The 107,659-nt window shown below is 44.3% G+C and overlaps 13 protein-coding genes and 1 pseudogene across 15 annotated transcripts; 9 read left to right on the top strand and 5 right to left on the bottom strand.

Moving 5' to 3' along the window:
* Positions 1–10,590: 10,590 nt before the first annotated feature.
* On the bottom strand, positions 10,591–13,785 carry LOC4347142 (ethylene-responsive transcription factor 1-like). Its single transcript, XM_015756387.3, has 3 exons — positions 13,363–13,785; positions 10,941–11,849; positions 10,591–10,841 (listed from the first exon to the last, which is right to left on the bottom strand). Exons 1-2 carry the CDS (start codon positions 13,688–13,690, stop codon positions 10,987–10,989), a joined length of 1,191 nt encoding a protein of 396 aa, XP_015611873.1. The 5' UTR covers positions 13,691–13,785; the 3' UTR covers positions 10,591–10,841; positions 10,941–10,986.
* An 11,600-nt stretch (positions 13,786–25,385) lies between these two features.
* LOC4347141 (E3 ubiquitin-protein ligase AIP2) lies at positions 25,386–28,657 on the top strand. The gene is made up of 5 exons (XM_015757197.3): positions 25,386–25,691; positions 26,750–26,963; positions 27,225–27,469; positions 28,030–28,236; positions 28,347–28,657. Exons 1-5 carry the CDS (start codon positions 25,545–25,547, stop codon positions 28,494–28,496), a joined length of 963 nt encoding a protein of 320 aa, XP_015612683.1. The 5' UTR covers positions 25,386–25,544; the 3' UTR covers positions 28,497–28,657.
* Positions 28,658–29,640: 983 nt separating this feature from the next.
* On the top strand, positions 29,641–36,233 carry LOC4347140 (AT-rich interactive domain-containing protein 4). Its single transcript, XM_015756543.3, has 16 exons — positions 29,641–30,472; positions 30,565–30,804; positions 30,892–31,083; positions 31,347–31,400; positions 31,731–31,819; positions 31,895–32,147; positions 32,245–32,301; positions 32,989–33,020; positions 33,378–33,513; positions 33,592–33,762; positions 34,073–34,663; positions 34,751–34,888; positions 34,989–35,087; positions 35,494–35,594; positions 35,692–35,782; positions 35,861–36,233. The coding sequence occupies exons 2-16, from the start codon at positions 30,643–30,645 to the stop codon at positions 35,990–35,992; spliced, it is 2,298 nt and encodes a 765-aa protein (XP_015612029.1). The 5' UTR covers positions 29,641–30,472; positions 30,565–30,642; the 3' UTR covers positions 35,993–36,233.
* Positions 36,234–36,685: 452 nt separating this feature from the next.
* Positions 36,686–42,786, bottom strand: LOC4347138 (alanine aminotransferase 2). Of its 2 annotated transcripts, none has more exons than XM_015755435.3 (15): positions 42,577–42,786; positions 42,391–42,441; positions 40,775–40,825; positions 40,605–40,670; positions 40,447–40,508; positions 39,864–39,942; positions 39,638–39,742; positions 39,439–39,549; positions 38,952–39,089; positions 38,686–38,760; positions 38,450–38,570; positions 38,231–38,385; positions 37,902–37,976; positions 37,254–37,457; positions 36,686–37,161 (listed from the first exon to the last, which is right to left on the bottom strand). In XM_015755435.3, the coding sequence occupies exons 1-15, from the start codon at positions 42,625–42,627 to the stop codon at positions 37,045–37,047; spliced, it is 1,461 nt and encodes a 486-aa protein (XP_015610921.1). In that variant the 5' UTR covers positions 42,628–42,786; the 3' UTR covers positions 36,686–37,044. The 2 variants fall into 2 exon arrangements, with proteins under 2 accessions (XP_015610921.1, XP_066160003.1); XM_066303906.1 differs by having other exon boundaries at positions 37,254–37,448; positions 42,577–42,757.
* A 2,300-nt stretch (positions 42,787–45,086) lies between these two features.
* LOC4347137 (FCS-Like Zinc finger 15) lies at positions 45,087–46,206 on the bottom strand. The gene is made up of 2 exons (XM_015755172.3): positions 45,731–46,206; positions 45,087–45,619 (listed from the first exon to the last, which is right to left on the bottom strand). Exons 1-2 carry the CDS (start codon positions 46,075–46,077, stop codon positions 45,442–45,444), a joined length of 525 nt encoding a protein of 174 aa, XP_015610658.1. The 5' UTR covers positions 46,078–46,206; the 3' UTR covers positions 45,087–45,441.
* Positions 46,207–49,144: 2,938 nt separating this feature from the next.
* Positions 49,145–51,555, top strand: LOC4347136 (pectinesterase/pectinesterase inhibitor). The gene is made up of 2 exons (XM_015755170.3): positions 49,145–50,485; positions 50,549–51,555. Exons 1-2 carry the CDS (start codon positions 49,333–49,335, stop codon positions 51,247–51,249), a joined length of 1,854 nt encoding a protein of 617 aa, XP_015610656.1. The 5' UTR covers positions 49,145–49,332; the 3' UTR covers positions 51,250–51,555.
* A 3,989-nt stretch (positions 51,556–55,544) lies between these two features.
* Positions 55,545–57,150, top strand: LOC9271636 (uncharacterized). Its single transcript, XM_015755185.3, has one exon. It carries the CDS (start codon positions 55,652–55,654, stop codon positions 56,603–56,605), a length of 954 nt encoding a protein of 317 aa, XP_015610671.1. The 5' UTR covers positions 55,545–55,651; the 3' UTR covers positions 56,606–57,150.
* On the bottom strand, positions 56,752–57,220 carry LOC4347135 (histone H4). The gene has a single exon (XM_015755186.3). The coding sequence runs from the start codon at positions 57,170–57,172 to the stop codon at positions 56,861–56,863; it is 312 nt and encodes a 103-aa protein (XP_015610672.1). The 5' UTR covers positions 57,173–57,220; the 3' UTR covers positions 56,752–56,860.
* A 771-nt stretch (positions 57,221–57,991) lies between these two features.
* On the top strand, positions 57,992–59,307 carry LOC107275827 (uncharacterized). The gene has a single exon (XM_015755715.3). The coding sequence runs from the start codon at positions 58,034–58,036 to the stop codon at positions 59,141–59,143; it is 1,110 nt and encodes a 369-aa protein (XP_015611201.2). The 5' UTR covers positions 57,992–58,033; the 3' UTR covers positions 59,144–59,307.
* Positions 59,308–60,119: 812 nt separating this feature from the next.
* LOC107277092 (uncharacterized) lies at positions 60,120–63,182 on the top strand (annotated as a pseudogene). Its single transcript, XR_010735114.1, has one exon. The product of XR_010735114.1 is annotated as an uncharacterized protein (transcript).
* A 12,096-nt stretch (positions 63,183–75,278) lies between these two features.
* Positions 75,279–76,858, top strand: LOC4347132 (beta-1,3-galactosyltransferase pvg3). The gene has a single exon (XM_015755260.3). It carries the CDS (start codon positions 75,323–75,325, stop codon positions 76,262–76,264), a length of 942 nt encoding a protein of 313 aa, XP_015610746.1. The 5' UTR covers positions 75,279–75,322; the 3' UTR covers positions 76,265–76,858.
* Positions 76,859–80,245: 3,387 nt separating this feature from the next.
* On the top strand, positions 80,246–81,444 carry LOC4347131 (uncharacterized). The gene has a single exon (XM_015755227.3). The coding sequence runs from the start codon at positions 80,303–80,305 to the stop codon at positions 81,305–81,307; it is 1,005 nt and encodes a 334-aa protein (XP_015610713.1). The 5' UTR covers positions 80,246–80,302; the 3' UTR covers positions 81,308–81,444.
* A 1,400-nt stretch (positions 81,445–82,844) lies between these two features.
* On the bottom strand, positions 82,845–84,497 carry LOC107278857 (amino acid transporter AVT6A). Its single transcript, XM_026020488.2, has 2 exons — positions 83,874–84,497; positions 82,845–83,726 (listed from the first exon to the last, which is right to left on the bottom strand). The coding sequence occupies exons 1-2, from the start codon at positions 83,924–83,926 to the stop codon at positions 83,159–83,161; spliced, it is 621 nt and encodes a 206-aa protein (XP_025876273.1). The 5' UTR covers positions 83,927–84,497; the 3' UTR covers positions 82,845–83,158.
* An 18,417-nt stretch (positions 84,498–102,914) lies between these two features.
* Positions 102,915–105,222, top strand: LOC4347129 (AAA-ATPase At5g57480). Its single transcript, XM_015755235.3, has one exon. It carries the CDS (start codon positions 103,282–103,284, stop codon positions 104,851–104,853), a length of 1,572 nt encoding a protein of 523 aa, XP_015610721.1. The 5' UTR covers positions 102,915–103,281; the 3' UTR covers positions 104,854–105,222.
* The last annotated feature ends 2,437 nt before the right edge of the window (positions 105,223–107,659 follow it).

Raw genomic sequence — 107,659 nt, 5'->3', positions numbered from 1 at the left:
ATTGATCAAAGTTAAACTACTTTAAATTTAACTAAGTTTATAGATAAATATAGTAATATTTACAATATCTTGGGATGAAAATGTTACTATTTTTTTACAAATTTGATCAAACTTCAAGCAGTTTAACTTTGATCAAAGTCAAAACTTCTTATAACCTGAAACGGGGGAGTATATTAAGAGGGTTAAAAAAAAACTTGTCTGGAAAATGGGCATCTGCAGCTGTGAAAACATTACAAGAGAATGTTAGATAGAGATCGAAGTTAGCAGGCAGTGATTGAGATCGACCAAAACTCCGGCAGAACAGTTGTGTAGCCATGTCCACCATGTTAATGCTGTCTTCCTGAGTTTGGGCTTAGAGTCTAGACTTGTATATGGGCTTGCATGGCATTGGACCGATTCATATACAGAGAGTCGTCTCACGCCGTCACGTTGTTCGTTGTTGCCGTTTCAGCGTTCGTTGTTGCCGTTTCAGTCGTATGGTAGTCGGATGATTTGCGTCGGACGTATAGCAGGGTTGATAGGAGTATATGTTTTTTCGGGAATATGCAAAAGGCTTTATAGTTCCTCGGTTTTCTGTTCTTTGTTTTTCCTATATGTAGTTCTACAATCTTCTTAGTATGTTTATACATCCGGCTAACACTTTGTTAATTTATAAAAACTCCTGGCTAACACTCAATACTTGTATTTTTCTACTACAAGAGAAAAATTAAACGGCATATATATGTATTTTAAGATAATGCTACTAAACAGCATATACGAAGTTGAAATGCTAATCTTTCTACCATACCTATCAAATTAGTTTTGGTGCCAAATAATGTCTCATATTGTAGTTCCCTGAATACTTCGATGATAGAAGAGGCCTTCTACTCCCTCTGTCACATTGTAAGCGTAACCATGAGTTTATGTGTCTAACTTTAATCGTTCATCTTATTTAAAAAAGAATCATCATCATCATCATTATTATTAGACGATAAAACGTGAATATTATTTTATCTGTAATTTATGTTTTTAATTTTTTTAAAAAAAATAGATAAGATGGACGATCAAAGTTGGACACAGAAACTTATGGCTGCGTTTAAAATGAGACCAAAGGAGTATTTGATTGGTGTTGTATTAAAATGCACTAGAGTACTATGAAGTCAAATGACGGCTCCAAGACTCCCAAGTCCAGGGCTGATTTGGTTTGATGCCCTACCAAACCATTGGTAGAACCAAATCTTGGGCATGTTTTGGCACTACCAATGTTTTGGTAGAGTTGGACTATATGAGTTATATTAGCTATGGCAAATATTGGCATCAATCCAAACATCTACAAAGTACTATTTAAATTGCCAGCTATTCGGTAGGGCAAGTTTTTGGCATAAAACCAAAACAGCCCCCAATCTCCGCTGTACTACCTCTGTTCCAAAATAAACGCAGTTATGAGTTTCCATATCCAACTTTAATTGTTCGTCTTATTTAAAATTCTTTTATGATTAATATTTTTATTTTTATTAGATTATAAAATATGAATAATACTTTATACATTACTTAAGTTTTTAAGGTTCTTTTTAAAAAAAATAAATAAAACAGACGATTAAAGTTGGACACGGAAACTCATGTCTGTGCTTATTTCAGGACGGAGGGAGTCGTACGTGCAGGTATGCTTGAGCTATCAGATGGCTCGCTCCATGGATTTTGCTTGCGTCTCTCGTCTCCGTGCAAATTGTAAGCGAGCGACATTAATGGGCCTGTTTAGTTCGAGAAAAGAAAATTTTTGGGTGCCACATCGGATTTTTGATAGAATGTCGGAAGGGTTTTTCGGACACGAATAAAAAAACTAATTTTATAACTTGTTTGGAAACCGCGAGACGAATCTTTTGAGCCTAATTATCCTGTCATTAGCACATGTGAGTTACTGTAGCACTTATGGCTAATCATGAACTAATTAGACTCAAAAGATTCGTCTCGCGATTTCCTCCCTAACTGTGTAATTAGTTTTTTCATTTATCTATATTTAATGCTTCATGCATGTGTCCAAAATTCGATGTGATGTTTTTAAAAAAAAAATTAGGAAAACATTTTGTCGATCGACTGCGCATGTCGGGCCACTCGGCCCCTCACTCTCCGAGCAGTACATCAAACGATCAGATCAGAACCGGAATATTCATATGGAATCGTTAGCTACAGCTTACAGAGTTACAGCTACTGCTGCTCTCACTGTTGATCCGCGTACTGGAGTGGCCCCGCGTTATGCCGTTTCGTACGAGCAGTTGGAACTTTTACTATCCGATTGCTTCGAGCTAGCTGAGCGGCCAGGCACGGAAGCAAAACAGAGGCAAAAACAAAACAAAGGCCGTTTCGTACTGTTGAAGCTTAATTTATCCATCCATGTCAGCAAATGTCACAGCTCAAAAGTTCACGTACGGATCTCGGACTCTCGGAAGCACACGCTTTTTAATTAATTTATTTATTTTACTTCATATAAGGATATTTTCTATCCGGCCTCTATATTTAACCGGATATGTGCAGCCTTTTTAAATTAGGCTATAAAACAATCTAATCTGAAATCTGCATAGAGATTTGGCTTTTTAATTTATTTATTTATTTTATTTTAGAGAAGAATATTTTTCATCCAGCCTCTATATCCAACCGGATATATATGCAGACTTTTTAAATTAGCCCATGAAATAACTTAATCTGAAATCCACTCCTATATAGATTTAAACTCGGTACCTTAGAGTGCTACTCAAGTCACTGCAACCACTAGACTACGTGACATTTTGCTTAGATGTGATGACGTTGTTAAGGGCCTTCATAGTGCAACGTGGCTTTCAGCCCGAGCACTCCACCTTGGAGACTCAGCATCACGTCCGCGTCTGAACCTATCAAAACCTGAAGATCACGCGTTCAAAGAGGATCATGTGTTCTTTGAAGTTATCGAGAGCGTGTAGCGTGGAGAGGGAGAGATCTTGGCCGCACTACGGAGGTGAGGCTTGTGGCTTCCAATACGTGACTTTGGGTATACTCCCTCCTACCCTAAATGTTTGACGCCGTTGAATTTTTTAAATATGTTTGACCATTCGTCTTATTCAAATCTTTTGTAAAATGTGTAAAACTATATGTATACATAAAAGTATATTTAACAATAAATCAAATGATAGGAAAAGAATTAACAATTACTTAGATTTTTTGAATAAGACGAACGGTCAAACATTTTTTAAAAAGTCAACGGCGTCAAACATTTTGGAATGGAGGTAATATTTATTTAAGCTTCTACTTGATGACACATGCACCATAGACCTTGTATCTTTCATGGGTCTTATGCCTAGGTGGCACCTTGGACCAAACAGGTATGTGTCTTGTTACTGGTCAAACAAGAAGAAACCAGTGCTCCTATCTGATAAAGACATCGAAAAGTTGGCATAGCCCTAGAAAAGTCTTCCCTAGAAGGGGTCTCAGGGTCATAGGTAGGATAAGTACACTGTTAGGATACTAACTCTTCTAGTGGAGCGGCCACGGCAACCACAACTTTAGGTTTCAAAGCAGCTATAATGGCGGTGGATCTACTTGAGCGGCCCCTGGTGCTAGCGGATTGGGGACGGCTGACCGATGAGCTTCCTACAGTCTGGCAGTAAGCTGCCCTTCCCCGTGCCGCACTCATTCTCTCGTCCCAAACACTATTTGGTCGCTTCCTTGGGAGTTGTTCCTCCACGTGTTCCTGCCCTTGGCCTGGTGAGGGCAAGTGCTATGGTAGATGTGACTATCACCTCCAAATTTATCTATTTTATTCAATAATGAATTAAGAGGCAACTCATACAATGTATCACCTCTAGTATACAAATATTAATATATCTAATACTCTCACATCCTTTTTGAAATTTGTGTGGAGGTTGCCTCTTGATTTAGGGGTGGCTCATCATCTCTCTCCTCACTTCTCTCATCCACATCATCACTCAATTCAATGTGGTATTCTTAGGGACAACATATGGGTCATTATAGTACTCGCCCTGAGGCCATTGTGCCTCTGCGGGGATAGAACAGAGGCTAGGGTGGACATGTAGATCCAACATGGCAAGCTAGGGATACTCACTATATCCCCGCTCTGTGCATGGCCTATGGAGGATTCCAAGAGAGATTTTGATTACATGCTTTAGAATATCTTTGCGTGAGCATGTGGGGCGCCACTGAGAGATCCCTACTCAGTACGTGATCAATATTAGAACAATAACGTGATCTATGCATTCCATGTTGGGGGTTTACCTCATCTTTTGTCAGTGAAATTCGAGCACTAACGAGACGTCGATTTTTTTCTTTTAAAAAAAATTCAAACAAACAAAATGCACTCAAGAATTAAGGGGAAGACCGGTGGAGATATGTTGGCAGTGTTTACCCCATGAAACTAGATATTTTTTTGCGAACGCAGACCGCTGGATTTCCCAATCAAGTTTTTAAAAATCAAACTAAATTTCAATATTTTTGATAAAACTAAACCAGATTTCCGATTTCACAAAAACCAAAAAAAAAAACTGTTAACCCTGTGTTTTTTTCTCAAGAATGGTTTGGTGAACCTCGCATGTTCGAGGTCGCTTTTGAAGTTTTGATAATAGGGTTGCACTCGGTGCAGTGTGCCCTTCGCAGTTCACTGTTGCGTTGTGGCCGATGGTGATCGATTATGGTATCTATAACGTTGAATATTTCTTCTGTCAAATCCCCTGGTAGAGAAGTGTATTTTAGTCCCAGTTTGTAACCCCATATAGTTCCAGTTTACTATCAATCCGGAACTAAAGATCGCTATCTTTAGTCCCGGGTGAAATAACCAAAGATGGCCCCCTTTTCTTTTTTTTCCTTTTTATTTTCTCCCGAATCAAGTGGCATGCAAATCACCAAATCAAACCCCAAATTCCCAAATCAAAGTAACATCCGAAATTCACATCACAAATCTTAAAGTTACTTATACACACAAATCAAATACATCACAAATCCTAAAAAATAACACACAAATCAAATACATCACAGATCCTAAAAAATTACACACAAATCAAATACATCACAGATTCATACAATAAATCACAAATTTATACATATCAGTGAATCACATATTATTAAAAAAACGAAAAACGAAGCCGCTGCCGCCGCTCGCCACGGCCGCCGGCTGCCGGGCGCAGCCTCACCGGCCTCCGGCCGCCTGTCCGCCGCCCACCGGCCCGACGGATAGGAAGGGGAGGAGGGGGAGGAGAGGAGGAGGTGGAGGAGAGGAAGAGAGGGTAGATTTGTAGGAGTGGAGGAGGAGAAGAAGAGAGGCCTGTAGGAGTGGAGGAGGAGAAGAGGGAGAGATTCGATCTATGTGTTGCGATTGTGGAGGAGAGGATAAGTAATAGGGATTATATATTACGCGTTCACTTGATCTTTATATTAGTCCCGGTTGGTATTACTAACCGGGACTAAAGTGGTAATCTTTAGTCCCGGTTGATGCCACCAACTGAGACTAAAGATCCTCGGCCTCCTAACATACATCTGACTGGGGATAAACCGATCTTTAGTCCCGGTTGGGAATCCCAACCGGAACTAAAAATCATAAAATGGCAGTAGGGTTTTCAACCGGGATTAAAAATCATTTTTAGTCCCGGTTCTTTTTGGAACCGGACTATTGTGGTTTTAGATTGATCCAGCAAATATCATTTCTCCACTAATGCTAGTTCGATAACGTATGCCTCTTCTTACCTGATTCTAAGAGGCAGTGTATTTAGATGACCATTGTCAGTGTTAAGTTACTCGAACTACCCCGGGACAGAGATGACAGAATTAGAATAATATATATTTGCACCCAGATTAGCAATGATCTATCTCTGGGCAGCCGTTATCACAAGCCCAGCTGAAGCCAAAATGACAACTTGAATTGCTGCCCAAAGTCCCTGTCCGCCGTACATTTTGGCTCGTCCCAACGAAGGCGACGGCTTAGATGCGTCCCCCGTCAATTACATGTACTATCTCCTTGCAATTGCCAATTGCAAGCAAAACGACAGGGAATTGGTACCCGTTTGTTTACCCCTCCGTCTAAAAAAAGCTCAATCCTAACTACGAATCTGGACACGTATATGTCTAGATTTATAGCTAGAGTTTATCTTTTTTTTTTTAAGGACAGACTGGTATGTCGGACGACCTTTTCTATCGCCGAGCAGTAAGATATATCCAATCACACTGATCGAGAAGTTTACTGTTATCTCGTAGAAGTGGCTGCCATTCACTGGATCCGTCTTCAGCTAATCGCTAGTGATGCCTCAAGTTGGTAAGCCGAACACGTACGAGAGCAAAGTTGCCAGACAAATTTAAGGCTTGGCGTTTCGTCAAAGCTGCTGGATTAATTAGCTTAGCTCTGCTACTTGCGTCGAGTTGTCCCATCCATCCAAGCTTGGTCACCACTACCATAATGTACGTACTGTTTGATGTGCTCGACACGGCGGGAGGATCAATTCGTTTTGTATTGTTGATTGGGTGATCGATCGTTTTTCGTTAGGTGCAGTTTGGCGAGAGAAATGTTACTACGTGCTGCAGGTAGCACGCACTCGAAAATATCTGAAGATACATATCACTTGTCCTCGTGATCACCTCATCTATGCGATGATGATGATGATTCATAAAAGGTTTTGCTACATGTTTGTTCACAAATTTTCTTTAAGACTTTATTAAATATAAATACTACATCTATATTTTAATGTATGACGCCGTTGATTTTTTTTTCAATGTTTGACCATTCGTTTTATTCAAAAAAATTATGTAATTATCACTTATTTTATTGTGACTTGATTCATCATCAAATGTTCTTTAAGCATGACATAAATATTTTCATATTTGCATAAAAAAATTGAATAAAATGAATGGTCAAACGTTGGTTGAAAAGTCAACGGCGTCATACATTAAAATACGAAGGGAGTACAACGTAACTTGATATAATTACAAAGTAACTCTGATGTAATTTTAAACCGTTAGATTTACTTTAATATTTGTATAAGAATGGATGGAAAAAATCACAGTGCAGGCACAGGTAAGGGGATTTGATCCCGTGACCTTCGCTTGGTACAAATAGCGTGTTACGATGTGATTTTTGAAAGTTACGTGTGAGTTATACTATAGTTAAATACAAGTTACAATATATAATTAAAGAATTATGTTATACTTACGTCTGATTTTTTTAGAGAAAATTCAACGTTAAATGTGTAGACAGCCCCATCATAAAGGGCACCAAAAAGCGCAGCGTTGGGAGCCGTCCGATCGCGGAAATCACCGGTCGACAGAGATTTTTTTTTTTGGCTCGATGGCGTGTGACGATCCGATCCAACCGCGCCTCCCTCACCCGCGTTACGCCGCTGCATATACACGTTGTCCGTATCCCCGCGCTGGCGGATAAGGAAAAAAAATTGGAGGGACTCAATTACACTGTTTCTTTAACCTTCAGCTATTTAGAAAACTTTAGTTTATCATTTATATGATGAAAAAATTAAAGGGGGTATTCCAGAGGTATCTATAGGTCTGGTGGGTGTAGGGGGGACTCGAGTCCCCCTGCACCTACGTTGGATCCGCCCTGCTCGTGTCTCATCAAACAACCTTAGCCACTGCGCGCGTCCGCCGGCGTACGTACGCACGTACGTTAGCCGCCTCGCGCGCCACCGCCACGCGACGATTTCCACCTCCACGCGGCCGCGTACTGCCGCGCCCGGTACGCGGTCGAGAAAAAATAAAACCACAGCCGAGAGGAGGAGACGGCGCAAACGCGCGTGGCGCGCGCACGCCGCACGTACGTCATCGCGCGCGCGTCGCTAGCTAGCGAAACGGCGCCCCCCACCCCTCGCGCCTCGGCTCCTCCCGCGGCTGCGCGGCCGCGGACGCGCGCGTGCAGCGAAAAACGGCGCGGCGCACGCAGCAAACACGCATTCTGCACGCACGCACGGGCACGGCAACGGCGAGGCCCCCACGGCGGTCAGGTACGAGGAAACAGGGGCAAAGCGAGCAAATCCACCCCCCAAGCTAGTGACGACATCATATCAGTGGAGGAGGGGGTAATAACCGAGCGAACGAATGATCGGTGCGTGCAAGTAGGGCACAAACGGCCGGGAGCCCAATTGCAGGTAAAGAACGAAAGAAACCGGCAAGCCTTTTTCCACTCTCTGCGTGTGGACAGGGAATGAATCATCATGACTGTACTACGGTGTACGTGTCTATACTCCACGCACCCAAACAAACAAAAAGGTGACGTGTCGTGTGTGCGCCTTGGCAGTGGCGAATCTAGCGCCAACTTGGTACTACCACCTCTCCCTACGCCCTCCTAGTGCATACTACTACAGACGATCGACCGGTAGCCAACCAGGCCAGGCACCACCGCGACACAGTTCTTTTCGTCATCCTCTTTTCCCTTTCCTGTTCCTTTTAAGAAAGAGCTGAGCAACAGTACTGCGGTAGCACATGAGGAAGCCCAGCTCTCGCTGATTAACACAATCGCTGACAGATTAGCAGTAAGTGTATATAAGCCATTCAATCTCCTCAATTATTTTCATCAGGTCCTAATCCAGCTGAATTAATTGCATCACCACACCAGCAGTATGCATGCAGTGTGAGTAGGGGTCCAGTATTCCAATACTACTCACTCCATCCCACAAATAACATATTTTTATGATTATGTTGTTTGACTATCCGTCTTATTTAAAAAAATTTTAAAAAATAGTTACGCATAAAGTATTATTTATGTTTTATCATCTAATATAAATAAAAATATTAATCTAAAAAAATAAATAAGATGAAGAGTTATAAAAGTTGTATCTTAAAAACTGATAAATGTATTTTTTATGAGACAAAGGAAGTAGTAGTCCATAAGGAATCGTCTAATTGTTGCTTTGTATGATAGTGTCTATGGAAAGGAGAAAAGAAAAGGAGGGAGAGATCTACCCAACAAATTGCTGGTCACTAGGGAGAGGTGAGGGCGATGTGGCAGGGGGGAGGAGGGAGGGGGGGTTGAGTTCAGTGAACCTGGGGAGGGAGTGGGATCCATGGCACGGCAAACGGACGCCGGAGGTAGGCATCAACGCTGGCAAGTAGCAGCCAACCGAAGCACTCATCGATGATTATATTTGCACCTGTCAATGCGGTCCCTTTCTGACCCCCAGCACAAGTGCTTTGTGTCCTCATCGTCGATGTTCACCTCTCTCCTGCATAGGAGCAACATCTTGCTTGCTTAGGGAGCTTAAAATTCTGATAAGTATATCGTGAGATCGAAGCCAGCTAGTGAGAATATGAAAAAAAAACTGGGTTTTCCAACTTTTGAGTTCTGGTTATTTTTTTTGGATTTCGTAACTATAAATTCTTAGAATCATTGAAAAAAATCTAATATGTTTGAGAAATCTACAGGTTTGAAAAGAAACTACATATGTTAAAAGTTCATCCAAAACAGGCCTTTCTTTGATTACGTCTTCAGAAATCAGAAATATCTCCATGACAAGAGGGTGTGGGGGCTGTGGGCGTTCGCCGAGACAGGCTAGAACGCATGAACTTTACCTGATTCTCGTACGTGGTTCATTTCCTTCGTTCCAAAGGAGACTTCAAACACTGAATTCCTGTACTCTCAATTGTCACCGTATTGTTCTATTATGATTTTCCGTTGTTGCAAACGGCTCCTAAATACGAGACATGAACATTCGTCATGCACTAGAAGTCCAAGTGCTTACGAATGATTTTTTTTTTCTTAGCTGATTCAGATTCTGAATTTTTGTTCAAAGATCCGTGTAAACTCTGCCGTGCCGATCACTGCCCTGGTAAAATAATTTAAGGCCGGAGCTAGAGACTTTCTGAGAGAACCACTTGGCGGAAAATGGTGATCAGTGAAAAGGTTAGAATCCTTAAACCACGATGCAACTGAACCCAGGCCGTCTCTGTCACTGACTATCTCTCATGGCAATAATTCGGAGAGGACCACACCCAATGGCAAGAGCCAGAGGAGAAATTCCCAACTTGGCCAATTTGCTCCCTAGTTTTCGATTTGTTGTCAGAAGCAAAATCTCGAGATATAATCCGCCATGAAGCAGACTCGCCCTGGAGCCTGAAATTTCTGCCTTAAGCCATAAACATTGGCTACTTGCTGAAAAGTACATCACTAAGCATCGCAAAGACGAAAAAGATAAGCTAACAGCTACGAGTAAATGAAAGACTTTGTGGTTGCAGATCCGAATGCCAATATGATAAAGCAAAACCAGGAACCAAATCCAGTGTGCAAATGATCTTATTTAAGCTTTTTTTTTCAGGTCACAGTCCTGTAGCCAATCAACTGCCCCAGTATTAAATCTTCAGCATCAAAGTATAAATATAGCACGAAAGAAAAGCCAAAAATCAGCTTATGCCTTAACCACCGACTGCTCAGAATATACATTGCTGGAATGAGACACAAATCATTCCCAACAAGTAAGCTGGGCAAGACAAATAAGCTCATACATCGTTAACATGTAAGCTTGATTCTGTCTTGATTTCTCTAGATTTCTGATGTCACACACTAGCTGTTGACATTCCAGAAAAGCAGAACTGCACAGGAAAGCGAAAGCGAGCACTTTCAAAGTTGCAGATTGTAGATACGCAATATGAGCACAACTATATAACTTAATAAGCACATTACAGCACACACATGGCCAAGGCAGTTATTTGAATCAGTCTCCAACATACTTCAAATCATAGACCACACCATACAGCAAACATAGTATAAACATTGTCATAGAGAGTACAGCTGATAGCAGCTTGTAATATTCTAGCATTACTTTGGTAGCATCCCTCTACAAAACATAGCAGACATCACCAGCTCTTCATCTTGGCCATACACATTCAACCTGACAAGAAAACCATATCCCATTTTACAACATATGTAATCTGTACATGAAAATGTATCTACAAGAAATCAAAATAGTAGGTAGTGTGGAGTGCCTTACATGGTTTGCTAGTGACAGACCACACTGACCAGAACATTTCGTCTCCTCAGTAGGCACCAGCTGCCATGAGCAGCTCATCAAGGCTCCAGATGCCCTCGTTGCTTGCCCCGTCTTGTGTAGCATCATTTTGCAGAAGGTTGTCCATTGATTCATCTGAGCTGCTCTCAACATAAGGTAATGGCAAATACTTCATCTCGGGATCGAAGGTGGGCATGTTTTGTGCGAGATTAGGCATGCCATTTCCCTGGGGCACGGCGATACCATAGTTGTTCCTCATTCTCTTTGGCGCTCCACCTGTCAGGTAAGCAGGTTCACCATATGCTGGCATGGCAGCATTAGGAACGAAGACTGAAGTGTAGTCTGGGGTCAGGGTGTCATCCTCCCAACCAAAGTCTGAAGAGCCAAATGAGTTGCTGCTCGTATCAGAGAGCATGTTCATCTCGAATGTCTCAGTGGAAGCAAGAGGTTTGACTGGAGGCATGAGATCAACAGGCTCTGCCGGCTTTGCAGGCACCTTTGCAAGCATTGCAAACAAATCATTGTCTGAACTGTTTAGCTGAAAGAAAGCATCATCGCCACAGGTCTTCAGAGGTGGAGCTAGTTTCTCTTGCTTGGCAGCGTTTTGCTTCAGGGAGAGCTTCTGAGCAACAGCTGGTTCATCAGGAAAGTTGACCTTGGCTTTCTTGCCACGGATCTTGCGGGCTTCAGCGTCATATGCCCTAGCTGCCTCCTCAGCAGTGTTATATGTTCCAAGCCAAACACGGACACCCTTGCTGGGGTCTCGGATTTCAGCTGCCCATTTGCCCCAGGGACGCTGGCGGATCCCCCTGTACTGATTCTTCCTCTTGTGCTTTGCTGATCTAGCAGTAGGTCCATCATGTTGGACAAGCTTTGTAGTCAACATCCCATCTACACGAAAGCTTATTTGTTAGTATACATCTCAACAAACAGATTTGGAAGAAGGATATAAAGGAAATATCATAGCTATAAACTGTAAGTTACACAATACACTCTCAAGCAACATGAAGATGAAGTTATACTGGATGTTCACAGAGAGGTTGAGACATGAATCAGTTCAATTGATCACTTCTCAAATAAATCATGACATATATAAGAAATCTTAAAGTCCATGAATATAGCAAGCATATGGTGTAAGCACTGTCAAAGTGTAGAACTACTCACTTGCCCTATGATTAACAATAGATAATAATCTACATATACTGTCTACAGTAGTCATCTACTCACCTGCAACGTTCTATCCAGGAATGAGATCTCAGATGCATAAAACTAACGAGGTCCCTCTGAGGGTATATTTTGATGTAGCTCAAAATCAACTGTACAAACTACTAAATTAGAGTTCCTTATATTCGTTAGTTTTTTTAAAAAAATAAAATAATTCTTTAAATTCGTATCCCTTGAATGAGAGTACGAGATCACCAACAAAGTTCAAATTAACAACCTAAAGTTTCTTCTGTTTAGAATTAACAAGAAAAAAAAAAGAAGGGAGCTTTGACAGCATCACCTAAAGTTTCTTCTGTTTAGAATTAACAAGAAAAAAAAGAAGGGAGCTTTGACATGCATCTAACAATCTATATAAAGAGTGGAACAACTAAAGAACCCATCATTTTTTTTATTTTTAGATAATACTACAGAACCCATCATACTCTGAAAACTAACAGCTAAATATGATAAATCAAGAGTACAAGAAAAAAATATGCCTCAAAGAGTACTCCAAATCTCAAGATGAGATGGTGGCACAGATGAAACTTTGCCAAGGAAAAAAAAAAGGCCATTAAGTTTTGCGTAATTACACTACTAGATCACTTATTAGAAACAAAGCAAGTAAATCCAGCGACAGAAGAGCATCCATAAACATAGGTTAATCCAAGAACATACTACAACTCTACAAAGCCAAATTTTCTCTAATCCAACACAAATATTAGTGATTAAAACACATAATGACACTGCGAAATCACAAGAATAAATATCTAAAACTCATCACTCTCTCTTTGCTACTCCAATTCAGGAAAAAGAAAGAAGAGTAGAATCTAGGACAAAGTTGAATTCCTATTTCGTAGTGTAAATTCGTAAACCACCAAACCTACAGATGCTATCCATCTAAAAGAACCAGATTCGCTAGCAAGTTTACGTACACAGGTATTAATGAAGTTAAGAACTAATAACACGCTAGATTGAAGAAAAAAAAACTATACTACACAGTGCCGTCCCATGGTTCGCATCAAGATCAAATCCATGGCGCAACCTGATGAAGCCCCATTTGGCAGCTACCCCATGAGACCCCAATTCTCTCCCCAAATCACACGAAGAACGCAAGAAACGGACCCAGAAAAAAGGCCGCATCTTGCGCTCGTCTAACGAGAAAAGGGGGAAAAAGAGCTAGCTTTATGCGTTATTTTTTCACCTGCAGTTGGGGGCGCCGCCTTGGCCGCGGCACGGACGACGAACCTCGCCGCCGCCGGCGGGGGGACCACCACGACCACGTCGTCGTCGTCCTCCTCCTCCTCGCCGCCGCCCCCCTCCGCCTCGTCGTCGCTCATGCCACGCTCGAACTCGCGGAAGTCGGCCTCAAAGTCCTCCTCCGCCGCCGCCGCCTTCCCCTTCCGCAGCATCCCCGGCCACAGCACGTCGGCCGTGACCCTCCTGCCCTGCTGCTTCTTGGCCACCGCAGCCGCCGCCGCCGCAGCGGCCGACGGCGGGATGAACCCGGAGATGATTGCTCCGCCGCACATGGCCGCTAATAAGCTACAGATCAAGAAACCAAGAAAGATAAATCGAGAAGAAGAACGCAGTGAACACTTGCTGCCGCTCACGCGGAGGGCGCAGTGGGAGAGGAAGCCGGGGGTGGTGGGTGGTGGCCGCTACTTATAACCGCGGATGCAGCTGACGCGCTACTCGACAGCGACGGCGTAATCAAATAAAAAGAAAAGAAAAAAAAATGGAGGAAGAGGAGGAGGAGGACGAGGACGAGGAGTGGAGGAGACGAGCTCTCGCGTCGCCTCGGTCCTTTTTTACCCCGCCTAATTACCAACCTCCTCTTCTGTCCATGATGTCACTACAACCACTAATCAAAAGATTCCTCGGTAAAAACAAAAGATTCGGCCACGAACAGGGATGAACAGGAGAGGGACGGTGTGGTAAGAATTTTTCTCCGAGGAGATATTTTGGGATGATTTTTACTATCAGCTTTTTGGAGCGAACCAGATCATGTGACGAACTGCCTTGCATGGTGTCATCACGGTATCATCCTCCTCTTTTGGTTTTTCTTTTCTTTCTTTTTTTTTTTGAGATTTGGGAAATGTTTGCTGCGAGAAGGAACGCAAGATGTGTGGGGCGAGAGCCATAACCGATGGGCGGCACCGAATTCGCTGGTGCTGTTTTTTGTTTTTGTGTTCTTGCTTCGATTGGTGGTTTGGACTTTGGAGGATTGCTTCGCTCAAGATCGACAAAAAGAAAAAAAAGAAAAGAGAAAAAAAAAGTTGGTTTGGAGTTTGGGGTTGATTGAATTGGTTTGACGTTTTTAATCATTTGACGATGCTTTCATTTGCACGGTTGCATAGTGTTTTGTTTTTTTCCCTCTTTTGTTTTTTAAAGACGATTATGGAACGGAATATCACACCAAAATCAATGTGGGAACTGATCAGCAGTGTATCAGACCCCATTTTGATCATACACATCGGGGTATCTCTAAGTTTGTCTTAAATGACTTTTTCTTCGTTTCAGGGTATTTTTCATTTGGCTTTCAAATAAAAGTAAAAGTTTTTATATTTGTATCATTATCAATTTGAAATCGAAGACCGGAAAGTAAACTTAGATGAAAAATAAATCCTATAATCAAAGCTTCAAATTTCAAAATTTGGAAGCTGGTGGTCAGCTAAAAATTAGATGATGAGAGTATAAGATTAATCGGATTAGCTAGATATGTCAAATGCGATTTATTTTACCAATTAGTTGTGTTTTCGTTCCTGCGAGCCTACCAAGCTTACCAATTAGTGAAGTTTGTGTGATTTGGTTTGTCCTATGTAACCATTTGCTTTGTTTCAGGTTACGGTTTCTACAGAAACTATGAGAACAATAACGTAAAGCTAAAACAGTCTCATAAAACTTCCATATACACCTAATAGATAAGATGATTTGGATTTATCCTATGTGACTATTGTTTCGTTTCGGGCTCTATAACATGGTTCAACAAAAACCATGAGAACAATAACGTAGCGCTAAAACAATCTCATAAAACTTCCATATACACCTAATAGATAAGGTGATTTTGTTTATCCTATGTGACTATTGTTTCGTTCTAGGTTCTATAACACGGTTCAGCAAAAACCATGAGAACAATAATGTAACGCTAAAACAATCTCATAAAACTTCCATATACTCCTAATAGATAAGGTGATTTGGTTTATCCTACGTGACTATTGCTTCGTTCCGGGTTCTTCTATAACACGGTTCAGCAAAAACCATGAGAACAATAACGTAACGCTAAAACAATCTCATAAAACTTCCATATACACCTAATAGATAAGGTGATTTGGTTTATCCTACGTGACTATTGCTTCGTTCTGGTTCTATAGCACGGTTCAACAAAACCCATGAGAACAATAATGTAACGCTAAAACAATCTCATAAAACTTCCATGTACGCCCTAACACCTAAGACGATTTGGTTTATCCTACGTTACTAGTGCTTTGTTCCAGTTTTTTATAAGACGGTTCTATGACAACCATGAGAACAATAATATAAAGCTAAAACAATCTCATAAAACATTCATATACACCTAATGTGATTAGGTTTATCTTACGTGGTTATTGCTTTGTTTCAGGTTTTATGACATGGTTCTACGAAAATCCAAGAGAACAATAACGTGAAGTAAAAAAAAATCTATGAAGCTTCCATATACACCTAAGATATGAGATACTCTGTATTGGACAACCATACAAAATTTTGCGATGAAACTTAAATTCATAGCATGATATTAAAATGACAAACAACAAACAAAAATACAGAAGCCAGGATTAATAATGTACTCCCTCTTCAAAAATATAAGAGATTTTGGGTGGATGGGACACATCCTAGTTCCTTGTCCAGATTCATTATATTAGGATATGTCACATCATCCAAAATCTCTTATATTTTGGAACGGATGGAGTACTAATTTATTTGTCGTTTGTCCATGTTAAGAACAGGTACAATAATGGGCGGTAGTAGTTCTACGTAGGATTTTGTGATGATTTGGAGGAGAGCTGGGAAGAGAGAGAGAGAGAGAGTGAGTCGGCGACTAATTTGTCATCGGGTTGCACGCGCCGCTCGAGGAGACTGTGGGGCCCGCCTTGCGCTGCCTCTTCTCGTCGCCAACTCCTGCATCGGGCATGCCTTTCGCTGCTTGCCTCCGTCGCCAACTGCCGCAGCCACTGGACCGCCGCCCCTCAGCCTCGCCGGCACCGACGCACGCCCGCCGCTATCTCCCACATCCGGCGCACGGCCCCTGTCACCCCCGCCTGCACAATCGCCGCCGTCTTCTGCCTCCGCCGTGCGGGCCAGCCGCCGCTGCCCCCGCCGCCTGCCGCACGGCAGCCACCGTCTTCCGATGTCCGCCGCATGGTCGCCGCCGTCTTCCGCCTCAGCCGCGCGACCCGGTCGCCGCTGCCCCCGTCACCCGCCGCACAGCCATTGTCGTCTTCTGCCTCCGCCGCGCGGCCTGGCCGCCGCTGTCTTCCACCTCAGTTACGCGGCCCAGCTGCCGCCATCTTCCGCCTCCGCCACCATTTCCTACGTCCGCCGCCGCCGTCTTTCATCATCGATGACAGGAATCGAGGGAATAGGAGAAGAAGACATGAACTATGAGGGGATAGAAGAGAGAGAGAATGTGAGGTAGGAGAAGATGGTGGGTCCCACGAATCAATAAAATATTTGTGTTATAGTATTTCTATTGTATTGACATTAGCTATACTGCTTAAGCTGTTTTTTTTTGGAGCCAACAGCGGGTTATATTATTGACCTTCCTCTAACATGAATGAAAGTTGTTTGCTATTTTGTGTGTGGTTGTCTAAATCATTTCTCTATATGTGGGATCGTTTTTAGAATTTTTCTAATTTTTAACATGGAAGTTTCCAAGTTTCTAATACTAGTCATTAATTATCTCATTTACATATTTTTAACTTATAAACTGCTCATGGGTAACTTCTAAAATATCCTGGTTGCTTTCTTAAAAAAAAATCCTGGTTGCACAATTGCACGTCGCCCTCACATATCCTTTTTTATTTCTTTTTTGTACATGCTCACATCTTCTCGATGCATCATGTATGTAACACAATAAAAAGAATTCGGCATGGTGCATGCATTTCCCTCTCCATTTACCCAATGGATTAGCATTATCACGAGTAAGTTTCTCTATGTTCATCCACCATGCATGAGAACAACTACTCGTCCGCTGTAAATCACATGTCGATCGAAGGTTTCTTTCCCGGGTCAAAAAACGTTCTCGTTCATCTCATGGCCTTGGTAATCTCAACAAGCTGTACAAAACTGCCACTGGCACACAGACTGGAGTACTGGACGTATCACACCGACCAAGGAGGATCATATGGCTACGATCCTAGAAGTGTCTGCACGTAACAAATTTTGGCTGTTTTTGTGACAAACTATCGGCTTTTGATCTTTCCCTTCGTAGTATTTTGTTGGATTATACTCCTTATTTTCCAAAATTCTTTTTTATTTTTTTGTGTGTGTGGGTGTGATGAGTCGTATCGTGACTGAATGGTACATTCACGCATGGATGCTCATCTACATTGCACGCCACATTTATGAAATCGACAAAAGCAGCTACTCCTCCTGCCTAAATTGCAGGCCGTGTCGTATTCAGAAACTGTATAAAAACATGTGGACAGATCTTTTTTTGAGAACATGTGGACAGATCTGACATGCTCCTGATTAGCTGTACTGTGCATTGTATAATATACTCCCTCCGTCCTATAATATAAGGGATTTTGTGTTTTTCTTTCAACGTTTGATCATTCGTCTTATTTAATTTTTTTTTTGTAAATATAAAAAACAAAAAATTGTGCTTAAAATACTGTAGATAATAAAGTAAGTCACAAATAAAATAAATAATAATTTCAAAAATTTTTGAATAAGATGAGTGATCAAACGTTGCAAACAAAAACTCAAAATCCCTTATATTATGGAACGGATGGAGTAGTACTAGGGGTGTGTAGTTCCACGCTAAAATTGAAAGTACGAAGAAATTTGGAACGATGTGACGGAAAAATTGGAAGTTTGTGTGTAGAAAAGTTCGATGTGACGTTTTTTTTTCAAACTTTGGTTCTAAACACGGCTTATGGTTGTGTTTTTCGTGTGCCAATTTTTTTCTTAAGTATACGATCACACATTTGTAGTATTAAACGTAAACTAATAACAAAACAAATTAAAGATTCTGCCTGTAAACTGCGAAACGAATTTATTAAGTCTAATTAATCTATCATTAGCAAATGTTTATTGTAGTATCACATTGTCAAATCATGGCGTAATTAGGCTCAAAAGATTCGTCTCGTGATTTACATGCAAACTGTGCAATTGGTTTTTTCGTCCACATTTAATACTCAATGCATGTGTCCAAACATTTGATCTGATGGAAAAGTTGGATGTTTGAAGAAAACATGGCCTAGTACATATGTACACCCTTCGTCCCAGAATATAGTAACCTAGAACCGGATGGGACATATCCTAGTACTACGACCCCCTGTCTAGATTTATAGTACTAGGATACGTCACGTCCGGTCGTAGATTGCTAGCTATATTATGGGACGGAGGGAGTACATACAGAGAGGAATTTTTGACTCAATTGTTTAGTTTTTTCTTATATTTTTGCCTCTGTAAGCAAACTGAGCAAGCGATAGATTGACTTCGATTACAAAACAATACTGGAGTACATACTCTGAACATCTTGGATTCAGTTGCAGATAGTGTTTATCTGTTTATCTCTCCAATATACAATAGTTCTAACAAGATCATGGCAGATACTGCACATTATTGCATGAAAGTTCAGCCCATCCCTCTGGTTTGTTGGACAAGACCATTTCCTCATATTTTGCAGCTCAAGGGCCAAATTAGCAGAGGTCGTCATTGTATTTCTTATTCTTCTTTCCAACCAACTTGATTTTTATATCTATACTGTATTTGTGTGAAGGAAATGTCACCCAACTGAACCATACTTCGCTGCACTTCTGTGTCCGTATCCGGACGTCACCTTTATTTTTGGCTTTGTCTTGGTTTGGCATTTCGCATGGCACTTGGGAGCACCACAGAAATCTGTACTTCTTTAGTTAATTATATGTCATCAAACTTCATGATACATTGAATGGAACAAGATGCTGAATTTGGACTATGCATTAGTGTGTACAATATAATTTGTTTAAAGAAGTGATGAATTCCATTGGAGCAATTATAAATCACACCCTTTGCCTGACGAAGAGTCCGAGAATGTGTGGTGCTGTGGACACCAGCACAGTGTACATTTAGATGTCTTGGATGGCACCAGGGCCGTCCATTCACGAGGGTTCCCCCGTACAAAGTTCTAACGGAGACATAAACTCAATTGACGAAATAAAATGATAATAATTTATACGCGAGTCCATGTAGTATTTTGTAGCAACTAGGAAGATAGCTCGCGCATTTGCGCGGGCATGTGTGTTAAGTTGTTTCAAAAACAATTATAACAAATTAAATTTAAATAAAAAGTAAGATGCTTTTTTTTTTAATTGAATGTTCATTCTCTCTCTTTTTTTTCTGTAGAAATCTTGAAAAGGTTATATTGCTAAATGCTGATTAATCTATCCGTCATGCTGGTCCTCCCTTTTCAATGGGGCTATCTTTATGATAGAATTTTACTTGTATATGCTATAGGTGCATAGTTTCAGCGAAAAACAATTAGAGGTAATGTCCTTACCTAATGAAATATAAACCTAACCTAGCTACTACTACATTTGTTTACTCATGCCCAATCTGAATAAATTTGTAATTGCATACATTCAGTATATATGAAATTCTTACGCTCTCTGGATTTTTAAATGTCCCCAAAAGCATCAATGAATTAACTTTATTGCACAATTTTCAATAGGGTATTTAGTAGTTTAAAATTAAATAATGATCCAATTTTCAAGGTTTCAAACAACCAAATTTTGCAAGCAAGGACAACACAAAAATATATGTGAACAACCCTTATGCATCTAGTTGTTGTATTATTCAAACCTTAATTTAAGGATTAATAAAATTAAATTCATTTCTAATTCAGATCAAGAAAAAAATAATTTTGCTAACCCTAAGGCATATAAATATTAAAACTATTATTATACGTTGCCAAAATTAAATAAATCTTAGAGGATTAAATAAACTCATATAATACAATTTATTATAGCTAAATCGATTGCAATGTTTTGATTTGAATTTGCATGGATTGAGATATATCGATATGTAATGTTAGCATTAGCTTATTTATATTGTAAATAGAGGACATGCAAATTTGTATAAGAGAATGCAGACTAACCTCATCATTTAATATTTGGTTGGATCAGATAAAGTCAACTCATATATATACTCTCTCTATCTGGGCTCATAGCTAAGATTCAGCAATGCAATAAGTGTCAATAAAGTTTACTATAAACACTAAAATATTAATCGGATTCAGTAAGACAATCAATTAATGCGCGCGTTAATGAGGCTTATGACAAAATTAAATTTGAATATTATGCCTAAAATTAAGTGGTAGACGGCATGCTAGTTGATAGCGAGTTGTGTGTGGTTACTTCATCGTTCATAGGATTTGTCAGCCTAATCTCTTAACGGTGCTCAAAGATCTATAGTGTGTGTATATTTATCGAAATAAGTGTGTATGTGTGTGTATATGAGGCACATTTGTGCCTCGGAAAAAAAGTAATAGGAGTTAAAATAAATGCATGCATGTGGGATCAGATCAATGGCTTTAATTGATTGAAAGTATTTTGCTAAACCAAATAGTATACTTACTCATCACCAAGATAAAGCAGCTACCAGAGAAACTTTACATTGATCGATCATGCATCTTGTCGCATTATCTGCTGCTATACTTTGGCCACATGCGTTGCTATGGATGCCCATGCAAGTAGCCAAGCTGCCAACGTGTTGCACGAATGCATGACTAATTTTCGTCTTCTCCTGTATGCATCAAATCCCATAGATAGTTATTTTTTTAGATAATCAGAGATAATTATAGATGAAATCAAATCTTGATTGAGGAAACAACACCAGAGTTGTAAAGGATTTGTATGTAGTGGTCATCGGTCCTCTTGCACTCGCCGCGTCAATATGAATAGATCGATGAAGCTAGGGCGCGCTGGCATACACCGAGAGATCGTCATGGCCAGCCGGCCGCCGTCGCTAGGTTTGGAACAGGCTCCATCGCTGTTTAAAAATCCCACCTGCGCCGTGTTCCTATCTACTAATGGCTGAACGATTGATACAAGGATAATGATCGGTTGTTGATTGGATGCATCCACATATACGTACTACGTATGTATGTACATAACAAATAATTATAGGATAGATCTAATGGTTAAAAAAAATGGGTCCACCAAATTAAATCAAAATAGATGGTTGGATGTTTTGCTTTCTTTTTTAGAATTTATAGGACTTTCTTTAATTTATTAGAGCGCCACGTGTCGGCTTAAGAACGTTTGTAAAATGCCACGTGGCGGCTTGAGAGCGTTTGTAGGAAGTTTAATGGACTTTTAGTATATAATAGATAGATAATAGATAATAGATAGATGATAGATAGATAGAAGATAGATAGATAATAGATAGAAGATAGATAGATAATAGAAGATAGATAGATAGATAGATAGATAGATAATAGATAGATAGATAGATAGATAGATAGATAGATAGATAGATAGATAGATAGATAGATGTAAAATATAACACAATTTAGTTATGAACTATTATCCAATATTCGATAATTTAGTTCGAATCAAAGCATTAATCAAAATTAGAGAACTAGACTACACAAGAAAAAGGATTTGGTGGATCTGATGCCTGATAGGTGACTACGTTTGCTGTTGGAGTTTTGGGGTGTTACGGTGCGCCGTGCTCTCTGCAGGCGTGTTGCACAACTAGCCAGATAGAGATTAAGGCACGGCAGCACGTCGGCAAGTAGCCGAGCACAGAGCGCGTCAACCGCCAAGGATGATCCAGCTACAATGTACTCCCTTCGTCCCTAAATATAAGAAATTTTGGTTTGACGTGACATATTCTAGTACAATAAATCTGATTAGGCTTCATGGGCATGTTCGGCTGCCGGCAGCCCCGGCACGAACAGTGCCGCACTCACTATGCGCAGCCGCAGCCACAGCCGTAGCCGTCGCAGTCGGCCTGCCAAACAAGCCCCATATTCAGATTCATTATATTAGGATATGTCACATCCAACCAAAGCCCCTTATATTTAGAGACGGAGGGAGTAGTCAATAATCAATCGAGAAAACAAATCAATGCTCTTGATCCTAGGAAATCAATCGGAGTAACAAAGTTCACAAATGGTTTACAAAACCAATGGTAATCGTGCTTACCATCGAGTATAAGTAAAGATAAAACCACAATAGCCACACCAAATTCAGATAAATTTCAAATATAATTTAAATTTTTAATTTGATATGATTTCTTACAGTTTGCTGCGGTTACCGACGATAACATACTTATTGTCGGGACGAGGTAACTCCATCCCGACGGCAAGGAAAAACATACCCTTATTCCATTCGCTACTTGGTCTTGTTGGCATACGTCTATTCATATACGCAGTTGATAATTTAAATGGGGGACTCTGAAATTCGGGAGCCTGTACTGTCCCATACTTCACTCGTCCTTGTAGATGGGCCTAAATGACGCTTGAAATTATGGAAAAATAATACTCACCATAATGTAAGGTAGGAGTGGTTCATAGTACAGTAGTACTATTTTCACAAGACTGGTAGTTCAAAGAATGGTAGGGACTAGGGAGACGATGAATCGCTGAACCGAACAAACCTCTTCCTACTTTTGCCGCTAACATAAGACCCGGTCATCCGAGAAAATCGTCCCACCTCATTCATTTTAACCACAAATTTTGACAATTTGACACTTTGCAAAAACTATTTTTACAAATGAACTGCTGCCAAAACTTATTTCAAATATGACCCTTTTGCTCAACGCCAAATCATGTGGCGCTGAATTTAGACACCTCAGAGCCACGTCAGCTAGTGCTGAATGCCGTGCCACGACGGATGGGAGACTAAATCAGCGTGTAAACGTACATTCAGCGTCATGCTATTTGGTGCTGAGGTGTTTAAGTTCAGCGTCACACGATTTGGCGTTGAGCAAAAGGGTCAGATTTAAAATAAGTTTTGGCAGCGGTTCATTTGTAAAAATAGTTTTTGCAAAGGGTCAAATTGTCAAAAATTATGCATTTTAACGGTCTTCAGATTTTACATGGACATGGTCATACGAGAAGTAGGTGTCAAAGTACATAGGCCCATCTTTTTCTCGCCCCAATCGTAACTTCAATTTTACGAAGATGAACAGATAAAGAGAAAGCGACGAGATCGGTGAGACGGGACCTCATCACAAATCATACAGCCCGTGAGGACGGACGGACGCGCGGTTGAGCGAATCAAAGCTCATCCGCAGCAGAGCGAGTGGCACTGTGGCATGTACAGGCCTACAGTGTACAGGAGAGAGAGAGGAGGTTGAGGCGATCTCTGCGGCTCCCGTTATTACACGCGTGTGTCCTGTCCCCTAGCAGCGGTGCGGGCGACTTCCTTTCGTTGCGGCGACGCGACGCGCGGTGGGATGATACTGGGACGGTGGTTTTGTGTTGTGCCGCGGACAGAAGAACCGCGGCGATATTGCGGCGGCCGAGCCTGGGCAGGGGCTAGGGTGGTAGTAGTACGAGTAGTTCGTGGGCTGTTTTGCCGACTTCGGTTTTGCCGTGCCGCCGCAGCGCGCGCGCGGGGAGGCGGCAACGGCGATAGCCCCTGGTCTCGGTCGCCCGCCGCCACACCCGCGGTCACGCACCAAATTGCGGCGCCACGCGCCCAGCACACGCGGCTACGGGGAGGGGACGGGAAAAGGTTGTGCCGAGTGCCGACGCCTGTGGGGGAATATCTCGATTTGACTCTCCTAAACATATAATCTAATTTATATCCTTGAAGCACAATACCGAACATCTTAATCTTTTAACTATTAAAACATGTATAATTTAACTTACTTATCGATTTTGGAGAGCGGCTTATGTCATTCTCACTCTTCCCTTTTATCTCTCTCCTCCTTATCTCCCTTCGGCCCCTCCTATCTAACTCTCCTGCACTACCAGCGCCACTACCTCCACTGCACCGCCAGCGCCACTACCGCCACTCCCCCATCTGCCACTTGCGAAGGATGGCCTAGATCCAGGTGCCTGTGGAGGAGTCGACGACAGACATTGCCAAATCGGGGTCATCAAGCCCGCCGAGCTCTTCCTTGGCTGTTGATCTACATTGACTTTTGCGCCGACCTGCTCCATCACGTCGCCTCTCATAAGTCATAACTGGACTAGCGCACTGCCGTCGGCTGTATCTTCATCTCCTGAGCTCCGCGCTATTCTCCGTCCTGACGACTAGCCACCGTCTTCGCCATGGGGACCCCGCCACTGCCCAGGGAGCGTTGTCTCATCCTCGGATCCACGCCATCTCTCTTGACCAGCCGAGCGCACCGTCATCAGGCTACATCTCCATCCCTCAAGCTCCGCGCCGTTCTCCATCCCAACGACCGCTCGCCGTTTTCGTCGTGGGGTCCCCTCCCCTCCCACCGTCTAGGGAGAACCATCTCCTCGGATCCATGCCCGGGCCTCCACCCTCGTCAGCTCTGTTGACACAGTGATAAAAGTGGAGAAAGTGTGTGGAATAGAGAAGGAGAGGAAGAGAGAGGGGGAGTATGACAAGTGGGTCCCCACTTTATTTTTTAATTTTTTTTTCTGATGACTAGTATGAGACGTGAATGCCAACGCTCTCAATACTGTCCTAGGAGTAAAATTGCACCGTTTTAAAATAGTTGGAGGGGTTTTCAAAATATCCGGTATCGCGGTTGAGTGACATACGAATTGAATTTTACCCATAATTGAGGGGCCCGACTTATTCCCGCACGTGGCCGTAATGTTGGTCCGTCAGTTACACTGGGCCTCTCTGCTGTGTTTCGGGGTCGCGAGGGCCGTCGATGGACGGCCCAGTAGGCCAGTGCTGAAGGCCCACACAGTTTCCCCGATTCCCCACCCGTCACGGCGCCGTCTGCAGTAAACGGCAAAGTCCTCCCCTCCGTCTCCGTGTCCGTCGACACGCCGCCACCGCCACGGGGGTTGGGGATTTCTTTCCCCTCCTCCAAGCCAAGCCGGACGCGGACGCCACCGCCCTCGCCTTCACCTCCATTTATACCTCCGGCGAGCGCCGCGGCGGCGGCGACGCACGCATCCTTCCTTCCTCCTCCCGCACCACCGGCGACCGGTAAAACGGAGAGACCCGTGGGCGAGCTTGTTCGAGGCGGGGCACCACCACCATGTCGGCCCCCGCGGCGGTGGAGCAGCGGCTGCAGGCGCTGCGGCAGAAGCTGGGGAGGAAGCAGCACTTCGAGGAGGCCGTCGCCGACCTCGCCGCCGCGGTCCGGGACCACCACGCCGCCGCCTCCCCCGCCCTCCGCGATCTGGTAAATGAGGCCGACCTCCCCTAGCCAGCGCCCCCCCCCCCCCTCTCTCACCTCACGTTACTTCCCGATTTCCTTTCGTTGCGGCCTGGGTTAGGTCCAACGTCGCCGCCGCTGTGGTAATGATGAATCTAGGTTCGATTGGTCCGGTAATGGAGTAGAATTCTTACTCTAAAGTCATCATCAATGGGCAGAAGAAATTAAAATGATCTTCTCTGGGATTGTTAATCCTATTAAAATGATCTTCTCTGGGATTGTTAATCCTATGAAAATGATCTTCTCTGGGATTGTTAGTCCTGTCGTGTCAGTAAGGAACACGTCCTTAGAATAACTCATCTCATCCCAACGAAATTGTTCCTTTTCTTTTCTCCAAGTAGCTTGATATCTAAATTTATAACAAGAGGCTAAACGTTACAAGTAAATACCAATCAAAATGCAGTGAAATCAGTACGTACCCATCAAAATTTACATATTCTTCAAGCTAGCATGGAGCATGGTTAAATTCAAAGCAAGCAATAAAAAGAATCTGCCGGAGTAGTAGTTTATTATAATCCAATGAATCGGCTTGGTAAGATGTGACGTTAACGTTAACATCGCCCAATTCACGGGAATCAAGAAACCGAAATAACGATCACCATGAACGATTGGAATTATTTGTAGACAGAAGTAGCGATGAGTGACAGAGTAATCTGGCTCAGGTGTTTCCTGTGGCTTTATGCACACTCAATCGAGCAAATGAGGAATGACATACATGGACAGAACTATGCTAACAAAAGTGATTTCCTTGGATAATACTAATCCTTTTGTTTCATTATCTTCTGATGAAGTAATCCTGTTAATGTAAAAACTTCTGATTTTTTTAAGTTAAGGTTAACTTCTGATGCTGATGCTTTTTTAGTTAAGGTCGTCCTCAGGGATTCCATTTTTGTGTACCAGTATACCACACCCCTACAATCAGTTGTTTGGATTAGCATTCTTTTCCATACTCTACCTTCATTAATATCATCCATCATATCGACATATATAATGCTCATTTAGCACAATCTTTTGTTCTTTGGCAGATGTATTCTACAGTTTGCCGTGTGGCAACTGTCCTTCAGACTAGATATACAGCACCTGGATTCTGGCGTGCTGGTCTGAACCTCTTCTTAGGTACAGAGAAGCTGGTAACTAATCCTTCAGAAAAGGAGCAACTGAAGACTTTCATTCTGAGGGCCCGGGAGCATCTTGATGAGAAAGAGAACGAGGAATCCATGCCAAACAACAGGGAAACAGGTATGTCATTAATAATTGAATAGGATGATGTGACATTCATAGACACATCTGCATACTTAGATTGGCTATACTCTAATGATTATTCTGGAGGCAACCTGTGATGCATATGCAATTAAATTTATTTCTTGGTGAAATTGATAAACATAGGAGTTCTTCAAGTACATATTTGTCTGCAGTGTATTTTGGTGAAATAAACTTTCCTTAAAATATTCACCCTTATAAATATCTATTTGCTAAGAAGATGTAAACTTTTTTTTCCAGATACAAGATTTCTTTTTGAAGGGCATCTTACAGTGGGACCTGAACCTCCACCTCCTGCCTGGCTTGTTGCCCAGAATTTAGCACGAGAACTTAGCATTTTAGCTGAACCTTCTGGAGATCAAGGTGCGAACAACAACGGAGAGTCCAGGGCTGAGGAGATGGCACCTGCTGCTGCTATAATGAATTTCTTAAACACCATGACAGTGGATGGAGACCTAGAAGCCGCTTTGGAAGAATCTCTGCAGGTAAGAAAGAACAATTCTTGAGAGAATCAATTTATTTGGTATACTTATTTCATTATTTTTTCAGCCCTGAACTTCTATGTTAGTTTCTTGTTGCACTTTTGCACACTGCAAACTGGAGTAGTATCCAAACTGTGCACAACCATAGGCTTTTGGCCCATGTTAGGTGCTATAGAGAAACAAGCAAATTTGATAAATTTGTTGAATGTCTTGATCAGTGGTTTGTAAAATGATTTTTCAATTACTAGTCTGCTGCGCATTCAAGTGCTGATCAAGTTGCTAAAAGTGGAGCTCATCATGCTTTGATGCATGCCAAATTTCTTCATGTTATTATGTTATTGCAATTATCAACTTGGTTTAGACCCACATTCTCAAATTTATATAAGCTTGTCACTTGCTACAACGAGAAGGATATACTTGTATCTCTTATGATTGTCTAGTAACCACCACTGAAATTCTTCGAAAATGGAAAGCCCGCATTTCATCATTTTGTCATTCAGTTCAATAGGGTAACAAGATTTGCATATTGTTATGGATCTTGAATTTGGAACTACTATTTTCAGAATGTGATGGCGAATCCTAAGGTGCCTCCAGCTTCAAAGGAAGTCGTTGCGAATCTACCAGTTGTAACCGTGACAGAAGAAATCATAGCTAGATTGGGCAAAGAGACTCAGTGTGCTGTTTGCCGGGAGAGCTTGCTGGTGGACGACAAGATGCAGGAGCTACCGTGCAAGCATCTTTTCCACCCTCCATGCCTCAAGCCATGGCTGGTAATGTCCACATAACCCCTTTGAATCATCTGAAAGTAGCCTCGACGCATCGTTACAACTCGGTGTAGCTGAACATTATACCCATCATGGTTGTGTTGTGTTGCACGCAGGACGAGAACAACTCCTGCCCGATCTGCCGGCACGAGCTGAGGACGGACGACCATGTGTACGAGAGCCGGAAGGAGCGGGAGCGAGAAGAGGAGGAAGACAGGAAGGGCGCCGCGAATGCTGTCAGGGGTGGGGAGTTCATGTATGTCTGAACATCTGAATTTCAACCGAACGTGATTATCTCTCTGTAACGATTTCCTGAAATTCAGAGTGCACTGGAGTTGAAAATTCATGTACAAACAACGTTTGCTTCGGTTCACCACCGTATCTTCGTTGAATGATACTACCACTATACAGCCAGCTTATTACAGCATCATTGTTCGTTGATGTGCATGTGATGAAGTACTTGAGTTGAGACATTGTTATTCTTTTATTCCCTTTTTACACACAGTATTCAGTCGCGTTAGTCTCCTTCGAATATGGGGGTGGTGAGATAACGGATGACGCTGATGATAACTATTCGATGATACAAATGAATAAACTAAGCATTGTAAAGTTAAATTTTATTTTAACAAGGTTTCCTAAAGAAATAGAGGACTAAGATTTTTTTTAAGAGAGATTGTACCGTCGAGATTGAACAAACGCGAACTATATTACTACTGTAGCCGTTCTACGAGCTTAGTAGCACTCAGAGTTTCCTAAACCGTCGGGACCGGGGTTACCACGCGGTAACCGTGAACCGTTCAAAATTTATCAAAAATTTAAATTATTTTTTAAATTTATTTAAATTTAAAGAGGTTACTGCGGTATTTCTATTACCGTACCTCGGCGATAAGACCGGTAACCATGGTAACCGCATCGTTTATCAGTAATGTAAAACCTGGTAGTAGTAGCCTAGCAGAGTAGGTTGTGTTGGTGGTCACTTGAAAAATTGCGATTCCATGGGCTGATGCCCTTACGTGGGCCCACCACCCACCCCTGACGAGTGGGGCCCACCAGGCAGCGACCCCATCACACGTGAGAAGTCCAGTCCACAGCTCGCTCCATCGCTGCGATTTGCAACACGGCGAGACGGATCAAACGGGCGCCTGCCCCCACGAACTAGACAAGCAGCAGGTCAAGCACCCAACCCAAAATCCCAGAGAAAAACACACAAACAAAAACAACATACAACTGCACACACCCTGCCGATGCAGCGAACGTGTCCAAATAAATTAAAAATCCCCCAATCGATCAATATACGCTGCACCACACCACATACTCAAAAGAAAGAAAAGAAATCCCCCCAATCCCCATTTCCAGCGAAATCTAATCTAATCATCTAAAAATTCCCTTCCCTTCCCTTCCGTCCGAGCCAGAGCAGTAGTAGTAGTAGAAGTAATGAGGAAAAGAAAACGAAAAGCGCCAAGAAAACAACGCACCAACACATCCACAGCAGCAGCAGCAGCAGCAAGCATCATCGGCTCAGGCTTCATCAGGAGAATAGGTTAGATGTGAGAGGAAGGAAAAAAATCCGAGGAAAAGTCTCGAGCCCACCCCCCACATCTCCACTGCTGCAGCTTTGCTTGCTCGAGAGAAAGAAAGAGAGAAAGAAAATAAAATAAAAATCTCTCACAAATCTCTCTCTCGCAGCCGTCAAAATCCAATCTTGGCGCATCCCCGGCCGCCTACTGTTCTCGCCCCCCCTCTCTGGTAATAATTGTCAGGCTGGTGGTTGGTTTGCTGCTGCTAATAATCGAGTCTTTTCCTCCCAAGGAGAGGCGTTCAATTTCTTGGTCAGGATTTGTGGAGGTTTTTCTTGGATTCATTTCGTCATCTCGTCGCGGAGCCAAAGCTTTTGGTTTTTTTTTTTCCTTTGGTTGGTCTTGGCTCGATCGGGATGGATGCGGGGTGGGTTGGGCTCGCGTCCAATTCGCCTCCACCACCACAAGTACGCTTCTTTTTTATTGTTTCCGGAGTGGGGATTGTAGAGAGCTATTTCGGCAATCGCTAGGGCTCCGTGTGTGTTCTCTCTCGCCCACTTTACTCTTTTTTTTTCTATATCATTATTCCCCTTTGCCCTCCAAATCGAATCCTCTCTCCCCTCCTGCGGCGCCGCGGGGAGGGAGCGATCTGGGGAGGGGGAAGCCGTCGATTGACTCGATTCTGTGTCGCGGGGGCTCCGATTCGGCCTCTGAATTGCGCCCTGGTATGTTTGCCCCGCGTCGATTCGTGGGTTCTTGCCGCGGATTTGGTTGGATTTATTTAATTTTGTGTGATTTGTTCTTGCTGTTGTTGTAGGGTTCCATGAGGGCGTGAGGTGAAGTTGGGGAAGAGAGAGAGAGAGAGAGAGAGGGGGGTAGGGTTGCTGCGGCGGCCATGTCGCAAATCCAGAGCTTCTCGCGGCAGAACTGCGTGCTCCTCGCGGTGCTGTGTGGGAAGCACGCTGAGAAGCGTGCCCAGGCGAGGTCGGGGCTGGAGGCGAAGCGGCTGCGGCCGTCGTACCCGTTCCCGGAGCTCAGCTCGTCGGGGAGATTGGAGGTGAGCTAGCATTCTCGGTTGGTGTTGTGGGGGGTGGTGATTTGTTTTGTTGTGCGAGCTGAAAACGAGGGAGATTTTCGAGTGCAGGTGCACACGCTGTTCAACCCGACACCAGAGCAGTTCCTCGAGGCGCAGCGCGTGGTTCAGCCCAACTTCTTGTACATCCAGGGGCAACAGCTTGAGGATGAGAAGGAGATTGGCTCGCTCGTCTGGGGGGACAATGACGTATCTGATCCGCAGGCGTTTAGTTGTCTCATCAGCCCGCCATTTCCGACCATAGTAAGCACAAACCTTTTGTCGAGCGTATGCAATATTTGTACTCTTTAGTTGAAAGAGCAGTAGAGCAACCTTTCCTTTGTCTACTATTAGCTGTTAATGGAAAACCAAAAAAGAAGGCCTCACAACTGCATCATTTCCTAGTTACATGATGGTCTCTGATATGTTCTGGGCACCACATTGTAGTGCCATACCATGGTATGTGAGAATTTGAAAACTTCCTCTGTCCGGGTGGTGCTAACCCTGCTTAACGGTTGTCAATACAGGTTTATCTGGAGGTTCCAATTGGTGAAAAACTTGCTCAAGCAGTTCATTCAAAGGTAGAAGTCTTCCATTTTCCTTTTTCAATATTCCATCTTGTTAATCAACCAAACCTTATAACATCGTTTTGAGACTGTAGTTCGTTCAGAAGTACCAAACGTTTTCCTTTTTTAGTCTGTCTCATTTAGATCATATCTTAACCCTACGACATAGTAGTAGTACAGTGCTAGTAGTTTTTCAACAAATGTCTAGACTCTGTAGGACGAAATTTTTGCTCTATAGATTCTTTTATCTATAAACAAGCACTGAAATGTTGAACAACCAAGTATGCAGTACTATTTTACACATGACACTATTTGGAATTTAGCAGTGGTGATGTTTCATTTCAGGGGATTCCATACGTAATATACTGGAGAAATTCATTTTCATCATATGCAGCATCCCATTTTCGCCATGCATTAATGTCAGTGGTTCAAAGGTACCAGCATCCTTTTCCCTCTCTACCATCATCATCATATGGCAATAACAACTAATAATTTTCTTGTATATGTAGTTCGGTGAGCCATACTTGGGATGCTTTTCAGCTTGCTCATGCATCCTTTCGATTATACTGTGTAAGAAACAACCATGTACAAAGTGTTAAGCTTGGGCCTCGTCTACTAGGGGATGCTCCAAAGATAAATATAACCCCTCCTGAGAATGAGATGGTTGAGGAGGAAGGTTCTTCAGATGTGTTTCCAGCTATAAAAATTTATGATGATGACATCAACATGAAATTTCTTCTTTGTGGAGTTCCTAGCACACCGGTAAGCTTTGGTATTTTATATCCAAATTTCCTTACATCTTATTTCCTCTATTGTACGAATTGGTTTAATGGTGTTGTTAACCTCTTCTCTTCTGCAGGATCCTTGTTTGTTAGGTTCATTAGAAGATGGCCTGAATGCACTTCTGAATATTGAAGTATGGAATAAAGCATTGCAGCTCTACTGTACATTGATTATTTTTTATGGACCATGGAGTAAATTTTACACTATTTCCTGAAGAAAAGATGGAGTATAATGATTCTATGAGCAACCTTTGTTTTAGATACCTTAACTCAAGTTTGAAGAAACTAGGATCTCAGTATGTTAGATACTATTGAAACTGTTCTGTTTTCTTAACATTACAACATTTTGTTTTCTTGTTCAATATTTAGAAAAGGGATGTATTTTGCGTGTTAATTGTTCTGATTAAGGAAAGAGAGGGAGGGAGCGGAAATGTTTTGATGTACTGATGTGGCTCACAACAGCACTATGCATGAAACCACCCTAAATAACACCACACAAATAAAATCTAGATAGACATCTTAGTTTCAGTCTACAAGATGCTAGCAATAAAATGGTGGTTCAATTTTTTACTTGGCACCACCAAATCTCAGACTATGTTGTACACATGCTGGTTCTGAAAATCTGAAGTTAGCAGTCCATCCTTTTCTTGTATTATTTCTTGGTCGAAGGATGCAAACACATAGACTAGCATAGTGATATTTGATGCATCAGGATTTCTTTAGTTATTATCCACCAAGCTTTTATGCAAGTTCTTTCTTCTGTTTGTGTGTTGTTTTTGCAACTTATTGCTCTATCTAACGGTTGATCTTGTTTTTGGCAGATTCGGGGGTGCAAACTTCAGAATCGAATCAGGTACGTTGAATTGTTGTCTGTTCTAGCTGTTTACATACCCGTACCTTTCTGTAGCATACTACCATGTCCATGACTCCTTTAGTTTTGTGCCATCTGTCAAGTTTGATTGTCATGCATAATGCTGTCAAGTTTCTTTTAGGGGTGGACAAACTGTTTCAGAAAATGTGTACTAGTGATCCTTTTTTCCTTTATGTTAGAGCTACTAATAAACTGTAGCTTATACTGTATACAATTTGCCTTATGCATGTTGGAGTTGTCCCAATATTGATTTTCCATCATACTTAAAATACCACTTAACAAATTGTTTTCTCTTCTGCTGCTGAGTATAGTTGATAAGACTTCTTTCATATGTGGCAGTGCTTCTCCACCACCACTTCATGCTGCATCCTTACCACGTGGAATGGTTACAATGCGTTGCGACATCACTACGTGCAGTTCTTCTCATGTGTCACTTCTTGTTTCTGGTAGCGCACAAACTTGTTTTGATGACCAGGTATGAATTTCTGCGAACCTGGATATATAATTCCTGATCTTACATGTACAAAATTATATGGCATCTACCTTTCTGCAGCTTTTGGAAAGCCACATCAAGGATGAGATCATTGAGAAGAGCCAACTAGTCCATGCTCTGCCAAATAATGATGATAAGTTATCATCAAGTGTGCCTTTCACTTCAATGTCCACAGCTTGTGGGGCTTCTACCTTTGAAGTTTGGATGACCCTTCCTAAGTGGGCAGCACAGGTTGGATAACTGTATTGAACACACAAGATATGCTGTGATTAGAAGTGCAGGGTGTGCTTATTTGCTCATATTTTTATTCATTACTTGGCTTCTCTTTATCTTTTTTTTTTCCGATGCACCGACTGAAAGTTCATAATGTTGTGTAATTCTATTGTAAAAGGCTCTTCTCATGCTTTTGCTTTTGATCTCCAAGAACAGTGATTAGTTATGAAAGCAACAAAAGTCTTCAATCTCATTATCTAATCCTCACATGTAAAACATTATTTGTTAATCTTTGACTGACCATCAATATTTTTATCTGAATAATTAGGTTCTGAAGCATTTAGCGCCAGACATCTCATACAGGAGCTTAGTGGCACTTGGAATTGGTTGTATAAATGGCACGCCTGTTGCTTCATTTGATAGGCGAGATGCAGACCGCCTTCTTTTCTTTTGTACAAATCAACACAAAGATTTGGCTATTGAAAATGGCCCATACTTTCATCTGCCAAGATGGTCAGCATCTCTTACCAAGGAAAGAGTGAAGGTGGGTCTGGAATCGAAACCAAATTTGTTAGGTGCGAATGGAATTCCTGAGGACAAGAAACGTCTGATCGAAGGGCCTTCCTCATCTTCCAAGGCAAAATTGAAGCCTGCAACTATGAGGCCCATTCCTCACTCTAGAAAGCAACAAATGCATCCTTTTATGGGTTTCCTGGAAGCTACTGTTCATGAAACTAGTCAGGTTAAGCCAAACTTGCCAGCTGCTCCCCCAGTGAAGCATAATTCGGTACCTGCTGCTCCAGCAACACATAGAAAATCAACTTCAGGGCCATCTCATGCTCAGTCAATCATTCAACTGAACCCACTGCCTCTGAAGAAACATGGATGTGATCGGTTGCCTATTCAGATGTGCTCTGAGGTATGCTTCTTGGGTCTTACATGAGGATGAAGTGCTTCTATACAAGTACATTATCGTGCTAAAATAATGTGTTTAACCTTTTTCTAGGAGGACTTCTTGAAGGATGTCATGCAGTTTTTAATTCAGAGGGGTCATAATCGACTCGTACCTCATGGAGGACTAGCTGAATTTCCTGAGGCCGTCCTTAATGCGAAGCGCCTTGACCTATATAACTTGTACAAAGAGGTAATGCTAAAATTAGCACATTCTGGTTTATGCATAGCAAGGTGATCAGAAGAAGACATTTTCTTTGGCTCGTTTCCTGACGAAGTGTTTGTTTTTTCAGGTGGTGTCTAGGGGTGGCTTTTATGTAGGCAATGGTATAAACTGGAAGGGTCAAGTCTTCTCGAAGATGCGTAACCATACTGTGACAAATAGAATGACCGTATGTATCCACTATTTACTACTGTGACAAATAGAATGCGTAACCTTGAAGGCATTTTCTTATTGGATCTTAACCTGTGCCACTTTTAGCATGCTATAGTTTTGCTGTTATCTTAGTGCCACTAACATATGTCTTTATGCCATTTTGTTCACACTACTTTCACGTATTAAATTTATCATTTCCTTTGTTGGTGAGTCTGGTAAAAGCTACTAACTAATTGATGGACTACTCAGCTTCAGCATCATTGTCTTTCATCTATGTTGAAATATATATACGGAGTAGTAGTTCATTTTGATGTAAATTCATCATAAAGTGCCACCTTATTTATCTCTGCTACTACCTTCAACAAATTCTGTTAAGTGAAATGTTAAATGTTAACTGTACACATTTGTCCTAAAATGTTTAGGGTGTTGGAAACACACTGAAAAGACATTACGAAACATATTTACTGGAATATGAGCTAGCTCATGATGATGTAGACGGGGAATGCTGTTTGCTTTGCCACAGGTTTGAGGACATCCCTTTCTATGCCTCCTTTGGTTCCCCAATTTGCGATTATGGTTTGTCATAATCGAATCTAACACCATCTCCTGTGTAATTCCAGTAGCGCTCCTGGAGATTGGGTGAACTGTGGTTTGTGTGGTGAATGGGCACATTTTGGTTGTGACAGACGACAAGGCCTAGGCACTTTCAAGGTTAGAAAAAAAAAACTTTTAGTTCAGTCCTTTTCTATTGGCCATAGCTTGATCTTATATGAGTCACCTTCTTTACAGGATTATGCAAAGACAGATGGGCTGGAATACATCTGCCCTCACTGTAGTCTAGCAAACTATAAGAAGAAACCTCCTCCCCAAAAGGTAGCTAATGGCTTTGCGAATACAGTGTCTGTATCACGAAATGTTTAGTTTTCCTTTCTTCTTTTTTGCCCTGTGTTTCGGGGAGAAGAGCCCAGTAGAGTAGAGAATAGGCAGGCTGCTGATAGAGAGAGGAAGGTGTGTAGTGTTGTGATCTGTATTACCCTATTAATTTGGTTCAGCGTAGGAAGCTTAAGTTTTATATAGAATGTAACAACTGACAACACAGCTAAGCTACTACGGTAGCTGGTCAAATTAAGTTAAGAGCCTGTTGATATATGTTTTGGTTGTATCTCCTGTTTCTCCTGACACAAGGATTGTGCTTAATTTGCACTCAGGCTTTTTTTGTTGTTGTTGACACTAACTGATAAATAGAGCCTTATTTCATTCTTTAAAATACAATAATTCCGTGATATTGTATTACATCCTCTGATAAAAGTACATTCCAACCATTTAAAAATGTAAACATTTCTGTTTTTGGTTATGCGGAGAGGGAATGGTACTACGTTCGATTTTTTCTCTGGTCTTAGGACAATATTTATTTTTTGGACAAAGTTTATGGTGCTATGCAAGTGCTTTAAACGATTAATTCACATCAGTTTGTTTGTTTTTAAACTAAGTGTTTTAAAATTGATTAATAGTCATATTTATTTTACTATCTGACTAAAGGGAGGGAAGGAGTAGTTCTTTTTTTTCGGAATTAATCCAACCCATTTTAGCCTGTACACACAGTGGACTAAGGTGTAATACAATACAAATAGGACTTGTCCCTCAAGGGGTAGTTGATTACTTGATTATTACAGCCATACAGTACTAGATCGTAGTCTGATAACTCCTTACATCATAGTAACAAACTGATCAAACACTAACACCAATTCCACGAGTTTTGCATATAGGCGCATAACTAAAACGCACTTGCAGTTATAATACGGCACACATGCATGGAGTCCAATGGACCGATGGACATTACACAAACAGGAAGCTAAGCAAGCCAGACGACAAGCAACAGCTCCGCTAGCTGTATCTCCTGTGTAACTCAAGGCATGGCACAGCTGCCGATCTTGTGATCTGCCAAATTCTGTTGCTTCACGAAGCTCAATCGATCAGCCGCGAAACTCGTCCATGAACGCCTCATGGAACGCCTGGAGGCTGGGAACCATCGCCGTGATCGTCTCCTCGCCGGGGAGGATGGTGCACCGGATGTGCGATGTCCCGGAGACCTTTTTGCAGGAGGAGACCAAATCCTAGTCAGGCAAATGCATGCACAGCTTGAGACAAAAAGGAAAAATTCTCTGAAAAAGAGGTGGGTTACTGGGTGAAATCCAGAGCCTGGGACGACGGCGATCCCCGTGGCGTCGAGCAGGCGGTGCGCGTAGAACACGTCGGGGGAGACGCCCTCCAGCTGCGCCGCTTTGATCGCCGCCTGTGGCAGGCGCAGCCGTGGGAAGAGGTACATGGCTCCCTCGAACTTGTTACACGACACGCCTTCCAAACCGTTGAACGCTTTCTGCAAAGCCTACAGGGTAGGTTAAAATTAAATCGACGTGAATATTTTTCTTACATATAAGGAGGACGCACACCGCACTCGCTCTACCCACACACGCCAGGGTTTTAAATTTCTAAATTGCTATTTCTGCCGGGGGGACCGAAATTTCGGAAATTTCGAATTTTTTTGACCGAAATTATTTGAAATTTTGAATGAATTTGAATAAAATTCACAAAAATCTGCAAAAAAACCGAAAATTTTGGGCGAGATATGAGCTTGCCGGTGGGGGTGGGGGGGGATTACCGAAATTTCGGAAATTTCGAAACGAAGTTTCAAACCATGACACACGCGGGTTAATCATGGTGGGAGAAGAGGATTTTTTTTCTAGCACACAAATTCTGGTTTTCGACATTGTGTGATGCAAATTGGATATATCTGATATAAATTTGCTGATATGTGTATTTTGTTCCTGACCTTTGCGCGCTTGAGTAGAGATGAATAAGTCTCTTCCTTCTCGACCATGAAAATCTCAAAAGCCTCATCCCCTAGCTGCAAATCTCACCCACAAGTCAGTTAAAACACAAGTTTGAAGGTGTAAGGTGTAATAAGTTCTCTATGGTTCTCCTATAAACTAAAAAAAACATTCTGTTTCTTAAATTTTATAGGCAAGAGTCAAGGGAGAACTTCACAAGGATAAAAAAGTTCAGCAAACCTCCGTCAAAGTACTTCTATTGTACAACCAGATTGTGAAGATACTAATATGCTAAAGACGAAAATTGTAGCGAAAGCATCTTTTAGGAAACCTTAGGTGGATCCATAACAAGGCTGATAAGGATTTGGCCAGCTATGTTGGGACAAATAGTTAGAGAAGCCAACTTGTACATCTCATCGATCACATCATCTCCAAAACCACAAATCTCCATGTAGCCTCCCCTTCTACCACATTCTCCATAGTATCCTGCAAAATTCAGAAATCAGAAGACAAATTTTTGGAAGATACTCTGGTTGACATGAAGACTTACCCATAGAGACCGAGTGAAATGACACTATAGAGAGGTCATGGTGATCATAACCAAGTGATCTGGCCACCTTTTTGAAGGAATTGAACCTCTTATTCTCTGTATAGACATTTTCTTGGTATACCTGTAAATGCATTTACATCACTAATCTGCAAGACAATTACCTTCGATATAACCGAGTTTTTTTTTTCAACACGATGAATCTAATTTGAAATATCAAACAATCAGCAAGTGTGAACCTCATCAGCAAGAATAACCAACCCTTCTTTCCTACAGAATTCCACAATCTCCTCCTGGTTGGTTATAGACAGTACCTACAACAAGGGTTGCAAATGTGGAACAAGAAACTTCTTTAATGACCTGAATAACAGTTAGATACTTACTAGCATTATGTGGTGCTATATAGGATATAGGTTGCAGTAATTCTCGAGAAATCTTTTGATTTTCCTTCATTATTCTATCAAGTCATGAAACTGTAAGATAAAATAAAAAATATTCAGCACACCTGGCCAGTAGGATTGCCGGGATTTATGACCACCATAGCTCTAATAGTCAAACCCGATGCACGGGCGTCCTCTAAACACCTCTTGACTTCGAAAATCTCAAGCCCCCAAATACTGTCTTCAGTAAGATTATACGGTACCTTCAATTCAATTTAGATCCTTCGTTATTTCTTGCATATAATAACACTTGAACATTCATCCACTTGGAAGTGTTTTTCGGACGTGGAAAAGGTGCATACTCTAACTTATAACCATTGTAATGATGGTGAGTCAAAGAGTTCAAAAAGAGACTGCGAAAAGGCAAAAGGGAAATAAAATAAGAAATAGGGAAGAAACATTAAAAAAAGGAAAAAGAACTGTATAAGGTGAGGTTAGCCCTCCGTGTTTTTTTTTTTTTGGCATGATACTCCAAGTTGTTATTGGAAGTTTGAGATACCATTGGCATATCAATGGACACTTTCTCGAAAAATCCAAATGCTAGCACCGTACCATTGTTCCACCATGAAGAATAATAGAAGCAGAGTATAAGGGATATTCAGGCAGCGGGCACAAAATGCCATCTTCATGGGACCTGATGAGTATTTGCATCATCATGTTGATCTGAAAAAGGAGGGTAATTAAGTTGAAGATATCCAGATAGACCAAGCATCATTCTGTACTAATGGAGCTTGGAAATGCAGAGCATTACTGCTGAACTTGCTCCATCTGTCAGAAAAATGTTATCTGGTTTTGATGGAAAACCATCTCTGGCAGCTATTCCATCAGCAACTGCTTCACGCAAACCTCTGACTCCCTGATATATGTAATAACAAGTGTAATGCACAATGAAAAAGGTTAAAAATCATCCTAGGACAACGCCAAGTAAAAAACTTTTTTTTTGTTATTTGTAAATAAGGAGCATGTATTTACAGTACCTGACTACTAGTATAGGAACCAGAATCTCTGCCTGGAAGTGATTCAATAATCTTCCTGGCTCGTTTTAGCGCACATGGACTGCATTTGTAGATCGAAAGAATGTCAGTCATTTTCTTTTTAGGCCAAAAATTTATTGCCACACAAGAAGTGAAAATAATTTGCAATGCTTGATATATATTCCCTCCGTTTTATATTATGAGACATTTTGACTTTTTTAAAAATCAAACTTCCTTAAGTTTAACCATATCATAGAAAAACATAGCAACATCTACAAACACCAAATTAGTTTCACTAAATCTAGCATTGAATATATTTTGATACTATATCTATATTGTGTTGAAAATGCTATCACATTTTTTTCATAAACTTGGTTAATGTTCTTAAAAAAATGACTTAGAAAAAAAATAAAAATGTCTTACAATATCAAATGGAGAGAGCACATGCTAAGTTTTTTTTAAAACGAATCGGCACCAGACTGTGCCCATTTCATTGAATATAGTGGGAAAAAGACTGTACAAAGCTAAAACTTTGGAAATTTACATAGGGAAAGTAAGGTTATACTGTTTGTCTATTTGGTCCAACCTGAATAATGCACGAGCTTCGTCTCTGTCTATGAGAGATGGATTGTCACACAGAGAAAGAACCTAAACGCAATAATTGGAGCCATCAAGCCATCAAGCAGAAATGTACGTACAATCTGTTGAATCAATTTGGAATGTAGGGAGTTTAAGAATGCTAACCTCGCGAAAGAAATTGATTGGTCGTTGGCCAAGAGCCTGAGGGTTCCCAAGATTGCAGTATATTATCTGCTGGGAAGCAATCAATTTGCACACTTACAAAACATTCATGTACCTATAGTACTACTACATGTATGTGCAGAAACACATTTGTATTGCAAGCTTGAACACACCTCTTGAAAAGGGAGAGAGCCTGGATTTTCGTATATCTCCTTCTCTAACCGCTGGTTGACGCATAGGAGTAGAGTATTAGCAAAAAGAGGATATAAAACAACATATATGCTATTACCTCTGTTTTTTCAATCTCTCTTTTTCTTAAGTATCAAATGGAGTTAACTTTTTTTTCTCAAACTTTAACCGACAGTATTTATTTAAGTAACTCCTTCGATCTGTACTCTGCATGCAACAACCTTCTCAGCATGCATGCAATGGGGTTGGAGGATGGCTAATTGGAATCTGAGATAAATTTAATCTAGCGCTACTTAACGAAAAGACAACTCCTTTGCTCTCTCCCACCTATAGATAGCCATAAGGCCCGCCCAGCCTGGCCCGGCCCAGGCATGGCTAGGCATGACCCACCGGCCATCGGGCCGGCACGGCCCGGTCAGCACTTTGTGCCGGGCCATGCCGGCTCATGGGCTGCACCTCCGGCCCAGGCACGGCCCACCAGTAGTCGGGCCATGCCGTGCCGGCCCGAAGGCACGGGTGGCACATCATGCCTTTTTTTAAATGAATCTATTTTTCTTCCCTCCTCTTTGGGCTGTGACATAAAATAAGTCTATTTTTTCTCCCTCCTCTTTAGGTTGACATATATATAGCTAAAATAACTATATTTTGCGTCCCTATTCTTGAACCGTGGCATATAATATGTCTATTTTTACTCCCTATTCTTTGTGTGTCGGGCCTGGCCTAGGCCTGCCCAACGTGCCGGTGGGGGGGGGGGGGGGGGAGGCACGGGCCAAAATGTTGTGCCGTGGGGCGGCCCGTCGGGCCTCAGGCCTTTTGGCCATCTATACTCCCACCATCACTGAAAGGTTATATTTTACTAGTGGTGATGATATGGTACACTTACATGTTGAATTTTAGGAGATAGTGGACATCAACTTATAATAAGATAGGGTATGTAGTGAGCTCATGTTTCAATGTACCAATGTATATATTGTGGAAGGAGTCTTTATGGGAGTCAATAGCATGAGCTATCCATGGAGTAACTAACGACTACCCATAAGAAATAAGAATATCTCTCTCCTTTGCTCCCCTCTTCATCTTTTGTGTTTGATGTTACTTACTACTCCCTCCGTTTTAAAATGTTTAATACCGTTGACTTTTCAGTACGTGTTCGACCATTCGTCTTATTCAAAAAATGTAAGTAATTATGTATTCTTTTCATATCATTTGATTCATTGTTAAATATACTTTCATGTACACATATAGTTTTACATATTTCACAATTTTTTTAATAAGACGAACGGTCAAAGATGTGCTAAAAAGTCAACGGTGTCAAACATTTTGAAACGGAGGGAATACATTTTTATTTGTTAGTGGGTCCCATGATTCCCATCCCATGTTTGTAGCGATAGAAATAGAGATAACTGAAGTCTATTGTGACAGGGCCTAACCGTACCATAAGGACTACTTAACCCGTATACATTGCCCTTATCTTATGATCATAAGTATTGTATAACATACTACAACAAAAATTAACTATTTATGGGTCTCATCTCAAGGTAATTGTAAGCTTCAAACATTGGCTTTGCCCTCAGTGTAGGTTGATGAGATTTATAGTTACCCGTGCGTGGCGGACAATCTCCCCACATGGCTCGTAGGTGAAGATCCTGACCTTCAAGACGAATGAGAATGCGCACATATTTGATCAGTTAATAAAACTCGATCGAGCTAGCCATCGATCGATCGATCGATCGCGAGCTGAGGTTCAGATCGACGGAGGAACGCAACGACGCACGTAGCCACGTACCTTCTGGTTTATGGTCTCTGCGGTGATGGACGGCGAATGGTTGTACGACATGGCGCCGGCGAGACGAGCAAGCGGAGCGTGCGGTGTCGTCGGTGAAGATGAGGAGGAGGAGGAGGAAGCTGCTGCTGCTGCCTGCTGATGCTGCACGGCGCGTTCGTGTGCGTGCGCGTGCGCTGCTAAATGGGCGACGACGCGAGAGCTTCTTGGGCGGTCGCTAGGCAGCGTATGCAGGTGACACGTCCCGGGTAGGGGGGGAACACAGACACACTGGGGCGTCGGACCCGTGTCAATCGATCGCGGGGTGTGTGTGGGCGCGCGTACGTCGTGCCGCGTTGTACGTGTGGCAGACGGAGACGGAGCGCGCCGCGGTGGTTCGGCGCGCGGCGTCAATGTTCGGCGGTGCATGGTGTTCTCTGCTTTCTCATCGATATGATCGGGCTGGCGCCTGAAATTTGAGAAAGCAACTGGATGCATGCTACATCTGTATTTTAATAGATGATGACTATGATATAACTTTTGAGTCCCATCCGTTTCAGAAAAGTGAATTTAGAACCGGATGTGATATATTCTAGTATAACGAATCTAGACATACATATGTCCAGATTCATTGTACTAGTATGTGTCACATATAGTACTAGGTTGGTTTTTTATGGGACGAGAGAGTATGTAATTACAGTTTATTTTGTTGTGAGTTATTTTATCACTAAAAAAACTTTAAACATGATTTATATCTTATTCATTTGCACAAAGTTTCTAAAATAAGACGAATGGTCAAATTATGTGTCCAAAAGTTAATGGCTTCACCTATAAAAAAAAAGAAAATATAAGGGCTCACCAGTCCTCACATTAAAAAAAATAACTATATCATACCCATTAGGACTTCTTTGATTTGGAAAAAATAGCATTATTATTCGTTTATTTAAAGACATATGCCGTTACAATTTGATAGAAATTAAAGATATGCCATACTTATACCTCTTCAATGCATTTATCAAAAAATTTGTACTAAACTATACCCCGGCCTCCTCCTTTCTTCACTCCCTTCTTCCTTCTCCCTCTTTCTAATCTGTCATCTCTTTCATCGGTTCAATCGCCCCTGTCAATGGATTAACCTAACCACGCCGCTGCTAGCTCCGTCGCCGGCGACCGTGGTTTCAACTGAATCTTGGGTAAGAGAGGAGAGAGGGAGAAGGAAGGAGGGGGTAATTTTGTATAATTTTTTTATATAAATGAAATTTAAAGGGTAAGTAGAGCTATATCTTTAATTTATGTCAAATTGTAATGATATATTTTTTATGTTGAATTTTAATTAATCTTGTGTTGGATTCTATGTGGACTCTTTTTCTGTTATTTATTATTTTTAATTCTGAAATTCAGTTATTTCTAAATTATATTATTATGAATCTTATTTTTATTTTTGTAATTCCAAAATTTATTTATTTATTAAAAATTTTAGTTCAACTCATATTGGATTATACATATGGACTCTCTTCTATTATTTCTTATTTTTAATTCCGAATTTTAGTTATTTATAAATTATATTATTATTTAAATCTCATTTTTTTCTTTTTCTAATTTCAGAATTTATTTTATTCTTTATTCTGAGTTTAATTAATCTTTTATTGGGTTTTTTATGTGATGTTCTTTCAATATTTCTTTTTTTCTGAATTTCAATTATTTCTAAATTATTTTTTACTTAATTTTTTCTCTGATTAATATAAGGTGGTGTTTGGATCCAGAGACTTAACTTTAGTATCTGTATTTAAACACTAATTTAGAGTATTAAATATAGACTACTTACAAAATTAATTACATAAATGAAAGCTAATTTGCGAGACAAATTTTTTAAGCCTAATTAATCCATAATTAGAGAATGTTTACTGTAGCACTACATAGGCTAATCATGAATTAATTAGGCTCAATAGATTCGTCTCGCGAATTAGTCCAAGATTATGGATGGGTTTTATTAATAGTCTACGTTTAATATTTATAATTAGTGTCCAAACATCCGATGTGATAGGGATTTAAAAGTTTTAGTCCTATCTAAACAGGATCTAAGTGTTTTTAGTCTTCACCACGAACGTGATGGCTTCTTTTCGAACTGTCCTAATAGATTTTCGTGGCACTAAAATGTAGCAATCGCTGTCTGCCTCTCTTAGGCTGCTCCCTCTTCCTTGACCAATGTTTATAGGCTTCTAGCTGCTTCCAATTTTTGTTGGTCGTTTTCTAGCAAGAGAAGATTCCACTTTGATTCGATTGGTGTCTCACTGTCTCCCCATCGATCAAGGTGCTTGATGCCACGGCCACCATCCTTTCGTTCCCTCCACTTCGTCTTTGGCATCAAATTTCTGGCACCTCGGCATCTCGAAAGCAAAAGATGGCAGATGCCCCAGGATTCATCAGAGCTTTTTTACTTGTGTTCAGAATCATTCCACGAGTTCTACTCGACTGAGAATCATTCGCATCCTCTAAAAATAATCGAGATGAAATTTACACGCACAGGAAACTAATTTATCCAGAATTTACCAGGTTTTTTGCACATAAGCAGGAGCAGGTTACAGTTAAGTTGCACACTTGTACCCATGAGACCTGGAAAGCTTCTTTCCCCCACCAAACATTTCGTGTTCATTTGAAATATGAAACTGCATGCAGTTATGCGTATACGTTTCCTCAAATTTGCCTCAAATTACTCAAAACCTGGCTCTCTCTCTCTCTCTCTCTCCTTCCTCCTTATCAAGTTTTTCTTAATTACATCGATTTCTCCATATTTTACAGAGAGTACAGTAGAAAATTTTCTTTTGATCATATATCATCCAAGCATGGGTCACGGTCTCATCAAGTATAGCATACTGTACTTCGCTCGTGCTAGGCTACGGCGAGTAGTCTCCTCGGCGAGCCGCCGCGGATCGCCGCCGGCGGCGGCCGCGGCGTCCGATGATGCAGGCCTAGCCGCTCCTTCTTGGCCATGGCGTCCCGCTCCCTCGCCTCGTCCGTCATGATCTGCTGCCACCTGCACTCCTCGCTGCAGAACCCCTGTTCACCCCTGCATCCAAGCAAACCACCCCAAAATTCAGGCGGCGATCGATCGAGCTCCAGCTAGCCGCCGGCCCGCCGCCGGCCATGTCGTCGGCGTGCCGTTGCCGTACGTACGTACCTGTACATGTACACGTCCTTGTCGGGGCCGAGCTCCAGCCTGCACAGGGAGCACGCGCTCAAGAAGTCACCGCAAGGACGCCGCCGCCGCCGGTGACGCGCCGCCGGCGGCGGGGACACCATCTGCATCTGCTTGAGGACGACATGGCCGTGCTGCTGGCGGTGGTGGTGCCTCGTCTGGGCGAGGACGATCTGCAGCCCGACGACACGAAGGCGCTGCTGGTGGATACTGATGATACCGTGATCGCCATGGCCGTCGCCGTGGTCAGCGCCGAGGTGCTCGGCGTCGGCGGCGCCGCCACCCTCCTCCCCGAGATGGAAGATGCTTCTCTGCCGGCTCGGAAGCATGGTGGAGTGGAGCGCGCGGGGAGGAGGAGAGGCCCGCAGCGCGCGGCGGCGCCTCGCACCAAACGGAGCTCGCCTCCTCCTCTTCTTCTTCTCGATCTCTAGTGGCTTTGCAATGGTGAGAGGGAGGGTGTGTGAGGGGGAGAGGAGTGATGGGTATTTAAAGCCACTCTGTCCACACACACAAGTGATCACTGGTCACTAATTAAGTAATTAGTATTGTATATAATTATCTTCTTAATATCTGAAATTGGGGCCAAATGATGGTAAAAATGGTCAATTTTCGGTTATTGGAATTGGTAGCCAAGTTTCTTTTATTCCACTTTGGCTGACTTAGCATATACCGAATGACATGCTAGAATTTATTTGATTTTGGAATGTTTTTTCAATTGAACTTGTTTAGAGGGAGTTGAGGGTTTTTCCCTTCACCTTATATGGTTTGATTTTTAGGTATCAAAACTCGTTGGTTATGTGTCTTATGGTAGAGAGACCGGGATGTAAATCAATTTCATTATTTTTTAAAAAAAAGATGATAATGATACAATTTTTTTTTAACAAAGATGATGATGCAACTGATGCTGCTGGGAATTTGACAGCAATGTTGATTGTGCTAGCTAGCTAGCTAAGCTGATGAATGATTGGTATTTTGTGGGAGTGAGAATTAAAGCTGTAGTTGATGCCTTGCTTTTCTCTTCTCTGCTCTTGTTTGTTCTTTCAAGGAAAGCATGAGCTTGCTAAAACCGATCATGGAACAGACACGGTGACAGAGTTAGTGTGGTCAGTAAAACTAGAGATGAACAATGGAGTTAGTGCGGCAATTGTGGAATCTAACCGTGGTTTTTCCTCAGCAAATCCCGGGAAAAAAGTCAGACGAGTGCGTTATCACCAGTTGGATCAAGATAATCCTGCAGTCCTAATCACACATCACCCATAAATCTAGAATTTTCTCTTTAAGTGGTTTACTTTGCTTTCCGACGCACCAATACGGTGGTAGGATCCAGTGTTTGTGCTCAACGTTTTTATTCATGATCGTAAATCTTAATGTGCATGATATACTTCCTGACAGGAACTTTATCATCTCCTATTCTCTTCTGGATCCCAGATGTTGCAGTAATTTAAGCTGATCATCCACTTAAATCTTAAAATGATTTGGTTTTTCTACGTTTTTCTTGCTCATTGTTCAGTTCAGTAAAACCAGCATGTGCTACTGTGCTACACCTACACTGCTATTCTGCTGCGAGAATTGGCCAAGTTGCCGCTCACTTTTGAGTTGTGACTTGTCACCTCTAGAGAATCGCTGAACTGCAGAAGTTATTAGTAGGCACGAATCTCCTTTACCCTTTTCCTCTCTTTTGGCCAAACACGAAAAGATGCAACACCCCCATTGTACTTACAACTGGACGATGCAGACTTGAAGCAGGCACGAATCTATAGGCCACGCAAAAGAAACTCCTCCAAAAAAAAAGAAAAACCGCGCATCTTTCAACTGCAAATCTGAAAATTCCAGAGGATGATCATTGATCAAGAAGCTCCTCATCAAGATCAAAGATTCTCACTCGTGCAAGAATCCATCAGTAGTACTACCTCCGTCCCAAAATAAGTGCAGCTGTGGATATTCGTGCCCAACGTTTGATCGTCCGTCTTATTTGAAAAATTTGTAAAAATTTTGAAAATATTTAGTCACACATAAAGTAATATTCACGTTTTATCATCTAATAGCAATAAAAATATTAATCATAAAAAATTTTTAAATAAGACAAACGGTCAAACGTTGAACATGAATGTGCAAAACTGCACTTATTTTGGGATGGAGGGAGTAGATTCGACCCGTTACATTCCAACCAGAGGCCTCTGCCGCTCGATCTTGCTACACTGATACTGACATGGATTTGGATGCTTGACGCGTTCTCCGCCTAATCTTCCCCCCGGCAGATTGATGAGGCGGTAGGCATCACTGATGCTGTGCTCCCTGTTGGAAGTGAAAGCGGACCGGAGAACCAATTCCACAGGGGCAGCTGCTGCTGGACCACTCGAGGTAGAGGTTTCATCTCGTTCTAACAGTAGAGTGATGGACAGGAGGAGGCAGGGACAGCTCGACAAATCATTGCTCTTTCCTCTCTCCCGAGAAACGATAGAATTTATAGTTATACCCTGGTTGCATAATTGGAAGCTCGCCGTTGATGAGGAAGAAAGGGACGCCGACGATGGGGACGCCGCAGCCCGGCGGCTCAGTTCGGTCGGCTTATCAACTGGGCCGCCTGGTCCGTGTCGGGGACGGCGCGATGGGCTTCCTCAACGGCCCAAGTCACCCAGATGGGCCTATGAAAGTAGCCCATTTGGGTCACTTCGATCGTCAGATCGGATCGAGACTACTCATCTTTTCGCTTATACTTATACGAGCAAAGTTTTAAAATTTTAATTTTAGATTTAGAGTTAATTTTAAAGTTTTTTGTCGTTGTTTGTTTTCCAGTATTTGCTTTTAGATCGCTAAAAACACATACTGTGTTCATTTTTTAATAGATGACGCCGTTAACTTTTTCTCACATATTTGACTATTTGTCTTATTCAAAAAATTTACGTAATTATAATTTATTTTGTTATGAGTTGTTTTATCACTTATAGTATTTTAAATGTGATTTATATCTTATACATTTGCATAAAAATTTTGAATAAGACGAATGGTCAAACATGTGAGAAAAAGTCAATAACGTCATCTATAAAAAAAAAACGGAGGCAGTATATTTTTCGTTTGTAAAATATGTAGTTTGAGTCCTACCGCTCTTCCCTGATTCTGGCGGCACGCAGCGCCGCCTCCGCCGTCTCTATTTTCTTTTCTAGTTGAATCTCTAGTCGACGTAGAAGAATTCTTCTATACTTTCTGGTTGAATGTCTAGTTGACGCAGAAGAATCCTTGTATTCCAAAATTTTCATGGAGCTTTCTCGCAGAGAAGAGAGTACATTGACCCCTCCAAGAAAATGGCGGGAGCGTCCGAGAATGGCGGCCATTGTTGCATGCCAAAGCTTCTAAACATAGCTTCCACAATCGTCTCCGGGCCCTTCTTTTTTCCCGGGAAGCGTCAGCGCGGCCACATGAATGAACCCTCGTTCTCCAATGCCTCCGGCCTTCTTCCTCCTCCGTCCTCTCTGCCAATGGTGATGTCAGGCAGAGAGTGTGAGAGAGAAAGAAGAAGCAGTCAATAAGGAGGAGGAGAAAGAGGAGTGGGGGAAGAAGAGAAGAGCTAGGGATAGATTCCGGCCATGTCGTCGGCGTTCGGCGACTTCGGCCCGCTCACCGAGCGGCGCCGCGCCGAGAAGGCGCGGCAGCAGCGCAGGCGCATCATGATCGCCCTCGGCACGGTGTCCATCATCATTATCCTCATCGTCATGGGCGCCGCCGCCATCACGTACAGCGGGAAGAAATCCGAGGAGGACGAAGGCGGCTCCAAGGGCTCGTCGAAGGGGAAATCGAAAGGCGGCGGAGGTGGAGACGACGAAGACGGCGGCGGCGGCGGCGGCAAAGCGGACCTGCGCGCCGTGTCGAAGAGCATCAAGATGATGTGCGCGCAGACGGACTTCGCGGACTCGTGCGCCACGAGCATCGGCAAGGCGGCGAACGCCAGCGTGTCGTCGCCCAAGGACATCATCCGCACCGCCGTGGACGTGATCGGCGGCGCGGTCGACCAGGCGTTCGACCGCGCCGACCTGATCATGAGCAACGACCCGCGCGTGAAGGCCGCCGTCGCCGACTGCAAGGAGCTCTTCGACGACGCCAAGGACGACCTCAACTGCACGCTCAAGGGCATCGACGGCAAGGACGGCCTCAAACAGGGCTTCCAGCTCCGCGTCTGGCTGAGCGCGGTGATCGCCAACATGGAGACCTGCATCGACGGCTTCCCCGACGGCGAGTTCAGGGACAAGGTCAAGGAGTCGTTCAACAACGGCAGGGAGTTCACCAGCAACGCCCTGGCGCTCATCGAGAAGGCCTCCTCGTTCCTCTCCGCCCTCAAGGGCTCCCAACGCCGGCTGCTCGCCGGGGAAGAAGACAACGGAGGAGGAGCAGCGGACCCCCACCTGGCCCTCGCCGAGGACGGCATCCCGGAGTGGGTGCCCGACGGCGACCGGAGGGTGCTCAAGGGCGGCGGGTTCAAGAACAACCTCACGCCGAACGTCATCGTCGCCAAGGACGGCAGCGGCAAGTTCAAGACCATCAACGAAGCTCTCGCCGCCATGCCCAAGACCTACAGTGGAAGGTACGTGATCTACGTGAAGGAGGGCGTGTACGCCGAGTACGTGACCATCACCAAGAAGATGGCGAGTGTCACCATGTACGGCGACGGCTCCAGGAAGTCCATCGTCACCGGCAGCAAGAACTTCGCCGACGGCCTCACCACCTTCAAGACAGCAACCTTCGGTATAAACCAATATCAGAGCTTCCGCCATTGACGCGCAATGTGATCGATGGCGATTTTTGCAGCGGCGCAAGGGGACGGGTTCATGGCGATCGGGATGGGGTTCCAGAACACGGCGGGGGCGGCGAAGCACCAGGCGGTGGCGCTGCTGGTGCAGTCGGACAAGTCGGTGTTCCTCAACTGCTGGATGGACGGGTTCCAGGACACGCTGTACGCGCACTCCAAGGCGCAGTTCTACCGCAACTGCGTCATCACGGGCACCATCGACTTCGTCTTCGGCGACGCCGCCGCCGTGTTCCAGAACTGCGTCCTCACGCTCCGCCGCCCCATGGACAACCAGCAGAACATCGCCACGGCGCAGGGCCGCGCCGACGGCCGCGAGGCCACGGGGTTCGTGCTCCAGAAGTGCGAGTTCAACGCCGAGCCGGCGCTCACCGACGCCAAGCTTCCCCCCATCCGCAACTACCTCGGCCGGCCGTGGCGCGAGTTCTCCCGCACCGTCATCATGGAGTCCGACATCCCGGCGATCATCGACAAGGCCGGGTACATGCCGTGGAACGGCGAGTTCGCGCTCAAGACGCTCTACTACGCCGAGTACGCCAACAAGGGGCCCGGCGCCGACACGGCGGGGCGCGTCGCGTGGCCGGGGTACAAGAAGGTGATCAGCAAGGCGGACGCGACCAAGTTCACCGTCGACAACTTCCTGCACGCAAAGCCATGGATCGATCCCACCGGCACGCCGGTCAAGTACGACTTCTTCACTTGAATCCGAACGACCCTAGCTACCCGTAGCGGATCGGAGGAAGTCGAGAGGACAGGTAGGGGGGTTTCGTTGGATATATCTTGGATGGCGAAAGAGTTTCGGCTGTCACTATACACGAGTGGAAATGTTGCGAGGTGTACGCATGAACTCGCTTGTTGATCAGATATTGATCAGAGTTGAACGCGTGCTGTGTGCCTTAGTTTTCATTTGCGTTTGTATACTGGCTGTACGTATGTGTTTATGTAACTGTACATGATTTTTTTTTCTCGATCATGATTATATTTGAGTATAGCAGATCATTTTTTTTTCCATGGAGAGTATAGCAGATCATGAATACAGAGGTTCAGATTTACAGCACTAGAATATGTCCCATCCAATCAAAATCTTTTATGTTTTGGGAGAGGGAGTAGTAGAAAAGGCCTACTCCTAAATGGGAAACAAAATAAAGTATGGGATACTGAATTTTCATAAAAAGCCTACTCCTAAGTGGCAAAACAAAATAAAGCATGAAACAATGAGTGGTTGTTTGGTTCACAATCTATAATTGCCAAGGTTTATCATGTTTTCTTCGTCAAACTTGTCAAAGGTAAGGTCATCAAAATCCAAGCCATAATCTAAATAAAATCATGCTATACTATTTAGAGTCACTAAAGAGAAATATTGGATTTGCCAATATTTATAAAAAAAATATTGGATTTACCAATATTTTTAAAAAAAGAAATCTTATCACACTTATGAAAGTCATCCAAACACTCATCATGAATTTCTAACCAGGCATCGTCGGCCTTTGGGCTGATACGGCAAACTTTGCCGTTGCTTCATCAGAGCATCCATACATGACCTATGGCTGGATTCCAACCACCGTATCTGACAAGCACCTAACATCATCCTGCAGTACCTATTTCGGGATCAAATGAATTCAGAAAATCAGCACCAATTACAACCATGACATCCTTTCAATTCCTACTGGCTTAAATTAAGATTTACTTCAATTAGAAAAAGGTTAAGATTTTTGTCCGAATGTAAAAAAAGGTTAAGATTTAATTCTACGTGCGTTGACATTGCGAAAATGCTGCCGCTCGGTCGCCCAGGGGAGGGGGAGAAAATCGGGCGCTCCCCTCCTCCCCCCTCCACAACGTGTCCATGTGCTTCTACTGGGACCCCACCATATGTCCCTACTACTTGCTACATATCTTCACCATATACTCTATTGAAAAAAAAATCACATATTTTGGAAACCCCCTATTAAGGGAATTCGGTTTATTTTTTATTCCACCAAAAATGTTTCACCTAATGTACCCACAATGTTTCACTATGTATAAATCTAATGTTGCAGTGAACTGAAATACTCCATTGCAACAAAAAAAACTCACAGATTTTGGAAACCCCCTATTAAGGGAATTCGTTTTATTTTTTGTTCCAACGAAAAATGTTTCACCTAGTGTATTTATAATGTTTCACTATGTATGGATCAAATGTTGCAGTGAACTAAAACATTGTTTCGCTATTTGCTACTTTCTCCGTCCCAAAATGTAAGCATTTTTAAGGTTGGCACGGGTATTAAGAAAGTAGGTGAGAATGATTGAAGAAGATGTGTGATTGGTTAAAAAGAGAAAGTAGGTGAAAAAGAATGGTTGTGATTGGTTGAGAGGAGAAGGTAGGTAGAAAAATAGCTTTATTTTGGGACAAAGTGCTATGCTAGAAATAGTTACATTTTGGGACGGAGGTAGTAAAACATTATTTTTATATAAGGTGAAACAACACCCAATTTAAACGAGTGAAACATTTTTTATCTAATTAGTGAAACAATTCCGATATATCCAGTGGAACATCGTGCAACATTTAAAAAAAATTCAATAATAAGCTAAAATTTTTTTTCATCGGAATATATCCATGTATGGTCTTGTTTTGAAGATTTAATTGCAACGAATTTAATGGTGCAATCGGATCATGATTTAGATAAGTAATTTAAGAGAAAAATCAGTTTAAAGTAGTTTTTACACGTAAATCGGGCGCTGACGTCATGCTAGCGTCAGCGCCCGATTTTTTCCCAAAGCATCGGGCATCCGACGCTTAGGGCCTTCCTTGACATTGATCCTAGCCAGCTTTCTTTTTTATTCCATAATTTGTTCAGTTAGTTGTATGACTTCAGGCCTATTCTTTTCTGTAAAAATAAATTAGATAAATTTTTAGGTACTCGTGGCATGCTTTTTGAATTGCTAAACGGTATATTTCGTGCGAAAACTTTCTATATGAAAGTTGTTATTAATCCATTTTTTAATTTTGTAATAATTAAAACTCAATTAATCACATGTTATTACCACCTCGTTTTACGTGAAATTGTTAATCTTTATCTTTTAGGAGATTCTATCACCACCTCAGTGTTGTTCTGTTGTTATTTCTAACATGCTCATACTTGCACATTTCTTCTTCTTATTAATTATTAGATTCTCCATTCAACTGATGCGTAGATTAGTAACGTCCAGGGATTACAATTCCGACGAAAACCGGTCGAATCCCGCGAATTTTTGAGGTTTCGACAAGGCTCAAAGTAGAAGCCGTCTGAGATTTCGATGAGTTTTATCCAAATTTAAATTTGAATTGATAAAAAAGAAAAAAATCAAATAAAATCTTATAAATAGTATGATATTCATAGAACTTATTGGGATATAAATTTTCGAAAAAATTGATGTATTCCGTGTATTTACTGAAATTTACAATAGGAAAGAAAATAATAAAGAATTAAAAAAGGAAAAAAAATCTGTTTACCTCTTTTTCTAGTTATCGATTGAAATTTTGATGATTTCGCTCAGAATTTCACCAAAGCCTATCGGTTTTCGCAAGCTTATCGGTAAACTTAAGAAATTTGTATTTAAATTTTGGTTTATAAAATTTGTTCGGAATCGCCGGAGTTTTGTTCGGAATTTTGGCTTTCCACCGAATTTCGTGAAAACTGTCATTCCGTCAGAGCCCAAAACGAAAGATCATCTAGGAATCGTAAACCTGGTAACGTCCAAGGCTGTGTTTAGTTCGTGTGCCAAAATTTTTTAAGTATACGGAGACACATTTCATGTATTAAACGTAGACTAATAACAAAACAAATTACAGGTTCCGCCTGTAAACTGCGAGACGAATTTATTAAGCCTAATTAATCCGTCATTAGCAAATGTTTACTGTAGCATCACATTGTCAAATCATAGTGTAATTAGGCTTAAAAGATTCGTCTAGCAATTTACAGTCGAACTGTGCAATTGGTTTTTTTTCGTCCACATTTAATACTCCATACATGTGTCCAAACATTTGGTGTGACAGAAAAGTTGAAACTAAACAATTTGCTCAATTTTAATTTCAATCAAACTTTTAACTTTTAGCGTGAACTAAACACAACCATCGAACATTTGCTCATCCAGTTATCGGTCACGTTTGGATGCTCGAGATGAAAAAACGGCGAAGTTTGCCGTATCACCCCGAGACAGACGATGCCAACCCAACCAGAAGGAGAAACCGAGAAAGTACCTGTAAAAGCTGACTTCTGCACATGAAATGGAAATGACAGATGAGAGTCCTGCACTCTCTCTCTGCCTCGAGGCTCGCGCGTCGTCTCGGGACCAACGGTCGCAACAGTGGCGTACCCAGGTTTTTAAGATATGGTGGTCTAACTCAACTTGTTCAGCAAATCTACCATAGATTATATAGGATTGTAAGGTTTAATTTGAATTTACCATTCCAATTCCAATCGACCGGATATCCTAAAATTGAAATGAGATTGAACATTTAAACCTAAAGAAAAAAAAACCCTACTGTTAGGGAGGAGAAAGAGAGAAGCAGATGAGAAGTTGAGAACCTACTATAGTGCTGTTTGCTAACGTGCTGTTTGCTGTGCTTTGGTGTTGCGTGCCTCCTGATGAATGGAGTGCTGCTGATTGCTTTCTCCCTGCTGGTTGCTGCTGGCCTGTGGCACTGCGCGCTGGTGCGGTCGCTGCCCGCGGTGGCGCAGTCGCCGGCCGCCGACGTGGCGACGTCACAACTCACTCGTTAGTGCCTCAATGGACAGTGGTCGTCGTGACTCGTCGACTTGCGCGCTCGAAAATTGGAAACGACAATTGCGATGGAAACGAAGCGACGCGCCGACGCCCGATGCCCGACGCGGTGGTTGAATTGGCGAAAAAACAAAGCGTCAAAGTGCCATCTATATTTTTAAGTAGCGCATAGAGGTAATGGGCCATGGACCAGAATTCTATGGTGGTCCATGGACCACACGGACCACGTTATAGCTCCGCCCCTGGGTCGCAAGTCGCAACGGGATGGAACATGGTCCATGGAGTGATCAACAGCCCAGGAGTCACAGCTCCCTCTACGCACAAGAGTAACCGCACGACGCCACGCCATTACGTTCGATACCAGCATGGTTGTGGTGGCTCACGGGGTGGACCGGGGGAGCGAACTCGCCGCCGCCAGCGAGGAGGATGATGGGTACTCCACCTCCACCACCGATGACGACGACGACGACGACGACGTCGAGCCCCACGGCCCGGCGTCCTCCGGGCTCCGCTGGGTCCCTTACGCCGCGGCGGTCTCCGCCGTCCGCGCCCTGCTCGGCGCCTCCCACCACGACCTCCGCCTCCGCGCGCACCAGCTCTCGCGCTCGCTCAGCGCCGTCTTCTTCGCTGGCGCGGGGAACGAGGGGGCGGTGCTCGTCTGCGCCGACGTGCCGCCGCTCGGGCCGGCGCTGCGGGACGCGCAGCGCACGATGGTGCGTGTCGCGGCGGAGGAAGCGGACCACGCCGCGTGCGACTGCTACTACGACGCCGTCCGCGACGTCATGCGGCTGCTGGTCGGCGACGCCGGGCTGTTCAGGTCGGCCTTCTCGTCCCACTGGGTGTTCTTCTCCAACGTCGAGTTCCAGTCTCGCTTCCGCGGCTACAACCCGGCCCCCGCCGTGGCCGCCGCGTCCGCGCTCCGCTGGGTCCCTCACGCGGCGGCGGTGTCCGCCGTCCGCGCCCTGCTCGGCGCGTCCCACGAGGACCTCCGGCTCCGCGTTCACGGCCTGTCGCGCTCGCTGAGCGGCGCGTTCTTCGCCGTCGGTGCGGCGGCGGCACCGTTCGCGTCGGGGGCGCGGTTTCCGGAGGGGAAGCTGTTCGTCTGCGCCGACCTCCCGCCGCTGGGGCCAGCGCTGGTGGCCGCGCAGCGTGCCATGATGCAGGTGGCGGTGAAGGACGCCAGCCACGGCCCGTGCGACTGGTACTTCGACACCGTCGGCGAGCTCATGCGGCTGCTGGTCGGCGACACCGGGGTCGGCCCTGCGGTGTTCGACCGTGCGTCGTTCGAGTCAGCCTTCGCTCTCGAATGGGAGAACTGAACTACAGCAAGTTCAAAGTTCTTCAGATTTTCCTTGGTTTATGTCTCAAACTACCGGTCAAATTAGCAGTTTGTTCGTAATTCAATACATGTCCCAGCAAAATTAATCTGAAGAATTTGTGATTGCAGAATTTCGCACTAGATTCATAGGTGAATTCAAACAAGTTTTACTGCTAGCATTTTCTTCATTACAGGATACAGGGCTACATCCGAAACAAGCAGATTCCTAACAAGACAAACACAATGCAAAAGGCTCCTAGCCGCCGAAGCCGTAGAGGGTGCGGCCCTGGCGCTTGAGGGCGTAGACGACGTCCATGGCGGTGACGGTCTTGCGGCGGGCGTGCTCGGTGTAGGTGACGGCGTCGCGGATGACGTTCTCGAGGAAGATCTTGAGCACCCCGCGGGTCTCCTCGTAGATGAGCCCCGAGATGCGCTTCACCCCGCCCCTCCTCGCCAGCCTCCGGATCGCCGGCTTCGTGATCCCCTGGATGTTGTCGCGGAGCACCTTCCGGTGCCGCTTCGCCCCGCCCTTGCCGAGACCCTTCCCTCCCTTGCCGCGCCCCGACATCGACGACGATGGAATTGGGGATTTTTGGTGGCGATTTTTGGTTGATCTGTATTGGGGAGATAGGTGAGGGCGATGTTATATAGGATTTGGGTGGGGGAGTGGGGAGTGGGGAGCCGTCGGATGGGGAGCGATCCGCGTGAGTGGTGAGGAGTGCAGCGTGGGCCGTTGGATTGAGGGAGGCGCGGATCGGCGAGGTTGGTTTCGGGGAGTGTAGAGTGGAGACCGCGCGGGGAAATTTGGGGATTTCGTGGTGGGAGAGCGAAATTTTCGCGGTTTGGACTATGCGCGGCGCGAGCTTTGCGAGTTTTGCGCCGTGATGGATTTCGGCAGTCGGCACAGCCTTGCCTGGTTGGTTTGGTATTTTTGGAGCTCTGGGCTGGGCTGCGCTGGGCGCACTGGCAAATGGCAATGTGCTACGGATGAGGCGATGAGCATGTGCAGGTTTCCTCGGTAAAAAGTCTAGAAAGCTACGTGTCATGCCGTCTTTGATTACTTGTGAATCGTTAAAACCTGGACCCTTTTTCATGCAAATGATATGGCCTGCCATCCAGGAATCGAAGCATGGCCCGGCCAATGGACTTCTGAGAAACCAAATACTACTACCAAGGTTCCTCTGCCACCACCAGTCCACCACAGCTCCACAAGTCCACAACTATATTCCACGCAAAGGCGAAGAAGACTTGTTACTCTCTTCGTCCCATAATATTACAATCTAGAATTGGATGTGATGTTTCATAGTACAACAAATCTGGACATGCATCTGTCCATATTCGTTGTACTATGAAACGTTCCATCCAGTCTAAGGTTTTAATATTATGAGACTAAGGGAGTATATGCTTGCACTATACTTCTTCACAGCGTATGTGCTCTCTACTCCGCTGCAAATATGCAGCAGCCTGTACTCGATCGTGTGTTCCCTCCGCACCGCGTGAACCTGCTGCAAAAATCCCCAGAAAAACCACCATTTCTGCCTCTGCCAAAACCAACTTCGTTTGGGCCACAGCCACACACCGTGTACGCACGCATTCTGCCATGAAGCCGCAGAGGCTGCCGCTGCCGCCCGTCCCCGCCGCGGCGCTCCTCCTGCTCCCCGTCGCACTCCTCGCCGCCCTTCTCTTGGTCGTCTACCCCAACGAGTTCGCCCTGCAGGCCTCGCTGGCCGGCGCCGCCGCATGCGGCGATCATCAAGGCGGCGGCGGCGGCGGTGGCGTGCAGGCGGCCCCGGAGTTCCGGCTGCTGATCGGCGTGCTGACCCTCCCGGCGCGGTACGAGCGGCGGCACCTGCTCCGGATGGTGTACGCCCTCCAGCAGCCGGCGGTGGCGTCGAGGGCGCGCGTGGACGTCCGGTTCGTCTTCTGCCGCGTCGGCTCGCCGGAGGACCGCGTCCTGGTGTCCCTGGAGGCGATGGCGTACGGCGACGTGGTGGAGCTCGACTGCCCGGAGAACATGGACAACGGCAAGACCCACGCCTACTTCTCCAGCGTGCCGCGCCTCTTCGGCGGCGGCGAAGCCGCCTACGACTTCGTCATGAAGGCCGACGACGACACCTTCTTCCGGCTGCCGGAGCTCGCCGAGTCGCTGTCGCGAGCGCCGCGGCGCGACCTCTACTACGGGTGCATGGTGCCGTGCGACTACGTCCGCGGCTCGAACGAGTACATGTCCGGCATGGGGTACCTGCTGTCGTGGGACCTCGTGGAGTGGATCGTGGCGGCGGCGGCGGAGATCGAGGGGAGGACGGGCGGGCCGGAGGACCGGACGCTCTACTCGTGGCTCCGACGCGGCGGCAGGGGCAGGAACCGGGTGGACGTGAAGCCGGCCATGTACAACTTCCCCGGGAGGCACCCGTGCTCGCACGAGTTCATACCGGACACCATCGCCGTGCACCAGCTCAAGGACAACCGCCGGTGGGCGAGGACGCTCCAGTACTTCAACTTCACCGCCGCGCTCAAGCCGTTCTACCCGGTGATTTAGGTTGATCGATATATCGATCTCGTGAGTTTTTACCGCAATTGAATTTTTTTTGTTGAGCCGAGTCAACTTCGGTTCGTGAGATTTGTATTCTTTTGATTGTTGTATACGTAAAGCTGCAAATTAAACATTTCTCGATCCGTAGGAACGGGCGGTGAGGTGACCAGTGTACGTAACATGTTCGATTGTTCATCGATCCCAAGCGTATACTACCTCTATCCCAAAATAAATGTAGCCGTGAAAATCCGTGTCCAATGTTTAACTTTTCATTTTATTTAAAAAATTTATGAAAAATTTTAAAAAAATTAGTCATACATAAAATATTATTCATGTTTTTATCATCTAATAATAATAAAAATAGTAATTATAAAAAAATTTTAAATAAGACGAAATAGGATGAATAGTGTAAAACTAGTACGAGCGAGTCGATATCAAGCAAATTAAAAGCGAGCACATGCACATGCAGAGGCCAGGCTTGTTTAATTGTGTTACAAGCTTGGCCAACCGGACATTCCACTCCACTGCAACACCCTTCTCTTGCTCAGCGCGCTCACGTCGAATCGTAACAGTTCTACTTAAAAAAATATGTTGTCATATAGGAGTATTTTTTTTCTTGATTTGAGTTATTTTGTGATTACTATCTCTCCGTTCATGTTTCTATCTCTCTGCTACCTCTTCTTTCAAATGGGAAATTTATTGTTGTAGGCTGTGTTCTTCCCTCTTTTTTCCCAACTCACCTTTCTTGTTTTCCGCGCACACGCATTTATTCTCAAACTCCTAAATAACACTGGTAGGAAAACAATCTTTCTGTACGAGGACCCCTTTAGATTGCAGATGAACCGTAACTAACGGCGTCTGCAAAAATCGACCTCCATTTTAACGTACGACTCCCTAAGAGACCCGCATGTAAAATTCTATTTTTACAGACGGGTCTCTTAAGGGGTCGCATGTAAAAATAAGTCTATTCACATGCGGGCCTCTTAAAGATCTGCATGCGGATCTCTTAAAGATTCGCATGCAAAATTATCTTCTCTTTATTACAGTTTTTCCCTCCTCACCACTTCAAAATTTTCACCTCTTATCCTCTCCTCTTTCTCCTCTCTAATATTTCCCCCTCTCTCTTCCTTCACCTCTATCTTTCTCTCATTTTCTCCTCTCCCTCTCTTTCTCTTCGTCTCCTCTCTCTCTCTTTCTCTCACCGAGCGGGAGGCACTGGGCAACGGGCGGTGCGGCCGACGAGCAGGCGCTGGGAGCAGGCACCACCCCACGACACAGACTACGGCGGCGGCACTGGGGGGCATGGGCGACGGCGGCGGCCCTCTCCCGCCTGGATCCGCCGGTGGTTGCCCTCCCCTGCTCCGATCCGCTGGCGGCGGCCCTCCCCCGCCTGGATCCGCAGGCCGGTGCCCTCCCCCACCCTGATCCGTCGGCTGTGGCCCTCCCGGTGCCTCCTCACCGTGACAGGAGGAGGACGACGTCGACAGTGGCTGCGAAGGCTTAAGGACGACGGCGAACCGGTAGTGGGTGTATTTTTCGACTTTTGGAATTTTTATTTTTTTCACGATTTTTCCTTTTCGCTTGCAGTTGCACGGGCCGCATATCTCGTCCTAAGCTTCATAATCCGTTTCATATTAAAATACAAAATTTATCTCAATTTTTATTAGCATATTTTTCAAACGGTTAAACCGTGATTTCGTAAAAAAAAACTTTATGTATAGTTGTTGCTCTAAAATATTTAAATAAATCTATTTTTTCAGGTTTGTAGTAATTTAAATTTAATTTATCATTTTCAAATGATTTTCTTGTTTTAGATGTCCTTACTTAATCTCCATCTTCATAACTTTTTGGGCAGATTTTTTCAGATGTAGTACTACTATGTGGTACGTATACATCATAACAAATCGTTGTTTGTTGCTTTTGCAATTAGTATATAGTCAAACCACTTTCGTTCGTGGTACTGTGTGACTGTGACTGAGCCGGAAGCTAGAAGCATCTCCTATCATAAAGTCAGAAAGTCAGAGGGACGTGGTCACTTACGTGTGGGCCCATAAAGGTGAGACCCACCTATCAGCGACCCACGTCTCTCTGATTTTACGTTAGAGGAGCTCTGTCCGACTTAGCCTTCTCCTATCATCAAATTGTATGGACATTATCACGGAACTATTATAAACATTTAAGAACTTGCATGCCACTCAAATAGTTATGATTTATTTTTAAAATAAAAAAAGATAAATTAATATATGATAAATTACTTCATAAACATGCAAGGTAAAATTTAACTAGTACATATTGCAATGCAAAAAACAAATTCAACTATGAATATACGTTATGAATATACGTTAACTAGCTGTAGTTTAATGTTTTTTCTTGCTGGTAAAAGTTGAATTTTAATTAACTGATATATCACGTGTTAATACAAACTTTTATTTTTTTAAAAAAACATCATAATTATTTGAATAACATACGATTAATGAGGAGGTATTCTCTCGAGAGTTTAAAATCCACCTCCATCATCATGCCAGGAAACTCTTTTAATCACATGGGTGGATGTTCTCCCGTTTATTGTATGCCATTTAAATAATTACGAAAAAAATAAAAAAATATGATAAGATACATCAATATGCAATATAGATGCAAGTTAAAATTCAACCTTTACGAATTGTAACAAGAATAATAAATAAAACTCAAAATTAGTATAGGTATATTTGCAATTAAATTTGTTATCTTTGTTACAACTTGTAAAAACACATGTTTGTGAATTGATATATTAGATGTTGATCTATCTTGTTATTTTTTTTCGTTATAATTGACATGTAATGAATGAGTGTGACGTCCACCCGTCATCTTCCGCTGCTTCATAAGCTGGATAACTGCGCAATGCAACACCCCGTAACCAGGCCATTTCGTTCGTCTCGTCGTCTCGTTTCGCCGGTTGGGATTCGGGAGCCATGAAGCAGGCCACGTCGTCGCGCTTTCCGGCCACCTCGTTTTGCTCGCTGTGCCTCCGCCTCCTCCTACCCCTCGGACTCGTAGCCATGGCGCTGTCGAGCCTTGTTGTCCTCTCCGTCTCCGGCTGCCTCAGTGCTCCGCGCTCCCGTCCCGTCGTCGACAACACTAACAACGACGGCGGTCTAGGTGCTGAGACGACGGCCGCGAGGGAGCCGGAGTTCCGACTCCTCGTGGGGGTGCTGACCACGCCGAGCCGGTACGAGCGGCGCGGCATCCTGCGCCTGGCGTACGCGCTGCAGCCCGCGCCGGGGGCGCAGGTGGACGTGCGGTTCGTGCTGTGCGACGTGACGGACGCCGCGGACGCGGTGCTGGTGGCGGCGGAGGCGGCGCGGCACGGCGACATCCTGGTGCTCGACGGCTGCAGTACCGAGAACATGAACGACGGCAAGACGCACGCGTACCTCTCCTCCGTGCCGCGCCTGTTCGCGCCGTGCCCCTACGACTACGTCATGAAGGCCGACGACGACACGTACCTCCGCGTGGCGGCGCTCGCCGACGAGCTCCGCGGCAAGCCGCGGAGGACGTCTACCTCGGCCGGGGCTACGCCGTCGGCGACGACCCGATGCCGTTCATGCACGGCATGGGCTACGTCGTGTCCTGGGACGTCGCGCGCTGGGTGTCCGCCAACGAGGACATCGTGCGTCGCAGCGGCACGCGCGGGCACGAGGACCGCCTCGTCGGCAGGTGGCTCAACGCCGGCGGCAGGGGACGGAACCGGTACAACCTCAAGCCGCGGATGTACGACATCAACTGGGACATGGACGAGTTCCGGCCCAACACCATCGCCGTGCACAGGCTCAAGAACAACCGCCGGTGGGCCGCCGTGTTCCGGCACTTCAACGTCACCGTCGGCATAAAGCCATCCACAGCGGCAAGGCCACACAACTAGAATCCAGTGACAAACGGCATAATCGCTAGAAATGGATGTACACTATATATATTGGCTGGACACAACAATGTACTCCGCTATCACTCACTTCTATTAAGGTGTGTTTGAGGAGAAGGGGATTGAGGAGATTGGGGAGATACGCAAAACGAGGTGAGCCATTAACTCATGATTAATTGAGTATTAACTATTTTAAATTTCAAAAATGGATTAATATGATTTTTAAAGCAACTTTCCTATAGAAATTTTTTTGCAAAAAACGCACCGTTTAGTAGTTTGAAAAGCGTGCACGCGGAAAACGAGAATCAATCTCCCCTATCTCCTCATAACGAACAGAGCCTTAGTCTCACCGACTACGAATGTGTAGTTACATCGAAATTAAACCAGGCCCGGTGGGACAAGTGCCTCAACGCCGACGGTTTATGTATTTCTGGGCCTTGCCATCCTTCTGGGATCAGAATGGCCCAACCGAACAACGAGTCATCAGCAATCAGTTGGAAATATGTCTATTTTGTCTCCCTCATTTCTTACTCTGTTTTAAAACAGAGTATAATTCCGGGTAAAGTCTTGTCCAAAATCCTTCGCGTCGGTCGCTCAGGGGAAGGAGAAAAATCAGACGCTCCCTCCCCACGTGACGCGTGCTGCCTCCTAGGCCCCACCACGTGCCCCTGCCCCCACCTGCCATGTATCTCCACCACATACTCTATTGCAACAAACCACCCACATAACCTCTATTAAGGGAATTCGTTTTATTTTTTGTTCCACCAAAAATGTTTCACCTAATGCACTCACAATGTTTCAATGTGTATGAATCAAATGTTGCAGTGAATTGAAACATTCTTTTACAACAAATCACACACATATTATGAAAACCCTCTATTAAGTGAATCCGTTTTATTTTTTGTTCCACCAAAAATGTATCACCTAGTGTACTCGTGATGTTTCACTATGTATAGATTAAATGTTGCAGTGAATTGAAACATTCTTTCGCTATTTGCTGAAACTTTGTTTTTATATAAGGTGAAACAACATCCAATTTAAACGATTGAAACATTTTCGATCTACTTAGTGAAACAATTCCGATATATTTGGTGTAACAGTGTGCAACATTTAAAAACAATTCAATAATAAGCTAAATTTTTGTCATCGTAATATATCTATGTGTGGTCTTATTTTAAAAATTTAATTGCAATGAATTTAATGGTGCAATCGGATCATGATTTGGATAAATAACTTAAGAGAAAAAATAGTTTAAAATAGTTTTGCATGCATGCATGCTGACGGTCAGCTGACGTGGGCGCCCGATTTTTTGCACCCCAGATCGGGCACTCGACGCGTAGTGCCCTCGCGGGTGTTCGGGTGCGTGAGAATTTCGCGAACTGTTGCAATAGCTTTCCATCCCTTCTTTTGTTCCTAATTATGCTTATAATCACCAAGCTAACATTTGTTTCGGTTAAAAGACCACTTCACATGACCACACATCGTTTTTCAGTTACGAGTTTGTTTTTCATTTGTTTCGGTTATCTCTCTATCGGCGATGTAGGCGCTGCGGGGATGGCGGGAACAGCAGAAAGGGTGCTGCGCACGCTAGCAAGGAGGACGTTGGAGGTGGCGGGTCGAGGTGAGGAAGGGGTTGCAACGCAGTGGGAGCCTAGTAATGGTGAGGAAGGCGGGAGTATGCGGCGGCAAGGAGGGCATGGTGAACGGTGGCGAGGAAGGCGCTGGAGATGGTGGGCTGCGCGAGGAAGGGGCCAGTTGTGGCGCGGCGGACGGCGGTGAGGAGGGCTGGAAGCAGTAGGCAGTTTGGTAGCTGTGAGCTCGATGGAGCCCAGACAGATGGGGGATGGAAGAAAGAGAGGTGAGGGAGGAAGTGGACGACGCGAGGGTCGAGGTGGTGAATCCAGTGATGCCCACGCTTCTCCTTCCATCTCCTCTCTTGTCGGCCGGAGGAGAAGGAATAGGAGGGAACCTCAACGAACAACGGGATGTGGATTTGGCAATCGGCTTGGTTGCTGGCTTGATTGGAGATTGAGGGCAGGGGTGAAGAGGGGAGGAGGGAAGAAGGAAGAAGGGAGAAGACTGGAGGCAACCGCAGCTAGCAAACACCTGTGTTGTTGGAGTCCTCTAGCTCGGTAGCTATCGGCCTCCATGGAAGAGGAGGGAATGTAGCGCCCGTTCCGTCGTGGCGCCTAGCGGGAAAATTATCTCTTAAAAACCCTAATTGCGAAATTTGTTTCTTTGCTTGTTGTCTAGTGTTCGTGCCATCTCAAGATCTCAATCCCCGATCTATCGTCGAGTCCAATCCCGAATCCAATCCTTCCAAATCAAATTCCTCCACAAAAGTCTATTTTGCCTCCCCCGGGGGTCGATGGGCCGATTTCCTCCCGGCCCATCTCCCCCTCTCCCCCGGCCCTCTCCCCTCCCCGGCGCGCTCCGCTCCCCCCCCCGCTCAGCTCCGCTCCACCTCGCCCGCGCGCCGCGCGCGCGTGCGCGAAGAGCCGCGCCGAGTGCTCCTCCTCCTCCGCTCCGCCCGCGTGCGTGCGCGTGAGCCGCCCGCGCCGAGCGAAGTCCTCCCTCTCCGCTCCCTCACTGCCACTTCCCGCGCGCCGTGTTCGCGTGCGCACGCCCGCGCGGACGCCGCCCGTTGCAAGCCGCACGCGCGTGCCGAGTGGCCGACCGCCCGGTCGCCGCCGCCGTTAGCCTCTTCACGCGTCTGTCGCCCGTGTCGTCGCGCCGCTCCAAACCGCCCGCCGTCATCGCTGTCGTCACCGCCCGGCCCCGCCACTCCGCGCGCAAGCCGCCAAGGGATGGAGGCAGCGCCCCTCCTCCCTCTGCCGCGTCGCCCCCGCTCCCCTCCTCCTTTTTCCCGAATCGGCAAAAGGGCAAGCCCCTTTCTCCCCCTCCTTTTTCCCCTTTTCCCCCCGCCGGCGTCATCCTCCCTGTCGCCGCTCTGGCCGCGACCGCCGAGTGCCAGCTCGCGCCTTGACCGCCCTAAGTCGGTTCCCAAACCGACATTGCCGCCCCCTTTAAACCCCAGCTCCTTCCCCTCCAATCTCCCTCGTTTTCGCCTCCTCGCCATAGCTGCCGCCCCCGTGCTCTGTTCGCCGTCGCCGTTCGTTGTTGCGCGTGTCGAAGGAGTCGGCACGAGTAAGGACGCGGAAGGGGACTTCGGCCGCGCCCTCTCCTTCCTCTTCCCCGGCCCGAGGCCGGAGAGATTACTCCCGCGCCGTCGGCCTCTCGTCACAGCGCCCCTCCTCATCTCGGTGATGCCTCCCTCTGTTCTTCCTCCTCGCTCCATCTCCTCCCCCTAGCTTTCGGTAGTAGCTCGAGTAGACTCCCCGTAGTTAGCCGGCGCCACCCCGACCGTTGTCGTCGCTCGCCGCGTGCTCGCCGCCGTCGCCGCTCGAGCTCCGTAGCACTCACACGTCACCAGCCTTGCTCGGCGTAGCTCCGTCCAATCCGACGCTAGCATCGAGTTCCCGAAACCGCGTAGATGCTCTCACCGCCGGGAATCGACCCCTCGTGGCCTCGCCGCCGTTTCCCTCTTCCCTCCCCGCCGGTTGTCGCCGCCGCGATTCGCCGCCGTCAAGCTTCCTCCGGCAAATCCGAGCCGTTGGCTCGTCTCCCCTCATCACGAGCAACCGCCCGGTGTGCTCGCTTTTGTCCGTATCGCCGTGGTTCGCTCCGCCGCTCGCTGCCGCTGCCCGCCGTCCATTCGCGGCCGGGTCGTCGTCTACCTCCCGCCGGCCCGCGTGGCAGCCACGTAGGCGCCACGTCGGCGCCAGCTCAGCCTAGACCGGGTCGAGCCGACCCCGGTCAGTCCCTCCCCGTGCGCGCGTTCCACCGCGAGCCGTGAGGCTGCGCGTGGGCCCGCCGCATCCGCATCCACCGCGAACCGCGCACGTGCACCGCGTCCCTCCCCCGCCCGCGCGCATGAGCCGCGTACTCCCTCCGCACGGTGAGCCAAGCCGCTGACAAGCGGGTCCCACCCGGGATCGCGCATGGTGAGCCCGGTCCACCGGCGCTCTCTCTCTCTTCCCTCCCGCGCGCGCGCACTTGGGCCGCCTTGGGCCGGCCGACCCATTTAACTCGGCCGGTCCGCTCCAATTCCCTTGGGCCGCGCCTTAGCCGCCCGAGGAAAAGTCTATAATCCCTCCCTCTTTTCTTTTCTTTTCTTTTCCAAAAAAGGATTTAATTAAATCCTTTTCTTTTTGACCAAAAAATCCAATAATCTTAGAAATTCAATATCTTCCTAACCTTAGATCCGTTTGACTCCGTTCAACTTCCAAAATTCCTCAAATCTCGAGATCTATCTAATGGCACGCTTAGAGGTCATTATTAGGGTTTCATTTTCGCCGTTTGTTGAGTTGTCCCGTTTCGCGTGTAGTTTCGGAGCCCGAAGACCCGCATTGCGAGGATTTCGAGGATCAAGCTCCAGATCTCGAGCAAGGCAAGCCACCTTTGAACATCTTGAGCCTATATTTGAAATCTAATTATATTGCTTGTAAAATATTATGCATTGATAGGATTGCACTTAATCTGTTGTTCCGTCTGCAAGGCAGATTGGCAGACCTACCTAACTTGTTGCATTTGATCCTTCCATTGTTAATTGCTATACTATGTCCCCTTGTAACCATCCAGTTGCGCCTCGATATTCGTGCACCCTGTGCCAGTATCGACGGTCGCCTTCAAACTTAAAATCTGAGTAATAACTTGGGTAAAACTGGAGTTTTACAAAAGACTTGGAAAACCCGACACCTGGGTCGGTGCTTGCGAACTAAATGAATTTCCAAAACCGCGGACCGGGAAACGTACCGGGTGTACGGTTTCCCGCTCTCGCACTTAAGGACCGATTCCTTGGAATTTCATCCAAACATAAGACAAGTACAACCACATGGGTGGAATGGGACACCCCTGGCTGAGTAACTAGCTTATCAGGGGAGCCTTGATGCCGAGAGACATGTGGATTCGCCGGGGTGGTGTCGGGGAGGACCCCTGGGCTTCCTGGCACAGTATGGTCTGGGAGCTAACCTGTTGTTGGTCTGGGACCCCTCTCGTCGGCGTATGGTAAACCTGTGTCGGCTTTGGAAATGCCTTGTCATGAAAGCTTGGAGGTCTCCCGACGTGGCTGATCCCCACGGGCTGGGTGATCCGGGTTAGTAATGTCATGCGGGTAAAGTGTACCCCCTCTGCAGAGGTTAACAAACTGTTCGAACAGCCGTGCCCACGGTCATGGGCGGATGTGAGGTGATTCCTAGCGTAGTTTGGTTTGACTACTGCTTGTGAAATTGCTGTGTGAAAAGGGGTTCGGTGTTTGAAAAATCTGCAGCTGATGGGATCAGCTAGGCCCGGGTGGCCGTTTGAAAAGTTGTTGGCCCGGGTGGCCGTTGAAAAAGCTGTTGGCCGGGTGCTAACCTTGTTTAAATTCTAAAGACTGATACATTGCACATACTCCGACCGGACGAGACGCACTGTCTCATCCGTGTCGTTTGAGAAGCACTCACTTAGTTGTTTCAGAAAAGAGTTCAAATAAAAATTAATTGCAAAAACATCAGCCTTTCCTTGAAGCCTGCATTAAACACTTATTTCCCATGGCTTGCTGAGTACTCCCGTACTCACCCTTGCTCTATATAAATAATTCCCCCCCAGTTGCTGAAGAAGATGAAGCGGATCCTGCTGATGAGGAGTTTTTCCAGGAGCAAGCCGGCTACGATGAGTTTTAGGGTTTCGGCCTAGTTCCCAAGTCGCGCCTGTGTTGATTGGTCCAAGTCCTGGCTTCCGCTTTCCTTTTGTAATGCAGTTGTGAGCTCGGGATCTGTCCGCAGCCCAACATGACTGTACATCTACTCTATAATAAAGAGACCTCTGTTGCTGTGATATTCTGTCTCCCTGTGATACCAGCACTGTTTCCTGGGACTGGTATCGATTAACAGGTTAATTTGAAGCGTCACGGGCTAGTTCCGGTCGGGACTAGTTCGGGGCGTGACAGGGAAGACATGACCCACCCTGCATGAGCTCACCTCTCCGTCGGCTGGCTGCCACTGCTATCATCGTCGCCTTCCTCCACGGGCCAAGGAGGGCGCTTGCTGGCTCGCTGCCTCCTCCGTATCTACCCGGCTGGGGATGAAGAAAATGGGGGAAGAAAAGAGAAGAAGGTAACATGTGGGACCATTCATTATCTATCTATTATATTATTAAAACAGCTTTAAAAGGAGGCACCATGTTCGCTGTGGAAGCTAGAAATTCCTACATTATTCAGAGAAAAAGAAAAGAAAAAAAGAAAAGGAGAGCCCAAGTAGAAGTACAATTTAAAATAGCTGAAATTCGGAATTAAAAATAAGAAATATTGAAATAAGTTTCCATATAAGAATCTAATACGAGATTAATCAAAATTAAAAACAAAAATAATATAAAATCCAAAATTAGAAAAGCAAATGAGAGTCCAAGTAGGAATACAATATAAAAATAGCAGAAATTCAGAATTAAAAATAAGGAATAATAAAAGAAGAGTCCATATAAGAACCCAATACGAGATTAATTAAAATTCGAAATAAAAATAAATAAATCCAAAATTAGCAAAAGAAAATAAAAGAAGAGTTCATGAAGGAAACAATTTAAAATTAGCTGAAATTCAGAATTAAAAATAAGCAATATTGAAAGAAGAATCCATATAAGAACCCAATACGAGATTAATTAAAATTGAGAATAAAAATAAAATAATATCTAAAATTAGAAAAAATTAAAAGAAAATTCAAGTAGAAATACAATTTTAAAACAACTGAAATTGAAAATAAAAAATAAAAACATTAAAAGAACACAATACGATATTAACTAATTTTTTTTAAAAAAATTCTGAAATTTGAAAAAGAAAAGTAAGATTTCAATTAGGAATACAATTTATAAATAACTAAAATTTGTGATAAAAATAAAGATTATTGAAAGAAAAGACCATCTAAAACACATGACGAGATAAATTAAGAAACATGCCTATAAAGGAGTAGAGTGGTGGCGGTTGATACGAGATATAAAAATTGTTAATAAAACACCAAATAGAATCCTAATGACAATTAAAAGGAGGGACGTCAGGCATGCCGTGAAGCAAACGAGTAAGACGGTTGCTGGGACTTCTAGAAAGTAAAAAAAAATAACCCCATTGATAATCATATTCAATTTTTAAAATCTCAATGACAATAAAAAGGAGAAGCAGTGGGCGGGGTATATAAGAGTATAGTTGCAGAGCCGCTGACGGTTGACGGGACTTCTAGAAAATAAAAAATGAATTCAAATGATAGTTATGTTCGATTTTTAGAATCATAATAACAATAAAGAGTTGGCGGCGGACGGGCTGTAGAGGGGCATAGTGGCATCGTTTGATGGGACTTCTAAAAGTTATAAAAAATAAAACTACAAGTCCAATTTTTAAAGGTTTGAAACTTCCAAAAAGTAAAAAAGAACCAATGATAATCATGTTCGATTTTAAAATTTCAATGACAATAAAGAAGTAAGGTAGCGGGTTAGCCGTAGAGGAGTACAATGGCAAAGCCGTTGACGGTTTGGCGGGACTTTTAGAAAGTAAAAATGAACCCAAACAATAATTATGTTCGATTTTTAAAATCTCAATGACAATAAAGAGAAGAGACAATGGACGGGCCGTAGAGGAGTATAATGGCAACGTTTGACGGGACATTTTGATATTATAAAAATGAAATCCAATGTGACAATAAACTCTAAAAACTATAAAATCCAATTTTTAAAGGTTCCAAAAAGAATGAATAGAAATAATGGTAGATCGAGCAAGCAAATAAAGAAGGAGATGACATAAGGGGTAGCAATTGGTGTGACTTTTAAAAACTATATAATTAGAAACATAAGGATGATAAGGTTTCGTCTTTCAAAGTCTTAAGACAATGAGATAACTATTTAATAAATTTTAAGTAAAAATCATACTAAAAAAATATATGATTTTGTTTGGGTGCTAGCCGTGTAATTGCGCAGGCCACCTAGCTAGTTATATTATTAAAGGAATAGAAAAAGGAGCCTCCACATTCACTCTCATAGCCTAGAAATTCTCACATTAATCGGAGAAAAAGAAAAAACAGAGTCCATATAGAAATACAATTTAGAAATAGCTGAAATTCGGAATTAAAAAATAAGGAATATTAGAAGAGAAGACTAGAGCCCATATAGAAATATAATTAGGAAATAACTGAAATTCGGAATTAAAAATAAGAAATATTAGAAGTAGAGTACAGAGTCCATATAGAAATACAATTAGGAAATAACTGAAATTCAGAATTAAAAATAAGGAATATTAGAAGTAGAGTATAGAGTCCATATAGAAATACAATTAGGAAATAACTGAAATTCGGAATTAAAAATAAGGAATATTAGAAGTACAGTACAGAGTCCATATAGAAATACAATTAGGAAATAACTGAAATTCGGAACTAAAAATAAGGAATATTAGAAGTAGAGTATAGAGTCCATATAGAAATACAATTAAGAAAAAAATAGAAATTCGGAATTAAAAAATAAGGAATATTAGAAGTAGAGTATAGAGTACATATAGGAATTTAAAACTAACTAAAATTTAGAATAAACATAATAAAATTAAAAGTAGAGTTTAGAGTCCGTATAAAAATATAATTTACAAATAACTAAAATTTGAAATTAAGAAAAATATGGGATGAAGAGTTTAAAGTCAATATAGGAATATAGTTTAGAAGTAACTGAAATTCGAAATTAAAAATTAAATAATATTAAAAGATGAGTTTAGAATCCACGTAGAAATACAATTAGAAATAATAAAAATTCAGAAATAAAAATAAATAATATTGGAAGAAGAGCATAGAGTCTATATAGAAATACAATTTACAAAAAAAATTTGAAACTAAAAAAAGAAATATTAAAAGACGAGTCTAGAGTATATATAGGAATATATATAATTTACAAATAACTGAAATTTGATATTAAAAATAATTAATAACTAACACGTATATAAAATACAATATGAATATTACAAATTAGTAATTAGTAGTTTTGTAAAGTTATTGCAAAATTTAAAATTATGTTGTCATTTTAATATATTTGAATAATATAAGGGGAAAACATATATGCTATTATATGAGAGAAAATATAATGATGCTAGCTGCGTAATCTGCGCGGGTCACTATGCTAGTTTTATTAAATATTGCTAACAGCCATTGTTGACTTACTTTTTTTTTTATTTTTTTGACACCTTGGAATGCCACGTTAACCTCCCCAGTTCAAAACCATCTAAAACAGGAGTTAGGGGGTTAATTGTCTAGTATGAAAAGTTGATGGTATTGGCCCCGTTTGGCACAGCTCTACCTCCCAACTCCAGCTTATCTGGAGAACTGTGCCAAACGGTACTGTCATGGTTACGGATAAGGCATACCTCATATCCCACGCCTTATGGAATATACGGATACGGTATACCTTCATGTATACGATATGTTTCCGTATGCGATAAGGGAATTTACAAGATATTATGGAAAATATCCTTATGGGCAAGTGATTATCAGAGTCCTATTCAGAGAGGATTAGGTTTATTCTATATCGTGCAGGGTTTGTTGTCTCTGAGTTCTACTTGGAGACTAAGGCAACTCACGGTATAAAAGGCCGCCTGAGGGTTCAGATCATTGTATCACAACACCAACACCCCCACCATAGTTTACGGAGCGGGAGGACGCGAAGCCCACTTGCCGGGAGATCTCATCGAATCATCTAGAGAAGGATCTCGCCAGTAACGCCGGATTCTTTTGTTCTCTTTGTACTCTGTGATTTTTCATATCAATCTCATACAAACTAGATTAGGGCTATTACGTAACGAGGGGCTTGAACCAGTATAATCTTTGTCTCCTTGTTTGTTTTGATGTCGTATCATGTAGATCCTCATACCAACGTACCCCAATACCCTATTTATCCGGTCTACGGGTATCCCCCATCGATAGATACATATTCTTTATTTTTTTAGAGCAGAGTTAGCAGAGCTGCTCCACAAAATTATACTACGGGATGGAGTTGGGTTTTTGCTGCTCCACAACTCCACTCCACCTCAAAAGAACCACTACCTTTTTAGTGTATTTACGTAAAAATACCACTAAACTACCCTTTCCTACCCTTCTCCTCCCGTTGTCTCTCCTCTCCATCTTCCTCCCCATCCTCCTCCGGCGTCTTGCTGTGGCTGTGATAGCGGCGTTTGCGTTGGCGGCGGCAGGCGTTGGCGGCGGTGGCGATAGGTGGTGGCCCGGGGCGGCGGAGGAGATGCGGGGGCTGACCAGCAGCGGCGGCTCGCGGGCTGCCTGGCGGCAGCAACAGTAGGGTGACGTCTACAAGGTGTTCGACAAAATGGCGACGAGGGATGTGGTGGCGTGGATCTGAGTAATCTAGCCAAATACTTTCTATACCCGTCTCAGCTCGTATAGGAGCCAGCTCTTACTGGAGTTGGAGTTAGAATTGGGAGTTGGAGTTTAGAGCTCTATCAAACGGGACCTGAATATCTGCTATTCACCACGATAGTAAGAAGGGTAATTCAGATTTTTTTTTTTTAAAGATCACTAGGCTATACGGGTGGCTTTGGCGCCTATTGCGACCTATCGATCACTACATTATCATCTCGAGTGATTAGAATCCCCTCTCTTGGCAACCGTTAGTGCCACAGGGCCCATCGGCATAGCTCAGCTTGCTACGCGACGCATCTATATTCTGTAGCTGCTGCTGCTGCCGATCGATCGAGCTGTGTGATGTCGCCGGCGCTTGGAGTCTTGGAGCTTCATCGATCAGTTTCCTCCGGGACCAAACTCCATCCGGCGACAGTGCTGTTGCTTGGTTCCTTCCGTGTACAAGTACACACGGCCGGTCCCCTCCTCTTCCATGTCCAGGGACCAGTGGGATGGAGACTTGTGAATTTGGAGGTTTAATTTTCCGAGTCGTTTCCGATGACCTTTGACCTGACCAGGGTCTCAAAGATACTCCTATGACGGTAAGTAATCGGTCGCGGTTATCAATCTTATCAAGTCGGTTCGAATTGAGAAACCGTGCAGTAAGCCGGCTAAATACGGGAAAGGTTCAGTGTATATATCTGCAAAATTTGTTCGGATTTCACCGGTTTTTGTCGATTGATTTCGAGCTAATCAGGTAGGACTGTTGGGTATCGACAAGTTTTCTTTGTCTCCAGAAACGCGGGGAGCACGGCTTGAAAACGGGGGCTCCTCGCCGTGGAACAATTCTGCTCGTACAGGCTAGTAATTACTTAGCCGAGAAGCACAAAGATGACGAGCAACAGGAAGAAAACGCGGTACAAATTCTGGACGAAACACGACTGGAGATGACACCAGCCCATGACCAGGATTCGTCACATGAAACAGCGATGTGCGATTTGATTGGAATCAGTTCTTGGTAGCCCGTTACTTTCAGAGCCATGAACACAAACAACAATGCCATCAGCATGTGCGAGCATAGCACAGCACGGCACGGCAACTCAGGGACTAAAATTTGATTAATACTGGTATCTGTATACTACAGGCTTCGACCCTACTACTAGGGACCATATGGCTTTCTTTTCTGCCTCATATTCAGAAACTTCTCTGCATTATTGTTATTATTATTATTCCTGTTCAGAGTTTGATCCGATCATTCACCGGTAAGGCTAGGCATTTCGCAGCGGGGAAGCCGTCGTCGTGAACGGCACTTCACGCTCTCCTTTGACTCGGCTGCTATTATTGAACGGCGACAGCTCAACGTGCCATTTCTGAACCTCTATGGGATATGGACTCGTTTCGTGATTAACTTAACCTTTGTGTCAATAACGAGACAGAGCAACCGTCTCTGTCAAAAGAAAAAGAGAAGATGTTTTCTGTTTAATCGTTCGAAAGCTATAAAACTATTACACACACTCATATATATATCGTCCTTGGCGATTAAAAGATCAATGTAAAAAATAAATCATAATTGAAAACTCTAAAATTAAATTCAATATTAAGTTTTATTTGTAGATAAGTTAAAAGGTAAGCGATGGGTGTTGTTATTACTGCACGTGGCGAGTTCTAACTGGCCAGCGCATCGCGTCAAGCTAGAAAGAACTCTTGTCTTGTCAGCTGTTCTGTTCGACGATTTGTTTACAAAAAAACCAAGTTAGGCAGTGGAATTTCTTAATGGAATTCTTGATTACGTGAGCTTGATTAGTGCGCGTATAACAGCTACTACAGCTCGTTCTGCATTGCACCTACCAACCACGTTGTCTCCCGTTGCATTTGCATGCGGCCATGGCGATGAAGGCGCCGGCGTCGTCCAACTCCTACCTCCTCCTCGCCCCGCTCGCGCTGCTCCTCCTCGCCGCCGTCGTCTTCCTGCTCCCTTCTCTCAACGGCGCCCGCGTCGGCTCCGATGGCGGCCTCGGCGTCCTCTGCGCCCGCCGCAGCGCTGGCGCCGAGGACTACACCGTCGCGGCGCCGGCGGCGCCGAAGGAGGAGGAGAAGCCCGAGCTGAGCCTGCTCGTCGGCGTCCTGACGATGCCGAAGCGGTACGAGCGCCGCGACATCGTGCGGCTGGCGTACGCGCTGCAGCCGGCGGCGGCGCGGGCGCGGGTGGACGTCCGCTTCGTGTTCTGCCGCGTGGCCGACCCGGTGGACGCGCAGCTGGTGGCGCTGGAGGCCGCGCGCCACGGCGACGTCGTGGTGCTCGGCGGCTGCGAGGAGAACATGAACCACGGCAAGACGCACGCGTACCTCTCCTCCGTGCCGCGCCTGTTCGCGTCGTCCCCCTACGACTACGTCATGAAGACCGACGACGACACGTACCTCCGCGTGGCGGCGCTCGCCGACGAGCTCCGCGGCAAGCCCCGCGACGACGTCTACCTCGGCTACGGCTACGCCATGGGCGGCCAGCCGATGCCGTTCATGCACGGCATGGGGTACGTCGTGTCGTGGGACGTCGCGACGTGGGTGTCCACGGCGGAGGAGATCCTCGCGCGCAACGACACGGAGGGGCCCGAGGACCTCATGGTCGGGAAGTGGCTCAACCTCGCCGGACGCGGCCGGAATCGCTACGACCTCAAGCCGCGGATGTACGACCTCAGCTGGGACATGGACAACTTCCGGCCGGACACCGTCGCCGTGCACATGCTCAAGGACAACCGCCGGTGGGCGGCGGCGTTCAGCTACTTCAACGTCACCGCCGGGATCAACCTGCACCACCTCTCACCATGATCGATCGATCGATCGATCACCTCTTCGATGATCCATAATTGTTGTTTGTTAATTTCTTCCCCGTTTGATTAATTCTAATTAACTAATCGTTCGACACATTCTTTAACGGGTTTAATTCGATTCGTGCATTGGTTGTGCGGTGCACGAACACGGATGCGCGAGCTGTGCCTCGGTTTGACTCGCTCAAATTCGATTTCGGCTGCTCGATTTCTTGGTGATCATCGGGTTGATCCTGTTCGATCGATTCGTCATTGATCGCCTCGTGACAACGATAGGTGTGGTTGTAATTGGCGGATTGATGAGAAACAGCACGGTGTGTCCGCGTGTGGAGGAAATGAAAGCATTCAAGATGGGGGGGTCGCCGGCTGATGGATATGATAACTCAAAGTTTGTATCCATCTTCTTCATACGATTAGGGTTGATGCAAGTGGTCCGCAGGGTGAAGCTGTAGTAGACTTGTAGCCTCCAAAGTGGAATGTGCTTGCTCTGCTTGTTATTAGCTCTGTAATTTGCTTGTACTCCTCTTGCAAAACGTAATTTGTCAAGGCTGTATATTTCAGATAGCTTTGCCATATCAATTTTGGGGATTTCCTATGTTGTTTTTGGTGGTCTCACTCAAAAGAAAAGTGCATAACAATAGTGCAAGATGTACTTAACCTTGACTGGAGCAATGTCCGTTGCATTCTCAAGCATTAAACCTGTATATCACAACCTACGATCTTATTATACATTCGGTAGTTTGGCTCCTAAGGTGAGCAATTTGTTGCCTCGAGATAGATGGACATTTGTTCTATCACGGTGCTTGAGAAGATACTAATAGAAGGTACTCCGTATGTACCATGTCATATACTACCTCTTTTGGCATTCAAAAAAAAAAACTAGCATGGTGGCCCGCGCAGATTACGCGGTTAGCATCATTATATTTTCTCACGTATAATAGCATATATGTTTTCTCATTTTATTATTAAAATATATTACAATGACAACATAATTTTAAATTTTGCAATAACTTTACGAAACTACTAATGTGTAATAACTACTCTAGTCTCCTCTTCTAATATTCCTTATTTTTTAATTCTGAATTTCAGCTATTTCTAAATTGTATTTCTATATGGACTCTGCTTTTTCTTTTTCTTATATTAATGTGAGAATTTCTAGGCCATGAGAGCGAACGTGGAGGCTCTTTTTTGTTCCGAATTTTAGTTAGTTTTAAATTCCAATATGGACTCTATACTCTACTTCTAATATTTCTTATTTTTTTATTTCCAAATTTCTATTTTTTTTCTTAATTGTATGGAGGCTCCTTTTTGTTCCGAATTTTAGTTAGTTTTAAATTCCAATATGGACTCTATACTCTACTTCTAATATTTCTTATTTTTTTATTTCCAAATTTCTATTTTTTTTCTTAATTGTATGGAGGCTCCTTTTTGTTCCGAATTTTAGTTAGTTTTAAATTCCAATATGGACTCTATACTCTACTTCTAATATTTCTTTTTTTTTATTTCCAAATTTCTATTTTTTTTCTTAATTGTATTTCTATATGGACTCTATACTCTACTTCTAATATTTCTTATTTTTAATTCCGAATTTTTGTTATTTCCTAATTGTATTTCTATATGGACTATATACTCTTCTTCTAATATTCCTTATTTTTAATTTCGAATTTCAGTTATTTCCTAATTGTATTTCTATATGGACTCTAGTCTCCTCTTCTAATATTCCTTATTTCTTAATTCCGAATTTCAGCTATTTCTAAATTGTATTTCTATATGGACTTTGCTTTTTCTTTTTCTCCGATTAATATGAGAATTTCTAGGTCATGAGAGTGAACATGGAGACTCTTTTTTTTTCCGAATTTTAGTTAGTTTTAAATTCCTATATGGACTTTATACTCTACTTCTAATATTCCTTTTTTTAATTCCGAATTTCTGTTTTTTTCTTAATTGTATCTCTATATGGACTATATACTCTAATTCTAATATTCCTTATTTTTAATTCCGAATTTCTGTTATTTCCTAATTGTATTTCTATATGGAATCTGTACTCTACTTCTAATATTCCTTATTTTTAATTCTGAATTTCAGTTATTTCCTAATTGTATTTCTATATGGACTCTATACTCTACTTCTAATATTCTTTATTTTTAATTTTGAATGTCAGTTATTTCCTAATTGTATTTCTATATGGACTCTATACTCTACTTCTAATATTTCTTATTTTTAATTCCGAATTTCAGTTATTTCCTAATTTGTATTTCTATATGGACTCTATACTCTACTTCTAATATTTCTTATTTTTAATTCCGAATTTCAGTTATTTCCTAATTTGTATTTCTATATGGACTCTAGTCTCCTGTTCTAATATTCCTTATTTTTAATTCCGAATTTCAACTATTTCTAAATTGTATTTCTATATGGACTCTAGTCAACTCTTCTAATATTCCTTATTTTTTAATTCCGAATTTCAGCTATTTCTAAATTGTATTTCTATATGAACTCTGTTTTTTCTTTTTGTCCGATTAATGTGAGAATTTCTAGACCATGAGAGCGAATGTGGAGGCTCCTTTTTCAATTCCTTTAATAATATAATAGATATACTACCTCCGTCGCAATTATGTTGCTATCCAACATTTTACTAGCTAGTATATATTCTCTATTTCTCTCTGATTTTAATATATAACATAGCCGACTCTTAGACATGATGTTTGATTATTCGTATAGTATAAATACATAAAACAATATATATAGTCATGCTTAAGGAACCTTTAATAATAAAACAAATCACAACTAAATAAATATTACTTAGGTTTTTTTTAATAAAATCAATGGTCAAATATCATATCCAAAAGTAAACAATGCCGTATATTACTAGAAAGTACAAAACTTAATTAATCAATTGAAGTAGACATGCATGGGTACGCGTACATTCAGGTTGTATTCTGAGAAAGAAAGACCAGACCAAGTTGGTTTCACTGTATGATCAGTCTGACCGACTTTGCCATAACACATGCCATATACCCAGAAAAGGTCTAAACTTTATATTTACAAAATAGAGAGAACAGGTCAACACTATATCGATCTGCTAGTAGAATTCTTATGTTGAATTACTCAACAGAAGACCAGCTGCATTAGCCAATTAACCCTCAACGTTTCGAAGTTGCACGAAATCGATTTTTTCACTGAAAAATCACGATCTCAAATTAAGGCGATCATACAGGCAAAAGCATCCGCAAGAATTGTCAATTTCCCTGCCTATTAATCTACCATCATTTGTATAAGTTGGTGAGATCTCGGTTTCGATCGTCCTCCAGCCAAGGCATCAGGCATGTCATGAACAATTGAACACACACCGGGCATATCTATCGCGCAAGTAGTAGTAGCCGACAAGCTTGCCTGTTCCCAGCGACCTTCTTCTGTTCCAGCCGCCCCCGAACTCAAAACGATCACGCCAAGTCGCCAACAATGCATGCTGGAAGCTGGATGCCTCGAATCTCAGCATGAATGATTGAATGATTGCTCACTGTGTACTTGTTATTTTAATCAAATCCCTTTCGAATTTTCGATGTACCCCTGAGCTGTCCTTCCATACATTGGCGATAAAACTAGAGCTCTGGAGGGCTGGGGTATATCCCCGGCCGTCTGCCACCTACCATATGGCGTTGGCCGTTGAAACATCCCCTGTCATGTGGCACGAGACAACCCAAAATTATCCAGTAAACTTATCGAGTAAGGTTCCTTGTCGCCGTTGATGACGGCAGCCTCGACGACGATCGATCGATCGAGCCCGTGTCGCGTACTCCCGTGGGTGATGCCACATTGCCATTGCCACGACGACTTCTTCCGCGAAGAACCGTTCGTTTCCACCGACGCTTTTGACACGAGATAGAGAGAGAGGGGGAAAATGCTGAAATTTTAGTCCCACATCGCTAAACCAGCGCGCGTTCGTGCCTGGTTATAAGTCGAGTACGGCTATAGCTCGAGTAACGCGCGGGCCGCGATCGTGCGAGGGGCACTTGCATTTCCCCGCGAGATTTTTACGATGAAGACCGCATCGTCGTCGTCGTCGTCGTCGCACGGGTTCCCGGCCACCGCCTCGCTCTGCACCCCGTATCTCCTGCTGGTGCCGCTCGGCCTCCTCGCCGTGGTGCTCGTCGTCCCCAGCCTCGGCTCCTCCCACGTCCGCTCCGACGGCCTCGGCGTCCTCTGCCACGCCGGCCCATCCACCGCCGACGGCTACCTCGTCACGCCGGGTGGAGATGCAGCTTCCGCTGCTGCTGCTGCTGCTGAGACGAAGGCCGTCGTGCGGCCGGAGCTCCGTCTGCTGGTGGGGGTGCTGACGACGCCGAAGCGGTACGAGCGTCGCAACATCGTGCGCCTGGCGTACGCGCTGCAGCCGGCGGTGCCCCCCGGCGTCGCGCAGGTGGACGTCCGCTTCGTGTTCTGCCGCGTGGCCGACCCGGTGGACGCGCAGCTGGTGGTGCTGGAGGCCGCGCGGCACGGCGACATCCTGGTGCTCAACTGCACGGAGAACATGAACGACGGCAAGACGCACGAGTACCTCTCCTCCGTGCCGCGGATGTTCGCGTCGTCGCCCTACGACTACGTGATGAAGACCGACGACGACACGTACCTCCGCGTGGCCGCGCTGGTCGACGAGCTCCGGCACAAGCCCCGCGACGACGTCTACCTCGGCTACGGCTTCGCCGTCGGCGACGACCCGATGCAGTTCATGCACGGGATGGGCTACGTCGTGTCCTGGGACGTCGCGACGTGGGTGTCGACCAACGAGGACATCCTGCGGTACAACGACACGCACGGCCCCGAGGACCTCCTCGTCGGGAAATGGCTCAACATCGGCCGCCGGGGCAAGAACCGGTACAGCCTCAGGCCGCGGATGTACGACCTCAACTGGGACATGGACAACTTCCGGCCGGACACCGTCCTCGTGCACATGCTCAAGGACAACCGCCGGTGGGCGGCGGCGTTCAGGTACTTCAACGTCACCGCCGGGCTCCAGCCGTCCAACCTGTACCACTTCCCATGATCGATCAATTTTTGTTTTGTATATTCTGATTGTTTTTATTTAATGTTGTTGAGGCGACGTTGGTTGATTCCGCCATGGTAGCGTACGCCATTCACATTCTTTCTCTGGAATTTGTTATTTAGCAATTGGTTACATTATCTGATTGCGAGCTGACAGCGTGGCTGAGCCAAAGCGAATTAATAGTACAATCATTGCACACAGGTCGCAATATGTAGCGGGGGAATGCAGCCATTTGCTTCTCCTGATGATTTCACTCCGTCAGTTAATTCCGCTTCTTCACAACAGCTAATTGAAAACTTTCAAATTACTAAGACGCAAATTCAAATTTTGGTACGAACTATTCTGGTTGGATTTAAACACGTCCTATTTCGGAATCACAACCGAAGCTTTCGGGGCGTCAGCAAGCTTAGCAGTACGGCTGTGAAGACACCCGTGGCGAACAACCGAGCACATAATTTTGTCGTCCTGTAGACAGTTTGCTGTCGCATTTCACCGTCTTTGCACGTACTCCAGTTAAAAGCGGATGGAAAGCGACTGCCCCAACACTTACAGTTTTCCCACTCGTTCCTTCTTGGAATAAGTTCACCTACCATTCCTTAACTATTCGTCGAGTCTGTATGACAGCCCTAATCCCTAATTCCAAAATTCTTCACCCTTCAAATGTTCAAAACCATGCAATCAAGGGTCCCATGATAGTATATATAGATGGTTTCGCTGATTTCATTCTAGTCAGAAAAAAAATATAAGGTCTACATATAAGTGAGATAAAAAAAATATAGAGCCCACATATCTTATTTCTTTTTTTATTTTTCTCTTTTCTTTTCTTTCTTCTCCTTTGCTTTCCTTTCCAATCTTATCGACACGCAGCCCGCCGCCACCGACGCTCCGCTCTGCTCCGTTGGCCATGCTCTAGCCTATCGCCGTCGCCACCGCTCTGCTCCACTCCGCCGGCCTCTGCCGGCGCTCCGCTCCGCTTCGCCAGCCGCGTGCTCACTGACCACGCACTCGCTGGCCACCGCCGCCGCAAATTCAAATTTTGATACGAACTATTCTGGTTGGATTTAAACACGTCATATTTCTGAATCACAACCGAAGCTTTCGGGATTGACTTAGCAGTACGGCTGTGAAGACACCCGTGGTGAACAACTGAACACACAACTTTGTCGTCCTGTAGTCAGTTTGCGGTCGCATCTCACCGTCTTTGCCGGTTGTGAAAAGCGGATGGAAAGCGACTGGCCCAATACTTCTTCCGTCCAAAAAAAAAACAAATCCTAGATTTTCGTGTTTAATGTTTGACTATCCGTGTTTTATGAAATTTTTTTATAATTAGTATTTTTATTATTGTTAGATGATAAAACATGATTAATACTTTATACGTGACTTATCTTTTTAATTTTTTTTCATAATTTTTCAAATAATATGGACAGTCAAACATTAGATATGGAAACCCAGCGTTTATTTTTTTTTGAGACGGAGGGAGTACTGGTACTTGTGTTTTCCCACCGTTCCATCTTCCGTGCGTGTGTGTTAGCTAAAGGAAAAAGTACACAGAAGGTCCCTCAACTTGTCATCGAGTTACAAAATCATCTCTCAACTGCAAAATCAGATATATGACGTCTCTTAACTAATCAAAACTAGTTATAATAGAGCTTTCGGTGGTTTTGAGACCGGTTTTATCCTACGTGACGGCTGAGTCAGCGTGGGACCCACGTGGGCCCCACATGACATGATGACACGTCATCTCTCTCCCGTCCTCTCTCTCTCTCTCTCTCTCCAATTCTCTTCTAATTCGCCGGTCATGCCGGCCGGCCGAAGCAGGGGCAAGAGCCACTGGTGGTGGGGCTAGGGGGGTCACGTCGCCAGCGATGGCCCAGACAGAGTTGGGCGTTGGTGGTGGCGGGCTGGCGGCGCTGGCGGCGGCATTCCGTGACCCGCCGCAGCCTTTTCACATCGGGGCGCGGTGGATTGCGAGCACCACCGCGTCGCCGTTTTCTCCTTCTTCCCCGCCACCGGCGTCGAGCTCGCGCTGGAGGAGCGCGGCCTCATCGGAGACACGGCTGCCGCCACAAGGATTACGGCCGTGAGGCAGCTGTCGCCACCGCCTCCGCAGTCGACGTCGTCGCCCGTGCAGCTACTCCCAGTGAACTGGAACGCGTCCCAGATGTTGGGGACGAAGTTGGCGGCGAGGAAGATGACCGTGAGGAGCTCCGCCGTGATCGCGCCGAACCTCCGGTTGTCGCAGGAGAAGGGCCTCGCTGAGGGGAAGAGGAGGCCGTCCATGTTGAATCGCAGCGCGCGGAACACGATGGGGAAGACGAGCATGTCGTCCAGCGTCGCCTCGCCGAAGAGGAGGAAGCCGAAGAAGCTGGTGGTGGTGTACACGACCAAGCCGAGTAGCAGTGACGCCCGCACTATTGGCCTGATCAGGGAGTGGTCCTTGAGCTCGTTGTGAATTGTGTGCACTGAATGCAGTGGCAAGTTAATCACATTCCCACAGAAAAATGCAAACTTAGCTGGTAATTAAAATGTACCGTTGTAATGGAAAATGTAGGCAGTCACAACTCACAAGAACTGGAGCTGCAGTGGGAAGTCTCCAGGTGGAGCTCCAGTCATGAACATCAGGGAACAGCTTAGGCATCGGAATCTGCCCTTTCATCAGCTTGATGGTGGCGATTCCGACAGTGATCACCACGAACACGACGGCCAGAGCAACCGACACGGCCGGCGTGTATTTCAGTGGATCTGAACTCATCCCAGGGAAAAAGAACACAAGCCATTAGAGTCACAACGAAATGTTCAGTGAAGCTGACCATCACGCCGACGTTGTTGACGATGACGCAGAGCTAGAGGATCCCCCTGCCGAAAGCACCGAAGGCGTCGCCCATGGCCTCGCCGTACGAGGTGGCGCCCACAGCGCGGCTGAACCAGACGAGGAGCTCGATGGAGGCGTCCGTGAGCACTGCGGCGAGCATCACCAGGATGAGGCCCGGCACGAGACTGAGCACCTTCATGGTGGCCGGGAGCGCCATGATGCCCGCGCCGATGATGGTGGTGGACAGGTTGAACACCGCGCCGGAGAAGGACGCGCGCGGCTCCTCACCCCGCCGCCTGCCGGCCGTGCAGCTGCTCCCCCACCGGCGTCCGTGAAGAAAAGAGGAGAGAGAGGAAGAGAGGTGGAGAGGGGAGGGGGAAGAAGAGGCTGACGCGTGGGGCACACGTGGGTCCCATGCTGAGTCAGCTGTCACATCAGACAAAACCGGAGTTAAAACCGCCAGAGATTTGTACTGGTTTTATAAGTTGAGGGATGCTTTATATCTGGTTTTACGGTTCAAGATGATTTTGTAATTCGATGACAAGTTGAGGGACCTTCAGTGTACTTTTTCCTTAGCTAAACAACCTAGCCCAGCTAAAATGTCCGGCCCAAACCAAGCTAACCCTTTCTACCCAACCCAACATGATCTGGCCCAGAAACACGGCGGGCGTACGTCACGGACCCGATCACGATTCACGCTACGTGTCAGGCCTGATTAGTAGCACCCCAGCTCCTAAATTTATTTTAACTCTAAGTAGAGTTAGGCCATTTCCAACCCAAGACTAGACATAGTTTTTATAAACTTCACATCATTAAGAAACTAGTACTAGACACTATTTTTCTAATGCAAACACCACTATTCCAAACATAAATTTAATGCCACTTATCTCATATGATGACTTGGATGTTGTGTAGAAACCATGTCTCATGCAAGACATGGTTTCTTTCTCTTTCCTTATTTATTCACTTGCCACATCATTTTTCATCATATGTGACAGCTTATTTAATACTATGGACACCATCCTAGTCATTGGGTTAGGAATGGCCTTATGGATCAATTTAAACCAAACTCTCCCTCTTTATTTCATTTCATGAGTGTCGTAGCCCCCGCTCTATTTTTTTTTCTTTTAAAGTTTAGCTAGACTTCAGCTTCAACAGAAATAAAATTGGTGCTGAAACTCTTGCAAACTGACCCAATCTCGAGCTCTCTCGATCAGCCGCGGCATCGACAGCGGTCCGGCAAACCCAGCGACGCCGGCGTTCATCCTCGGATCCGATCACACTCACACCATGGTAAAGGCTCATGCGCTCAGCAAGATGCCCCAGGGCTGACCCACCCTGGCTGCCCGGGCAAGCCGTTCTCTCTCCCGATTATCCCCGGTCTCAAAACCACAAAAAGCCTTGGATCTCGGCTGCCTTTTTCCCCGCTCCATTGGCTAGTGCTGCTCTGCTCCTCCTCCTCCCGCTCAGCTCACTGCTCTGCTCAGCCCGGGGAGGGGGGCATGCATGCAAATGCAGGCGAATCATTTCCGGGCGCACAATCTCGCTTCGTGCCGGCAGGCAGCTTAATCATGGGCAGAATTATTCCCCCGCGGGGCCCCTAGCCCCCTACTCCGCTCCATCGATCGATGGTGAATATGGCTGTGTTTTTAGATTCCAACTTATTTTTTAAACTTTCAATTTTTCTATCACATTAAATGTTTTGACATATCTATGGAGCATCAAATGTGGATAAAAAAAACTAATTGCACAGTCCGACTGTAAATCGCGAGATGAATCTTTTGAGCCTAATTACGTCATGATTAGCCATAGTGCTACAGTAACCCACATGTGCTAATGACGGATTAATTAGGCTCAAAAGATTCGTCTCGTAGTTTACAGTCGGAATTTGTAATTTGTTATTAGTATACGTTTAATATTTTAAATGTGTGTCCGTATACTTAAAAAAAATAGTCAAATTTTTACAGGGTCTAAACACGGCCGATGAAATCCATCAGCCGGCATCCCGCCGACACGAGCCAGGCAGTCGCTCGATTCATCACAGTCCCAACACAACACCGGGCGGATAGATAGATATGCGTCCCAATGATCCCCAGTGGTGGCCTTTCATGATTCTGGCATTCTGCGGCACTGCGCAGATGCGAACAAGGGAGAAAATGGGCCAAATGGGAGGGGGAGGATGTTGCAGAAGAGCCAATCATTGTGTGAGATGCGCCTCCATGCCCTGCCATGTCCTGATGATGCACACTGACACTGTGAACGAGAGCAACTGATCAAGCGAGGTCTATGGCTGGTCCTGCCTGCGTCGTGCCCGGCTAGCTAGGTATGGGTTATATGTAGGATCATGATTATACACTTGGTTGAAGCACCCAAGGACCAATCGATCGCACTGCCAGCTATTTTAGTTTATCTTAATTAAAACCAACATGCTCCCTCCGTCGAAAAAAAAACTAAACCTTAGAAGAGGGCGCATTTCCTCCTAATATCACAAATCTGGATAAACTTATATCTCTATGTCCAGATTCGTTGTACTATGAGGGGTCAAATTCTCTCATAGATTGAATATTTTTAGGATGGAGGGAGTATATAATCGATTAGTTATAAGATTATCTTTATTTTTATTCTCTTCTCTCTTCCTTTTACTTATGTATTTAATGTACTACCTCCGTCCCAAAATACTCGTTGCTTTAAGTTTTTGTTTGTAATTCTTGATCATTCGTTTTATTTAAAAAATTATGAAATTATTATTTATTTTATTTGTGACTTGCTTTATTATAAAAAATACTTTAAATATGACTTATCATTTTTTTATATTTACACTATTTTTTAAATTAAACGAATGGTCAAACGTTGTAAGAAAAAAAATCAAAGCGACCACTAATTTGGAATGAAGGTAATATTTGTCTTGTAGCACGTGCCGAGTTAGCTGTTTATGAGAGTCAACACCATTGATTTTTTTTATCGTCTCTCTTCTCCGTATAAGTTTATAGCTAACTTATACTCTCTCCGTCCTAAAATATAAATAATTTTAGCTGTAGACTTCGATATACAAAATATATATTATTGTGAAGCATAAATTGCTATTAATAAAATACCATTTAAAAGTATTAATACAGTCACATGGATTGTAAATGCGTGAATGTGATGGACTAAAAAATCTGCGGTTCCTAATGAAAAAAAAAACAACAACTAGACCAGAGAATGAAATGTGTTTATATTTATAGAAAAAAAGTTATATTTTAAGAGGGATGTAGTAGTTTACTATTATCCTTGTCCTCCTGCATAAGAGTAAGTACAATAGCAGGCTATAAACCAGTTATAAACACATATCGAGAAAGAAAAGAGAAGAGAGAGAAGAAATCGGGCTACAGATTTGTAGCTAGCTGCAACACTGACTCTAAGACGTTATGTGTATATAAGAGATGGGACCGGGTATTAATGGTGTAGTATATTTTTATAGTTAACTATTGTATGAATGGGCTATTAGATTAGCTATAGATGATTTGGAGCCGGTAGCTGGCTAAACTATTAAACTTGCTCTAATGCAGGCGCCCGAGATGTGCCTGAGCGAGCCGCCAGGGATGGGCCACGGTGTGGCATGCATGCACACGCACCTCGATCGGAGATTCCCACAGAATTACCAGCACAGCTATACGCTCTTCGACCGGTGAATTCCGATCCAGTCGCAACCGATGTCTACTACTGCTACTACTGCGACGCACATTGTCGGCAAGAAGAGGACGACGGGCGTGTGTAGGCGAGCTAGCACGTCTTCTTCCTCGGCCACGGCCCCAACGCGCGCGGCGGCTGGCAAAGCTAGGCAGGCGTACGAACTCGTGGCCGGGAAAGCCGCCGGCGTCGCGCCGTGCAGGGGCCAGCCTGCTGCCGTCCATCAATGCCTAAAGGGATCCTATGTCTCGACGCACCAAGCAGCTAGCAGCACAGTGCAGCTCTGCTCTGCTCTGAGAGATTCGGTCGTCTGCACTGCAGTGGCCCTGTTGGTTTGGATGCCGTCTTGTTTTCTTTACCACTTCCACTCCTACGGGATACTAGTAGGGCTAGCTGCCTTGGCTCCAGTCCAGAGTAGCTGTCTCTCTATCTCTGCCTGCTGCGACACATGCGTCTACTGCTGCTGCTATCTCTAGCAGTGAGTGGTTCATAGCAAGCTGGCCAGTGGCACCACCACGAATTGAGAACGATCTGCCGTTCAGTTCTTTGGCATATTGCTACAGTAGTGGTGGGATCAGGATATTTCACTGCACCACGCCTGGGATCAGGATATGTGGTTTTAAAGATCATCAAATCATATATCAGTGATAAAAGAAACGGTTCAGTCGAACTACATAGGATCTCAATCCGTGGTGGTGGCGGCTGCTACTCTACCACGATGCTCGTCGCGTCGAGTGTAGGAGTACTGTGAGAAAATGTGACAGCGTTTGTATCCTTTGTTTTATTGCGAACTGTCTGCATCCTCACGTTGTTCAAAGTGGCAGTGGATGCATTATCCCGGTCTGTGGATGACGAGCGACAAAGCAGCCGTTTCAGCATTTACTGTACCACACTGTCATTGCTGGCCCTTGTAAGCTTGTAGTAGCAGTACACGACGTCCTTCCGTTTTGACTGATCTAGGAGTAGGCAAATTGACTGCACAATATCGCTCCTCGATTCGATTGTGTTTTTTTTTTAACACTGATGAAAAGGATTCACATTTCTGGCATTTGCTCTAAGACGTATAACCAATAAAAAACTAAAAAAATAAAAAAAAGTGAAGTTGTCATAAAACTGAAGAAAAGACATAATATGATGGAACAAAGCTCAATTCGATTGTGCATGTAGGATGGAACAACAAGAACTAAACCAACCAAAGTGGGTGAATGGTTGATGTACCAAAAACAAAATCTTTTAGCGGAAACAAAAGTTCCCAGCTATTCTCTCCATTTCATAATATATAAAGTATTTGCCGGTGACCCAATATATGCGCAGACCAAGAAATAACAAAACCCTAAAGAAAAAAATAGGAAGAAAATGATGGATACCCCTTTACTCTTATTATCTTTATCAGCTGCAGTTAATAATTGAATTTTAAAACTAATTTTAGAGTTGATTTTAGAATTATTTCATCACATTATATTTTTAAACACTAGCTCTTTTAAGAAAAAAATCGACTATAATGACACTTATTACTCTTGTGCTCTGATACCACTAGTTATAATATATAGCCTAGCCCACCAACTATAAACCCACAAAGCCAATCAAAACTACAACTCTAGATGCTAAGCCTACATTACCCAAAAGCCTCGTCTCATCCCCCACCATTTCAGCTGTGTTGCCTAACATCAATATCTGATGTACGAGTAAACCCAACAATCTTCACTGTCATATATCGTGTCCAATAATTTGCAAAGACTTATTTCGTACACCTGACCTCAACCGTGCCTAACAACCTCCGAAAACTTATTAGAGTATCCATGGTGTGGGAACTAAGGGGAGCACTAAGGGAATCTTTCTACTATAGCAAGGGTACTATACATTGCAAAAAACAAGTTTTAGGCTATCAAAGAACAAGCCGGGTCTTCCCATGAGGCCAGGCTATTCATATAAACAAGCATTACTCTTTTACCCAAGCCATGAAGAGGACCAATAGAAATACAAATTTTATTAGATGTGGATCCCATTGTATTGTTGAAGTAGGTTATACATTGCACAAATCGATGTTTGGTCTTATGCTTTTATGTGGGACCTACCTTAATACCTAAGGGGTACTAATACATTGTGGATGCTCTTATGGACACACCCTCAACCATGAAGCTCTAAAAGTTCTTTCAAGCCTTCAGACCTTAAGTACCACTTAACGGAATGCATAGCTCGACCCGTCAACTATCGGATACTCACGTTGCAATGGGCATGTCCCACCATAGGCCTATGCAACTAGAAACACAACCCAAAAGTTAGAACCGCTCGCACATTTTAAGTTGTACTCCTCCATCATTAATTATTAATATGGGACTAATCCTAATGTTTTTTTTCCTTTGACTTATTCCTTTCATCCAAATGGAGCTACGGTACCTAAAATCCCTATGAGCTTGAATTCTCTATTTTTCATTTACTGTTACTGCATTTCAGTGGAGCTATAAAAGTGGAGCAGAGTGAATCATAGGGTATTTTCTAAAAGCAATCCAACGATACAAAGTTTTGCGTAGGAAAAAACAGGAACTACACTTCCAATTCCACTAAAACCCTTTCCTGACAAGCCTGCCGTATATCCAACCTCTACGTTGACGACGGACAATGAACTGCAACTACTTGCTTAGGGCCTGTTTGAGAGAGCTCAAAATTTTCAGAAGCAGTTGAAAGCCAGTTTTTAATAATCTAGAAAAGCTGAGTTTTTCAGTTTATGACTTCTACAATTACAGCTTTTTAGAATCTGCACCAAAAGCTAGGTTGTTTGGGGGGAGCTTCTGATTCTAGGAGAAGTGGAGCATCTAAAAGCTCCCCCAAACAGGCTCTTAGGCTGTGTTTAGTTCCTTTCAAAGTTGAAAGTTTGGGTTGAAATTGGTACGATGTGACTGAAAAGTTATGTGCCTATGACAGATTGATGTGATGAAAAAAGTTGAAAGTTTGGATCCAAACACAGCATTAGCTAGAGAGGCAGGCAAGCATGTGCATTTGTTGGCTGCACCTTTGCCAGTTTGCCGCTGCACACGTACGCACCAAGTGTGCAGTGCTAAGGGGCTGTTTGGGAGAGCTCCTCTAAAAAAAATGAGCTCCTCTCCAGGAAATCTTCTCCACCGTGGAGCTCCTGGAGCTAGCACCTGTTTGGGTAATAATACATATGGTCCAGCTCCAGATTTGGTAGGAGGATGAGTGAAAGGACTGTTTTGCCCATGGATCTTGTATGGATGTTGATTACTAATATATAGTGATGTTTAATATTTCTCACAGCCATAACAATAATAAAAAATAAAATATATTACAAAATAGACTTGTTGCAAGATGATGCAAGTAGCTATTTCAAGAACGGTACAAAATTAGCTCGAATAGCTAATTTTTTTATAATAAAAAATAAAAAAATTATAAAATAGACTTTTTTCAAGACGATGCAAGCACCTATTTCAATCCTGCTGCGAGAGGTAATGTTGCAGCAAAACGCCAAAACGGCCACGATCGAGCTACACAGTAGACTGGAGAGCGCACAGTCAGAGTGCAAAGCAACACGCATGGCAATGCTGCTACTGTACTAGGGAATTGCACCTCCGAGTAGCTAATTTTTTTATCGTAATATTTATTTTACATCTTAATGGAACACATGCAAATCTGCCACAATTGAGAAACGAGTTGGGAGCAAAATCCGCACATAGCAAAATCCGCACAAGGTACCACATTTTAATCAAAGGTTCATAATTGAAGTCCAACAAAGATACATTATCATCTTATGTCTTACAAATCTAGCGCCAAGAAATTGATAAAGCGGTGGCTAGTTCATCACGGAAGAGATCCATAGTTCCTGCACTTCTTTCGGGAGTTGACTCATCACATGCCGTTCGAGGAACTGCGTATTTGTTGTACCGTTCTGGTATTGTTGGAATAAAATTAGGGTCACGATCAAACCTAGCAAAATCAGGATCCTCACCTCCATGCTCACGAATGTAATTATGAAGGACCATAGCAGCCTCAACAATCATTTTTTGCTTGTACATGGGGTAGCACGGCATCTTGTACAGAATTTGCCACTTCATTTTTAGTAATCCAAATGATCGCTCAATAACATTGCGGATGGAAGAGTGCACACGATTGAATTTTTCCATTGGAGTATTGGGTTCCATACCTCTGTGCCACTCTGGTAAATGGTATCTCTCACCCTTGTATGGAGCAAGATAACCAGGACGATTAGGATATCCTGCGTCAACAACATAGTATTTGCCTACAAAAGATAGCATAGTATGATTATTGATACATTTTAGTAACACATGCACAGTTAGCACAAATAGAGAGCATAATACAAGTGTGGTACCTTGTGGAGGATGAGGGAAGAATTTTTCATCCACTCTTAATGCATTGTATAAAACACTTGTGTCATGCATAGCTCCCGGTTGACCCGTTGCAACATAAGTAAAATGCATGTCAAAGTCACAAACGGCAAGCACATTTTGAGTGGGAATTCCAGTTTTTCCAATATATCTAATTTGCTCATCAGGTGACAATGACACACGGATATGAGTTTCATCAAGAGCACCAATACAACCTTTGAAATGGGGAAAAGCTCTTCTATCATCCAGTACGCGGGGGACGAGCTTGCTGCTGGGCAGCGCCGGTCGGCTGGGACCCGCGCCCCAGTGCGGCGCCGGCGGGTGAGCAGCCGCGCCCCACGGCGGCTCCGGCGGCAGGGCTGCCGTGCCCCAGGACGGCTCCGACAGCGGGAGGCGGGCAGCCGTGCCCCAGGGCTGCTCCGGCAGCGGGAGGCGGGTGCAGGGCGGCTCCGGCAGCGGGAGGCGGGCAGCCGCGCCCCTGGCCGCGCCACTGACCGGCAGCAGGAGGCGGGCAGCCGCGCCCCTGGCCGGTTGCGGGAGGAGGGAAGCCGCGCCCATGGCCATGCTCCAGTTCGGCGCCCATGGTCATCTCGGCGGCCGGGACTTCCTCCTCTAGGCCGGATCCATCTTGGACAGAGGCGGATCCGGCCATCTCGGCGGCGGCGGCTCTAGGGTTGGCGGCGGTGGCGATTTGCCTGCAGACTCGGGCGGCGCTCTGGTGGAAACATTTTTTTCACGAATGAGGAACGGGAACGGGACGGTACTGTGGAATAGAAGCGAATCGTTTTTTTGTAACCAATGGCAATGGTGGGTAATTTTTTACCATCTCCATGAGGACATATGACTCCAGGTTTTGGTGGAGTACCCCTTGAGGAGCTCCAGAATATTCCTGGAGATGGAGCTGCGATTCAAGAGCCGGAGCTACTCCACTACTCGTGTTTGGCAAAAAAAACTTGGAGATGGAGCTATTTTCTTGGAGAGGAGTCCTGCCAAACAGCCCCTAAGTACTACCGAGGACCATATACGACTAATCCCTGTCATCCAGCTAAGCTGTACTTCTTTGGTCCATAAAAATCAAATTTAATATGAGACATAATACATTATAATACTGAATATGTACATGTTTCTATTCAGATTTATTTATAATATTAAAATATATCGTACTATATTTGATTTTTAGGAACGAAAAGAGTATATCCGGACATTGCATTGCGTGTGCCCTGAATGTACTTGTGCACTTCGTTTTTGTACCCATGCTTGCACCGGCCAGGAACGGATAAGTGTGAGCCAAGTTGTCGTTTGTGTCGGTGCCAGTTCAACCATTTAGCAATGCACAGTCTAGCTTAAAACAATCACAGCCAAATCCAAAAAGAAATTGTACAAAAACTAAATAAACTAGACAAAAATTTCAGCCCCTTTACCAATAGGAGATCTTCTTCTATAGTTCTATGGCAGGAAATTTTAAGAAAACTCGGTGGAGGCTTATGTACTCTTAGTGCCGATAATGGAGGCTCGAGCCCCCTGCCACGCTTATGGTAAATCCACCACTAAACACACTGATGTTCCACTATGTTAAGTCTTAAGTTGATGCTCAAGTGAAAAGTGGTCTTACTAATCCACACCAGAGGCTGTAGCCAACCCCGAGCGGAAAGTGAAAAAGTGAAAAGTAGTCTTACATGAAGTCTTTTTCTCGACTTAATGTTATCGATGGCCTTGATTTTTGTTTTTCACTTCCTTCTTAGTTCATCCTTTGATTGTCCAATTCTTTTTTTTTCTCTCAAGGCGAGTTTATGTGGTTTTATCTTTTACCATAGGTTCCTAATGAAAAAAAAAAAAGCTACTCCATCAAGTTAAATAGTTGGAGATACATATTTTAAGGGTTTAAGAGAGAACAGCAGAGGACTGATGTGCAAAATTGTTTAGGCCACTGTTCAAAAGTACTCTACCATGCTATCTACACCACAAACACACACTTGGTGTGTGTCCTGAGTGGTCTTCTATTGATGTTGCTACATGAACTACTTGGTACTAAAATTGACAAAAATGTCTCGCACTCGCAACTTGTTGATGTCCATGGTTGCTGACTGATACCGATCGACCGGTATGTTTGTATCTTTACATTATTGAGATACGGTCAGTCTGCAATTTTGAACTGCAAGCGTGAAAACGAAATCACCACCATGATTATTTTTGGCTTACTACCATTTGTCGAAGTTGGTCTCAAAAGTAAATATGGCTTTATGTGTTACTACACGCAGCCACGTCCCTTTGTTTTTCTCACCGCTGTTGAGAGTGCAAGCGTGCGCTCCTTTGAATTGGATGATTCATGATTGACAAAGGATTTTAGAGAAAATAATTCTTATAGGATTTTTTTCCCTAGAGGCTCCTTTGATTCGTAGAAAGAAGATATTTTTTTTATAAGATTATATTCCTACGATCAATTCCAAAGAAAAATAGGCACTTTATTTTATTTGGAAGTAACAAAAGACAAATTTCGAATGAATAGGGACAGGAGACACCATTTACTTGAAATTTGTCATTTTTTTCTCTCAAATGAAGTTGAGTTTGGATTTAAGATTTAGTGAGAATTTATTTCATATATACACCTATCTCTAGTAAAAATTTTTCATGGATTTACAAACTTTTAGGTATGATTTTTACGAGTTTTCAACACTTAACTAATATTCACAGGATATTTCCCCTAAGATAAAACATCTTAAAAACTTTTCTTTGGTTCAATCTTTCCCGTGTTACAATTAAAGGGCTTCTCTCCTTTTGTTTTCACCGGATTTTTTTTTTTAAAAAGAGTCTTACTACGTTGCTCTCTACTAATAGTCACTACGCCAGATCCTCACATCTCTGACGGCATAGTTGTGGCAGGCCGAAGTGCTGGTCACTGAAGACCATCACCTTTGACAGGTATTACGGGATGCCGTCATCGGTGAGCCATCCGGTTGTGGCCCGTCACAGGTATCTAGGCACCTGTGACGGGCCAAGAATGGAACCCGTCAGAGGTTCCTCTGACGGGTTCCATTCTTGGCCCGTCACAGGTGACTAGATACCTGTGATGGGCCGCAACTTCCCGGCCCGTTAGAGGTGAGGTTTAGTCACCTCTGACAGGTTTAAGCCCTAACCCGTTTGAGGTGAGGTGTGTCATGGTTATGGATACTGTCAGCGTTATGGATACCACATATCTAATAGTAGTCGACTAAATCTCAACAAGACCCACCACATAACATGTCTTATACGGAAACAACCTTCGGATTTAGAAGGAGTTCCGCATAAGGAAGGATGAATAGAGTTCTACATGGAAACGACAAGGACTACTCGGATTGTATCCATATTGGTTTCCCTAGTTTTACTTGGACAAGGGGACACCTATATGTATAAATACAAGGTCCCCTAGGAGAAGAGGGGACACAATCAACATACACGGAACAACAAAAGCCAACATACGCCAAGACAAGTCGCCGGATATCGACGTCAGAGATATGCCTGGACGGACCCTATCCGGTACCTACGGAGGCCGGCCGTAGGGTTCTAGCGTTGTCTCTGATGTCGCTGGACACAGATTCGAGGAGGAAGACTACCCTGTTATCGACTACGTGATGATACTTCAAGCCACCATGTCGACAACAGATAGATAGGATACCCCAAATATTGTACTGGTGTGATTATGGTGAATAAGAGCAACGACCAGCTTCGGCCAACAGGAGTAGGGTTATTACCTGACAATTCAGGGGCCCGAACCTTTATAAAAATCACTGTCTCCATCTCTTTTACCTCAGTCTCGCATATATCCTAGTACCAACTATCCTCATACTATGCAAATACTGGAATCGCGACATCAAACGTTGATAGATACCACATAGCTAATAGTAGTTGACTAAACTCGGCAGGGCTCACCATGTACCAAGTCTTATACGGGATCATACCTCTTATATAAAAGGAGTTCCGGATAAGAAATGATGAATAGAGTTCTATATGGAAATGATAAGAACTACTCGGATTGTATCCATATTGATGTCCCTAGTTCTACTTGGACAAGGGGACATATATGGGTATAAATACAAGCCCCCATAGGAGGAGAGGGGCCAAGCCACAAGATCAACATAGATCAATACAAGCCAACACACGCCAAGACAAGCCACCAGATATCGACATCAGAGATTAGCCTAGACATACCCAATCTAGTGCCTACAGAGGCTGGCAAGAGGGATCTAGTGCCATCTCTGATCTCGACGAGCTCATATTCGAGGAGGAAGACTACCCTGTCGTCGACTACGAGTTGGTTATCCATGTCGCCAAGTCGACGACAGCTAGATAGGTTATCCTAAATATTGTACTTGTGTATTTCAGATGAATTAGAGAAACACCGGCTTCGGCCAACAGGATGTAGGGCTATTACCTGTGAGATAAGGGGTCCGAATCTGTATAAAAATCCTTGTCTCCATCTCTTTTACTTCAATCTCGCATATACCCTGTACCGACGATCCACATACCATCTAAATACCCTAGTCGAGATATCACTCGTCCACAAGATACACCCCTATATATACCCCCAGGGGGCCCACCACCCACCAATCCGCCCCTTCTCCTCCTCTCCTCCGCCCCTACTCCCTCCCCATATCCTCCATTCTCTCTGCTCTCCTCTCTTCCTCCTCTCTTCTCTCTTCCTCCACCTGCCCGTCGCCCCCTTCCCTCTGACCGCCGGCTGCCGCGGCCTCCCTCCCACAACCGCGTCGCCATCTCCTTCGCTCGCCGCTGGCCTCTAGGAGCTCGAGCAAGCCGCCTCCTTTGTGCACTGCCCAAGGTCGATCATTGGTCACCGTCTCTTTGTCGCCACGAGCTCCTAGCTGCCAGATCCGTTCTCCAGGTGGTTGGGGACCACAGGATCTAGATGCCCCCCATGCTCCAGCAGTCGCCTCCTTCTCCCTCAATCCCAAGGTCACCGGCCACCGTCTCTCCGCCGTCTCGAGCTCCTTGGCGCCAGATCTGGTCTCAAGGTGGTCGAAGACCACTATATCTGGACGGCCCCAAGCTGTAGCCACCTCCTCCTTCGCCCTCTGCCCCAAGGTCCCAGCAGCCACCACCTCCAGATCCGCTCAAGCGACGACGACGACGACCGCCAACAGTGGCTTTAGGATTTCATCATCAATGGAAAGTATCTATTTTATTCTCATTAATTTTGTGATGCGTTTCATATTGATGGCAAGTCTTTGCCAGATCCATTCTGGAGCTTGCAGGTGCTGGCCGGATCTGGAGCTTGTGGGTGGATCCGGGCCCCAATCGTGGGATCTGGCGGTGGTGAATTCCAGATCGAGCTCCGCCGCTAGATCCCTTCCCCTCAGATCCATTGCCGCTAGATGGAGTTGATACTTTCTGTTCTGTGCCCAGATGAATATGATTGTGATGATTTTTGTGATTTTGTTTTGTGCCCAAATGATTGTGAATGTGAAGTGATTTTTTTCTTTGGCCAGATGAATGTGATTGTGGACGATTTTGGTGATTCTGTTTTGTGCACAAATGATTGTGAATGTGATTATTTTTGTGATTTGTGAATGCCTAATGAAGGTTTGCGACTAGCTAGGCTTATAATATTTTTCCCCATTTTTGAGGTTTGTGGCAGGTCCCAACTCGGACCCCTCACAGATAAGGATTACCATCAACGAGTTAAAATATTTACCCGTCACATATGAAGGTTACATGTGACGGATTTTAGTTGTAGTCCGTCAAAGGTAACTCTTACCTCTGATGGGTCTTTACTCGTCACAGGTGACCTAGAGGCATCAGTGACCACTGATCTGTGACCAACGCTTAACCCATCACAGGTAAGGGCATGAGCCCATTAGAGATGACGTGATCCAATGCAGTGAGTAGAAAGCAATCTGAACTATTGATGTTATTTAATCGAACGGTTCGGATCTATTTATAGTATTACCACAGTTAGCGGTAGTAAAACACGGAGGAAAATTATTGTAAAAAAAGATGGGAGAGGTATAATCATCTTTTAGCCATGACTAAACCTTTTTCCCTTTTTTTGGTTTTTTCAATGGAATATAAGCGATACCAACACAATGGGTGCTCATAGATCGATTTAGCCAGGAAAAAACATAAATGATAAAATAACCTAATCATTGTATTAGTAAATTACTGATTTATCCCTAATAATACTGGTAATATAATACTAACAGTAGAGAACACCGGAACATCGCTCTTAAGAAAAACATGCTATTTCGATCCTTCTGTTTCACTTATTTATACCATGTTTTCTTCTATGGTACGTTTCCAAAGGGCCATAAGGGCGTTCACAACGCACCGAGGTGGCGTTCAGCCTAGCAGCCAAGAACCGATTATTCGATGCCACATCGGCAACTCGCGGAGCCAAACGAGGTACTCGGAGCCAAACTTCGATACTCGTTCTTGGAACCAAAAAACACGAGTGGCTTGGCGCAGGCATCGGGCCATCGCCGCTCAACCCGCACCTGGCGCCGCCGCCGCTCGACCCGCCCCGCCGCCTAGTGCCGCCGCGGCTCCGGCCGTCCCGCCGCTCGACCCGCTCGCCACCGCCCGGGCCACCCTGCCACCTAGCGCCGCCGCCGCCGCTCGACCCGCTCGCCGCCTGGCGTCCGGCGCCATCGCGGCTTGGGCCGCCCCGCCACCTAGCGCCAACGCCGACCGGTGCCACCGCCGCCGCTCGGGACGCCCTGCCACCGCCGCCCGGTGTCGTCGTGGCTTGGGCCACCCCGCCACCTAGCGCCGATGCCACCCAGAGCCACCGCCGCTCCTCGGGACGCCCCGCCGCCGGTACATGTAGAGAGGAGAGAGAGAGAGGGGTTGAGAGATGATAAGTGATGAGAAAGAGCAACAGAGACACGGAAGGTCCTAGCCTTATCCTCCTCCTCTACTGTGGAGTGTGTGACTCTCAAAGGACTTGGGTTAGGTGGCAGCTCAGGAACGGCAAGTGCGGTAGCTGCATTGCTAATGCCCTAACGTGTGCCCACGGAATGATTACCACTCGTGCGAGTTGCAATGTACTACTACTACTAAACTCTGAAATGGTAGTAGCAATATTAGCGAAATGAGACAACGGCAAACTACCAAGGCACAACTAGGCATTGAAAATTGCAGGAAGCAGGAAGGTAGTACTAGTACCTTTCATTTACAGTCCACAACGAGTCGGTGCAATCTTTGTCGCCAAATATTATCTTTTGTCGTACATGCAGTAGCTGAATTGACTGCAGGCCTGTTTAGAGCAGGTACAATAGCGGGCAAAAAAAAAAAATAGAGAGAAGAGTAGCGGGTTACAGATCTATAGCCAGCTGCAGCACGAACTTTAAGACGTAATATATATGACAGGTGTAACTAGGTATTAATAGTATAATAACTAACTATTGTATGAATTGGCTATTACATTGATTATAGATGATTTGGAGCTAGTAGTGGGCTATACTATTAAACTTGCTCTTAAGATCCCATCCTAAAATTTTTCACCCTGCCACATCAAACGTTTAATAAAAGTATTAAATATAGATTTAAAAAAACTAATTGCACAGATTACGACTAATTTACGAGACAAATCTTTTAAGCCTAATTGCTCTATGATTTAACAATGTGGTGCTTCAGTAAATATTTGCTAATGACGAATTAATTAGGTTAATAAATTCTTCTCGCGGTTTACTGACGGATTCTATAATTAGTTTTTTATTAGTGCCCAAACACCCCATGCAACACCCTATATAATACCTGATGTGACACGTCAAAACTTTACACCCATGTATCTAAACACCCCCGCATGCAAACACAAATTTATGGGTGGGCATTCGGTCTAACTGAAAATTTCGGTCTCGGTCTTCGCTCTTTTGGTCTTTTCGGTCTTTGAAAAGTGAAGACCGAATTTCAGCGCAAAAATGTCAGGCCCGACAAATTCGGTCTCGGTCTCGGTCTCGGTCCTGACCGAAATTCAACAACATTTTCATATATGCAAAGAAATAATGGAAATTTTCAACACAAAAATCACAAAAAAGATCCGTAAACACTTATAAGTAAAGACTCTTATTAGGTTGCATGCCTAGAAGAAGTAGGAATGTGAAAATTAGAGTTTAATCCTATTAAACATAGTGGATTGAGGTTGCATCTAGACATTTTTGATAATTCGGTCTTTTCGGTCTATTCGGTTACACGAGGAGACTAACCGAATTGACCGAACAAAATTCGGTCTTTCACTACCTAGGACCGAATTGATGACCGAATTTCTCGGTCTCAGTCTTTTCGGTCTCTATCTCGGTCTTTTTGGTTCGGTTTTTTGGTTCGGTCTTTTTCTGCGCACCCCTAAACACAATGCCAGAGAGAGATTGACGGAGACATGCATGGCTTGTGAGTTGTGAAATACAGTGTGGATGCGTGTGAACTTGGGACCTGTTATTCAGCCATTAGTAGTACTATTTTCTCAAAATAAGGTAAACCGACCATTTTACTTTCATGGTGAAGAAACTCCCATTTCTTTCCAAAAAGAATCCAATGTTGTACTGGTCTGTTCAGAGCGGTTGAATGAAAAGTAAAAAAAAATAGTTTCAGAAAAGGAATATTATATAGTAAAGCAATTTTTGCAATATCCCCCCAAGCAAGGTACTCCACTGTACATATCAATCTCCCTTACCGGAATTGACAACTGAGGTTATTTGTACATTTTTTTTATATAAAACTATTAACGGTTTACACCGTCTGCTTGTTGGCTTAGGCCCTGTTTAACTAGGTGAAACCCCGCGCATTGCTGCGGGAATTTAGTATGATAATAATAAAAAAATAACGGGTAAGATAGCTAGATAACATCATATTATATAAACTAATGTGGTTTATGATAATTTAAATTTAAATAGGATGTAGAATAGTGATTCAAACGTAAAAAGTAAGGTGGTATGACTTTATGGAAGAGATAAAGTAGGGAGATAGTTTAGACTGTAGATTAATCATCTAAAGGCTAAAAAAAATTGATGTGATATGACTTAATTAGAGGAAAAAAGGAGAAATATAATTTGGATCATAGATTAATCATTTAAGCACTAACTAAGTGAGGATGAACTATATATAAGTATATAGGATATCATAAAACATAATAAAGATATACATTGAAACATTATGTGAATTATGTTGGATGATAATTTAACATGTTTGTATTTGAAAAGCTCTTAAATTATAAAAACTATAAAGATATAGCATGTTTGCACGATGTTTAAATGTGATGATTGTTAGTGGATGATGATATGGCATCTTGTTAATTAGTAGATGATGATGTGGTATCTTGTTAGTGGATGATGATGTGGCATCTTTGAATGTTAAGCTTAAGGAGTTAGTGGGGGATAACTTTATACTAAGATAGGATTCCAGGGTGAGAAGTTTTAGCGTGTCACATCGGATATACGTACACATATTTGAAGTATTAAACGTAGACTAATAACAAAATAAATTACAGATTCCGCATGTAAACTACGAGACGAATTTATTAAGCCTATTTAATCCGTCATTAGCAAATGATTATTGTAGCACCACAATATTAAATCATGGAGCAATTAGGATTAAAAAATTCATCTCGCAATTTACACGCAATCTGTGTAATTGGTTTTATTTTTTTTGACTATATTTAATACTCCATACATGTGCTCAAACATTCGATGTGACATGGTGAAATGTTTTTGCGTGGGAACTAAACAGTGCCTTATCAGCAAAATTTTGATTTTTAAACTTACATTTAGAGTTTATTTTTGGTTTATGAATTGTGCTCTGGTTTTCAGCCTTGGTTTTTAAATCCCTCATAACTCAGATGCAAAAGTTTTTTTTATTGCTTTGTTCATTTTTCTATTAGCAGTAACTGAACTGATGAAAACCATTAAGATCGTTTGAAGACCAACCTATAGGAGGCCTTAAGAATAGTATGTGTATTGTGCAATTGTGCATCTCATTGGGACACCTAAACTGTTCATGGTTGAGTGCCTTCCAACTCCCAAGAATCTTGATACCAAAAAAAAAAAAAAGGGAACTCCCAAGAATCCATGGTCCAAGAGTCCAAGCCCACGGTGTCAGCCACCTAGGGAAAAAACGAGTATTAAAACACTGGACCGAAAAAAAAATGCAACGAACATAAAACAAAAAAAAGGTAAGAATTGAAGTAGCACGCTCTTTCAATTCTACGGAAATTAAAAGGCAGAGCTAACAGAAAGATGAGCCTTTTGATTACACCTCAGGGAAAATAAATCAAAGGAAAGTCTTCCAAGAGATCTAACCTTTTGGTTATTTTTTCTATGCAATTGGTCATAGGATTATAATTCTATAGAAAATTCTCTATCTTCTTATTCTGAATCAAGGGGCTCAAAATAAAAGTCCTTAGAAAGTTGAATCCTCCAAAAAAAAAAAAAACCTTTTCCTACTCTATTTCAACGGGAGCCTTGCACCAATTGAACCCTCTGCCAAAAGGATTGTACAGTAGCATCATTACAATGTACTAGTAGTTCATACTCCCTCCGTTCCTATTTTAACATTTTGTTTGCGTTGTTTAACCATTCGTCTTATTAAAAAAATTTAAAATTATTATTTATTTTATTTGTGGCTACTTTATTATCCAAAATACTTAAGCACAATTTTTATTTTTTATATTTATATAAATTTTTTGAATGAGACAAACAGTCAAAAAAAAATGCAAACAAAATATTAAAAATTAAAATGCCTTGTATAAAGGGACGGGGGAGTATCAGCGTATCTCCTCTCCACCCTCGCAGTCCAAACCGAGCAAGATCTCCCCTGTTTCTCTCTCTCTCTCAACTGTGAACTCTGAACTCAATCCAGGAGATCTCTCCATCATGTGTTAATCTGCATCTTTGTCTCCATCCATCTCTGCCGCACTCAATCACACTGCAACTGCAACTGCATCAAGAATCCATCCATCCTTTCTCCCTGCCAATAATTTCTCAAGAAAAAAAAGAAGAAAAAAACTGTCGTCTCTCTCCGTTGATAGCGACCTTGCCTTGCGTTGTCTCCGGCTTCTTCGCCTATAAATCATCGTCTTCCTCCTCCTCTTCGCTTCCAAAATCCTCGAGATTTTCTTGTTGCATTGCATTGTGGAGGGGAGAGGAGGAGGAGAGATGAGGGAGTACTGGACGTCGCTGGCGTCGCTGATGGGCGCGGTGGCGTTCTTGCAGGGGGTGGTGCACGCGGTGTTCCCGGCGGAGCTCCGGGCGGCGGTGGCGCGGCTGCTGGGGCGGGCGACGCGCGCCTTCTCGCCCTACTGCTACTTCGACGTGACGGAGACGGAGGGGATGGGCACCAACGAGATCTACGACGCCGTGCAGCTCTACCTCAGCAGCTCGGCGGCGCCCGCCGCGGGGGCCAGGCTCACCCTGTCGCGCCCCCACAACGCGTCGTCCTTCACCTTCGGCCTCGCCGCCAGCGACCGGGTGCTCGACGCCTTCCGCGGCGCCGCCGTCACGTGGGAGCACGTCGTCGCGCCGCGCCAGGCGCAGGGCTTCTCGTGGCGCCCGCTCCCCGAGGAGAAGCGCCGGTTCACGCTCCGGATCCGCCGCGGCGACCGGGGCGTTCTGCTCCCGGCGTACCTCGACCACATCCTCGCCGCCGCCGCGGACATCCGGCGCCGCAGCCAGGACCGGCTGCTCTACACCAACGCGCGCGGCGGCGCCATGGACGCGCGCGGCCTGCCGTGGGACCCCGTCCCGTTCAAGCACCCCAGCACGTTCGACACGCTCGCCATGGACCCGGAGCGCAAGGCCGCCATCATGGCCGACCTCCGCGACTTCGCCGACGGGAGCGCGTTCTACGAGCGCACGGGCCGCGCGTGGAAGCGCGGCTACCTCCTGTACGGCCCGCCCGGGACGGGCAAGTCGAGCATGATCGCCGCCATGGCGAACCACCTCGGCTACGACGTGTACGACCTCGAGCTCACCGAGGTCGGCAGCAACGCCGAGCTCCGGAAGCTGCTGATGAAGACGACCTCCAAGTCCATCATCGTGATCGAGGACATCGACTGCTCCGTCGACCTCACCAACCGCGCCACCGCCGCGGCCGCGGCGCAGCCGCCGAAGCCGCGGGCGAGCATCGACGGCGGCGCGATCGACCAGGACGCGGCGGCGGCGCCGGCCGGCGCGGCGGCGCGGTCGATCACGCTCTCCGGCCTGCTCAACTTCACCGACGGCCTCTGGTCGTGCTGCGGCTCGGAGCGCATCTTCGTCTTCACCACCAACCACATCGAGAAGCTCGACCCGGCGCTGCTCCGCTCCGGCCGCATGGACATGCACATCTTCATGAGCTACTGCACGTTCCCGGCGCTCAAGATCCTCCTCCGGAACTACCTCGACGACGACTCCTCCGCCTCCTCCTCCTCCGCTGCAGCCGCCGCCACCATGGCCGGGCTGGAGACGTGGATCGACGCGGCGGAGATCACGCCGGCGGACGTGAGCGAGGTGCTGATCAAGAACCGCAGGAACGGGCGCGAGCAAGCCATGGAACAGCTCCTCGAGGTGCTCAAGGCGCGCGCCGAGAAGCGCCCGCCGTCGGCGGCGGCCGGGAACGCGACCGGCGGCGGCGACAACGAGGAGGAGGAGGAGGAGGAGGAGAAGAGGGCATTGGAGAGCCCCAAGGAAGGCGGCGGCGAGGACGGACAGGACGAGGAGACGGAGGCCAAGAAACAGCTGAGTGAGTGAGTGAGTGATAGTGAGAGTGAGAGTGAAAGGAGGGAAAAGGGAAAGGTTCAAAATTTCCCTGTTTGGTGACATCTCCATGGCACTTTTCACGGCGGGGATGATGCAGTGCAAGAAAGGAGCTTTCTTGAACCAAAAAAAAAAAGAAAACTTTTCTTTGTCTTCATTTTTATGTCCTTAATTACCCTCTTGATGCCTGTATTACTACTAGTTACTAGTGCTAGCTTAGTAGGTGCCTCCTCTTGAGTTAGTAGTTTTCTCCGGCAATAAGGATTTAGCTTGTGAAATCATATGAGGTAGTAGTAGTAGCATTGTAGGAGTTTTATACTTCGTCTGGTAATCTGAAGCTCTGAGCATGTGCTTCCTTGATCTGATCCTCTGTTTGTAGTGTCCTAGTGAGAATGTGCTGATTCTCTTGGTGGTTGAGTAGCAGTTTGAAAGTGGAGTATACCACATCTTCTCATACTTAATGTGAGTTGTTTTAAATTTGTACATAAGGATTAAGAAAACGATTCATTCTGGAAAAGGGGAAAATATAGAAGAACAAGAGGTTCAAATCCTATGGTAAAAAACAAATGTGAAAAGGGTGCAAATAAATTCTTTAGAAAAGAATCTGAGAGTGCCAAAACTGCTGACCTGTAATTGAAATTAGAGGAGCAAGGATATTTTCTTTGTTCACTTGCTACAAAAGACGGCACTTTTTCCATGAGATCTCTTGGAGGCCAGCCGGCAGAGTTGTTGGGGGTGGGTCTACGAGTGGTCGAGTGGATCAGAGTAGTTTACTGCTTCTTTCTCCTGAGCTTGGATATGTCCGTGTTGATTTGTTCTTTGGATGCCCAGTCGCATCCAAGGCCGATCAAAATGCGACAATGGATTTTCACATTTCCTCATTCCATATCAACCAAAAAAAAATCCATAAAATACCATTGACAAACACCCAATCCAAGAGATATCATTAACTCCAAGAGTCATTAACGAATCAATCTTTCATAAAATACCATTATACAAACATTTTTGTCCTAGAGTTAATTTTACCATCCTTTAGAAGATATCTGGAGGTATCATATTTTCTAGTGTAAAATTTAGTACATCTAGGTATTAATCTTATGGTACTAAAAAATTTATTGTAAAAATTTGGGTACTTCAAGGTATTTTTTTCAAGGTTTGTAAAATTCCTATTGCCCCAGAAATACCATTGCCGTTAGGTTTCTATTAGCAACTCTCTGTATATGAAAATACCATTTTACTCCCATGAATTGTTGAAAGTTGATTAAATTTTTTGCATTTCGGTCAACTTACGATATGTAAAGAGCAACCTACACTAACGGATAGATAGTTTTAAAACTTTTAACAGTTTATAGGGGTAAAATGGTCTTTTTACAACGTTAACGGAACGTTCTCACCAAAAACCTAACGGTTATGGTATTTTTGAGACAAAAATATTGTATGATAGCATTTCTAAGTTAGGTTTGTTGATAGTATTTCTCGTCGATGATATTTCTTGGATTTTCTTGAAAAAAAATTGGGAGAAGGCGCTGAAACTGCCTCTGCCTGCCCTGTCCCGTTCGTACTGTGTACTACTGCTTCGCAGCTCACTCCGAACTGGAGTTGGATCATGTGCTGTGCGCTCCAACGCGGCGCCGTGTCCTCTCTGCACAATAGGACGGGGCAGAAAAACGACCATCTCGTGTTGCGATGTGCGTTTCTTGTGCACGCACATGTTGTTTTTGTGTTTTGCTGTTTCATGTGGCTTTCATTGTTTGCCTTTTTTTTCTATCAGTCATTGCTGTTAAAATTTAAACTCGAGACATAGTACTTAATTGTGTTTCTCTAATCATATTCTACTTTCCACCATTGGCATTTGAACTATTAATAGTATAATAAAAAATAATTGCCAACAATTTATTTCAGTTGTATCATTTAGTGTTTAGTGGACTTATCAGCAGTAGATCAACCAATTAGAGATGAACTATTTACGAGATACTACCTCTATTTCAAAATAAGTTTATCTAGTACCGGATGTGTCATCATATTACAGGTTTAAACAAACGGTTATTTATATTAGGATGTGTGATATCTTATAATAGGATGAAAGAAGTACTTCCTCCATCCCAAAATAAACACAGTTTTGCATTATTTATCTCCAACGTTTGACCGTTTGTCTTATTTAAAAATTTTTTTGTAATTAGTATTTTTTGTTGTTATTAGATGATAAAACACGAATAGTACTTTATGGGTGACTTTTTTTTAGTTTTTTTATAAATTTTTCAAATAAGACGAACGGTTAAACGTTAGACACGGATCTCCATGACTGTACTTATTTTAGGACGGAGGTAGCCCTACTATAGTCCTCCAGGTAATGCTTGGGTCAAATGGTGAATAATGAGCAACGAGCCCAATGGCCAAAGGACGAACTGATCTGATGCATTCGGAAAAGGAATCTACGATGCATGTTCCGTTTGCAACATTCCCCTGCTGATTTTCTCGTGGTTTAATCTACAGGATTTTGTTGTGCCCCATTTGTTCTTTGGATACTGCCTGCGAAATCGCAGGATTTGCAGAAGGAATCTCGGTGCCTTGATATAATAGTAGTGGCACATCATCATCTGCCGCAGGCTGAAAGATCACAGTAGATTATTTGGACGAGGGCCTAGGCCACAGGGGCATGCGCAGTTTGCTGCAGTCTAGGGTGTGTTTGGTTCACTGTTAAAGTTGATGGGATATAGTGGTCTATATTTTGTTAGATACTGCGGTTCAGTTTTTTTGTTTGATTGTGTGAATATGACGATCCAGTTTTTTATTTGATTAT

This window comes from Oryza sativa, chromosome 9 (assembly GCF_034140825.1).
Source record: "Oryza sativa Japonica Group chromosome 9, ASM3414082v1".
Classification (NCBI taxonomy): domain Eukaryota; kingdom Viridiplantae; phylum Streptophyta; class Magnoliopsida; order Poales; family Poaceae; genus Oryza; species Oryza sativa.
The sequence above is the reverse complement of the archived record's forward strand: the minus strand, read 5'-3'. Positions and strand labels throughout refer to the sequence as shown.

Bases quoted from the DNA above. Each gene is read 5' to 3' on its own strand.
- LOC4347135 (XM_015755186.3), bottom strand. From the start codon at position 57,172: ATGTCGGGGCGCGGCAAGGGAGGGAAGGGTCTCGGCAAGGGCGGGGCG.
- LOC4347138 (XM_015755435.3), bottom strand. From the start codon at position 42,627: ATGTCGTACAACCATTCGCCGTCCATCACCGCAGAGACCATAAACCAG. The intron at 37,458-37,901 runs GTCAGGAACAAA...CCTACCCTGTAG, and splicing joins CTCTACTCAAGCGCGCAAAG to GCTTTGCAGAAAGCGTTCAA. The intron at 37,162-37,253 runs GTAACCCACCTC...TCCTGCAAAAAG, and splicing joins CAGGCTCTGGATTTCACCCA to GTCTCCGGGACATCGCACAT.
- LOC4347129 (XM_015755235.3), top strand. From the start codon at position 103,282: ATGAGGGAGTACTGGACGTCGCTGGCGTCGCTGATGGGCGCGGTGGCG.
- LOC4347142 (XM_015756387.3), bottom strand. From the start codon at position 13,690: ATGTGCGGCGGAGCAATCATCTCCGGGTTCATCCCGCCGTCGGCCGCT. The intron at 11,850-13,362 runs GTGAAAAAATAA...GCTTTCGTGTAG, and splicing joins GGCGGCGCCCCCAACTGCAG to ATGGGATGTTGACTACAAAG.
- LOC9271636 (XM_015755185.3), top strand. From the start codon at position 55,652: ATGGTTGTGGTGGCTCACGGGGTGGACCGGGGGAGCGAACTCGCCGCC.
- LOC4347132 (XM_015755260.3), top strand. From the start codon at position 75,323: ATGGCGATGAAGGCGCCGGCGTCGTCCAACTCCTACCTCCTCCTCGCC.
- LOC4347137 (XM_015755172.3), bottom strand. From the start codon at position 46,077: ATGCTTCCGAGCCGGCAGAGAAGCATCTTCCATCTCGGGGAGGAGGGT. The intron at 45,620-45,730 runs GTACGTACGTAC...GCTTGGATGCAG, and splicing joins AAGGACGTGTACATGTACAG to GGGTGAACAGGGGTTCTGCA.
- LOC4347140 (XM_015756543.3), top strand. From the start codon at position 30,643: ATGTCGCAAATCCAGAGCTTCTCGCGGCAGAACTGCGTGCTCCTCGCG. The intron at 30,805-30,891 runs GTGAGCTAGCAT...TTTCGAGTGCAG, and splicing joins GCTCGTCGGGGAGATTGGAG to GTGCACACGCTGTTCAACCC. The intron at 34,889-34,988 runs GTAATGCTAAAA...TTGTTTTTTCAG, and splicing joins TATATAACTTGTACAAAGAG to GTGGTGTCTAGGGGTGGCTT.
- LOC107278857 (XM_026020488.2), bottom strand. From the start codon at position 83,926: ATGTTCATGACTGGAGCTCCACCTGGAGACTTCCCACTGCAGCTCCAG. The intron at 83,727-83,873 runs GTGAGTTGTGAC...CTCCCTGATCAG, and splicing joins CCACTGCAGCTCCAGTTCTT to GCCAATAGTGCGGGCGTCAC.
- LOC4347131 (XM_015755227.3), top strand. From the start codon at position 80,303: ATGAAGACCGCATCGTCGTCGTCGTCGTCGTCGCACGGGTTCCCGGCC.
- LOC4347141 (XM_015757197.3), top strand. From the start codon at position 25,545: ATGTCGGCCCCCGCGGCGGTGGAGCAGCGGCTGCAGGCGCTGCGGCAG. The intron at 25,692-26,749 runs GTAAATGAGGCC...GTTCTTTGGCAG, and splicing joins CCCCCGCCCTCCGCGATCTG to ATGTATTCTACAGTTTGCCG. The intron at 27,470-28,029 runs GTAAGAAAGAAC...TACTATTTTCAG, and splicing joins CTTTGGAAGAATCTCTGCAG to AATGTGATGGCGAATCCTAA.
- LOC107275827 (XM_015755715.3), top strand. From the start codon at position 58,034: ATGTGCTCTCTACTCCGCTGCAAATATGCAGCAGCCTGTACTCGATCG.
- LOC4347136 (XM_015755170.3), top strand. From the start codon at position 49,333: ATGTCGTCGGCGTTCGGCGACTTCGGCCCGCTCACCGAGCGGCGCCGC. The intron at 50,486-50,548 runs GTATAAACCAAT...CGATTTTTGCAG, and splicing joins CTTCAAGACAGCAACCTTCG to CGGCGCAAGGGGACGGGTTC.